The sequence below is a fragment of the Musa acuminata genome, chromosome BXJ2-6 (assembly GCF_036884655.1).
Source record: "Musa acuminata AAA Group cultivar baxijiao chromosome BXJ2-6, Cavendish_Baxijiao_AAA, whole genome shotgun sequence".
In the NCBI taxonomy this organism is placed as follows: domain Eukaryota; kingdom Viridiplantae; phylum Streptophyta; class Magnoliopsida; order Zingiberales; family Musaceae; genus Musa; species Musa acuminata.
The window spans coordinates 9,476,489-9,580,561 of record NC_088343.1 but is presented as its reverse complement, the minus strand read 5'-3'; the positions used below and the strand labels follow the sequence as shown (position 1 = coordinate 9,580,561).

Here is a 104,073-nt window from a genome sequence, read left to right as displayed (position 1 = left end):
CACGATTCGTTTGACTGTAGATTAGTGCATAGTAAATGATCGCTGCATAAATTATAATAGTTTATTAACCACAAATGAGATATCTAGATGGGTGACAGCTAAGTACTATAAAAAGCCAACTACTTGTTGGTATTGATTGAATTTGGTAGTAGGACTTCTATCAAATAATTTGAGTAATTCACTAGTAGAGAGAAGAATTGTAACCGCATTTACATCATGTATATTTGTCTTTGATAATAAATCTTGAATGTACTTTCTTTATGATAGGAAAAGACCTGAAGATATATATGTTGCTTTTACTCTCAGAAAATAGTTCAAGGTTCCTAGATCTCTAAGGGAGAATCGATATACCAATTGCTTGATGAATGCTAGATCTCTATAAGATTATTGTCTATGACAATAATGTCATCTATATACACCAAAATATATATTGTGTCTCTATGTTATTGTTGTAGAAATAACGAGCTATCCAATTGAAGTAAAAAATGAGCCAAGTTCAGTGTACCAAGCTCTTGGAGTCTGACGAAATCCATAGATAGCTTTTTGTAGTTTGTAAACATGTCTTAGATATTGAGGATGAATGAAACTATGAGGTTATTGTATAAAGACATATTCAGTTAGAGTCTTCTATAAAAATACATTATAAACATCCAATTATCGTAATTGCTAGCTTTTAGTGGTGGCCAAACTCAGGATAAGTCAGATTATTGTGGGCTTAACAATGGGACTGAATGTTTCAGTGAAATCAACACTAGGTTGTTGATGAAACTCTTTGGAGACTAGACATGTTTTATATCTGACAACAGATCCATCTGAGTTCCACTTAATTCGAAAGATTCATTTACATCTGATGATATTTTGTGTATAATAAAATAGTACTAAGTTCCATATTGAGTTATAGAGGAGGGTATCATATTCTTCACACATGGCTTTACGCTACTGTGGAGATTTTTGAGTTTGAGTGAAAGTGATAGGTTCAATGGTATTAGATGAGGATTCTATGACATCATGCAGGTCAATAACTTGACGTGGTTTGAAAATATCATTCTCGGAGCGTATTGTCATTGGATATTTGAAGGTTATATGATTGTGAGGTTGTGTTGTTAATATAGGTAGTGGAGAGTCACTAACACAGGCTGGGTCAGGTTGAGGTACTTCAGTGTCACTAGGTCTAGAAGGAGATAAAGATAATGGTTATATTTCTGAATGTATTACCTCATTAAAGTGTGGATCTTGAGAGGAGGAACCGAACAGTGTCATAAGAAGCTCATCCGGTAGGATTGGAGGTATACTCTAGTAAGGAATGTTTGTGAGAGTGGTTTGCATGGCAAAAGACTCATGGTTCTGGAAAGGAAAGATAGACTCCACAAAAATAACATGACATGATATAAATACTTTTTGGGTTTAGGGGTTACAATATCGAAAAGCATTATGTTCAAGAGAGTATCCATGAAGACGCAATGCTTAGATCTTGATGTTATCTTATAGGAAGCATATGAATGTAACCACAGATAACATAGACAGCCAAATATTTTGAGTTTATAAAGGTTTAGAGGTTTGTGAAATAATATTTCAAATAAGGACTAGTATTGTAGGACTAGCATAAGTATTCGATTAATAAGGTAGATTATAGTTTGAAAGGTTGTTGTCCAAAAGGTTGAAGGCATTGAGGCCTAATGTAGAAATGTGAGACCAGTTTCAACTATATGTCGATGTTTGTATTTGGCAGAGCCAACTAGTTGAGGAGTATGTGGGGGTGACTTAAGGTATTGCATACCATAAGTTAAGAGACAAGATGTTAGGGCTTGATATTCATCTCTACCATCAAAGTAAACTGTTTTGATTGAAGCCTGAAAGTAGTTCTCGACCAATTTTTGAAAGTTGGTAAAGATTATAGAAACTTTAGATTTATAGTGAAGAGGATAATCATGTGTACTTAGTGAAGTAATCTAAAAAATGATATAAAATCTGAATTTGTTAAAATAAATGATTGGAGCAAGGCCCCAAACACTGGTATAAATAATTTCAAATAGTTTAGAGCATAATATGAAGGATGTGCCAAAGGGTTGTCTATGACTTTTATTACTAGGACATACATCACAATGAGTTATAGAGCTACTTAATTTACAAATGGGAAGAGAGTAATAGAAAGTAATTTCTATTAGAAAAAGGGACGAGGGATGACCAAAACGACGATGTCACACGTTAATTGGAGCTACAACTAAAGAGTGAATAGTATGTTGGGTTATTTGTAGAGCTAATGGTCATTCGTAAATATTATCTCTATTTGGGCCTTGGACCAAGGATGCCCCCATACTAAGTCAAAGTCCACAATCCAATTAGGTTGGCTAAAAGTTTGAGTAGTTATGAGATTCGCTTGAGGCCGTGATGGAGCAAGGAGTCGGGGTCGAGATCGATAGACTTTTGCAGAATCTGATTTTATCACACAATTGGCAGATGACTCTTTCTTGGCTTGTGAGGGCAGGACGCTAGGGCTGATGGTTATTGAAGTTGTCACTTTGATGATGCGGATAATAGGGGGTTTGCTTGGGACCTATAGGGTTAAGAGACATATTGGTCAAACTTTTGTTGACGTTCTTATTGTACTTGTTGCTTTTTCTCTTAGACTTTTGACTGACTTGAGCTGTGATGGTCAGTCCGATAAATTTGTCCTCACGTTTCAAATATATCTCATAGTTAATCAACTTGTCATATAGTTCTTCAAATGACATTGGTGAGTCGTGTGCATGAATTATGGTTGCCAATTTCTTGTACTCATCTCCGAGATCATTCAAGGTACGAATGATGACTTCTTCGTCACATAGGGAATGAGTTATCTAGTCATCGATGATAACTTTAATATTTTGTAGGTAATCAACAATAGTACTTCCCTCTTGTTTTGTTTTCATTAGATTTGATAGAAGATTGAGCTTACGAGTATACGAACGATTTACCAAGGTTATTTGCAGCTTTATACCATGCTTCTACGGCAGTTGCACATGAAGATATCGATGAGGCGATGGATCCAACAATTGAAGCTTGATTAACTTGGAAGATGAGATGATATTGACGTAACCATAGTTTGTGAGCTAGATTTAGTATTGGACTAAGTTCTCTGGGAATATTGATCATAGCTAGTGGACAACTAAGAGAGTCATCGACATAGGTAAGTCATATCCAAATAGGAGATTAAAAAACTGGGCTCGCTAAGATGCGTAGTTGTTATCTTTTGATAACTAGAAATGGATCAACATGATAATATTGACGGAGATAATTTTTGTATGTGAAGAAGTATTATGTCAGGAGAAGATAATGAAGAGAGGATGTGTACTGATTCGAGGGCTCGAGATGAGAGTTTTGAGTGAGCAATTGCCGGTGGGTTGAAGATGCGGCCTGCGATCGAAGGAAGAGATGGTGTCCTTGCAATGCATAGCAGAAGATAGGTGATCACTAGGTTGGTTGAGGGCACAGGAGCCGGTGGTTGAGGATCCACCACGCTTCCACTGGATGGTAGTCACAATAGATCTGATCTGGCAAACTCGAGGCCAGTCCACGAGAGGATACTGTCGAAGGAACAGTAGGAAGTTGGTGGCTAGCAGCAGTGAAGCGAGGGGAGAAGGGGGACAGCGTAGAACGCAGGTTTGTTGTACCGCGGTGAGGAAAGAAGCACCGGCGCAGAGTGGCAAAAAGCAACGGTCGGAAGCCTGGGGACTTGTACTGCTCCTGCGGTGTCCACAACTATGCCAAGGATGGGGGACAGAGGAGAAGGTTTGGCTCTAGCTCCGCAGGAGGAAGGTGGGAGCGCTTGCGTCCTACTGTCCACTAGTGACTTGCTTCGTTAGCAGCGATGAACCAATAAGAATCTGATCGCTGGATGATCCAATCACTGATCAGAGGCGGCGAGAGGAAACTGCAGCGAACTGAAAAATTAGCGAAGCAGTTCTGAGAAGATTCCGAGTGATGAAGATTGAGCACCCACTGCCCGATGACAGTCGAAAGACCTCTGAGCAGATCAGCGAAGCAGATAAATTCCAGCGTGTGAGGAAAAATCACTGGGCAGAGTGCGCTTAGGCAGCAGCAAGTGCTGCGACGGGCTGCAATGAGTGGCCTCCGCAGAAATGCTGGCACAGGACTGCGCAGAAATGTCGTAGTAGCCATAGGGAAGAAAGCGACGACAACAGAACAACCTTCGTTGCTTCATATCAATGTCGTCGGAGGTGCGCCGAGGCAGAGGAGAGAAGGTTCTCGATGTCATCAAGTAGAGATAGTGCGAATCCTCGACGGATTGCCGTGAACAGCGAGTAGTGGGTTGAGGAGAGATTGCTGTTGTTAGACAGCAAGAAGAGGGTTTGCGGTAAGAGGGTGGGGTTCCAATGTCAGTGCAAGTCCACCTACTCAATTTCGAGGTAGTAGCTGTGTAGAGGGAGATCCCCTCGGTGGCAAAGCAGCACACACGCACGTTGAAGGTGGAGCAATAGGAGGGAGATCCCCTTGAGAAAGCTGAAGATATAGAAGAGGACATCCCAGCCATGAGCAGAGCAGGTGCGCTCTATGTAAGACTTGTCCTCAGCCTCGCAAAGAGGTTGAAGGCCTTGAGGACGATGACAGCGAGCATGAAGTAGTGAATGCCAAAGGTGGCGCGGCGCTTGCGGACGAGGACGGTGGCTCAGACGCTGGCCAGTGAGCTCCAGGTGCCAGGACTTCACGTGATTGATGTGGTCAGATTTCTATTGCCTTCTGTAGTCCAACATGCCAGTGCTGAGGGCAAGGAAGTCTCTGCAATTTTACTCCATGTAGCTCTTATGCAATCTAAGACAAAGGCCTCGGAGTTGCTCTCCCTCCGTCTTTGCCGGCACCGGAGGTTCTTGCGGTTGGAAAGGAGGGCTTATACGTTGCTCCTGATAGAGGCTTGGATTGCTTGTGCTCGCATCCGCTGCCGGCAAGCAGGCCGAGCATGCGGCAAGTGGTGGAGTACTTGGAGGACGCAGCAGCACTTTTGGAACTGTCGCCAACGTACCTTAGCTTTAGCGTTCTTGCGATGTTTCACAATGAAGGCTTCGATGAAGACATCAGATCTATCGAAGGCCGAAAAGAAGCCAGCGGCAAAGCCTTCACAGTAGAATTGCTAAGAATTACTTTGATACCATAATTAGAAGGTAGGAGATAAATACTAAAAAATAGAATCTATATTCGTAGTTGATATATTCTCTCTATTTATATATGTTAGGAGGGAAAATTTTCCTCGACATAATAACAAAATTTTCTCATATAATCGAAGAAATCTTATCTGCTATCAGTCAATACCTTTGAGCTTCGACTGAGAATTTATCATTCATCTTAAAAATAGTATTCATCAGGATCTAAATTTATTTTTTTAATCACCATATAAAGTCAGATTGATAACTAATAAGCATATTTAATTTTACATCGATTCAGAATTAAAAATTATAATTTTTTATTTTGGATCAACAATGACAAAAAGATGACTTGTAATAATAATCTCTGACTTTTTTATGACATGTCAAACTTGATTGTTTCTTATGATCTAAAATTTAGAACTTTTTAACCTTTTTTTAATGCCTTGTTCTTTAAATTCTCCACCAAATCACTGAAAATTTATGCAGAATGCTTGTAGGCTTATCCTATAATTTTATGATAATTGTATCGAGCAAACATTGATGTCCAGATATGTCCAATTGTGTTTATAGATTTCTTACAAGTATGGTATTGGCTCTAGAAATGATTGAACAATAAAAGAATATACAGAAAATAATGACCAAATAGTAACACCAGCAAATTAAATGAGAGTTGCTGAATTGGGTTTGTTTCAGATTTATGTCTCCCATCTTTTGGTGACAGAAACTTTGGTATTTGCAGTCAGACAACAATAAAGTCTGCTAATATCTGATATTAGTTTAACAGTGCAGAATTCTAAGTCCAGTGCTGAAGAAAACAAGATGACTTCCGTCTTTGTTCTGGGAAATGAACCTGTTCTCAGTCCTTCCTGTGATAGGATAAGCCAACCATCGATTCTAATCTCAGCTACAAATCTAAAGAAACATGCAACTTCACTGGATTTGTAGAAGCAATACATCACATTCCTAAGCAGAAGATAATGCAACAAGAAGCTTACAAACCATCACATTCCTCACTGCATGACATCAAGAAAAACAATGTGTTCGTTCTACAACACCGTCAAGCAAAAATGCCAGCGTCGAACACTTAGAGCCTGAGAGTAAGATCAGGATCCTCTATTGGCTGGTGATCCACTGCTACCAAATCTGAGCTCCCAATTCGCTCAAACCTTGAATCTGTCATTGGCCCAAAGCTTCCAGGCCAATGAAAATCCACATCCTGATCTTCCACAACCACTTGCCTTGGCTCAAGCAAGCCTCTTCCAAAGAGCATACCGCCTTGGCTCCCCCTCCACTCCACCATGCTCTGATGCGCTGATGAATGCGCCTTAATCGCTAGTGAATGGAGAGCAGAGCCATGGAGGGGCAAAGATGCAATGCTAGGATAACTGTGTCGAGCTGCGTCCAATCTAAGTGCCCGCTTTGCAAGCGTTCGTTCCCGCTTGTGAGCGTTCTGATGGCCGCCCAGGGCTTGGGAGCTGAAGAACTTGCGTTGGCAGTAGTTGCAGGAGAAGACTCTCCGGGAGTCGGGCCGGGGAAAGGCTTGCGATTCGCTGCTGCTTTCGCTTGTGCTCGACAGCGAGACGACCGCCGGCGCTGTGGACTCTGCATTGAGGGTGAGGGAGAGGTCGAGGGAGATGGGTGCGTCCTCCTTGCTGGGGGAAGAAGAAGAAGACTCTTGGGTCCACATGTTAGAAGCCACTTGACTGCTGACTTCAAAGACTTCTACCGATGCTTCTGTGTCGGAACCGTTCATGTTTAGGCCTAATAGAGATGGCGAGTAAGGATTTAGCTCTCCTTCAGCTGCATGCACAAGTAGAACTGTCGGTGAACTTCGACAGGCCTATCACATGCTTCCATGTCCTTCTGTTGAACAGTTCTGATGCTACTGGTTATGAAGGGAATCGAGAAGCACAAATTAAATCTAAAAAGGCATCATAAAATCCCAAAACTCTAGCAGAACAAGATCAAAATTTGGAGAAACTATCATGCATATGTGGTAGATAATGTGGGCATACCGAACAACAAGGAGCTAGATGTAACCTCAGCACTTCTCTGTGGGGGAATGGCTTCATGGCTCAAGTTCTCCTTCCGGTGCGAGGAGAGGAAGATAGAGGAGGGGAGATGAGAATGATGTGAGGTGGGCATATATGATGGCATCTGGTAATGCCTAATTATGGAAAGCAGAGTTTCGGCTGGCAGACCAAAAGGCATGTGGATGCAGAAATAGCGAAGGGATATGTCACCTTATATGTCCTCTTCTTTTGGGTGAAGAAGCTGTGGTGAGTGCTCAACTCCTCTTGGCACCTTTCATCTCCATATCACTTGCAAGGAAATATATGCTATTACTTGCACATCAAGAGATGGGAATTGTAGCCCAAGCAACAGTGGCTCTGCATCACTCTGCATGATTGCCAACAGTAGCTCTGGGTTTCTTGCTCAGAGCTGCAAGTAGATAAACAGTAAGCAGTTCTTTAAGAGTCCTGTCATATTGACCACTGTCCATCCAGGAACCATAGCTTTCGCAGCAGTTCCATGAGTGCGTATGCCTTCATTCAAAATCAAGAGTATCCCTGAAGGAAGAAACTGAGATGTGAAGGTCACACCACAATGGCAGTATTGATCATATGGCAAGACAGTGGCAGGATAAAAGTAGATTCTCCATATCGTTTAGTTGCTTTCATATGTGGAAGAGACAGTGACATAAATGTGTGCTTCATTAATATGGTATATAAGGATTTAATTGTTCGATTACCATAGTTTTCTTTTCATCCATGCCTGTCATTCTCCTTTTCCATCGATATGGCTTCTACAGATTGGAGGACAAAGGTGGAGCTGGCCAATCATAAAAAGCCATGGAATGGCCAGTTTGTGTCATTATCAATGTCCCATATGATTCCTTTCTGAATTGGTTGCTCTATTGACCCCATTCAATGGCAGATTTTGTTGTGTGTGGTTCACTCCGCTCATTGAAATGATGAAAACCATTCTCCAAGGCTGATGTGCATAGTTTTGGACTCTGCAGCTGAAAGTTGATCCACAAGAAAAGGATCACATAGATGCAAGGATGTGATCTGCTGTTCCATTTCCTTGTCACAGCCACAGAGTGTGCAATCTAATTCAGTGTGATAGTTCCTCTCTATTTGCCATGAGAAATGGTTGACAGCAATGAATCTGCATTATTGATGATGACAAAGATGAAGAAGAAAGGAAGGAAACCATGCCATGGTTCAAATGGATACCCCGCGAAGGGCTACAATGCTCACAGTCACCGCAAAGAGACGGATAAAGAGGCCGGCGAAGTTGACCAAATGAGCCTCCGTCCCCAGCGCCGCGTCCATCTGCGCAAGCCCCGTCTCTGCCCTGCACACCGTCAACGGAAAGATCGCCATTCCAGCCGAAGCGTGCAACAAGACCAGCAGGGTTCTCGTCGGCGGCGACACTTTCGGGAACCAGAAGTTCACGAACCCGAACAGCCACTGCACGCATGCATGTTAGCGAAGTAGCCTTCTTGGTGAGCTTTCATGGCCCTTTTACGGGAGAATTATCTTCTGGCGCGAGGAGGAAGAAGAACCTGCAGGCCGAACAAGCAGATGGTGAACATGCCCAACCATGAGTGCGGTGTTTGCTCTGTGGTACTCGAAGACAGCATAGATTCCGAATACTCCGAGAGCCACTGCAACTAGTCGAAGCATCATGTGCGCAAACTTCTGTACATTCTTCCCTTTCGCAACTGTATTATAGGCCATGATACCTGTTCATGGCAGAAGCCAAGTGTTAGAGTCCCACAGAAACCAATGGACATTGCTCCAAAGTGATGCGGAACACATACCTGCGCCAGTGACCAGACTGAACCCCAGACACATCACAAGAGGATGCACCTATCAAGGAAGACGAAAGCAAAGGTCAACGTGCATGTCAGGAAGAGGAAGGGGAGTCGTGTACATTGAAGATGAGATTGTGCAGCCCAGCCTGGCGGCGCCTCCGCGGAAGTGGAGGACCCAGACGAACACCGCGAAGGCGAACACGTGGGCCACTTTGGGGACGTGAGAAGCCGCGACGAAGAACGCCGGCTTTACCGTGATGTGATGGCCATGGCGTTCCGGGAAGCTGTGGACGTCGTCGACTGCGTTGCTTCTTACAGGGGCTTGTTGTCCCCTCTCTCTTTGTCATAGCTAAACGGGGATGGGAATCTCTTGTTTACTGCTGTGGGTGGAATTGGGAGCCCGGTTTGGCATGAGAAGAGAGACTGCATGCAAACAACGTATGTGGCTTCCGTTGTGGAGTATGTTCTCACGAAGGTCGATCGAACATTGGCCAAGATTCCAACTTGAACAGAGATTTCGGTGAAAGGTCGCAAGCTGCATCATAGAACATGAAGAATCCATCATGCTTGCAGCAGATCGGTCAAACTCTCGACTCCCTTGGGTTGAAGCTCCCGCCTCTCCCGTCGTCGCCGCGACCTATCCGCATTCGACATGTGGGGTCCTCTGTGGGCCCGTGCTGTCTCTCCAACCATCGCATGGGTATGAAAGGCGACTGTTCGTCGGGTACCTTCTCTGCGAACACAACAGTCACACCTTTTTGGGTGGGCTCTGATGCCCCCAGGACAGCAGCCAGGCATTAAATTTTAGTCGATCTTGGCAAATAAAGTTATCATACCTCAGAGTATTTGGGGTTGATAAGAGAAAATATACCTGCCAATCACTCGGTGACATTTGGCATGCTTGAAGAATAAATCCACGTAGCGCATCTCTGTCATTGTCTTGACGGTCGGTGACGATTGAGCCTGACGGGGTCCAGACAGCTGACCGGCACTCGACTTCAATCTGGCAACAGCTACGAAACCCATTGGGACACGCAACCAACCCACCCAACCCACCCACCCACCTGTCTTCCCCCGCATTCAAATTAGTTCGAACACGAAGACCCAACGGAGTATCTCGTTGTCCTTCTACCACTCGAAGGAATCCAATGCGGACACGTGTCAGTCGCTAGTCAGTCGTCGCCGGACGGCCTTTTCGACTTTTCCTCAATCGCTTGCGCGTAACGGTTCCGGTATCTGATTACAATCACATAATATTATGCACCGTTTTCCGTCATATCTCTACGGAACGGATGATTTAAGACCATCGTGGAATCTTGGCCGTTCACTGAAGATGATTATGAACACGCCGTGACGGGCGCATTTAATGGAGGAAACAACGCGCCGAACCCCAGCAATGGCAGTCGTCACGTAGATCGCAGCCCACAAGACTCCAGTGGCCGTAGCTGGCCCGCTCCCCTTCCCCATGCATGTGCTATCCACTTACTTCTCTCTCTCTCTCTCTCTCTCTCTCTATCCTGCTCTCCTCTGTGAAACCCTAGAACTTTCCTTCTCGGACGAACCATGGCCGATCGACCCGTAGCTCTTTTCCTCCCGACGGCGGCTCACATCCTGCTGCTGCTCCTTTTAGCCGGCGCCGCGTCCAGGAGCGCGGCCGATACAAACCTTGGCGACCTTGCGTCAATGCAGGTCCTCGCCACCGCCCTCGGCGCTGACAAGGTCCTCGACTGGTCCGCCTCCGCCGACCCCTGCACCGCCTGGGCCGGCGTCGCCTGCTCCGACGGCCGCGTCACGGCCATCCAGGTCGGCAACCGCAGCCTTGCTGGCTCCCTCCCTGCCGACGTCCGCAACCTCACCTCCCTCGTCCGGCTTGAGCTCCAGAACAACCGCCTCGCCGGGCCGCTCCCTTCCCTCGCTGGCCTCGCCTCCCTGCAGGTCCTCCTCTTCCACGGCAACCTCTTCTCCTCCATTCCCCCCGACTTTTTCTCCGGCCTCTCCTCCCTCCAGGCCGTGTTCCTCGACGACAACCCCCTCGCTGCGTGGCCCCTTCCCGCCAGCCTCAGCGACGCCGCCGCCCTCGTCAACTTCTCTGCCAACAATGCCAATGTCTCCGGCCCCCTCCCGGACTTCCTCGCCACCGCCTTTCCCGGGCTCGACCACCTCGGCCTTGCCTTCAACCTCCTCTCTGGCCCCGTCCCTTCAGCTTTTGCGGCGGCTTCCTTCCGTTCGCTCTGGCTGAACAACCAGGTGGGACCGAGCCGCCTCAACGGCGGGATCGCCTTCGTCGAGAACATGACCGCCCTCGAGGAGCTCTGGCTCCAGTCCAACGGCTTCTCCGGGCCGCTTCCGGACTTCTCCGCCCTCACAAACCTGCGCAATCTGGAGCTCCGGGATAATCAGCTCACCGGCGTCGTTCCCCGCTCCTTGGTCGAGCTGAAATCGCTTTCCAAAGTTACGCTCACCAATAACCTGCTGCAGGGGCCCGTGCCCGTCTTCCCGGATTCTGTGACTCTAGACCTCGTCCCTGGAAGCGAGAGCTTTTGTCTGAAGTCAGCAGGGGAGTGCGACGACCGAGTCACACTCTTGCTATCCATCGCCAAAAGCTTCGGCTACCCGGAACGATTCGCAGAGAATTGGAAGGGGAACGACCCCTGCGGGTGGCTGGGCATCAGCTGTGATGCCGATGGCAACATCACTGTGATCAATTTCTCGAGGATGAGCCTCAATGGTACGATCTCACCTGATTTCAGTGCGTTCACCTCATTGCAGAGGCTGCTGCTGCCGAATAATAATCTCACGGAGACAATTCCATCCACGCTCACCAATCTGACGTCGCTGAAGGAATTGGACGTGTCCAACAACATGCTCTGGGGGAAAATTCCAAGCTTCAGCAAGAATGTATTGGTGAAGACTGGTGGGAATGTGAATATGGGGAAGGATGTTGCTCCGCCAGGTTCGGACTCTGGTTCTGCTCCTAATGGTAGCGACTCAGCTCCAGCAGGGTCTGTTGATGTGAGCGGCAATAGCGGTGGGAAGGCTTCTTCTGGCTCTGTAGGTGTGATTGCTGGTTCTGTGATCGCTGTGGTTGCCGGTGTCAGCCTTGTTGGACTGTTGAGTTTCTGCTATTACAAGAAGAAGCTGCAGAATTCCGGGAGGGTTCAGAGTCCAAACACTACAGTCATACACCCACGCCATTCGGGGTCAGACCAGGACATGGTGAAGATCACCGTCGTTGGCTCAAGCATGAACGGTGGCGCAACTGCCAGTGAATCTTACAGCCAGGCGAGTAGTGGCCCGAGTGATGTTCATGTAGTCGATGCAGGGAATATGGTGATCTCTATTCAGGTCCTTAGGAATGTGACCAACAATTTCAGTGAAGAGAACATTCTGGGGCGTGGTGGATTTGGTACGGTCTACAAGGGTGAGCTCCATGATGGCACCAAGATTGCAGTCAAGAGGATGGAGGCAGGCGTCATGGGGACGAAGGGTCTGAATGAATTCAAATCTGAGATTGCAGTCCTCACGAAGGTCAGGCACCGGAATTTGGTCTCGCTTCTCGGTTACTGTTTGGATGGGAATGAGAGACTGTTGGTCTATGAGTACATGCCTCAGGGGACGCTGAGTCGCCATCTTCTGGACTGGAAGGAGGAAGGATTGAAGCCTTTGGAATGGAAAAAAAGGCTAAGCATCGCACTGGATGTGGCAAGGGGTGTGGAGTATTTACACAATTTGGCGCATCAGAGCTTTATCCACAGGGATCTTAAGCCTTCCAACATCCTTCTTGGGGATGACATGAAAGCTAAAGTTGCAGATTTTGGCCTTGTCCGACTTGCACCAGATGGGAAAGGTTGTTCTGTTGAAACAAGGCTGGCTGGTACCTTTGGTTATCTAGCTCCAGAGTATGCTGGTAATTCTCAAACTTATGACTCTACTCCCATGCTGTATCATGCGACTGCATTATGCTATGTGATTCGACATGCCATCTGCTCCATATAATCTTCCAAGTCCTGATTAAGTAGTTCAGCATTTGAACTTTCTCATCATTGGTCAATGCTAACTATTAACGCTAAAGATTTATAGGCCTTTGAATTTTTAGTCTAATCTCGGTTCGCTGACTTATAGCATCCTGTATTAGTTGCAGACATTAGTCTAACTGCATCAATGTCATAAATTAATATATAGCAAATTGGTCTCTTGCCAATTATCTTAACTTTCCGGCAAATAGTTAAGAAAAGAAGTTTTCATTTGGGATCAGGAGATTGTTCTATTAGATATCGGTGACTAAAATTGAAACCCTAGATCATAGGATGGTAAAGAAATGTAGCATGATAGCATCTTAGTAAGTCGCCTTGCAGTTCAATAATGTGATCCCTGTGCCAAAGTTTATAGTGGCAATATACTGATGTAAGCTCCGATCCACAGTGACTTGGAACACATCAGATGACTTTTGACTTTATTGTAATCTTCCAGCTTATTGCTGGCTGCAAGGCCTGACTTTATTGTAGTTCTTGAATTACTTTATACTCTTTGATGATAAACGAGTTCTCGTTCTGATTTTGTAGTATAGCTTCTTATATTTGCTATCTCATGCGAGTTGGAATTAGCAGTTCTGACAACAGGTCTAGTCTCTCTAAATCTGGATTGCTTAGATCTTGGATCGCACAATTGAATTGTTGGTTCGGAAAAGAATAAAAAAAAATAATCTTTGTTCAAAATGACTCAGCAAGATGATCAAAGAAAGAGGCTCTATTTCTTGATGTTTTCATCGTTATTGGCCTGCGGGAAGTTGAAGGCGCTCAACGATCTGTATATATTTGCAGTGACCGGTCGTGTCACCACAAAAGCTGATGTGTATAGCTTCGGAGTGATACTGATGGAGCTGATCACCGGTCGGAAGGCATTGGACGAGAGCCAACCGGAGGAAAGTGTGCACCTGGTTACATGGTTCCGCAGGATGCAACTCAACAAGGACACATTCCGAAAGGCCATAGACCCAACCATCGACCTCGACGAGGAGACCTTCACGAGCATCAGCACCGTCGCAGAGCTTGCAGGCCACTGCTGTGGCAGAGAACCTCACCAGAGGCCGGATATGAGCCATGCGGTCACCGTACTGGCATCACTCGCGGAGCTATGGAAGCCCTCCGATCCCGACTCAGAAGACAGCTACGGGATCGACCTCGACATGTCACTCCCCCAAGCACTGAAGAAATGGCAGGCATTCGACGACAGCAGCCATTTCGACGGAGCCACATCATCATTCCTTGCGAGCTTGGACAACACCCAGACCAGCATACCGACGAGGCCACCTGGCTTTGCGGATTCCTTCACCTCAGCCGATGGAAGATAAATCAGTCATGAGAACCGCGTGTTCTCAGCTCTGTTCATTCTTGTGTACTTGTGTTTGGCTTTGCTTTTGCTACTTCCCGTGTTGTGGCTCTCTGCCATTCCTCCTCGTCAGCTGTGACGTCTGTACTCGCTCCCCTTAGTCGTTCCCTTTAAATTACTTGCCTTTTTAGCAAGATGAGGTGTTATGCTGCATCACTTTACTCGTTTGCTTCTGTATCTATCGCACTCGGCTATCGGTAGCATTTCCAAGATAGATATAGTTCTTATCATATTCCATAAGTAGCTTAAACAAATCAGGATTCAAAGACTCGTTTGCACGACGAACATGACCGTAATAATAATAATCCACATGTCAGAGAGATGATACGAAGGAATCGGATCACATGCGAGCTGTTGGCCAGCATTAATCACTCCAACCTGTCTGTTTATGAGACATTAATCATTAATGCAGCAGTGCAGATTCATAATCAATATTTTACACTATTATTCTCTTGACAGTTTACCCAATTCTCTCGACTGATCTGTGAGGTATCTTAGGAAACACGGGATATTAAAAATAACTAATTATAAAGAATAATTTATAATTATCCTTCGTTTACGGATCGATTGTGATCTACGTACGATCATAATCTAATCCATCACATCCATATTTAGAAGCAGTGCTAACATGCCACAAATACCCAAAAAAAAAAGAAAAGAATGGGGAAGTCCAAATTGAACTCACTCTGCGCCCACCACCGCCCATGTGAAGTGCTGATAGATTGGCTTCCTCCACGCGCTTACTTCTCCTTCATCCTTCCTTTCCTTTCTTGTTGTTCTTCGCATTTCCATTTGTTTCTCTGTTTGCCAAGTCTCGTCTTCTACGTCGAAAACTTACGAGGAAGAACAGCAAGTCTACGTGCCAACTTCCGACAGCTGGGTTGTCTCTGTCGATGAGCTGCAGCATTCAAACACCGACCTCACAGTATACTGACATCTCGATCTACGTCGACACCGGCCTCCATGAAGTCAAAAGTCCACCATCGCGCGTCGCTTGAGCTGCGTCTGCCCTCCATGCCACGGTCGCCGCTCGGATTCAAGGGGCCGACATGGTGCCTGTGTGTGCTCCTCCTCTTTACTCGCGGATACACTCTTCGGATTGGAAGTGCGCAACCCAAAGATTTTTGACCTCTTCAAACAGACCAAATAAATACCTTTTTAATCTCGGATTTCATTGGGTTTATATGCATTACAGATCCATATCTTCTGGCATAATAATATGAATAGATTCAGAGAGGAGGAGCAGCGAAACTACATCATATAAAATAGTTGCATCAGAAGCCCTTTCTAAGCTCAACTGAAACTTCATCTGAATCTTTGGATTGTGATCTCGAGGCACTTAAATCAAGAATTTTGCACAGCTTAATAATCCCATATGTCACCTAAAAACACTCTGCTTGCAACATGGCGATCACCATAGCAAAGGTGTGATAGTTATTTGCCTGAGGTATCTAAACAAGGATGGAAATCTCACGGCATGTCGAGATGTGTAATCATCAATCATCAGTCAACCTCTGCTCCATAAATTTTGACCTGAATCAATAAATCGAAACCCGATCGGGAGCTAACTTTGCAGTATTAAAGTGGAAGGTAAGCATGCATTTCCAAGTACTAACACCTAAAACTGCTCTTCGTCTCTGTAACGCAAAGAGACCTAACTGTTGTTGGGTCGAACGAGAAGACTATGACCGAGCACCATTTGATCTGGTAAACATGTTGACTCTGGATCGCTCGTCACGATTCATTTTAGTAGACCCAAATGTTTTGGTTGGACTCGGACCGATCGAGAGTTATAGTCAAATCGATTTGGCTCGTTCTTCTCTGTTCTTAATTTGAAGCTGTAATTAATAGATTTGATGTGACTGTTTGAGGTCACTGTTGCCTGTGGTCCGACGACGCATTCAGCCGCTATTCTAAGACCTGCAAAGGGGCGAAGAAGACTGCGATGCCGTGCTCGACGTAGCCAACAACTCCGACGACTCGGAATGGCAGATGAGAAAAGCGTTTATGGAGACGCAGAGAGTAAGCATGTGGAAACGTATGGAGAGCGGCTAACGTTTTGCTTGCGCGTCAGAAAACGTTTCCCACATGCAGAGAAACACCGCATCGATTTCGATTTTTGTTTTTGTTTTTGGTTTTGGTTTTTTTAAGCGATTTGAATTAGAACCGAGTTAATAGGTCGAGCCTCGAGCCGGTGGTCAACCGGGTCAGACCTCCCGTTTGATTAGGTAAAGCTTCAACGGTCAACGTTCAAATCGCCAATGCCCCGCGCTTTGAACGCTTCCCCCATTCCATCGCAGGCGATCCACTCATATATATACTTCCCCCGTTGCCTTCCCTTCCCTCCGATCTTATCTCATATAGAATACGACCGCTTCCTCTCTCGAGCATACTTGTACTTCCCGTTTCACCACCGAGAAACCAAGCTCTGTTCATGGCCTTTCCATGGAGAAACCGCAAGTCCGGCCTGAAGACCAAGCTGGATAGGAGAGTTCTCGATAAGGAGATCACCGTCCCGACGCACTTCCGATGCCCGATATCGCTGGAGCTGATGAAGGACCCGGTGACGGCATCGACCGGGATCACCTACGACCGGCAGAGCATCGAGACTTGGCTGGAGATGGGGAACGCGACGTGCCCGGTGACCAAACAGGAGCTGAGGAACGCCGAGGGGCTCCTCCCCAACCACGCGATACGGAAGATGATACAGGACTGGTGCGTGGCGAACCGGCGGTACGGGATCGAGAGGATACCCACGCCTAAGATTCCGGTGACCAGGACCCAGGTGGTGGACATCCTGTCGGAGGTCGCGGCCGCGGGCCAGCGAGGCGACCACGCGCGGTGCAGGCAGATGGCGGCCAAGGTCAGGAATTTGGCGAGGGAGAGCGAACGGAACCGGCGGTGCTTCGCGTCGAACGGCGCGAGCCGGGTTTTGGCCGCCACGTTCGGTGCTGTGGCCGGCGGATCCTCGGAGTGCTCGGCGGCAGAGGTTTCGGAGGAAATCTTGGCAGCGCTGGCGACGGTGTCGCCGCTGGACGAGGAAGCCGCTTCGCACATCGGATCGCCCGAGTCGCTCGGGTGCCTGGCGTCGATCTTGACGCATGGGAATTTGGCTGCAAGGCTCAGCGCGGCGTTGGTGGTGAAGCAGCTTCTCGCATCCAGCGGAGCGAAGGTGGACGCCGTTGCCGGGACGAAGGGGCTGGTGGAAGCACTGGCCAAGCTCGTCAAGGAGCCCATCTTCCCTCAGGCCACGAAGGCGTCTCTGGTGGCCATCTTCTACATGGTTAGCCACAACGAGAGGACGGCAGCGCAGGTGGTCGATCTGGGGCTGGTGCCTGTGCTGGTAGAGGCCCTGGTGGAGCCGGAGAAGAGCATGAACGAGAAGGCATTGGCGGTGCTCGAAGGGCTGCTGAGCTGCGAGGGCGGCAGGGAGAAGGCCCGGCAACACGCGCTCACGGTGCCGGTGCTGGTGAAGAAGATGTTCCGGGTGTCGGACATGGCGACGGAGCTGGTCGTGTCGGCGCTGTGGAAGCTGTGCAGGAACGAGGGAGAGGAAGGAGAAGGGAAGGGGAGATGCTTGCAGGAGGCGCTGCGAGTAGGTGCCTTTCAGAAACTGCTGCTGCTGCTGCAGGTGGGGTGCAGCGGGGAGACCAAGGAGAAGGCCACCGACCTCATCAAACGATTGGATGGTCACAGGGAGGCGTACGAATGCGTCGACACCATGGATTTCAAGGGACTCAAGAAGCCCTTGTGAGCATCAACTGGTTGACAGTGGGCAGAGGCAAGAACGTAACACAGCACAGAGATCGATCATTCTTCGACGTTGTATGTGGAAGGACTCTCAGATATTTGTACAAAATACATTAGGATGTTGTTGTTGGTTACTTGTTAAGAAGAATAGAAAAGAACATGTTTTGTCTCACAAACCTTAGATTGGATCTCAACGCCTGTGTGATTTAATTACTTTTTCCTTCCGATAGATATACTTCACGGCAAACACAGGGAAAGATTTATTCTTCCCTGTGTTTATGACGGTCAAACAGGGGATGCATGTAAGTAGATGAACAATACGGGCTCCAAAAAAGGATTGATTCTAGAGGAGAAACATTGCTGTCACTTGGCCCTAATCTAAACACTAGAAAGTTGTAGAACCTACTAGGAGGAGCAAAAGATTTATTTGGGGTGAGGAAATGTGACGGATGTGTGGATTGCGGCGTGATTCCACGTTGAACATGGACTCGGCCTTCGTTTTCCATGCGTACCCGGGTGTGAAGCCGCGGCCGTCGCTTGGTGATACTAGTGGCGCGATGGGGAGGACGTCCCTGTGCCGGACGCTGATCCCGACGAAGTTATTGGCTTCTGGAATGCCACGCCACACGCTGCATCGACGATTTGATGGTGTTCTTTGTCGTACCGCCACACCGACAAAGCAACGTTTGGAATGCCACGCCACACGCTGCTGCGTCGACGATTTGATGCTTCTTTATCGTACCGCCACCCGACAAAGCATGGTGGGTGGCCCCATTTCAATATGTCAACGTTCTACCAACATCCCCATGGATCTTGTTCACCCACGTGGCCCCGTAACACGATGCCGTTGTGTTCTTGTCTGACTCAGTCAAATCAACTTTTTTCTCTTTTAAAACGTTAGACAAAATAGATAATTGATACGACAAAATAGAACAAAAGAGATGAATGAAACATTAGACAAAATAGATAACTGATACGACAAAATAGAACGAAAGAGATGAATGAAACACGTGCTCTCCGTATGTCCAGCATAAAGTTAATTAGACGCGTCGCGAGGGACTTCACGGCCTCATTCCATATATTAATTATGAAGCAACGTTCGTATTGTCGGCATGACGATTGCTTCAGAGGTCTGGCTGTACAGTTGCTAAAGATGTATCGCTTGGATGTTATCATCATCTTTTTTTTATTTTGAATAATATCATTCGGTATAGAATGTATCGATCCGATAGTATATCGATACGTGGATCGTTTGCTATAGGACCATCTCGTATCGGACGATACATGGGTAAATCGAACGATAACGATTGAAATTTTGATCATTACCGCCTAGCACAACTTGGTAACAATCGAATTTTGATCGTTCTCACTCGACATAGCTCGGTAATGATTGAAATTGATCGTTATCGATCTATAATAGTACTCCAACGATCAAAATGATCGTTGGAATCCTTTTTCATGGGTTTTTAAATTCATCTTCTCCCCTACTTCACTTCACTTCACTTTCATACTCTCTTAAACTACCTTAAACTCATTTTTTTTCTCACATTTGCACTCTCCTAAACTCCACAAAGCAATAATTTATGAATTGAATCGAAACTAATTTGAGAATATTAATCGGAATAACTTTTTAATCAAATGGTATATATTTTACACATGGACAGAGAAACAATATTTTACACATACCACCTAAGATTCAGATCATGAAACTCGACAAGATACTGGTCAAGTTTATGCGTGAAAGGGAAAGAAAAAGATAATTGATGAATTTGAGCAAATGCGACATAGGCTACATGATATAGACACATAATGAAACTTATCGTATTCATATCCGTCGTATTATGAAGAATCATACGACTAACAACAATATGATGATAGTTGGTCATATTTCTCTGAGCAACAATATGATATAAAGCAACAAATCAATAGCGAAAATAAAAGCTCCGACATTCACCAGTATATGCCTCAAGAGTCACCTCGAACAAATGTGATTCATAACGATTAACCTATGATCATTACCACGTTGATGCAACAATGACATATGGTATATCAATACACTATGTAGTGAGATCAATTTCATGATTGGATCCAACAAACATATCATATTGATATACATATGTATAGGATCGAGGACCTCGATCCACCACTCGTGGAGGCCCATCGTTCGTTTTAATGGTAGAATCAACAATCAAGTATATCTACATATATAATTATTTAATTCATTTAAATTTTAAAATTTATATTATAATAAAATAATATAATAATTCATATGATTTTTTTTATAAATATTTCAATATTTACAGAAGGACAATCCGTAATATGAATCTTACATAAACTATTCCTTAAAGTCCGAAAAAAATGTAATACTATTCTTACCTAATTTATATTGATTTTGTTAAACTTATTACTTTATTTTTTTTTCTAACTTAAAAATCCTATCCTAACCTTTTTTTTTTCAAATTTTTTTTAAAATTTTATGCATAAATTAGATGTACCGCTTGGTACGCCTTGATGTACCACTTAGTACACAATACCATACCGTATTGAGTGAAGCTCGAAAACTCTAATACTACAAAATTTCAATCCTTAGTTGTCATTGGTAGAAATGATGTAGATAACCTCTTAAGAACATGAGAGCCCCCCTAAGTTCCATGAAATCAATTTACAAAGACAGATAACTGAGAGAACCAATTTGAAGAAGATCCGGGAAGGTTTCCTTTCTTTTTGAGTGTCACGATACTTTGTGGCTTTCCACAATATAGGATGCATGTATCGAGAGCGCTTCCATTGTTTGTAAAGACGAGATATCTCAAGATTTTACAAAGCTATTCCATTCTCTGCATATTTATTATGAGAACTTAGCACTGGTGGAGGCAGCAGTGCACAGTCTCGACTCACCCATGACTCCATACTGCCCCACCTCCCTCCTCAAGGAGCTCGAGTCTGACATCTACCTGCTTCGAGATGCATAAAATTTAATGCAGAAAATGAAAGAAATACCATTAGCTGACTGGATGTCTTCCGAAACTGACCTGTTCAACATGAATCTGCACCATTTATTAGAAGGTTCATCTGAGAATAGTAAGCTAAAGACATGCCTTTGAACATTGACTTGAATAAAATGGCATGGCGACTAGCAAGCGTAATGAACAGCAAAGAAAAGAGAGGTGAGAGTGGTAGGAACTAGTAATGAACATGCCTCACTTGCCAATCATCATCGTTGGCCATTCCAAGGGTCTTCTACATCCAGACAAGCGGCAGCACAGGATGCCGCTGCCAACCAGGCAATCAAAGCCAACGGATCATCTTGATCACAGAACATGTGCATCCTAAACCATCTGAAAAGAGTATGTACCAGAAGTGAGATGTGCGCACAAGAATCCAAGAACAACTGCATCATAAACTATCTGAGGTACCACCACATGCTAATGTCAATCCATTACTCAAATATTTCCTGAGGATTCATCCATATTTTTCACAACACCATCATTCTTACTAATAGTAACTGACGCAACAAAGATCTTTCTATCGTCCATTTGCAGATGAGCCAGATCTCGTCTTTAGCTAATTCATAGGGTACACTGACTGATTTCGTGTAGCACAAATGATAGACCATGTCACACTATTTTAAGCAACACAAGAATCAACCGGAGAATTTGACAGAACAAACAGCTTGTGACTCTGCAGGTGATGCTGAGGCAACATTTCCCATGCCAGATTCTTCTTCAGATATCCAGGAGCTTTGTCTGCCAGTAGATGAAAATAGATGCTCAGAACTCGCCAGAGGCACAGCTTCAACCAATGTAAGCCAAGTTTTAATGCTTATCCACTGGGAAAGGGCTATCACATGGACGTCAATAATTGGACCGAAACAAAGCCCCGATACAAATTCATGGTGATGAAGTGATAATTCACAGGTGACGTTAAACGCCACAAACCAGATTTAACTAATATGATCCAGTTGAGTTTGCTTGTCCACAGGGCTAGGGTCCTCATCTGTATGAAAATGTCAAAACACAATCAATTCCTATAAAAAAGACCCAGCAATCATCTATGAGTTGGGTAAGGATCCATTGTACCTTTTGAATCTGGCTACAAGCTTGTTAAATTATACCCAACCAGACCTTGATTCAGTATAACAACCTAATTTGCATTTCAATAATTATATGCTTCTGTATATGCATGATCCTTCATTTTCGCTATTAATGCTTATAATGATGTCATAAAAAACACTAGTATGGTAGATATGAAAATATCTATCGTTTCACCAACATACACTTACACTGATAATATACACTGAATATCACCAGTTTAACTTGTTAATGGAAAATCTTTTATGCACATACTTATCTGTGGATTGAATAGGTCATCCACATTAACATGCCCATCTGCATTGACATTGACCCAGGTTCAAGAACATACCATATCATAAGACAGGTAGCTGCCAACTAAATAATTCTACCGGTTACCCGTATGGACAGTAGCTGAAGTGCATTCAGGACCAACAAACCCAAAGAATGCATACAAAATGCTTGCTTGAAAACCATTAGCAAGAAAAGCTGGTTGCTTTTGGTATGAGAACATTTCTTAACCCACTGCACAAAAAAGTAGGCTGTACTAGAAAATTGAGATTACTGCTGTAGACTAACTACCACATGAAAATCAAATGTCCTATAAATGAGATTATTTCTACAGACTGTTGCACCCAAAAAAAATGTTCTGATCTAGTGAAAATAATACATGAAATGCATCTTTAATATCAAATAATCTAAGTAAGTCTGATATAAATGACATTTGAAGTAAACTGAATATACAGAACTCTGCGTTGTATGATATGACTTCTGATAGAACTCTCCAAAGTTTATACGGCATTTGATCTAAAGAATTAAAAGAAAAGGTTGCACAAGTTACCAAAACAATAAGGTAAGAGCGGTAACAAGCAGAACACACATTTTGTCCCATGTAATTGCGCATGTATCATGTCCTCCTCACACTTCCAGAACGAAAAATCCTCCTGCACAACAAATCGATCAAGAAAACAAGAATAGATCAAAACTCTGTATCAATTGAGCAGTAGGGACCAATCAACAAAGCCTACAGCGTTAATTGAATTCATAAGTCCTGAGCGAATGATCGAGAAAAAGATCGCACAACATACATAAGGAACCTCATAAGGCAAGATAGGGTACTTGCAGGACCCATATCTCAGTGAAACCCAATCAAGAAATCAAGATGAAAGTGTTTCAGATCGGCGGAAGGCTTCTCATCCAAGATTAGGGCTAGACGCGGATTCGGAGACGGAGGAGGAGGGACGAAAGGGGCCGGCAGTGTAAGGCAAGAAGCACTCGATTCTCGTTTACATCTATACAGAGGACCTCCGGCGAGAACACGACGTTTCTCGGGCCCAATTGGAGGCCCACTTATCCTTTGGTGGGCCGGAGGTTGAAAGCAAGACGCACTCAATGCAACGAACACCGTCCTCCAATCTGACCCAATCCGCATCAATTTGACTCAACATGGCTCACCAATTTCATACCCAATAGCTTATTGGAATCATGTTTGCATCTACTTAATTAGATATGATAAGTTAATGGCATTTATATACACAGAAATTTGTGAAACCGCAACTGCCCACCACGTGTCCCCGCACGTACCCTGAGAAGACTGTTAGAGTGAATCGACGGCAGTGATCGAAGCCAAAGCTTGCAAACAGATCGGACGACCGCCGTCCGATCACGTGCAGGCAGTAGCGGTCGGTCGCCTGCGAGGTGGACGGAGACAATAGTCTGTTATGCTCAATTACCTAAAACACCATATACTTTTACTCTATTCCATCTCACGCTTCGTCGATCTCCTTAAAACACAAGGGCAATTTGGTATTTTCACTGGTAGCAATGGACTAGGTAGTTGAAGGCTACCGACGGCGGGAAGCGAGAGAGGAGGGAGACGGGAGAAGAAGATACAAAATACAAATAGGGGGCGGCGGCGGGGGCGAGCGATGGCATTGGTGGGGGCGGACCCGACGGGGAGGAGGAAGGCGTCGGCGAGGATCTACGGGCTGCGCACATTCCTGGACCCGGGGTGCCCGACGGACTTCTACGGCGCGTTCCGGGACAACGTGCGACGGTTCGTGCGAGAGTGCGCCGACATCGAGGAGCGGGCGACGGCGGGAATGCCGACGTGGCGCACGCTGCTGGTGGACGAGCAGAGCGGGCTGGTGGTGCCGCTCTACACCGTCGAGGAGTGCGTCCGCCGCTCCCCCATCCCCTTCTGCGACTACTGCCGCTGCAGCGGTGAGTTCCTATCTCGTTCTTGGTACCAATTGGGTTTCCCATGGGGTGATCACGATTCTGTTCTGTAGGGGTTTTCCCTCTCGTTTCTTCTTGCTAAACCCATTTTGATCGGTCTTGGCAATTTTGCGAATCGGGGATTTCGTCTTCTCCAAAGTTCCAAACCGAGAATTTTAGCCAGTCCATCTTGATTCCCTACGTGTTAACATCATCATCTGCTTCCTCTGTAGAGGAAATACCAAATCTCTGCTCTGTCTATTCCCAATATTGCATCAATAAGGGTTTTCTTGCCAAATTGTTCCAAGCGTCTTCATCAGCGTTCTCTTGCCTCGTTGTAGATGATAACCACCTCCAAACCCCCAAACCTAATCGAAGAGATAACGACGTCTGTGAGAATGGAGTAGCGAAACAGGGGTTGAACAGAACAGTGAAGCAGGGGCATGGGGAACCCAATGTTGGAAAAAGGCGGCACCTTTCTTTGCCTTCTTTGGTGTTAGGAATTGGGAAATTAAGGCAGAGATTGCTTCTGGTGTTGTTGTTGTTGTTGTTGCTGCTTCTCAAGCGTGTTTGGTTGGCATAGCAGGATGGAGCCACCACTTGGTGTCGAAGCGGCGTTACCACTTGATCATCCCGGCCGACGGCGACTGGGACAAGCCTCTCCGCCCCGACGCCTTCTTCGTCCGCAGCCACCTTCTCCACGGCCTCCTCCACTGCAACGGCTTCGGCCACCTCATCGTCGTCAACGGCCGCGACGGCGGCTCCAACTTCATATCCGGTCGCGACTTCATGGACCTCTTCGACCGTCTCTGCACCGCCCTCCGCGTCCGGTAACTTAATGAGCACGTTCATCTGTTGTATTGGCCCTGCCGTTTGCTACTTTGCTCAATTTACCTTGCGTGGACTCTGCTGCGTGCCAGGGCAGTGTCGGTGGAGGACGTGTCGGGCAAGGCATTCATGGACCTCCGTCTCCTCCTCGGCGTGGCCCATGGCGCGTCCTGGTTCGCCCGCTGGGGCTACCACTTCTTTAAGGGAAGCTACGGCGTCACACAAGAGGCCTACGACCGAGCCCTTCGCGTCCTGTCGTCGCTCCGCATCGAGGAACTGATCGTCGTCCTCGCCAACACCGGTCAAAGCCGCGAGCTTCGCCGCGTCGCAGTCGCCTACCGCAACCTCCATTTGCCCGACCGCGACACTAAGCCACTCGTCACCGTCCGCGACTTCGTCCGCTTCCTCCTCGAGCTGAAGCACCGGCCGGCAGCACAAACAATGCCGCTTCCACCATCGCCCTCCCCCGCGCCATTGCCGAGGAGGGCGATGAAGAAGGCGGTGAGGAAGGGATACCGCGACTTCACCAAGGTCGCGGCCGAGATGCAGAGCCGATGGCCGCTGCGGCGGCTCCACTCCTCTGCTCAGGTCATCGTGGACGCCCTCAAACGGCACGGACGGAAGATGACACGGCAGGAGGTCCGCGAGGCCGCGCGGCTCACGATCGGTGACACCGGCCTCCTTGATTTTGTGCTGAAGTCCCTCGGCGATTGCATCGTGGGCGACCATCTTGTGCGCCGCACCTCAAATCCCACCAGCAGGGTGCTCGAGTTCAGCCTGGAGGAGTTCCCATCTCCTGCGCCTGCGGCGGCGGCGGCGGCAGCAGCAGCAAAGACGGAGCAGAACGAGGATGTAGTAGTGGTCGCTAGACCGGCATGGCCGGGCGCTCTGCAGGTGGAGAGGGACCTTCTGACAGTGTACCGGAGCATGTTGGCGGCGCAGCCAGAGGCGGCGGGAAAGGTGCTGGACGCCAAGCACTGGGTAAAGCAGTGGGGACTGCAGGACGACGTGGACGACCGGCTCCGGTTCCTGGTCATGTGGGTTCCGAATCAGGAGGAGCTGGAGGAGCTGACGCGGGCACTGCCGCCGCCGGAGGTGGTAGTGGTGGAGGCGACGGCGTCGGTGGGGGAGCTGAGAGCGGAGGCAGAGCGGGCGATGCGGGACACGTACTGCGTCATGGAGGGGTTCAGGGTGGAGGAGATGGAGGGGGTGGAGGGGAAGGACTGGGAGCCGGTGCTGCTGGGCGGGGCGGAGTCCGGGGCGCTGGTGTGGGTGCGCGGGGACGGCACGGACATGGACTCAGTGTTGAGGTACGAGGGCGGCGCGGACACGTGGTCCGTGAGGTGCGCCTGCGGGGCGCAGGACGACGACGGGGAGCGCATGGTGGCCTGCGACGCGTGCGACATGTGGCACCACACGCGGTGCGCCGGCATCGGCGACGGCGAGCCGGTGCCCCCGCTGTTCTTCTGCGCCAGGTGCGGGAGATCAGTGATGGCGGCCGGCCAGATGGTGTAGTGAGAAGAGTCGCCTTGGATGCTAGCGAGCTTTGACGGACATGACTTTTGACGCGGCAGCATCACATTCATTTTCTTTACTGACGTCCCCGAGGGGCAGTGTAAGGGTATAATACAGTGCAAAAAGAGAAGGGATCGATGGATCCCCCATATGAACATTCGTTGATTTGTTTGTGTACGAAGGATAACACTGGCGATCCGAAGGGTTCTATGGTTGTCCAGATGAAACTACAAGTGTGTCCTCAAATTTCCAAATCCCAATTATGGGATTAGTACAGTTTGGCAAAAGTAAACGTGGCTCAACTTGTAAAGGTTGACACTGAAGAAACAGGAGCTGAGATAGGGAAGTTGCAGATGTAAAGGTTGACACTGAAGAAACAGGAGCTGAGATAGGGAAAAAAGAAAAAGAAAAAGAGGATCGAGAAAGAGTAGTGCTAAGATAAATAGAACTCTTGAAGGGAAGGAAAGTAATGGAGCCCAATCCTAGCAGACCAAAGGAACCCATTTCAAATGTTAGATAAAGCCATTGGAATGACACCCTAAATAGTTGCAGCATCCTTTAAATTCAGAAAGAGGTGTTATGATACTCCCATCCGTAAAATATTACGGAGGCAATAGTTTCTTGAGTCCATCAGAGGACCAGATGTGGTAGAAAAGGATCAGAAGCATATACAAGCAAAATTGGTTAAAGTTGCAGTGGAGGAAACATGTAAGGACTGCTCTAGTAAAAGCTCAATAAAAGGGAAAGAAGCTGCTCTGACTAGTGTATCTGCACTCGTCGAGAACGATGAGAGTTGCACCTTTTAATTGCACGCTCATCAGCCGCGGACTATAGACAACTCGATGATCCCTCGTAGCATGAATCGAGCAAAGAAGAAGTTAGTCCATGTGCTGTTTTCTGTCACGGCGAAGCTTGATGTACCAAGTGGCAAGACGACGCAGGCTCAATCCAACTAGAATCTTCCAAATTGCAAGCATGATATAGGTCAGGCTTGACAAGAAGAGGATCCATACTAACCTCCAGGGGAGCGGTCCAGAAGGAAGAAGGTGAGCATAAACCGGCGTCAGTACTCTGATGACCTAAACCAAGTTACAAAGTAGTTCTCAGTCGACAATCACAATAAACAATGGTTGTACATGAAAACCAGTGCTCTTAACCTACCACGCAGGCTGGCGCGAGAGGTATGAAAGTAAGATCTTTGCGTCCTTCATCGGGCTTCTCATTCAGAGTCTGACGATGTCAATTACGAGATGATATCATGCAATGGGCAATACAATTTCTATAAACCTAAAAGCAATTTGATTAAATAGGCAAGCACCAATGTAAAAAAACTAGCAATAACACATGCATTGCTGACGAGAAAAAAGAAGATTCTCGCAGAAACATGAAATGAGGTAAGTAATCATTCTACTAATAAAAGTCCTCTTTCAAAATTAGAGGTTTCTACCACATTAATCGGTCGCTTCCAATTAGAGCCAAATCTTTAAGCAATTGGCTACTTGTTCCATTTGACACCTGTGTAGAAAGCTACATTTACAAGCAAAATGGTTGTCTACTAAAGTTGTCTGGTGTAAAATTCCATCTGAAGTTCTTCTATTGTCCAAAATGGACAGATTTTGATCTGATCCAAGGAACTTACAGATACATACAAAAACACTGTTCAAAAAAAGGTAAAGAAGTAAATTATTAGGACTCCTCCCAAGAGGTCCTATTGTATGATAATTAATATAAACAAGAAAATACCATGGAATCAGAAATAGTCAAGTTTGTGCCCATAGTCTGATGTGATTAAATTCGAATTACATGGAATTCTTATGGCTGTGCTTATTCTATAAATTAATATGTTTACTAAATTTATATCTCCTCAGTATATAATTTATGCAATGCTAAAGTTGAGATTTAAAGTGACAGTAGTAGAACTAATTGAACAAAGATTATATATGCTAGATGTACCCAGTTAGATATATAGAAAGTCTTGTTTACTTCAACCATTGTTACACTTGATTGATTAGATTCTTTTAGATGATTTGCTTAACCAAGAACCCTAACATGAAGGTTAGATTGCCCGTCAAAATGAAACTGAAGCTGATATCTCAGACATTTATCCGTTGATTTCAAAAGCCATCAAGAAATCAGAACCTACTAAAGTTGTTAGTACCACTGCTTTATATTTTTACGGGTCTTTTAGAGCAGACATGAAATGAAACCAATAGTTTTGGCTATTGAAAGAACTTTGGAAAATGAAAATTTTTAGTCATGTGGTGTGGGGATTCACATTGTTAAAGGCTGCTATTCAGTTACTTCCTAAGTTTCTACAGCTCAAACCAAAAAACAGGGTGGCCTAGGACATGAGCCTTCTACTTATGCAGAGTGTGGAAAGGGTCAATGCGTATAGAAACATTCCTGCAAGCGAATATACAGTTTTAGTGACTCAAACATTAGACAAAAGTTGCAAAGGAGCAACCTTACCACTATACCAAGACTCATCCTCAAACTACTTTTTGATATAAACTATGAGAGCAAAATCTGTAAAATGGTAGCATATGGTACACATTCGCTCAAGTTAACAGAACAGAAAGAAGTTGAAAATGCACTCTGAACAGATCACTGTTCAGAACAGAAAAGATACTTGAATAAATTTCTATTCAGTACACCATTACCAGCGTCAGATACTTAAAAATACATGTTATTCTTATGAAACATGTATACTTTAAATGCTTGTTATGCCTATGTCAGACACCTGCGCTTCAAAAAATATTGGGGCTCTTGGACTATCTAAACTTATTTATGTTGCTGACGATACACAGAGATTACTTGTCTATACAAGGCTTCAAAATGTACTGAATATTGGAATATTGGGACTGTTGGACCATGTAAACTTGTTTATGTTACTGACAGTATACATAGGTTACTTATCTATACAAGGCTTCAAAAGGTACTGAACATTGGCAATACATATAAATGTTATCTGTATATATAAATACTGCACTTATGTATATGATGATCATAGATTGCATTGCATAAATTTTCCGTGTCAGAATGTGATTGTATTATGTGATGCTTATGTACATAGTCCAAGTATGATTGTATTATTGTGCTCTATGAAAATGCCTGTAAAAGTTTCTGTAGTGACCATTTCCCATGTCAATATTTTCCAGGCACTATAAAGGAACTTCACCACAAGAAGTTAAAAATCAATGGCCTGGAAGCACATTAAGCTAAAATATCTTAAAATGTGAAAAACAATAACCAAATACGAACTAGATTTACCTGCTCACAAAGGTCTTCCAAAAACTCTGAGTATGCAATGGGCTTTATTTCATTGAACTTTGCCAGGAACGAATGCTTGATTGCATCAACAAGCACCTCACACATGTAAACCAGAAGGGCATTCTGGAACATGGTAAAAGTTATTGGTAGCTTATACAATGATTGAGATAAACTCTTCGATATGAACACTAATCATGAGAAGAAAACCATGTTTGCCAATGGAGGATGCAACTTACACTAATAAAACTCTCAAACCAGGGTCCCTCGGCCTCCAAGATATTCTGAGCTAGCACAAACAGCACAAAAGCTGTGATGTGGAATCTCTCTATTATATCTGATCATCAGTGTTAGAATATAAAGAGAAGTAAGTAACTCTTACTTAGAACTCAATACAACTTTCTAAGCTACTTCAACAATATACCACAGCAGTTCATCAAACAACCAAGAAATTTTGTTGGAAAATTGAAAAGTAAAGACTTGAAGTGCCTCCAGCCCTATCCACCGTGGGCAGTTCCTTCTTACTTCGGTCCCCTCACCTTACCTAGTACTAGGTCCACATATTTGTCACAACCTGGATCAATCAGGCCATTGGTCAAATAACCTAAAGCCCTAAAACCACATGACCGAAAATGCTTAGGTCAATTTAATACCTATGGACTCATCTTGCCTTAATATAATCCTCCTCACACTTCCAATGTGGGACAATTAGGATGTTTAAATAGAACATTGCATCATTTGGAAGAATGATTTTTGGTACTTAAATATTTCACCACATAAAACAAGTACAGAAACATATTATCTATCTGAAAGCACATCATCCTCTAGGATGATCACAAAATGTTGGCCAATTCATTATCACCAACATTAGGTGCAAGCAGCTTGATTTTCTATTTCACAATCATCTCATGCAAGAAATCAAGGCTAAAAATCAGCAATGTGTATATTTCACGTATTTTGACCATAAATACCATTAATATTAAATTCCTAGCCAAAAAATAGTTGTGTATCAGTAATTTCAATTAACAATCGGTACCTATAATGTGAATAGAAAAAGAGGCACCCCATTGCAGTCACTCACTAAAAGGCAATGCAACACAAAGGAAATAAAATGGGAGTTCCACCTGTTCAAATGATTCAGATTGATAAAATATAAACAAACTCACCATAGTATACCAAATTGTGAAGGTTTTCTTTGCTAACACGCTTGAATACATTGCTTTTAATCTCAGCAAAATTATTTGACACCAGTAGAGCATGCACAGCATTATTGTGAGCAATAATGCAAGTCGATAACGTGATAGCCTGAGCTAACAATATAAAAGAATGGACAAGTACTAGTAGTTAAGGAAAGATATTTACTATGTTCATCCTAGCAGAATTAAAAAAAAGAGAAGTCACTTGTGACAAAGGATATCAAAAGCAATGACTGCAATGGCTTCATCAAGAATAAATCTAATCAGTTCAAATTTCATATTATCTGGGGGGCATGTTGAAAGTCCCTCTGCAGAGTCGAAGAGAACTTGCAAAACATCTTCACCAAATGACTGACAAAGTTTGTCAAATATCTGCAACAAATTCTAAATGTTAGCATCAATCTTCAAAGGAACAGAGTTTAAAAAATTCCTGTGCCCTATCAGCTCACCTCCAATACATTGTACACCACATACAATTTAATGGTTCCTTGTCCTCGTATGAAGTGATATATTAGGCTAATATCTGATTCATAAGTAGGCAATTGTACGAGGTACAGTGCGCAAGTCATTTCATGGTAAAAGGCAACACTTAAAAAGGTTAGAAGATATAGAATAATTTGATGTAGCTTAAAGTATGCGGGCAATGTACCTGCTAACTGTAGAGAAGCAACACCTAAAGCCAACACAAGAAAACAGCCAAAATCTGACAATTCAGCAGCACTCAGTCTCCAAAACTTCCTGCCAAGGAAATATAATGCCAACAAGCAGAGTCAACGATACTGAATTTGGTTCATGTTTATTGGCAGGCCAAGTAGAGAACAAATTTACCTCTCGCCACCTAATTTCTAACACAAATTTACACCAGATAAAATGCAAAAATAGTACAAGGCAGGAGCTCTCAATGAATATGGTGTGCCACAGAAAGGGAATTAGCAGAGAACATGGAGAGTGAAAGATAGACTAGAAAGGTGGCACACCAAACCAGCTCTCAATGAATATGGTGTGCCACAGAAAGGGAATTAGCAGAGAACATGGAGAGTGAAAGATAGACTAGAAATGTGGCACACCAAACCAGCTAACTAATCTTAATTATTTATTAATGAAAACAAAATCTTTGCAGAACAGCCATATGGCCCTCTATTTCTAAATTTATTGGCCTCAAATAAGCTATTTAAGAAACAAATATTTTTTTATTAGAGAATTCATAAAACCAAATTGAAACTTCACCATTAATGTCACACACCTTGGATTTAGCAATAATGTCGTAATCCTAAAAATGAAAGGAAACTAATAAAGAAAAAGATTGGAACTCACCTAGTGTATAGCACCCTCCAAACTGCCATAGCAATTCTTGCAGGCATTATTGTCAGCAAAGACAAAAATGAGTCCAAACAGACAAAGAAGCCTGCAATAATAAGCTGCATATTGTGATCAGCATCAGAAATATTACTCCTAATGGATGCAAATTTAGTAGCTTATAATGGTACTTCAAGTGACTTCTGACAATTTTGCAACATCTAATTCTTTTCTCATTTATTGAACACATCATAGAGAAACAAAGAGTACTAGGAGTCCACATAATTTATGCAAAAGATGGTCTCTATCTGGACATGTTCATAATAGTGTAATCAGTATGTAGCTCAAAACCAGATTGTGTGAGGTTGTGAGCTACTTTCATTAGATATAGCAGCCAACCATTGGCACATTGGAAAACGAGGAGTATGCATGTATTGTTAGTTGTCATTAAATACCTCGTGATGATAGCGAAAAATAAACATAAGGATAATTAGGGGTGTCAACCAGCAGAAATATGTCTATGCCCATGGTCATCTTTGGCCTGACTTTGACTTCAATATTGAGGCCCAAGTCCAACTAGCCTAGGTTTCTGATCATCCAATTAGATTCTTTATGCAAGACAAGTCATCCAACAATTTACTCTTTACATTATCCTCATTGAGGGCCACTATCCAGTTTATCAGCTTTTCTTAGTAGACATCTTCTTTAGTTCTTTGCTCTGCTTTGACAACATAAAGTATGATGGTTAAAATGCATTCGATAAAATGTGTCCAAACAATGTGGAAAATATGAAAGTATTTTATAGGAAAAATTCAAGGCTTAATGGCAACTAGCATGACCCATGGTCAACTCTAAACCTAGGTAAATGACTAAATTCATTTGTGATAGAGGAACAACTTCAAAAACAAACTAGGTTGCCAAGTTCTTGGACAAACCTATGCCGTTCGTAGTACTAATAAAATTATCTTGGATGCATATCTATGACTTTGATAATTGTTCATCTTTATATGCTAAGATTGTAGATATACCCTTTCGCATCTCCATGGCACATGGAACATAGTATTGTAGACCCTCTGCCTTTTCTTCTCATTCCCAGCAGATATTGTGCCTCTAAGGGAACTGCCACCGTAAATCTCTCCCATGAAGTACTTAAATGGTGATCTGCCCACGAATGAGACTTCTGCCAAGAACAAAGATATATTTTTGTATTAATAATCATGTGAACAAGTGAAAATTGATATGTAAAAAGAATCCAAGACAATTTGCAAATTGTCAATCACAAGTTACATAGAAAAAAATGAAAATCTAAAGGAGAAAAATAGCGCTCTTCTGCATTCCAACATAATTGTCCAAATTTAAATAAACTAAATTTTAAAAAATAAAAAGACTAACCTTACATGCTGGCATTTTAGTATATGCAAGACAGAGTATTCTTTTGGATAAGTGGACAAATGCAACAAAATCTAACAAAAAAAGCATAAGTAACAAACATAACGAACACAAGCTTCTAATAAATTAGAATCTGGTTTAAGAACCCTTCTAGAGTATTAGTTTGGATAGAATGCTATGGTACTACTAAAGATATTCAGATAACTATTTCTCTGGCAATATCTAAGAAGGGAATACTTAAAATGAATTGAAAGCCAAAATAACAAAGCATAAACAACAAGTCATCTAGGTTGAGTATTTGCAATGGGATACATAACATCCATCATTGATTCTTCTGAGGGCTAAACCTACTGACCAAATAATAGCTCTAAATCATAATAGAATAAAATTAGCAGATTAAACACAATGTCTAATCTGCAAATAAGTGAAACATAGATTGGAAAAACACAATGTCTTTTACTAATTGATCCAACCATTCAGCCATTCATTATTTCATCCAATCATAATCAAGCATAGCTCTCAATTCAACTGTTTCAATAAGAGCGGATTTTACCCAGATCAACAGATGAATCTAAAGGGCCTTGACTTGCCTTTCACAAAGGATGAAATTTTTTCGGCAATGAGGAACCTTGGGAAAATACAACCCCTAGAACTGATGACCTTATTATGAAACCTTTTCTACATTTATAATGATTTTGTCAACATTTCAAGAACGTCTACACCAATGAAGTTAATTTCATAGATTTAGCACTTGATAGGCTTATCAGTTTGATTCATATCCTTGTGAGAGGTATTCTCCAAAGTGCTTACTAAAAGGTCAAAACAAAGATTAATGAATAATTAACATCTCCTAGTCAGTGTTCAAAAGAATATGGAATTATGGATCATCAATGCTTGGCTTTAAACCAAGATAGTGTCAATGGGTTCAAAAGGATGTGCAAATCTCTGAATCAGCTTTTCTTGTTGATGATCTTTGGCAACTGTATCTCCCTGCATCTTCATCCTAGTGGCTGACATCCTCGGTGGAAGCAGAAGATAGGTGATCTCTAATCATCTGATCAAAGGTATTGGGTCAGACTATGTTAGCAATGAAATTGTTAACTTATATAGGAATAATTGCACCCTCTTGATTTCTCCAACAGCTGAACACATGCCTGACCTAAGCCACTTTATATACCGTTGAACTTGCTGTGATGCTCAGTAAAAACTTCATGAAGGCCATTGCCAGATTTATCAATGTGGGCCATATGAAGCACAAATACATCGCTGATCTCTTTGTTAGATTTCCCCATCAAAACACTGGGACTTCCTACCAGACAAAGTAATCTTGAGAAAGCTGATTGGATACTCGTTATTAATGAAGTTTAAAACAGGCTTGGCTGGTGGCAAGCCAAACACCTCTCTCTAAGTGGTCGCCTCACTCTCATTAACAGTGTCCTTACTATTAGTGCCCTTCCTATGTACTTTCTCAACAACTACATTATACCCCATTGGGCTAGCAAACAAACTGTCAAAAATAAGAACTTTTGTCTGGTAAGGATCTGCAGATTCCAATGGTTTTGTTAACTTATGTTCTGGGAATCAAGTATGTTGACATAAATATGATGGTGATTCCGGGTGATCAATCGGAACATACACAGCTGTAAATTACTCACAAAATGGTGCTTGAGATCACTCTCTTGTGATTCTTTACCTTGGGCAGATATTATATGGATTGTCCTTATCGGAATCATCATGGAAGGAAGGCCCTATAAACCATAGACGATCTGCAGTTTGGAATTTTTTTTTCTGACCTTAGTAATGTTTTCGATGCTTCAACATTCTCTGTGATAGTTTTGGACTGACACTTTGAATAAATAAATAAATTAGCATATTCCTTTTCCAAAGTTCATGACACCTGGCAATCCTAATGCTTTAAACAAAGACTGGTACACCAATCAAATAAAACATCCCTGTTTAGAGCTTGCAAAACCTGTTCTTGAACATCCCAATATCTATTCTCGTTCACATCTTAAATCATATCAACCAAAAATTCTGTGCTAATGGCTTAAATACAACTACATCAGCATAAAAAAAATCTAAATATCAGTGGTTTTGCTCTTCCTTTACTATAACGCCACTGGGAAAACTGAAGCAAGCAGTGGAGACATGGGCAGACTTCACACTAGCAGTGGAAACTTGCAAAATTGCATTGAGTATAATAAAAAATTTGTGATGTTCCCGTTCTCAAGACTTTATAACCTTTTTATTCTTTCTTATCGTGTATAGGTCATTAATGATTGAGGCTACTCTGGTTTTTGCTTTTCCAAAACGAAAAAAAGTTGTGCACAACACACACCGTAAAATTGCACCATTCCAACAACGAATTCTATTACTAGTCCACATCGAAGAAAACTTTTATTGGCTTTAGTTAGGACTTTACCTCCTATAAAATTTGGATCATTTTCCATCACCCGATTCCAGTCCAGGGACGACTCCTTTGCCAACTTGGAGACGGCCCCATTGGCTTCCGGCTTCCATTGCCCTGCCAATCTCTCTCGGGTGCTCGTCGCATCCTCCTCTGGCTCCTCAGCCGCGCTCCCATTTACATTCCTCTGCCTCAATTCCGCAAAAGAGACACGGCTGACCTGCGAATTCTCGCACGCCGCCTCCACCACCGTGTTCTCACAAATCGTCTCTACCACCGATCTATTCTCCAATACCCTGATCCCGATCCCATCCTGGCACCGGCCGTTCTCGACCACGGACGGCTTCACGTCGCCCAATTCCGTTAGAACGCTTAGATCCTTCGACGCCGGCCCGCCCACCGCCATCTTGTTCTTATTCTTCTTAGAGGCCTTGTGCTTCCGCCTCCGCCGGGGCGAGCGAACGCCATCGCCACCGTTGGAGAGGATCGGGTCGGAATCCAGGCGCGGGAGGATGCTGCGCTCGTCGCCGGAGCTGTCGCCGGCGAGGAGGTCGAAGGAGAACTTCCTGCCGCCCGATCTAGCGGGCATCGGGGAGGAACTCGATCGAATCCAAATCCGACGAAAGCGAGACGTGGCGAAGAAACCCTAGCGGTCTTGAAGCAAAGGCGTCGGGGGTCAGAGGGGTGATCGGGCAAGTACCAAGAGTGAGTATATAACGAGGGGGGATGGGGGTGCGGGGGGGAGCGCACCGGAGAAGCGACGGCAACGGCTGCAAACGGATCGGATCTCCAACTCCAATAACAAAAGATCCGATCCATCGACAATTCGGGTTTGATCCGTCCGATCTGACCGCTTATGACGATAATGAGGACGGGAAAAGGGCACTTTTGCCTCATTAAACTATTCGTCTCGTATAACGTGCCATGAGCTTTATGGTTTGCCTTTTTTTCTTCCCCTTCAATTTTATGTGAATTAGAAAACCTTGGCATGAGGGTTGGAGAGACTGCCTAATTCGTCCGGCTCTGAGATAAGAATATGAATAAAGCAACAAACCTAGAGAATGTCCGGTAAGTGTTTTAACATTAGAAGCCTCACACTGCAAAGTATATAGTCAAAACACTTCCTTGGAATGTCACATGACAACAATCAGTGAAATTTAAACAGGATTAAAAAAAAACAATTGGAAGCTTTGGATGAACATCCCGATGTACCGAAAATAACATCTCAAATGCATTTTGCAAATTAAACAGAAAGGACAATGACAGTCAGTGAGTTTACAAAGGACCAAGAAAGAATCCTTACAAAAGCCTTGGACAAACTTACCAACGCACTGCTTTCACAATCATTCTCACAATTAGTTTTATGTGAAAAGTGAAACTATGTACAGCTTCGCAAGTACGAAATTGTTGTTTTTTAAGGGACATATTTGTGAAATGAGTTATTGTAATGATTGGCTACCCATAAATAATCGCCGACGTGGAAGTCGCGGCAACACCATCAGAGTCATCCTATATATCTGAAGCTAGATATTCTTTGCTGGATGATCAATAGATCCAAGTGTGACACCGGCCGAGTCGGAAGGGAACTGCAGGATTAAAGTTAAAGCTTCGTGTCATAAAAGAGTATAAAAGAACCTAATTCACCTACAAAGAAGATTTAGAGCATCACTGAATACCCTATACACATTACATCATAAGATGATCCATGGCATCTTAATTTTCATGCACTAATTAGATGTAGACATGGTACAATCATACCGTAAAATTTTTCAGCAGACTTGGTGGCACGGGTGGCAGGTCATCCTTTTTGGTATCCAGCTTGGAGAAAGGGGTAAAGATATCAAATGCTAGAAAGCTGTCAATAGAAAGTGAAGTTCACATCACCGATTTCATAAAGGCAAGCTCTGTTGGTCAAATGTAGCATTGGAGGAGGATCAGATTGCAGAGTGTGCCACAAGATAACCAACCAAAGGACAAGTCAAACAAAAGAATCGCATGAAGCATAAGCAAAAAATCAATATAAGTAGTAGTATTTTGTGAGATATTATGCAGGTAGATACCAGGTTATCTACTGGCTACAAATTACTAGTCAGCTCACCATCTGGAAACTTTCGAGCATGTGAATCACTGAAGGTTGGTATTAGTAAATGGGAAATATCGAACCAGGACAACATTGCACATTTCAAGCAGTAAGTCACCATCAAAGCATAAACAGCAGCATATAGTCATTTAAGCACAATAATGCATGATTTAAGCAAATGAAAATTCATGCTACAAAAATAGATGTCAGGTACTGCTCTAACAGGTATCCTTTCTGTAGTCACGTTCAAGTTCACCATCAGATACATGCTCTGAGTAGTTTCCTAGCAATTTGGTCTCCCCAATCTATGAGTAACAGGTCATGTAAATGAGCTATATATATATATATATATATATATATATATGTATATATGTATAAATATATCTATATATATATATGTATATATATATATACATATATATATATACACATATATACATTATATCTATACACACACACACACACACTCACACATATATATATATATATATATATATATATATATATATATATATATATATATATATATATATATATATATATATATATATATATATATATATATCTCACTTGATGACTAGGTAAGCATTTTGTGACTATAATGCAGAATGACAATCTGTAGTTGTTATTATCAGCTTTTCAGGTGCAACTGTTGTTCTGGATCCACATGGATTTCAAAATATGCAGAAACTAGATTGATACTGCCAAATTACGTTGCTGCCTAAACAAATGATGATAGTACCATCCTCTTAATTGTACTGTCAAGCAGAGACAGAAGTATCAGTCAGTTTGATAACCAACCTGTCATTGGAGTGGTATTGACCATAAGGACAGAAAAACCAGTCCAACAGAGGAAGCTGGATAGGAATTTATACCATCTGTGATGTGATTAGTTAATCGTTTCTTGATTATGATGAACTGGTGAACTACATATTGAAAGTTAATGGATTAGCTTTTTATGCTTTTAACACAATAATACATGTATAAAAAACAACTGACATACAAGTTTAATTTCTATCAAAGGCAGAATGGTTATGAAACAAATTGTTCTAGGGGGGCAGTAGATGATCGGAGTGGTACCAAAAAGATGACTAATATCAGCTTGGGCATTGGAGCAACAACAACAAAGAACTTACCCATGTAGCACATATTCTTCAGACGCCCAATAGTTAGGCGATTACAGCTAGCAGTTGTTTTTGAGTTAATAATTTTCAGAATGTAGCATTAGAACATGGATCTCCATTAGTTTTCCATCTCAAGTCAGATTCAACATTCACGTCTGAAGCAGAATACAACATAGGCAATAGTTTTTGCCTTTGATAACTTCCATTGCATAGCATTCACCTCAGCTGTCCATTATTTGGCATCTTGTCAATTAAAGTCAAAAATCTTATAGGCACTATTTATAACAGAGTGACAATGTGCCAACTATATCAAATACCAATCATGGGGACTTTGAACTAACACAGCACATCTGGCCATGTGCCATGCATAATTTTCAAATCAGGCAAATGTATGCACATGTGCCCAGCACACAGATCGAATTGCCAACATATGCATGTATCTAGAACGATTATGGCATAGCCACAGCACAGTTATGCACACTTCAATATGTATCAATGTGGTTGGCATCAGAGGCAAGCATCAAGTGCATGAAATCAACCGATGTAGTCATGCTTAAGAAAAAAAAACTAGATACAAACACTACGCACCTGTCATCAGAATCTTTTGGTGCTTCTAGAATCTTCTCCAAGAACATGTCTTGCCTTGGATAACCCTAGAATGGTAAAATTAGCAAGTGAAATCATGGTATTGCATATATTCCATCAGGAATTCATATCACAAATAGCATTCTATAGTGAGAAAACACTTAATAGAAGATACAAAAGAAGCATACTACTTGGTGCTATATAGGTGTTGAAAAGCAAGAAATTACTTCATTTACAGATATGTTATAAAAGAAAAGAATGAACATTGAAACATGTTGTGCATATTTATTTACAACATTTGTCTAGCTTGGCATATTAAGTTTTACCTAGCACTAAAGTGCGTAAAGATATTTGAATGGAAACATTTTGATGCTTCATAGTTCATACATGGAATTTTTGCAGTTCTCATGAGATATTCGCAAGAAAGTTACCGACCTTCCCCAGCAGACCAATAAATTAGGATGACTGATTGAACATCACTGGCTGTTATCCACCCAAGATTAAATTCTGGTAACTTAAGATAATTTTAGATAGAGAAAGTACATAAAAGACGAAGCAAACAATGCACAGCATTAAAGGAACTACATATGCACGTTAGCCATCCACGAGTCTTAAATCATGAAAAATGACTTAGGGTGATTGATACAAGCTAAGAAAACAATGTCTGCACTAATGAAGATGGTCAAGAAACTTCATACTGGAGGTGCTAGAAGAATAGAGTGAAAAAACTGCAGCAAATGAAAGATATGCTCACCCTCATTTTAACTGAGGTCTTAGCCCTCTAGTATCTTAGCCATATGCCTCTGTAAATGTAAGAACAGGACAGAGTCTTGTATGTATTTTGCAACAATTCCTTGCATGTTTTAGTTTGAGTGTGATCCTTGATAATCTCATTTAAAACAAATGGCTCATTTGATTGAACAAGATGAAAAGCTATAAATGCTAAAATAGCTGACAGACTAGAATAATCATCATAAAATGCAAGGCTAAGACAAGAAGTGAAATAGAGCTTCTTTCTTATCTACCTTTGCCTTAGTCTCCTTTAAAGGGTATCCAATATTTTGTTCAGAAAAAAACTGAAAGAGTTCAAGTGTTCCATCTGCACCAAATTCCTGCTAAATCAATTGTATGAGGAATGGGACCTAAAACCAGAATTGATGCTAAACTGTGAAAAAGAAAATTGATACCCTATTCAATCCTCCATTCACTAACAAATTTGCAACCGAAGACCCTTCGTCGGCATCTCCACCATGATATGGAAATAAGGGTCGGAAGTCCTCTTCTTGAATAGAGCTGGATGGATATCGGGATGGTGACTTGATCGTCAATGCTTGCTCAGAACGAGACAGCACATCTATTTGAGCCTATAAAGCAAAATTCCATGTTCATACAACAGATTAGAGCTAAATTGGATCGATAAGATTAAGCTTAATTGACAATGTGAGCATACAAATTTCTATTTATATTGCATTGCCTTCTAATGTCTAATATGTGAAAGAAAATGGTAAAGATAATAAATACAAGATATATTTATACACTGCCATGACTGTCCAGGCAACACGATGGGAATTTCGGATTACTTAGGGCTTCGAAAACTACACACGACACTGCTACCACTCGCCCAATAACTCTTACCAAATCCAAGAAACCGCAAAATAGAGAGAGAAAGAGAGAGAGAGAGAGAGAGAGAGAGAGAGAGAGAGGTCTTGATTTATGGAAGTCATAGTGAAGATGAGATAGGAACGATTACTTTGGCTAACTGGATCCTCCGAGATATCTCCGTCAGCTTATCTCGTTCCTCTCCTGCCTGAAAGAACAAAATCGACATGAGAAGAAAATAGAACGAATCACGAATCCAATAAGAGACGAAACAAAACAAGCGACTAGGAAGCAAGATTGAACGGATGAAAAGGGGAGGAAACCCTTCGCGAGATGGTGTCGAAGACGCGGTCGGCGGCGCGTTGGAGATCGAGGAGGGATCGGCCGAGCTGCCTGTAGCTCTCCACGTAGCTCTCCCGCTTCCGGTTCCCCTCTTCCTCCGACACCCGCAGCATTCTCTCTCTATCGCCTCTCTCTCGATCCCGATCGCGATCTCGTCGGCCAAGAGCCGTGGATGGGCCGGACGATGTGGCCGGGCCAGCCCACATCTTTCGCTTAAGCGCCGCAAGTGAAGTCTCCATGTAGTATCTCCACCTGTATGTATTATTTATTTACAGTATCATTTACTCAGCTTGGACTTTATATATTCTCAGTAGAAACAAAAAAAAAATGTCACAAGTAATTTACTTGCTCTCTTTAATATATACACTCATGAAGACACCAACTTACTTTAATGGATTGGGGGGGAGGCTTGGCCGAGAAGGGAACACTGGGCTATTAGTAGGAAATGCCATTGTGGCATCCAAGCAACTTGGGATGGTCAAGCTCAAAGCCTCTGCAGCGTAGAGGAGCCGTGAAGAAAAACAACAAAGTCAATCTTTTGGTCGGTTATCCGCAGGAACAAAGATGATGCAACACATGAGCTCAATCCCTGTGATGTCCGGTCTCCCTCCCTGGTATTAGTCTGTACCAAGTGGCTTACCTCCCCAGCTGTCTCCCAATGGCCTATAGGGGCGGTGCGGAGGAAACTGTTGGATTCCACGTACCCTTTACATAGAGCGAGAGTGAGGATGACCGAAGGTGTTGGTAAACGCCTTATTCGAGGGGGATGTGCCGCGCTGGCATCAGTGGTTTTCCAGCACTTTGCCCGGCTTGCTTGCTGGATAAGGAATAATTTTGTTTATTTTGTGGCAGAAAATTTCCTGGGGAATCCCAGAGGATTCCGAAGACGCAAGAAATTACCTCGACGTGTCTACATCCATCGAGCGTACGAGTTCCACACACCGTGCCCAGCGGACCCATTCACCACTCCGCCACTGTCACCTCAAGGTGCCACCAAGCAACTATCAGGGATCATCCCAACAAATCCCACACATCAGCTCACCGTCGGTGCCGACGTACACACGCGTTTCCTATACCGCTCACCCTTTATAGAAGTCTCGCCTCTGGACACAGTGTCCTTCTAATCCAAGACCATATCACTCCCCTTGATAGAAGCCTTCTCGATTCCCTTGGTCTTATCCAAGACCATAACGCTCTCCAATCGCCCATGGCCCTTGGTCGCGAGCGCCGGCTCCCTCACCTCAATCTCACCGTTGAACTCCCCGTTCCCGCCGCCGCTGACTGCCGCCTCCGCTTTCCCGTGTCGCCGCAGCGGTGCTCCACCTCTTATGCAGCCACCGACGACGCGGAGTTCCGGCTGTCGGAGTTCGAGAAGCTCCGGGTCCTCGGCCACGGCAATGGGGGCACCGTCTACGAGGTACGCCACCGCGTCACCGCCGCGGTGTACGCCCTCAAGGTGGTGCACACCGACACCGCCGACGCCTCCCTCCGCCGCCAGGTGTACCGCGAGGTCGATATCCTCCGCCGCGCCGCCGGCTCCGACCGCGTTGTCCGCTTCCACGGCATGGCCCCGACGCCCTCCGGGGACGTTGCTCTGCTCCTGGAACACATGGACGGCGGCTCCCTCGACGCCTTGCTTCGCCGCCGCGGCTACCGCCCTTTCCCGGAGCCTGCCCTCGCGGCCGTCGCCCGCCAGGCACTCCTCGGCCTCGCCGATCTCCACTCCCGCCAGATCGTCCACCGCGACATCAAGCCTGCGAACCTCCTCATCAACGCCACCGGCGAGGTCAAGATCGCCGACTTCGGCGTGGGCAAGGTGCTTCGGCGGTCGCTGGACCCCTGCGACTCCTATGTGGGGACGTGCGCGTACATGAGCCCGGAGCGGTTCGACTCGGAGTCGTACGGTGGGGACTACGACCCCTACGCGGCCGACGTGTGGAGTTTAGGGCTGGCGGTGCTGGAGCTGCACCGGGGACACTTCCCGTTGCTCACTAAGGGGGCGCGGCTGGACTGGGCGGCGCTGATGGTGGTGATTTGCTTCGGGGAGGCGGCTAGGGCTGTGCCGGAGGGGGCAGCGTCTAGCGAGTTCCGGGGGTTCCTAGATTGCTGCCTGCAGAAGGAGAGCAGGAAGCGGTGGTCGGTGGCAGAACTCCTGGGCCACCCCTTCGTGGCCGCGGATTACCGGGCTGAGTCAGAGAAGGCGCTGCAGGACCTGCTGCACGAGGAAATGGACGAGTCGTGACTCAGCGGCGCCCGTGGACTCGCCCGAGTTGGTTGGGAATCCTGGGATTTGTCGAGTCTTGTGTACATAATAGTGGAGTAGTTATATCGGTTGGGGAGACCTGGTTGGTTTGTCCACCATTTGCCTAACAATAATGGAGTAGTTGGGCACTCAAACCATCTATAAAGTTTGATTATAGGATGCTAATCAAAAACCCAATTGAAGATTATTCGAACCAATCAAGGATTACTAGAACCAAATTTTAGAAGGTTATGTCCATATCTTTAAAAGTTTGATTTACTGCCTTGAGAGTAAATTGAATGTCATGAAGTCCATATCTTGGATTCAAATCTCATCTTCATCAGTTAAGTAATGATCTTAATTTTTTTATATTTGAGCATCTTGTACATTATTTAATGATTTAAAAAAAAAACATAGGTTTCTAAACTTGAAACCTATGTTTTAATGAACTAGCTATAAGTGGGTTAAATGGATCCAATTGCCCAAAAAAAAAGTTTAAGAATTATATGGAAGAAAAGGAAAAGTGGCATACCCTTTTACATAATTGACCAGGAAAAAAAATCCTTTTTTGAGTTTTTTCTAGGATGATACCCCTTTTCATGATTTCTAAACAGTCATATCTTGCATTCAAATCTCATTTAAGTATGAACTAGCTAAGTGGGTTAAATGGATCCAATTGCCCAAAAAACATTTGAAACACTGAAAGAAAAAAGTTTAAGAAATTATATGCAAGAAAAGGAAAAGTGGCATACCCTTTTACATAATTGACCAGGAAAAAAATCCTTTTTTGAGTTTTTTCTAGGATGATACCCCTTTTTCATAATTTCTAAACAGTCATCTCTTATTTCTAATGTTTCAAAAATACCCTTTAAAAAACCTATCTTTTTTTTCACCCAAATCCAAAAAACTTTCCCATCAACTGTTTAAACTAACCCATAAAACACTGTATAGTATTTTAAAAATATCGTAGAGTATTTTTATTTTTAAAAACACTATATAGTCTTTTTGAACCAGCCTTATAGTGTTTTTTATCCCCAAAAAACACTGTAAGGCTAGTTCAAAAACACTCTATAGTGTTTTCGAAATAAATATTGATGTCACAATGTTTTTGAAACAAAAACACTATATAGTATTTTTAAAACAAAAATAATCTATAATATTTTTAAAACAAAAACACCATCAGCAGTTGACAAAAAAAAAACTTTTTGAATTTGGGAGAAAAAAAATACATGGCAGCTTCTGGAAGGCATTATTGAAAATTTTGAAATAAAGGATGATTGTTTGAGAATTATGAAAAGAGTACCATCCGAAAAATAATTCAAAAAAAAATGATAATTTCACGAGCAATTGCCTTACCTTCTTTTTTTCCGAAAATACAGTGATCGTTTTCCAAACTCCAAGCAAATGATCCATGGCATGCTTTAGAACGTACCTCACTGGTCGTCGTGGATAATAAAACTGTATCAATAAACTAGCAAGACTTGCCTCTTAGTTCAGAATAATAAGTATGGATCATACAGACACTAAATTTGTATAATAAGTTTAGATCATATAACTAGTTCTTGATGAGGCAAGAATGCTAGTGCCTTTACGTAAAATTAAAATCTAAAATGCAACTGGAAATTAATATGGAAATCTTCTTGTTTCTATGCAAATGTTGCCTACCGGCACTGTTGTTTCTACAGCTTATGAAGTGCCTGAACTATGCCAATCATATTTTAAAGTAAAGTAAACTGATTTATCAGTAAGAGATTTACCTCTAAAATCTGAAAGCTGATGAACAACCCATGAGCTGATATCAAAGATGCCTTGTCCAAGTCGTTGAGGATCAAGAATGATAACAATATTTTCATTTCCATTCTCCATATCTTTCATAACACTGCAGAGCATTGAAGATGACAAGTTATTAACATATCCAACTCTCTCATGTTAGATAGCTATATAATTCTTTATTATTGAAAGAAAAATAAAATGAAAACTATAGCCAGGTAAAGAAATTATGGGTGTCATATGAATGAAATTTGTTTAGAATATGAAGCCTTAACTTTGGGGGTCCATCTCTTAAAAATAAACTCTTTAGTGGGTTTAAAAGTTGTTATGCAACTTCATTCACATCTTGTTCATCATTCTAATGTGCCAAGTAGGTTTAACCATTTGCTTTATTATCAAATGGTTTCATGAAGCACCACAATGTCCCTAAATATAGTAGTTATAGTCGATTTAGTCCAGTTTGCATTATGCAGCTAAAAGATCTATTAAAGGAAAACTAATAAGAATTAAAATCCAAGTCATCTTAAATTCATATAGGGTTGTTTTCACCTTGCAATGGCTTTGTCCAAGTAATATTACCATAAGCTCTAACAAGAGAACAATGAAGAATTGTTAAATTCCTTGCAATTTTCAATAAAAGAATGAAAGCAACAAGTACATTAAGATTATTTCTGTTGTGATTTTTGTAAACAATAATTTGTTCATTCAAAATCTGGTTTCCCAATTCAGTGGGAGCTATTCTGGAGTTAACTTGTCACATGTAGATAGATACTCTGATTTCTCAACACTCCTGATATCGAAAAACAAAATCTCACAACCTCTACGACTGTCAAACCTGTAAAAAACATTGTGATGATTAAAAGTGCAAGGCCCATGGTTAATGATGATACTATCCAAACCAAACTAGAATGGCGAAGGGGAGGCGTTAGATCAACGGTGCAGGGAGAGCGAGAGATACCAGTCGTCCGACGACGGGGATCGAGTAAACGGCTTTCATGAGAGAGCCGTCGCCGCGGTTGTCGCCCAAGCAAGATCAAGCAGGCCAATCCGGCCATTAATAGGCGCCATTTCTTGGGAGAAGACATGACCGAAAAGATGGGATGGGCGATATGTATGAGGAGGGAGGGAAATTAAGTAAATGGTTCACCGGTACGAAGCCCTAAAAATTCATCCATCTCGCTCGTGGGTTTAAATCTCAATCGTTCATTTTTCAAGCCAATAATAAATATTAGAAAATAATTTTATAATCATATTTAACTAATTATTCCATTAAATTATCAAATCTAGCATATTTCAAAACCCAAATTTAAATATGCTGTCGTGATATATATACATTATTGACATCAATTGTTTTTTTTATTTATATTAATGCTTTAAAAGCTATTATAGTAATAAAAAAATAAACTACCCCATGATTCCGACGGGTCAGGTCTACGAACTGAGATGTCTCACGTCTTAGTTTACGAAGGTCGCCAAGGCGATCATGAAAAGTGTCGACAACACTCGATTCGATATGGCGGGTTCTACTAAACACCATTTGGATTATGCGAAGCACGAGCTTTGGCCAAAAGATCTAACACAAACTTTAGCAAGAACTACCTAAAATCAAGACCGACCAACACAAATATGAAACAAATATGGACTTACATAATATTCACATCCTTAGAAAATAAGCAAAACAAAAAAACCACAACACTGAGGCGATTGCAAAATGCCGAATAAGAAAGATAGAGCAGGCTATACAAACAAATAAGGCATTGGCCAAGCAAAATGACAGGTCTAGAAGTTAGAAAACCCAACAATCACTTGCAGAAGCCAACTACAGTCGATGTCAGCTGCAAACAGACCTGAGTCTCCCAAATGAGCTCCCTAACAAATTGTTGCAAGGTCGTCTGGTGCTGGTCTCGATGAAGAAATCAACAGCAAGCATAAGAAGATGAAAAATACATAAGAAGAAAGTAGCCTTATGCTGAATCTCTTCTTGATTTTGTTCATGCTTCTTATTTTCTTGTCATAGGTTGCGCATCAACCCACTTCGAGGGACAGCCCTGAAGTCAGAACAGAATTATGTGACAATTAGCAATTTTACGGCCACCCCAACATTTCGGGTTCAAACAAATAATGTTTTGTGACTGGGTCATGAAAGTATACGACAACATCTGTTACCATCTTAGCAAGTATCAACAGTAAACTCATTAATGGGTTATCAACATGAATTGTGATATTGTATTTTTCTTTTAGAACAAAAAGCATCGCGGTATTAAACACAGTCGAGGTGAAAATTGGCAAGTCCATGTTTCGTCTTAGACAAAAAAAGACATTACTTGGAATCATAAAATATATGAAATACCTCGAATCCTAAAAAATTGTTAATAGCAAAGGATTGACCTGATGTCCTAGTTATCATAATGATTTAATTTAAGCAATGTATTTTTTTAATCAAATCTTAATCAAAACAGAGATAACAAATGCCACCTGCATAAACAGCATTCATTATTCCATTGAATTCAAATTTAGCATATTGCAAAACTTAAATTTACATATTCTGTTGGTTTAATTTAACTAAATATGGAGATATAATATGCTGAAACCTACTATAAATAAATGAAGAAAATAGCCAGAAGAAAAACTAAGATATCAAACATACTATACATTTTATATCACAATAAACAAATAACTGGAAATGAATGGTACATGTTAAGTGTAAAAAGTGAGTGCCTGATCATGCCACTATGAGATTTTAATCCTGAGCCTGATTATAACTAATGATTCTCCATTATTCAGCTGTTACAATAGTAGAATAAAGACCAAAATCATCAAAAGTTAATAATATGCAGCAAGAAGAACTTGACCAATTGATAATAAAATGTGATTTTCTAAGAACATCTACTTGTCATACCTTCCTGGTGGCAGCTGAGAACTATTGGCCGGACCCTTGGAACCACCAAGTCGCTTAGACTTGTTATCTTGTTCTTTCTCCACTCGCATAGCAGCCACTTCTTTCTCCATTGCAGCCACTTCTCTTCTCATCTTTTTTGCCTCCACTTCCATTGCTTTAGTCAACATATCAACTTTCTTGGCCAGCATCTGATTTAGAATATTCAGAGCAGAATTTACAAGAGTTTGGAAATGGCAGAAGGATTATCTTACAGTGATGTTAACAGAGCACTTACCTCAATCGCATCATCCTTGTCTTTTAAGCTTTGGTCCTTCTCATGGCATGCTTTCCTCAATGTAATTACCTCCTTCTGCAACATGTCATACAATAGTCCAGAGACACAATCATCTGAGTCAACATTAGGGAAATCATTGGTCTTCTCATCTGGAATTTTCTTCCAACTTTCATGTGTCACACCATCTCCAGTTGCATCAGAAGATCTGTTCAGTGACAAGCCTGCACCAGTCAAAAGGACTTTGCTACGGTCCAATGATCTAGTGCCACCATCAAATGACTTGGATGCTCCTTTGGCATGTTTGAGAACTGTGCTACTAGAAACAGAAGATCTCATCTGAAAAGATGGTCTCTTTGAAAGGAAGCCATTTACACTCTTAGGAACATTATCAGCTCCACCAAGGGACTGACGACGTGAAGGACCATTGCTTACACTCTTCCCCTCTATGGTCGTGCGGTAAGTACCACTAGCCGACATTCTCGATCCATCTTCTAAAACCTTGAGCCGTAACTGAAACTTCTCCTGAAATGTCAGAAAAATTGCAACCTCATATGCTTTAATCACTTGAATATAAAAATGTTAAGTATTTGAAGGAAAATCACTACTTTTAACTGAGCTTCGGATCTTGCAGTACGTTCTGCTATAACAAGCTTATCTCGAAGTTGCTGCATTTCACCCTGCAAAACCATGTAAGCTGATGACAATATTTTCTATGACAAGGGAAAAAAATCGAAAATGGGCATACCAAATGGAATCCTGCAAACAGAGCAGTGTGATCTGGAACAAAAAAAAGTTCCTAAACATAGCATCTGCAATGAGAAGATCATCCGCAACCATTAGCACTAACCTGCATGAATCTCCGTTCCTCCAGCCACTGTTTAACAGGCATAACTTTGTCATTAGAATCTTTCCATTCGTTTGCAACTACCACTGCAACCCTATTAGCTGAAACCTTTGCCCGAGATAGTTCACGATCAAGTGTTTTCATCTCGTCCTGAATATATAACCAGAAAATTTAATAATAACAACACTATATATTTTAGATCTTATGACATCAAGTAGTTCAAATACAAAAATAGAATCCCTCTCTAATACATCACAATAAAGCCCAATATATTACATTCATCTCCTGAACTTTCCGCTGGTAATCCCTAACTGCATTTGCAGCTGCGCCACCTGCAAGAACAGCCTCTTCGAGTTCTCGCACAGTCTGGCTAAGCTTTTCAACCTCAGCAACCTTTTGACGATGCATTTTATCCAGGATCTTGTTCTCCTCCTAATCAATGAAGACAGAGGTGAGAGTGAAAATAATATAATAATAAAAATAGCATCACAGCATGCAGACACTACCCCCATTCCACCAGTGGAGAATTATTATCATTTTTTCCTGTATACCTGACAGATCTCAATCTGTTTCATCAACTCCTGGTTCTTATTTTGTAGATCATCCACCATTGAAGCCTTTGCTAAAGCAATCTGTACAGTCCGTTCAGCTTCCAGTAGTGCAGCTTCCTTCGATTTGGTAAGACGATCTAATGCCCTGTTGTCATCGTGCAGCTTTGCAATCTGCACATAGAAGGGATGTCTTCAACAAATTCTAGCTTTTCTAGCTTCTCCTTTACCGTAGACATATACAGAACTCTAAGATGTTATGTTCAGAGAATGTAGAGCTGTAGAGCTGTCATACGCCTGACAGAAGATTTATCTCTTAGTGTCCTAGAAGCACAATACAACTGAGATATAAATGTGGAAACAGCTTTGGAGATAGCGAATATTCAGAGACATTAAAAGCATGCTCAGAATACAGAGAAATCCAACAAGTATGAGGTGTAATCTTTCATAAAAATGGAACACTGCAAAGGTTAGCAATTGGAAACTGAATAAAAAATCAACATCAGGAGATGTTCAATTGCCAGCAACACTCACATGAAGAATTTAAAATATCAATCAGATGGTTTAAAAGAAGGAACAAACATACCACAAAAAAAGAAAAAGAAAAAACTTGAGCAGATATTGCAAGAAAATTAATTTGTTGACAAACTGAATATACAAGGAAGGTGGTTCCTAAGTGCTAAACACAGGCAAAGATATCAAAGAAAAATTTATGGATGATACATTTTGCAGGAGCAAGGTTTCAAAAGGGTACCTCTTGCCGAGCTAGCTTCAACTCTGCCTCAAGGGGTGCAAGAATGGCTTCGATTGGGGGCATGTCATCATCTTTTTGAGCTGCATGGACTCTTCTAAGTGTTGCCTCTGCTGCAAACTGGGCAGCCAAAGCTGCTTTCTTCTCATCATTTATCTTCTTGATTTCAAGATTCTGCATGTTCAATTTATCATCAACCACTCCCTCATCATAGAATCATACAAATGACAGAACAGAAATAACAAGGAAATTTAGTGACTACCCTGTTCTCTAGAAGTGATTCAGTGAGCTTCAGCTTCTCATCCATCTTATTCACTTCTTCTGTTAGCTGACATAGGTGAGAAAATATTCAGAATACAACCCACTAAGTATCTAATATCATCATTTGTTTCAGAAATTTCTTTACATATACTGGAGTGAACAAATACCTAAGACAAATGCAACAACCAGAAGGAGAAATAGATAACCTAATAAAACTTGACACTAGTTTGACTAATATAGCCATTTCTTTCCATGGTAATGTCATTTCTTGATTGCACAAACTAAGGATATAACATCAAATTACAACATAGAATGTTAGAGCACTCCGTGTAGAAACCTTTTTGACAAAAGCCACAAAGGATTCAATCATTAGCACTTCATGAACAACAAGATAGTAGTACTACAATATGAAAATAAGTGAGAAATTCACCATGTTGGTTCCGATGAGGACAAAAACAAGAAATTTTATCTTCAACAAAAATAACAATAATTACAAACTTATCAAATAACAGGATCTTAAAGAAAGATCTTAAAGAAAATTGTCTGAATACTTCCCTTCTCACAAGATGATTTAGCAGGAAGTGAAATCGACCACTCACCTCTTCGACTGCCTTCTCTCTCGCACGCTCTGACAATCTCAGAGCCTTGATCTCTGCCTGTGCCTCAGACAATTCTCGATCTCTGTCTGCAAACCCCTCAAAAAATTCAGACAAACTTCAGTGCGAAAGCAACCAGCCAAATAAACCAGAAGAGAAAACTGCATCAAACCACATTCCCACCTCTGACTTCATTCTCGAGCCTGCAGAGCTCGACCCTCACCGGATCCGATCCGTGGAGCAGATTTATAAACTCCTCCGCCTCCAAGTTGGGCTTCATCGAGGCCCTCCGCCTCAGGGCCGACGCCGCCCTCCCTTCGATCTTGAACGACGAAGACGTCGTCAGAACGGCCGATGCCTTCTGCGGCGTTGCATTTCCCACGGCGGCCTCGCCTACGAACCCCTCCGCGCTGAAATCGCACAGATCTGACATCCCGGATCTGATGCGCTCTCACATCGAAAGCAAAAGTCCCATTCAAACAAAGAGCAAAGATTTCGAAAATGCGACCTCAGCTCCGACTCGGAGAACTAGGGTTCTTCCTCACAACTCCTCTTCCATCGCGATTGAGATCTACTTTCTACGGTTTCGATCGAATCGATCGCTTGCGAAAGCAACCCTGGCTGCCTCCTCCACCTCCTCCCCGCCTCTTCCAATCGCCCTCGTTGCAAGTAATGTGGGAGAGTACTAATAATAAGTTTAACTACAGTGAAACGAAAGCGAAGCGGGCTATTTTATATTACTCCTCTGTTGTTTACTTGTCCTAAACAATATATTAACGAAACGGCACCTCGCTAAATTTCCGCATGTATTCGACCATGCGAGAAACGATCAGATCAGAGCGGAAGTAAATCCAACGGTCGATAATGAGTTCTCATGGAGAGTCGACTCTGGAGACGTGTCGTGAAGTTACCGCACTAGAGAACGAGGAGCCTCGGTGATCTCAGGGTGCCACGTAGCACAATTGGTGTCTTAACGAACTTGGGGGATCGTTCAAACGAGTTCGACTCGCCTTTCGCCTTGAGTTGTTGGACGCTGGTGGGCTGTCCGAGACGAGACAGCGGACAAATTTCTGACCAAACTGGTCAGTGACACGTACGTCGTCAAGATCGACATTAAAGAAAAGACATACTACTTAAAATCACTATTGTTGAACATGTTATTTCATTTGAGGAATTTTTTAATAAAAAATTCATTGATAAAATCATTTACAAAAATAAAATTTACATAACTATTTCATGCTACACACAATAAATAATTTTTCAAAAATAAAAAATGATATAAGTCGAAGGATACAGACTACACCAAATTAGAATTTGGTGTCATGAACTAAATTATATATTATAAATTACGTATTATATATTATATATTATAAATTTAGTCCTTTGAATTTATTATGTATTATAAATTATATATTTCTACTTATTGTCATGAACTAAATTGATTTTGCTTAAATCATACGGTACTCTTGTATGTTCATTTGTAAATGATTAATCTCCTTAAAAAAAATTTATGGTCTCTTAAGAACCTATAAAAGAGAAGGCATGTTAGATTAAATATTTAACTTGAAATCAAACAAATAGTCATTTCAGTAAATACTTGATATGCAATACAAATTATAAATATAGACTTCGCAAGCTTTAACCGATCATATGAAAAAAGGTTTCAAGTGGTCCACCGCAACTAAAAGTCTTTACAAGTGCTTACATGACACTATCGCGGAATAAGGTAGTGAACCAAACTATGCACTGCCCCAAAGGCCTATCCAGTCATGTGTCACCTAAGTAGCTCTTAGGTGTTATACTGGATGATACTTTATGCCATTTTGTAAGGCTAAAAAATCCTTAAAATGGCTATCTATATAAGTTATTTTTTTTTGATAATTTTATCTTTATATAATGACTGTACAAAACTTATGTCTATTGGATTAAGAAAGCAACAAAAGATAATAAAAATAGGACCGGAAGGTTACTGTTGTTAAATCATAAACAAAATAAAAAGAATCAGGCATATATAAACATTAGATCGAATATCTTTTATACTTGTATCTCCCACTTTTAATGAATCTTCAATCTTTTGCTTCAGTTACAACATACCTCTTTGCTCATAGTCTTTGCTCATAGTTATTCTCTATTACTATTGTTGAGTAGTTAAACTTTAATCTATTAATATTATTTTAACTCCTTAATTGTTATAACCCTTAAAATAATTATTTAGATGGTTTATTTTTGGATAGTTTTACCTTTGCATGATAATTGTATACAACATATGTCTATAGATTTTAGATAATCATAAAAACTAATTAAAATGGGCCTTCTACAGATTCTCTATATACTGTGTCATTAACAAAATTAAAATATATAATCATACATAAACATTATATCCAACATCTTTATGATATCACACATGGATAAAGCATAATTCAAAGATAGTCTGTTGTCTATTACCTCTCAAAGTCAAACAACTTTACTAAAATTGGTATACTATTGTCTAGATCTTGGGCCCTTGCCCTTAGCACATTTTTTGTTACACACAAATTCCCTTGCGATAACTCGAATAATAACATAGTGATATATTATTCAAAAACGCATGCCTTTGTATCCTCTTGTATTATGTTAAGGCATTCTTACCTCAACTTTGCCTCTACAAGTTGAGTCGTCGTAGTCCCTCCACCAATCATTTTGTCGAAATAGTATGTATGTGCCTCAAAGCTCACTTAAATTTTAGCATCATACAAGATGAGTTTGCTCTAGCAAAATAAGGGATTCATACAATGATATAATTTTACTTTTGTCTCTACAAGAGTTAATATTCTTAACTTTGATTTAAGGAAAGATTTATGCCTCCACTCTATGTTACATCTTCTATATCAACCAATTCCCTTCATGTGGTCTACAAACTTCATCAAGTTTTATCCAAGTTATTTTTACTCTTTGGTTTGTATTGAGTTGATGATAGCCATCACGCCTACTATTTCATAAGTCAACCCTCCTTTGAGTTCAATCTCCACATCAGCTTTAAATGTGCAGTCATTTGATATTGCCTAGCATTACTCTCCCACTTAATCTTACAATGCATGTACCAATGTATCACCTTGTGTGAGATTATACGATGACTCATCATCGCTCGCTTGTCCATTGAGTTTTATGAAGCTATCATTTTGAGATACCCTCTTAATATGTGGAGTCAGTTGCCTATGATTCCCCCTTTGGAGAATCGAGACTTATTTCTCTTAGACATCGGTCTTATTTGAATAACTTTTCTCTTTGCGGTCTTTCATTTGGATGTTTCAAAGATCATTATCCTCTTGGACTACTTCGTCTTGTTAAATAAATTATGTACTATTTTACCACTATGAACACACTTATTATATTGCAATTCTTTGCAAATATAACCCACCCAGCGTTAAGCTTCAATCACCTTGGGATAGTCGTGGATAGTCTATCATCTATATACTAACCCTTGCATGAGTATCGAATTTTTCAAGTTAGTATTTCCCTCACTCTTGTGAGATTTGCATAACTATTTAAATCATCGAGTACCTCATCCCTTTTTACATAGTCTCATCCTTTGCCAAACATTCTGCTTACCACGAGTACCATCAAATTTGGTTATCAATTTCGAGTCATAGCTTGAACTTAGCTATCATAACTTTTATGCACCATGCATTCTTCCTAGCTAATTTGTCCTTATAGTGTCTCTCATGTAAATAATTAACCATCTCTCATATGTTTGCTCCAATGAATGATTATTTTCCCTATATATCTATGCTTGTTTCCCTCAAACAATTATATGTATTAGCTGCCGTCAATACAATCTCGTAAGGTCCCTCACGTGTATATGTCAAATGTTTCTAAATGTACTTATCTTGCTTTGATATCATCTATCACAAACTTAGTTGGTTTTATCTAAGTCGTATTATCATGAACTTAACTAGTTTTGGGTATCATTGTGTGTCCATCCACAAAGATATGTCTCCCCAAAAGCTCATGTAGTCTCTTAGGACCACAAAAGAGAAAACAGATTAATGAAAATATTTCATTTGGGATCTACAAGCAATAATTACAGTAAATACTTTATAGCCAACGTAAATTATAAATATGACTATGAACTATTGTACAACAAATAGTCTAAAATAGTTTACTACAAACCAAAGTGCACATAAGTACCTACATAACACAACCTTCGTTTATAATCGCTATCAAAACCAATTAAAATGAGGTTGCTATGCCTAATTTCGGCCTTCTATATATTGTGCAAAGCATGAACAAAATTAAAAAATACAAATATACATAAAATATTATATCAAAAATCTAATTTACAATTTTGTTTATGACAGTACGACACTCTTATATGTTTGTCCGTAAAAGATCAACCTCTTCAAAACTTCATAAAGTTGGTCTGTAAAAGATAAAACAGGTCAAAAGAAACATTTAACTCAAGATTTCATAAGAAAATATTTCGGTAATTTACCATGGCCAAAAATCTCTATAAGTGCCTACATAATACTATTATAGAATAAGATAACGAATCAACCCTAAATATTACCCTAAAGACTCATCCAACCATATGTCATTTGGATAACAACTAAGTAATGTGATGTTGACACTTTTTACCACTATACAGAATAAAAAACTCTCAAAATAATTTTATGAATGATTTATTTTTGGATAATTTATAATTATTTTTGGATATTTTATATTTATAGGATGATTATATAATTATTTTATAATTATTTATAATTATTTATAATTATTTTAGATAATTATTTTAGATAATTATTTATAATTATTTTAGATAATTATTTATAATTATTTTTGGATAATTTATATTTATAGGATGATTATATATAATTAGATAATTATATATAATTTATATTTATAGGATTAAAATTATCATAAAAATAATCAAATTGACGTTGAGTAGGCTCACGATAATAAAATCGAAAAATATCAACATTCGTGATGATATAGAGATACCGCCAGCTGGAATTGTATTATAAATCAAGAATATGAATCGGTCTAACCCCTCGAAAGCTACATACGACACAGAATTAAATAGTATGTGCGTTCCCATGTGTACTCTGCAAACCAAAGATTTCTACGTATGCCTACACCGCGAGCCGGAAGTGTTGTCTTCCGTCTTCTCTTCCCCGCTTCAAGTTGATTGGAATCATCACTGTCCACATAATTGGACTAGAAGTGATGTCCTCGTCCTCATCGTCTATCCTTTTTAACATGAGAGGAATTATAGCATAGGATTTGAAAGGACTCTAATAAATCATACAATGTCGATGTCTTCTTATCCAAACCCAATGTTCCTATAGTAATGGGATATCTAAACTCAACATTGCATCTCTCTTGGGTAGGTCAGGATGCACCACGACATCTCAGCCCAACACGGACCACTTGACATCATCAACGATGTGATAACATAACAACATCAACTTGATGTATCAGTTATAATCATCTCCGATGTATGAACATCTGGTTGGTACCAAATATTATTACCTCATAATAAACATAAATAATATTTATTGGACATTTGTTAGCAACAAGAGAACAAGACATTTGATCTTGATTTCACTGGTCTGGTAAATTTTGATCTCGATCAGATAGCATACGCTTGATCTTGACCTGACGTGGACGGTTCGATCGAATCGGTTCGGGGATTCTAGACGGGCTGCTTTAATGATAAGTCATACCAAAAGAACTAAAACGTAATTAAAAGAAAGAATTAGCGATTTTACGTTACGGCCCTTGTTCTACTACACGTGTCATGTTGTTATAAATCGTAAAGTACAGGGCGTTATGTGCGAATGTCCGCCCTCGTAACGGAAAATATTCGCTCTGCCGGTGGAGACCTCCGCCCCGCAACGGTAATGGCAGAGACGCACCGCAGAGCGAATCACTCGAAATAAATAGCCCAAACCAAAAACGAGGTACAGAGCGCGAGCTCAGAGAGAGGGAAAGCAAAGCGGAGGAACTGTATAAAGAGAACGCCCAATTCCCTTCCGTTTCTTTTCTCATCCTCCGCAGAGGTGGTAGTTAGAACTCCCGATTCCCTTCTCCCTCCCTAACCCGAGCTCAGGTGATCTCCCGCAGGGCGATGCTCCGAACTGAGGACTAGAAGGTTTGGAAACACTCCTCGGTTCCGATTCTTTAATACGTAGCGTCGGGAGATCTTCAGAGGTCGAGGCATGGCGGAGGCGTCGTCCTTGATCCCGGCCTCCGTTCTTCGGAGCCTCACTGATAAGCAGTACGAGAAGCGGAAAAAAGCCGCGGTGACGGTATTGGTTTTCGATCTTTCTGTTGTCTTCTTGTTTTCTGTCGACATGTTTTCTTGACGTAAATGTTAGTTTGGAGGCGACTGATTGTTTGGACAATGCGCAATTGCAGATCCAAGACATCGTCGGGAAACTTGCTTATGAGCAAGAGGTCAAGAAGATATTGGCTGTGATTAATATCTTGGCCACGGAGTTTACCGACAACCCACAGCCGGATCGTAGGAAGGTCCGCTGACGGTTTCTATGCCTTGTTCTAGTGTTTTCTTGAATTAGTACTGTACCGTCATTTGCAGTATCAGATTTCTTTAATGGCTTCAACACAAGTTTCCGATGTTCTCGCTGATTTTAAGTATCTGTCGAGCTTTTATCTGAGGTTCTGTTTCTTGCAGGGTGGATTAAAAGGACTTGCAGCTGTTGCAGTTGGTCTGAAAGAAAAAGCTCCTGCGTATCTTGAGGTTTTACTGAAGTGCACACGCATATCTTTTCTGCATGAGGACTATATCCAACATACTTGCTTTTCTATTGGAGTAATCACTTAGAAATTGTATGTCGTCTAACGATCATTGAGCACCAAGATACTGAATGGGATATTGATTCTAGCTAGATCGTTGCTTCCATCATCCAGACCAGTTCTGGGTCAATAAAATTAAGATATATAACTAACTCAAAACTAATATACAATACATGATTTTAGAAGCAAAGAATATACAATATAAATCTCACCTTGCCCAAAACTAATCTTGTTCGTTACATTTTTAGAATGACATTGGAAGAAATTGCTAGTCAGAGCTCACAACAGATATATGTGCCATTGATTGACAAAGTTAAAAAGAAGAGAAGATGAAATAAAGGTCAGTGCAAGAAAAGAAAATTAGCCAGAGTAATAGAGGAAGGAGAAGCTCAACGTTTGGAAATTTAGGAAATCAATTTTTTTCTTTACAATGATGGATTATCTATGTAACATATGAAAATGTAGAGGAGGTGAGATAATGATGGATTATCTATTTAACCTGTTAAAAATGTAATATCCTCTCAGGGCTTTAAATATGTCATATTGATATGTAACGACTGGTATTTACTCGTATATAGGCAACAATTGGTATGGATAATGATTGGCATTGAAATGTTTAGGTCGATGTTGGTACATATATCATTCATTTTAATTTTATTGACACCTAGTGGTACAAGTCGTATACCCAGTATACTGGTAGCTCAGTGGTCGGATTAATAACGAAATTGGTATCAAACTGGTACTTAAATCCTTAATGTATCCTCCTTGCCAGATAGATTATATGGTAGCTTCGATGAGGTTAAGAAGCAGTTACAACATTATACGTTTCTGTTATATATTTTTTTGTCTCTGGTTAATTCTACTGGTATTACAGTGATTATTGTTACTTTGTCCATTTTCTGAATCTAATATGATCATGTTCATCTAATGGAGCAGTTTTTTATGTTTTTGCTTTTCATCTTCTTAATTTGTGTAGTTAGCTAACTTTTGCATTTATACCTAATGGTAGGAAATTGTACCACCAGTTCTTAATCGCATTTCTGATGAAGACAGCACAGTTCGTTATATTGCCAGTGAAACATTGTATAATGTAGCAAAGGTAAGTTTGGTTATGCTAACTTTTCTATAATGTAGCAATGGTGAGTTTCGTTATGCTAACCTTTCTGTAATGTGGCAAAGGTGAGAATTTCACCTCTTGCAAAGGTAAGTTTCTTATGCTTTCCATTCTTTTTTTGTAGGCGGTAAGAGGACGTATCATCATCTATTTCGATAAGATATTTGATGCACTTTGTAAGCTTTCAGATGATTCAGATACCATCGTACAAAGTGGTGCTCATCTTCTTGACAACCTATTAAAGGTTAGGCATATTTTAAATTTTGTTTCTGAAATAACAGAAGCATTTGACTTTTAAAGAAAAAGAAACGTTTTTTTAATATAATTTCATTTTCATCAGGATATCGCTACTGAGAGTGACCAGTTCAGGTTGTGACATTGGCTTTCAGTATTTGATGCATACATATATATTCATTTTGAACTATATTTGTGTATTTAATATTTTTATATCCTTGTAAAGCCTAGAAGAATTTGTACCACTCCTAAGAGAGCGTATGGACATAATCAACCCTCACGTTCGCCAATTCTTATTGGGGTGGATCACTGTTTTGAATAATGTTCCAGATATGGATATGCTCTGTTTTCTTCCAGATTATCTAGATGGTAATATCTGTTGTAGAAATAGTCAGTTTTTCTTTAAATTCGGTTACGGTATAGACGGATGACTTGTGTTTCTCAGGTTTGTTCAACATGCTAAGTGATTCCTCTCCTGAAGTACGGCAGCAAGCTCATTGTGCACTTTCAGAGTTTCTTCAAGAGATAAAGAACACTCCAGTATGGCTCCTTCACTATATGTGGGATTTATAGATTTATAATTGTTCCTTTTGCAGTGGATGTGATTGTATTTCCATTATAAAATTTTCTTTAAACTCTCTGGAGGACGGGCTAAAAAGTTTATAAATGTTGTTGTTGATTTTAGTTTCTAACTTCGCTCATGACTATTTAAAGACTTCAGATTACGGTCGCATGGCCAAAGTATTGGTACAGAGAGCAGGCTCGCCTGATGATTACACTCGACTGACATCCTTCACATGGGTGATTCTTTTTGGCATCTGTGGTTATTTTGCTTTGGTTATAATTTACTCCCCGATGACTGTTCTTTCTCTTCTGTTAGGCACAGAGTACTTTTATACGTCGGCGCCAATCTCTATACTTTGTGATTTTTTTTGGACAGAGTTTATTGACATTTGTTTTGGGAAAATGTAGATGAATGAGTTTGTGAAACATGGTGCGGACCATCTTATTCCTTGTTATTCAGATATTTTAGGTGCTGTATTACCATGCATATCTGACAAAGAGAAGGAAATAAGAGAGGTATTATTATTATTATTATTATTATTTGCTGCATTTACGATTTTTTTTGTCACTTATTTTTCCTTGACGTAATATGCATTTCACGTACAGATTGCTCGTGAAACCAATAAAGAGCTTCGTGCCATTATAGCTAGTCCTGCTGAGGGTGTCAATATAGGAGCGGTCCTCACTATTGCAAGAAGGTACTTTTTTTTTTCTAACTTCAAGAATTGCTAGGTTCAGAATGGTTACTATAAATTGATTTGTTAGTAAATCTCTTGTGCCTCTTAAAGAGCACATGTTAATCTCTAAAAGATGGTTTCTTATTTTGTGTACTTGATTTTTTTGCTGCTTAAGCTAACTTCCTTCTAAGCATTTAAAATTTAGTTAATCTTGTCATCTTACCACAGTGGCTTAACTAGTCAAGCGTCGATTACTCGTGTGGCAGCATTGCATTGGATTGCGACTCTTTTGGATCGTCACTGGAATGAGGTAAACGTTATTCTTCTATAACATATTTTAAAGAAGGCTGTGGGAAGATGTCTAACGTAGCCTTATTTGCTGTACTGAGAACTGGTGTTATAACTCATGAGATAAGACTTATCCTAGACAAACCTAAAGTATATTACGATACTCTCAAAATTAGGAAAAAAAAACTTATTTTGACTTAATTAATCTTAAAAATTATTCTATTCGGTTAGAATACATTAATTTATTTTTAGTTATGCGAAACTCGTTCTCAGATTGATTTGTTCTTGTTAGGTCCTTGGCAAGCCCCATAAGTTGATGATGGAGATCGAATCTGAGCACCTCCAACACTCTTATATATACACTAAAATTTAAGATATATTATATTACATCAAAATAACTTGTCTGGTACTAATTTTACTTTTGATCCTTTGACCATATCTTTATGGATTTTCTTCTTTCAGTTATAAATTATCTTCTTGATAATTGCAATCCTATTGAGCCAATTCGATCGATTTGACTAATACAAGTTTTTGTCACTGATTGATTCTGATTTTAATTTTATGACCTATAGTCATGCTCTGTCTCTCGCTCTTCATATCAAATAATGTTATCATTGTTGATGACTACGTATGGATTTATAGCAAGGTTTTAAAATTTGGTTCAACCTTGTTTTGATATCTACCAGAGTGGTATGATATTGATATGCCGATGGAAGAATAAACATGTAAACATACATGACGCTTACTCATGGGCTTGAACTTGAGATCTATTACTTATGTCTATTAACTAACTGAATATTTCAATAAAGACATAGAACATAATTATTTATGGTTACTGAGATATGAACGACCAAACACATAAGTCTGATTCGATCCATTAAAGACTTAGAAAAAGTAGATTGGTTGATCTTCTGATTTGCAAACTTGACCAGTTTTAATTATATCTAGTCAATTTAAAACAGAATCAACTTGACCAATCTTAATTCTGTCTTCTTTGAACAGGTCATTTCATTTTTGAACGATATCTTTAGTTCACTTCTGGCTGCACTGTCTGATCCCTCTGATGAGGTAATTTCTTGAAATATATCCTGGGCTATTATTGGCAATATATTTCTTGTGGTACATCTTAATGGACACGAGACTATGCGATGTTATAGTCTCTAGGTGAGCCTAAGACTTGCTTCATAATAAGGCATGCAGAACTTATATATGGGTTTAGACATGCATCGGCTGTAATATTTCTAGTTTTGGTTTTCAAAACATTCCACTTCTAAACTAGCAAAAACCTTTATTCTCCGAGTTCTTACTTTGCAGGTGGTCATATTGGTGCTTGAAGTGCATGCATGCATAGCAGAAGATTCTCAAAATTTAGGACATCTTATTGATCATCTAGTCCAAACATTTCGTAATGATCATGCCCTTCTTGAAAAGTTAGTTTTTCTTAACACGATACTTTCCACATGTGCTAAATTTGAGTTTCTTTCTTTTCTCCTGTTTAGCAACGTAAAAACTTTAAATACCTATGTCTAACTTGCACAGTAAGAAAACTAGCTTGTCCTTTTCTTCAGGCGTGGGGCTCTGATAGTCCGTAGACTTTGTGTTCGTTTGGATGCTGAACAAGTTTACAGGGAGTTCTCTTCAAAAATAGAGAGAGAAGACGACTTGGATTTTGCGTCCAATATGGTTCAGGTTTTGTTCACTGTTCATGCAGTAATTATTATCCTCTGAGAGGGAGCAAAAGAAGAAACAGAAAACCAAAGAAAACTTGGTGATATACCTTTTTTGATGTTAGGCTTTGAATTTCACTTTACTCACGTCATCGGAATTGGCTGAGTTAAGAATTATCCTAAAGAAATCATTAGTGGAGTCTTCATCCATGGACCTGTTTGTGTCACTATATTCTCCTTGGTGCCATTCGCCAGTCGCGACAATCAGTTTATGCCTACTTGCTCAGGTAATGTATGTTATAACCTATTTGTATCTCTTTCCTATATCATTCTTTTAAATCCTTCTAATTACTGTTGCCCTCTCTCCGAAGGCATACAATCATGCCAGTTCTGTGATTCAGTTACTAGAGGAAGAAGATATAACTGCTAAGTTCTCGGAACAATTGGGCAAGTTGGTCTACCTGTTGGAGACCCCAGTCTTTGCCTCTTTGCGGTTGCAGGTATTGAATGTTTTGTTGGTTAACCTGTTATTCATCACAATATATTAGATGTATAATATATAATACTTATATTAATTTAAACTATAGAGTCATAAGCATATAAACAAATAATTTTTAAACATAATAAGGTATATCATAACTTAGAACTTATGATTTATAAATAAATATAATATATGGCTTATAACATATATATTATGTCATAAATTATAACGAATATATTGTTATTATAATATATGTACATATATTTCTGTACGTTTATAATTTTAACCAAATATTTCAATTTTATTTTTTGTGTTTTATTTATTTTTAGCTTCTGATCCAACTGATGTTGGATCAATGTCAGTCTTGTTACTGATTTTATGACTTTGCTTAAATCAGTGGGTAACTTTAGAGGCATACTGAATCGGAACATTTTATAGCATTCAAGTTGAACATTTATTTTGTTTGTACAAGTTATTGTTTACTTGTGGATATATCAAATCCAATCTTATAATGCTAATATTATAACATCAACTTCTTTGATATTCTCCCTCTTCATGCATATTGTGGTTTACTATCAAATTCGTGATTATCTGATCTTTTCATGAAATATAGGTTTTTCGATAGATGTAAAAAAATTATATTGGAAATAGTGCCATTGGTTGCCATAAGAATATGATCTTCTCATTAAGTATTGGTTTTTCAATAGTTGTAATTTGTTGTAGCAGTCCTTTTTGATAAGTTAACTTGTGCTTCTGAATCTTACAGCTTGTTGAACCTGACAAACATGTATGGTCGTTGAAGACCCTGTATGGTCTCTTGATGTTGTTGCCTCAGGTACTTGTAAATATCTATAATATTGTTTATAGCTATATTAATTGCCATAAGAAAAGAACATGCCAAGAATAGTTTTTGAGATTATCGGTCTCAACGAGTGCTTGAAGGTGCCAGCATGCATAGCGAGGTGAATGAACGTAGATACAGGGAATAGAGTGGCTTTTCAGGACTGCCAATGGAGAAGTGGATTCAGAAACTCTTGTTTAAATTAATTGGTCTGAATGTTCTATGCCATGTAGTGTTCAGCACTAGTGGGATCCTTACATGCATTAGTATGTTCTTTGCAGTACAACTTCGTTTTTCTTTGAACTGGCTCAATGCATTTGGTCATATATATGGTTCTCAGATTGTTTTATCTTATGTGTTTGTGCAGCAAAGTGCAGCCTTCAAGATTTTTAGGACTCGTTTGAAAACTGTTCCATCATATATTTTCAACAATGAACAGCTAAAGCATCCATGCAATCAGGTTTCGGAGATAACAGATGACAGCGGAGACCAAGTTGATGCAAATGTTTATGACAAAATCAACTTCCCTTCCAAGCTCCAACAATTTCAGCAAACTCTGCGCCGTCATAGGTTCTCTCTACAATCCCAGAAGTCAGCATCCTCATCAAAGTCACAGGTATCGACTTCCTTTTATGGTTTTGCATTTCCATTGGTCGCGAGATCATTGGTGGGGCTACTTGTCTTTTGAGTAATTTGACTTCGATGCTCATATGCAGCACACAGGACCTTGAAGAATCAGATCATCCTTTGCCACTCTTCATGGTCCCTTTCCGTATCATAGTGTAACGTTCCAGGACAACTGCAGTTTTGATTCTGATTGCTATTCTTTGCTTTGCTTCAGCCCATTTGGCAGAGAGCTTAGCATCTCAAGTAGAGGACGATTGGAGATCGTAGCATAGCAAAATGATCTCGCAGGTGTACAGCTGCACATTCAATTCATTGTTTTCTGTCAGATTTTGAATAACTCATAGCAAAAAAGCTTTTAGAGGGTTTCATAGCCTTGAAATCTTAGTCATGGATCTGCTCATATGATTTTGTAAATTTTCATTCTTTTTCTGTTTCCCCATACGAGCCGGGAGGAAAAGTTGGGTGAGGTTCAATTTGTTCTGTTCAGCCGAGTGAACAATCCCATTAGCAGGCAGGCAAGAAATCTTCAGTTTTGTTCTTTCATTCAATGTTCTCCAATGTGACAATATTTCTACCTAGTTTACGTATACGTTAGAATTGTTGAATGTGAGTCCAGCAGCTCTGGTTTTACCTTGATTACTATTATCTGATTAACATATTTTTAATATATCTTTTGTGAATTATGACATGGTGATCACAGGGTTTGGTTATGCCCTTCAACGAGGCTGCGGGGACGAGAAAACGTCTCCATTCTTTACCCACTTCTCGGGTGATTAGTTTTACGGCACTTGGAGCAATCGTTGCCCAAAACTAATTAAAAGATCTACAGTCTCGTTGAGGCAAAAACATAATTGGTTCTATTTTTCTGTAGCATCTTTCTAGAGAAAACGAATGATGGATCATGAATTCAATCTACATTTTTTTAGATAATTGTATGTCTCTGAAACGCGACGTCGCCATTTCCTTCTTCCCTATATAATGCTCCGTTGCCTCTCCCTCTTCTACGCACTTATGTTCTGTTTCTAATTCGATCTGTGAAACAGGGGTGTCAGCAACGTCTCATCATCAACTTCTCATCATCAGGAATGAGAAGTCACCAAGTAAATGACCTTAGGTCTGCCTTTGTCGTGTTACATTGTCACTTCTGAGCAGCCTCTCGTTTCAGTCTATCCATCAGAAGGTGCGCTACCGATCTGTAACCCTGCTCTTGAGCTGCTTGTCGGAGACATTCACGGACAAGATGAGTTTAAACAGCAAGATCTTTGGAGCCTGTGATTCCAACAACAAGACGATTCAAATGGATTCACCTTGGTAAATCGCGATGCCGGTTGGTGCCATCTTCCTTTTCTTCAAGCAAAGAGAGCTGTCAAGTTTAGGCATTTTGAGTTTGTAAGGGTTTAACGAGTGTAATACTACAGGATCTGCGGGCTCAGTTATACCATCAGTAGAGTGTGCTTGCCTGTTACATATCCAATACGGGTTGATTCCTTTCTCTTCGATGCAATGGGGGCACATCCAATCCTTCTTTGCCCTGACTTCCTCCATTTCTGTCAAGGTAATCAATCCATGAACTTGCAGTCCATAAGTAGCCAAATCGAAGCTAAGAAACAGCTGCAGGCAACTGGTCATCGCTCGATGGCATTCAAATCGGCATACCTTCACCATATCTTACTTTGAGACAAGCACGGCATAGGACACCATTGGAAGAATGGCAGACCGAGCACTCCGTTTTACCTGTTAACGCAGAATATTTGAGCATTTAGCTTCATATTCATTGCCATGAAAGAAACAAGGAGCTGAAAAAGAGGCAAAGATCATGTGATTCACCTATGCATGGCTGATTAATGTTTCCATCCCCACACCGTCTGCAATCTTCTTCCCCGCATAATTTCTTCTGCCTGAGTTCGACAGCAGAGAAGTTCCAAGTGTTCTTAGTTCTATAGTGAGGTAATTAGCAATTCTAAACAACAGGAAATAACTCTTGAAATAAGAAGCTTGGATGATTCTTCCAACCGAGAAAAGGCATGATTCTTGAGAGTCGCATCAAGTAGTAGAAGAGACAGGCGAGAAGAAGCACTCGACCTGCAGAAGTGGCAGCAGATCCCCAACACCGGGTCGTAAACGCTTCCCCTGCTTTTGCTCGCACGCCCATCCGAGAACAGCCGCTTACGAACTTGGTGGATGACGTCTCTGTACTCCGAGGACGCTGCCACAGTCGCATTACCACCAAGCGTGTCTGTCGTCCGACCGAAACCGTGATTCGAGAAGCAGAGATTTAGTAGAACGACGAACAAGATTAGTTTAGAACGACGAACCTGGAGGAGATGAATCGGCATCGTCATCGTCGTCTTGCTTGCTCTTCAAGCGCTCAGACCGCCGGAGAGGAGTGCCGTCGACGATCCGGATCTTCCGCTTTCTCTTGACGCCGCTGCGACCTCCGGTCGCCGACGAAGAAGAGGAAACCACGGCTCGCAGCTCGCCGGCCCTTCTTAGCAATCCGAGCGACTCCAATCGCACCTTCGGTGGAAAGAAACCCGTCACCGATCCACCTCAAACAGAACCCAAATCGATCTTTTTATTCTCCAACCATCATACCTTGTTCTCTTGTACGCGGGCGTCGCGGAGGCGCTCGTACGCGGATTTCTCGCCCGATGCTCCCATGGCTAGCGATGGGTTCTCCTTCGAGGAACGGGTTGCTTCGGCTGGCCCTCCCCTGAGTCTTGCAGGTGGTGGTGTCGGAGTTCGAATCGGAGACGAGAAGACACCAACTTCCCAACGGCTATATTCGAAGGACGGACTCCCGAGGCATAATCTTTTAGTACAAATATTACTGCGAGAAAGGCGACGGCTGACCGTCTGATCTTTCTTGGACGGGTAAGATGCTATATAAATCTTAACTAGGGATCGTATGTATCTTAATTACGAACATGGTCGGACAGGAGCGGAGAATTCTTAATGAGACGGAAAACCAATGTGTGTTTTCATATTCTTTTAATTAATTTTTTATTTTACAAATATTACTAAAATTAATAAATAATACTAAAAAATAATGAATCATAATAATAATATTTATAATATTTATATGTCATTATAATATTCAAATATAAGTACAACCAAATAACTATAAATATATCTAAATAAATATATAGATTCTCTCTTTTTTTAATTTTCATGCTCATGTTTCTTACATAAATAATAAAACGTATTTTTAATTTTAATTCCCATATCCATCCTCATTCCTATTTATTCCCTTACTTCTATCTAATTAGGGACATCTTCATTTTTTAACATATCCATGTAGATATTTGTACCTCTAATTTTGAATATAATAATTTAATTATATTCAAATCCGATCAAAAGATATTAACAAAAAATCTATTTTTTTTTCTTTCACATCCGATCAAAAGATATTCAAATCCGATTTAAACGGGTCGATGGATATAAAAGTTGGGATCCGCAACCCATTCGTATCCGTTTGGATTTATTCCTTGGTCCGAGTTAAATTGATCCGTCCGGTGAAACCACTTGGCGCGTAGAGGTGTAGTACCTGGCCTATTATTGGACAACATATGGGTCCCACATCAAAGCATTCATTTTAGGCAATAAACAAGACGGTAAGACGGTCGGCAATTCGTTGAGGGGTAGGAATTTGAGCTAAGGAAAGCAGCCGCAGATCCAACGGGTTCCGCCCCCAAATCGGAAGGGCGCGGCCAAATATGGGGCAAAAAATGATTAGGGGTTCGTCCCTCGCAATCGTCTTTTCCCTTTGGCTTTGATTTCTTGTTTCTCTCTGCGTTCGAGCGGAAGCCCTCTCCCCTTCGGCTTCCAGATCCTCTCTCCGTATGTTCCTTCTCCCCCCTCGAGGAATGTCTGGCGTCGGAGCCTGACCATGGACGACATCGACGGCATGCCGCTGGCGAAGCGGCGCAGGATTCCCATCTCGACGAGTCCTTCCTCTTCGCCTCACGGTCCTTCCACTCCCAAGTACTCTTCTTTCTCCTTTCCCCCTCTATTCTTTTTCTTGATAGTTTTTGGGTATTGTTCTGCTCGTTCATTGCTAACTCGTGTTTTGCCCCGCAGGCGCTCAATTGGTTTTCCCGTAGAGCGAGTGTCAGTGGAAGTTTCAAAGGTAAATTGGTGGGCCTCTTTTCAGTGGTTTTGCGCCTGGAGTTTTTGAATCGTTTTTAATTATTGGCCGTACATTGCGAAAAGGTCTATATATTAATATAAAAATATCAAAGAAATCATGAAAATATATAGAAAAAGGAAAACAATCTATAAAAGAAACCAAGCATTTAGCACTTTGAAATATAAGTATTATGCATTTTGAAACATCGTTTACAGTTTCACATATTTTAACAGAGGACACTAGAGGGAAGTAACAAAAGATATTTCATGCTTGAGAGGTTTAGGATTTTGGAATAGAGTTATGCATGCAAATGGTTTCTGAAACTTCTATAATCTTTTCCTTTTGGACTGAACTTCTTTGTGCTTCATGCTAAAGTTGTGTAATCTGGCTGAGTCTCGATGATTGTATTAAATTTAGAGGGAATAAATTTTGGACCCATGGGAATTTCTTTCTTTCACAAACACATTTTTTGTTTCTTATGCTCTTACTCAATTTGCCAACTTGATTATGCTTCGTGAAATATGAAACAGTGTTATGAGTTCTGTTGTGTATTGAGGTTTGATTACTTTAAATATATAGTTTCCTTTTGGAATGTCAACACTTTATTCGTGGGAAAAGTTTCCATTATACATTTAGCTTTTGCATTGATAAATTTAATTTGTGAACTTGTGAACGTTATTGGCTAATTTTGGACCCCTGATAGATGCAACTTCAGCAATATAATATATCTGCTTTATAGAATGTTGATCTCTACCATCATTCATTTGGCTTTGACAGATTTAAATTGTGAACTTGTGAAGGCCATGTCTTGATTAATATGGCCGCCTGATAGGTGCAATTCCGGATATATAATATGTTGTTTCACCTTTTTCCAGAAATGGCCTGGTTTGCCAAGAGGTGTGAACTTTAATCCCTCTGATGAAGATCTACTCTGGCATTTGCTTGCTAAAGTTGGCAAGGGAAATGCTGACCCTCATCCGTTTATTCATGAGTTTATTACTTGTCTCGATGAATTTGAAGCATTTGGTTATACACACCCTGAGAAACTTCCTGGTAATTAGTTATAGTCTTTCAGCCACACTTTTTTTGTCATGTCTGCACTCTGATGTCTGAACCAGTATTTGATAGGCATTAGGAAGGATCGGGGTGATTCTTACTTCTTTCACAAATCTTTTAAGACATGTATTGCTGAAATTAGACAACACCAGAAGATGCGTGACAGTGACAGTGGGGACGTCTGTTGGCAAAAGAGTGGTAAGTCCAAGCCTATGATCGTTGATGGGAAACACCACGGCTATAAGACCATGATGATTCTATATGAGAATGCCAGGTGGGTGATGCACCAATATCACTTGGGTGTGGAAAAGATAGACCAGGAAGAGTTTGTTGTTTCTAAGATATTCTACCAGAGGACTGGCCAGGTCAACAGAAGTGTGGAAGACTTGGCTCTGGGCACAGATGAAACTGTACTTGGAGAAGCAGGGTCACTAATTTTTTCCAAGTTGGATAGCCACCTTGATCTCGTTAACGCAGATGCAACTTCACAGGTTTGCAGCACTTTTAGCTTCTGCATTCTAGCCATAATTGTTGAATCAGAAATTTTAATGGAATATCACATCAGCATAGTGACAGGAAAAGACAAAGACAGTACAGAAGTGAGGTTAAAATATATATCCTTTTTAATTCTTGATATCCTTTGTTGTGTAAGAATTTAATTCTTATTTTTCTCCTATTTATCTTAGGACATTTGTTCCTGCTATTAGTTCATCCAGTTGATTGCAAATGGTGTTTATCTTATTACATTACTCTAGGAGATCATATAGGGCAGGCTTGCTTGCATTTTCTAATCACTTGCACTTTGTATTCCTCTTAAGTCGCAAGCTTTTATAGTTGTCGAATGAGCTGTTATGTGCTTATCTTGTTAAACACCTATTATACAGGATATTTTGATGGATGACCATGATCCTAAGCCCCACCTGTCCTTGGAAGGTAGTTATCACTAATATTCTTGAAGGAAGAAAATTATGAGGTCCTGTGAATGCAGCTATTATGAGTTCTGATCCAAACATTTTTTCCTTCCTACTGCTACAGTGTACAATCACAAGTATCCATCTGATGTTTCTGAAATAGCTGATGCTCAAGTATGTAGAGTTAATTCAGATATGATACCTGATTCTGAAGTTGAAGGCCATACTGCTAAGACCGGAGGAAATGATATCATCCAACCATCTAATCTACCAAATTATCTTATGGATCCGAAGACTGAGCACCCTGACTGCAACACAAATCTTCTTATCGAGGGTACGGACAGTATGCCTATGGCTGTTACTGGAGTCCATCCTAACGATGATGAACTCGATCATGTTTTGTTGCATGTTCGTACTCACATGTTGTTGTCAAGCATGAAATCAGGCACTACTGATTCCAGATGTTCTTCTGATAGTAACAGTTGTGGTTTAAACCACACTATGGAAAATTTGTTGCATGCCAAAGATGGTGGATTTGTTCCTCAAAATGATTCGATGTATGTATGCGTTATCATATTACCTCTGCATTTTTTGAATATCAGATACTACCTGATCTTGTATTTGTTTGAAAATGATTCCAGGAGTAACATGGAAACAACTTACGGAAAAGATATCCTTGGCCCGGTGCAGGTATATATTCTCATACTTTTCTCTTCAAGAAATTTATTGAGCTTCACTGGCAATCGAATGAAACCTACTCAAGCTGTTCAGTTTCTACTGTTTTTTTAGTTAGTAGCAATTTTTACCCCAGGCGTGGACACTTTAATTCTTAATTTTCTCTTACAATGAAGTAATACTCTAGATTTTCTTTTTCCATTATAAGATTCAGAGGAGAGTGAAAAAGAAGCAGCATCTCGAGAGGAACGAGTCTTTTGAGTTATTTGAGGTAATGGTTCATAGTTGTGAAGCATGGACATTTCAAAATGATTGTTATGTATGTGCTAGTGTCTATGCAGGATGCCACAATTATTGGATTGGCAGTTTAAAACATATTGGAGAATTTTGTACCATCTATTATTTAGAATAATGTGGCGTAGGAGTGTAGGTCACTGAAGTCATAACACTAATCTTCAAATATGTATATTAGCAAAACGCTGAGGATGGTTGTTATGCTTTGTATTAGTTTCATAATGGCCATCATAGATTCTTTATATTACATAAAGAATAAAATTGTTGGTTACATATAAAAATATAAATGAATTAGGTACTGTGCTTATGCTGTGTCATGCTCTATATCTATATGATTTGCAATAGTAGTGTATCCGTATTTTGTTGTGCCGATGTCCATGCTTCATAGATCTGCAGATATTTATATTCACTCCTTATGGCACTTGCCTTAATCACGTGAAATGATCACCCATAATGTTTGCATGAAAACACTAATCCATGATATCATTATGAAGAAAGTTATTCCAAGGATGTATTTACCAACATTCAGGGGTAAGGTGGCACTTCAAGGTGGTGGGGCTGGGGGCATTGTGACCATAATTAGAAACTCATTTTTAAATCTTATATGAATCTGTATGAAATGAATGGTGCAGACTAAAAATGAATCGTAACATATTTGACTCTTGCAACTTGCAACCAATTCTTCGGTTTCACCATCATTCATTATTGTTGTGTATTTGAGTTTGAATCAAGTGTGGAATATTGATCTAAATACTGAGATTGTGGAAATTTATTCAGGTTTTTAGTATGTTTGGCTTTGTTCCAATTGTGTTATACCACTTTATTGAGTTTGCTTTTCTCAGGCTTCAATTATTACCTTGCTTTTTCTTGCAAACTTGAGGCAGTTGTAAGAACTTATAGTACTCATAGGGTGCTGAGGGAGAAGGGGGAAGGAGACAAGAGGGTAGAAAGAAGCAGCAAAAATGTTGGGAAGGGAAGGAGAGCATGTGGGTGGAGAGAGCGAGTGGGCGGGGAGTGGGGGCCAGGGAAATATTCTGTCAATATAATCTAGCAGTTTGCACCAGAAACTCTATCTGAATTCCCTTGTTTGACTTTTTTTTTGGAACATGGTTCTTTGCCATATTTGTAACTGGTGCTTTGGGTTCAATAAAAAATTACATGTATTTATTTGTAAATTTTCTCACATGTTTATGCACTCTAATTACTATTTAAGAAATATATTCTGGCAGATATTTTAATTGTTTTTATTAGGAGATTAATATATTTTTTCATGTAATTTTTTTATCTTTGGCAGTTGAAGCTTTGGTTTTGTTTGTTTTTCCTGTTCAGGGTATTTCTTCGTGTCCTTTAGTGAACAACACTACTGACTGTGACCCTGGCAGAGAACAATACAATATGCATTCACCCAATAAAGAAAGCAGTTGTATGGATAGCCATCTTCCTGAAAGTGGTAATTTATACATGGCAAACAATATAATGGCCGAGCCTTCTGGAAGTTCTACTGCAGAAAGTTATTCCATGGTTCATCAGTGTTCAAATTTGCCTTGCTGCCAAAACAATATTTTGTTAGAAGTTAGCTTCTCCAAAGAGAATCTTGGCAACGATGGTGTATCCTCGTATCATACACCTCAGACACCTGTTTTAGGAGAAGGAATTGTAAATACTGATTGCAGACCCTCTCGATCAGGTTTATCTGGCCAGCTGATTTCACTAAAAACTGAAACCATGGAAGAAGTCCATACTGATCATGTCTCTGAAACTAATAGAGGACTAGAATTTGGTGCTTATGGATTAGGGACATTGGAAAAGCATGTCATAGGTATTTCTGGTACTACAGATCTATGCTCATCGGAAGTCAGAATGTGTCCTGAGGTCAATTTGTTAAAAACAAACAAATTTCAGACAGACCAGATGATATGCAACTGCTCAAAGGATGCAAATACCTTGGATCCTCAACTGTTAACTCTAGGTCAAAGCCTGGAAGACCAGAATAATGGCAATGATGTGCTCGATTCAGTACTGCCTAGCATCATTAGTGAAGTGAAAGTTGAACCTTTGGAAGAAATTTGCACCCACAATGGTTCGGGAACAACTGCTCAAAAACCTGTAAGCTCTTCACTTGAAGCAACTTCTAGAAAACCTACGAGGTCTTGCCAAAGTGGTTATTCTGCAAAGACCAAAAAACATACTGAATACTCACTGACAGACAAGCATTGTAAAGATCTGCTTTCATCTGACTGCTGTAATTCACAAAGAAAGACCACAATAAATTCTTTATGTTCAGAACAACCATCCCTTAAGAAGGATTTACCCCTAAATTCAAATTCTTCGAAGTTTTTTAATAGTGCCTGTTCACGAAAAGGCAGTAACAGACAAGAAAATGTTTTCTTACACAAAAGAAGTTTGATCGAGCAAGTCGGAAATAGGTGCTCCCATCATGCATCTATAACTGAAAATGTACATGTGAATAATACTGGTAGGCTATCTATCTAAGTCAAGTTTTGTCAATAGATTTTGTGAAGGCTTTCAAATTTTGTGCAGTGATTTAGTTATCCTGTCTTAGAAATTCCTACTTTCCAGAGGCTCATATTTCAAGAACAGAGGTCAAGAAGGAATATGCTGATGATTTCTCCAAGGACATGCAAGCTGATGTGATTTCTCCAAAACCTGAGATGCTGGCTTGCGGAGTAGTTTCTTACTTGAAGTACAACAACAACAACATGAACAACTCACAACAGTTTCTGCCACAGAATAAAAAATGTGAACCAGTCAATACTCCAAATGCTCAAGTTAACAATTTTTCTCTTCGTAGGAAAAGGAAGAAGACTGCAACGTGAGTGATGATCCTTATCATATTTCTCTTCCGTGCAAATTTGATGAACATTTTTGTTAAGTGCGGTCTATAAAAACAAAATTATGCAGGGATTCAGTAGAAAGAGCACTCGAGGAAGATGCTCCAGGGCTTCTGCAGGTAATTTTGAAATTGAATACATTTTAAAAATTGTCATATGAACATTTTTAATACGAGATAATGGTCTTTGGATAGGTTTTATTGGACAAAGGAATAACAATCGATGAGATCAAGCTTTATGGAGCTGCTGAAGATGATGAAGCACTGGAGATCTCTTCGTCAGATGACAACTTTGAAGAGCTTGAAACTGTAATTACTAAGGTTAGCATAAAATCTTTCAAGGACTATATCTGATGCATGGCTCAATTTCTGTTAGCATATACCATATTATCTTTCTGCAATTATTCGTGAAATAAACCACCAAAATATACATATATGGATACTCTTACTTGTGGGGCATGGTTGTATATCATCACATTGTCAGGCTTTCTGAAAATAAGTGGATCATTTACCTCATATAACCTCCTCCTAACTTCCTCTTTATTTCGCTTAACTGATATTACAAAGTCTTCATTCCACATGTTAATAAAGCACATTAGAACTATATTTTATGAAGGCAAATGGAATTTTTTCTTGGTTTTCCCTTTGAAGTTCCATATGTTCTATGTGAATGATTTACTCATTTCTTGAGCCTTTTCTATTTCAGATATTTTCTTCACAAGCTTCTCTATTCAAGTTTTCAGTGGCACGCCACATGAAGGGATCAAAGGCTGTTTATTGTTTATCTTGCTTAATTTCTTTGATCGAACAGGTTTGGAGTTTCTTTATTATTTGGTTTATCATTTCCCATCGTAGTTTTTACTTATAATGGTTTTCTGGTTTTTATTTACGTAGTTATCTCTGACTATGTTTTACATCTCAGACTCGATATCTTCAGTTTCGTAATAGTCCAGTGGAATGGGGATGGTGTAGGGATCTGCAATCATTTATTTTTGTTTTTCAAATGCATAATAGGTGAATGTTCTTGCTTGGATGTTGTCTTTGTAAATGCTCGGATTTGATGGCCACTCAATGGAAATTCAGTATTACCTTGATGTTACTTCTGATACAGAATAGTTCTGGAGCGCCCAGAATATGGTTATGCCACATATTTCTTTGAGCTTGTGGATTCTTTGCCAGTTGACTGGCAGATCAAGAGGTTGGTGACGGCAATGAAGCTCACCAGCTGTAGCAGGACCACTCTCATTGAGAACAAACCTTTATTGGTAAGACCAACCCATTCTCTCCTCTCTAACATGCCCAGTGTTCTTTAGTAGCTACTTGAGGTGCTGAACTTACATGATCCAGACCTTACATGATCCAGACCTATATAGTGTATCAATCTAATTGCTGCTTAATATGTTCTAACTTTTGCTTTATTTTTTTTCTTTTTCTTGGAAGAAAAAATTGAATTATTTTACTCTGCTATGCTGCCCGGTCGGTCTGATTTTATTGTAATCAGAAACCTGACAAGGATTCTGCACACGAGTGAGTTATTAACATGAGCCAACCAGAATTACACGTGGTAGCTTCTGTTTCTCTAACATCTGAGATTTCAGGTAGTCTTACAAGTTAATGAAAAGCCAGATACCCCGATAGTGTGTGTCGATGAAGAAATGACTTGTGTCCTTAAAACCTTTGCACCTAATTTCCGTTCTGGTGTTTAGGTTGGAGAGGACTTGACCGAGGGAGAGGCGCGTGTGCTGGAGGAGTATGGCTGGACTCCTAATTGCGGGCTGGGGACAATGCTGAACTACTGCGACAGGGTTGTGCATGACAAAAAATACGAAAGGTTCAGCAATGAATGGAGGGCCAAGATCGGGAGACTACTAATGGAGGGTCATGATTCTGGACGAACCATACTCGTCAAACTCCCGAAAAGGGTTGTAAAATACAAAGGAGGCGAGAATTTAAAAATCAAGTTGGAGAATTGATCCAAATAAATGCTAGCTTTAGCTGTGTATAGTTGCGGAAGTGCCTTCAATGTTACACTGGTATGTAATGGCCAATGTTGTATGTCATTGCTTCAGCTTCGTATCTTCCATTGTTGGCATGAATTAACTTCTTATTCTGCACGAGATCGAGCATTGGTGTATTTTTATTTTCACAATTGTGCAGCTTGAACTTGGAATTAACGCACTTTGGCACATTTTGCTACATGTACATGAACATGGTTTAAATCGGTTTGAACTGAATCGGTTTTCCTGTTTGGATTTATCTAATTGAATCCGTTAATTTATTTATAATTTGAAGTAATTTTAAAATTATATATTTTTTAAATGAACTTGTTTGATTCTATGAATTGATTTGGTTTAATCAATCAAAATTTTGATCCAATTAGATCGATATGTTAAGATTTATAAAGTTGGGTTTATATTATTTGTAAAATTTGGTTCTAATATTTTTTAATTGAAAATCAACCTATTAATCAAATAAAAAAAGAATACTATCGAATTAAAATCAATTCATATAAACATCAACCTATTTAGACCCACCGAACTAATTTTCAATCAATTTGATTTTTTCATTTGATTTAAACATCCCTAATTACAAATTAGCTTGCAAGTTTATATTTCCATCTAATAGGTCTATTGTGATATGAAAATTTCCTTGATATGAAAATATCTGCATAAGCTGTGCATTTGGGTCATCAAGAAGTGTTGGAGGATTGATGATACAGCCACAACTCAGTATTATCTTTCAGATGATAGTTGATGTATATGATTCTTACTACAAAGCCAAGAAGTGTCTTTGTCCTAAAAGAATATATCGAAAAAGAATCATCAGGACTCCTCCATAGCAAAGACTCCACTCAAGAGATATCAAAATTTAGATGAAGTACATCAAAATAAAATCTTAAGCTTTGTGAACATGCTTTCCTATGTGTTAATTGAAAACTTGTGTCTGCATTGCGGACACTCGTAAAAGACCGTCTGCCCTTCATCGGCTGATCGTAACTGCAAATTATATGATAAGTGGTTAAAAGTTTAAACATATCTGGAAATGATTACAGAAATATGATCAATGAGATGATAATTTACCTGTTTGGTATAATATTCAAGTTGAGGATGACGGCACTGTGGGCATTCTTCATTAACCTATTACACAAAAAGTGAATCATGGGCCATGTGTGATTCAAACGAAGAAAACGAGCAGAAAGGGAAGGATCAATGCACATGACTCCCTCAAATACGAGCTTTGGATATATTATATGCGACATTACCCCTATTAGTAAGAGGTTATTTTCATCATGGTATGCAATACCGTACCGTACCGGTGTTTCGAGGTTGGCTCGGTATGGTACGGTACTGGCATACTGAGCGGTACATCAGTACATACCGAGCGGTACATCAGAGTGTACCGAACAGTTTTATATATTTTCTTCCTTACTGTAGCACTGTAGCACTGTTACAGTGTAATACTGAAGCACTGTAGCACGTTCCGTCCGGTACCAGGCGGTCCGCGTACCGATATGTCGTCGAACCGATACGTACCGTCGATACTGGGTTGTACCATTCGGTATGGCATACCAATTTTCCATTACTCGAACCATGAACACCCAAGTTGCAAAGGAACAAGCCTTAATCATTTAAGAAACATATTGATCTTAAAAGATGACACACAAGATACTTACAACTGCTCTTTGGACTGCTTCGTCGTCAACCGGAGCACTCTCAAGGATTACAAAAGGTTCAATCTTCAGTTCCCTTCTAATATCCTGAAAACGGAAGACATAATTTGCTTGTTGGAGTTAAATAGGGAAATGGAGTAAAATCTTAACAAGGTTAATAAGCATAATCTGTTTTTAGATACACCATTCATAAATCATCGGCCGATAATACTAAACCATCCAAGATTCGATGTACAAGGTTCCTTCCTAAAGGCGACTCTTAAGAGTAAGATAAATATCAGTTACACATCATGACAAAGTAACTATTAACTATGTGCAGCTTATTTATAATTAAAAAATTACTTGCAATGAATAATGCTTGAAAAATTTAGAAAAATGTGGCAAAACTTATAATGATCGGAGATAAAATTATCATTATAGATGTCTATTATCCTCATTTGATGGCAGACATAAGCAGCATCAACCATTTGTAGAATATGCATCAAGTATCCTGAGCATCCAAAAGTAACTGTTTCTTTAATTGTTGCTTTAATTCTAATAGTAAGATGAAATAACCTAACAATCATCCAGGGCTCTAAAGTGTCCTGAGTTGGAGGATGTATGCTTTCATATATGAAGATAAACAACAATCTTGGTTAATATTGCCCCATCCTATTAGTTAATTGAACGGATTAAATCTTTCAGAAATATCACATCACAAACTTTGTTACAACAAATTATTTATCAAGAAAACAAGACTCCACCTCATGACCACCGAGTGCGTGTAAACTAAAGGTGTGATAAGAGAAGCATGATTTAAATGCTGGTCATCTAATATGAAAATACAGCAAAAAAATTTTCCTTTTAAATTAGAACAAGGCACGATGAGACAAATTTTGAAATATCTCATGTATTATGGCTTCTTTCTTCGTCAATTTTTCTACTCTATTTGTTCAGTCTCTTCTTATGCACTTAAGTTCAAAGTTAGCATCTTTCAAAACAGCTTTGACTTTGTAGATGAACAAATCTGTTCTTCATCATGTTCCACAAATGTTATTCTACTAAATTTCGTTTAACCAACATATCAAGCTTAAAAAAAAAAAGAAAAATAAGAAAGCTAAGTACATACCACAACTAACTTAAAATCATAGGATTACAAACCTCATCTCAAAAACCAGTAAAATTGCAAAGAAGAATACAATTTCAGATGGGTGTACTTTGAATACATATCTAAGATACATGTCTATCAAGATTAATATTCCATAACAAATGGAAGAATAGGAAAAAAATTATGCTCTCAATTGGTAAAAGAGTTCCCAGGTTGATTTGGAAGAACTGCAGTTTGTGGGACATACCTCAGCTGTTACTGTGTACCGTGTTTCTCTCCCTTCAATATCTGAGAAACAGTTTGAAGATTGTAATATTAGTGCTGCCATCTTTATTAGTTCCACAATGCTATGCAAGAGTATAAATAAACCATAAAACAGAAGAATGAATAAAGAAAAACTATGATGTCTCCTGAACATACTTCTGAGAATCAAGTGAATATACAAAACACTTATGCAGACAGAATTATGCAATGTTCAAAGAAGACCATTTTAGATGTTCAAATTATAACAAACTGTGCAATGTAAAAGGAAAATTGAACTATGCAGATTAAGAAAATGATGTAAAAGATAAAAGTGAAAAAATTATTTAAGATGGTATGTGCATATTCCACGAATAACCATGGATTTCATAGCTCATAGCTGATGTAATACCACTGGGCATCACAGTCTCTCCCCTGCGCAAACTCCTTATATCCTCTTCAAGACCCACTGAACCCTAGAATCTCGCACTAGTAGATAATATATAGGATCATGGCAAGCTCCGGGAACATCCTACAAGTAGGCCTTCTCTACTAAACCCACTAATCATAGTCATGGCCCTAGTTGTCTTAGATACGCTAATTGTGGCGAGTCATTACAGCTTTTTGCACCCTAAAGGGGTACTAGAAAAGCATTCTTTACGACGGACAACGTCTTGCAGAAAAGCTCAGAACGCAACCCGCATGCAATGCATGACTATTGCGAACAACATACATCTACTTCGATGGTTATAGATTCCAACAATATCTGGAAACCCTAAAGGTCTTTTTGCACAATCTATCAAACAGATTGGTAATTTCGTGTTGTGCGAGGAAGCAAACGAATTTGCATGTTTACCAGGGTTAAAGGAGGGGCAACAAGTTGTCTGCAAACCACCTACAAGCGCACCAATTACATGCTCCAGATGCAGGTGTGCATGCAAGACCGCCCCAATCTTGCAATCAGACAAAGGGAACGAGAAGAGAGAGAGAGAGAGAGAGAGAGAGAGAGAGGTTACCCCCGGCGGCGCGTTTGAAGCCACAGAGAGGGCATCTGGCGAAGTGGAGGGAATCGAAGGAGAGGAGGGTTCCGCACATGCTGCAGAACAGGAAGTCGCGGGCGTGGCAGAACGACATCTTCTTCTTTCCTCTGTTGCAGCGGCAAGGAGAAGGTGGTGAATGTCACCGGGAGGTGCCGCTCCCAGGACTCCGCCGACCGCGGTGGCTTCACGGAAGTGGCGGCGGCGACGAAGAGGGGTTGCCGATAGGGTATGCGCAGAGGTGGTGGGAGGGTTTTTGGTCTCTCGCTCGTGGAAGCCCAAAATACATGTATAATACCTCTTTCGTATCAAAGATCGTATACGTACTCTCCAGGAAACGACTGCCGTATTTACGAGTTCGCCACCGCTAATTATGTATGTTAATTGATTCAAGTCATTGTGGACTTCGTTTAGATAAATATTACTTAGACACGACGAGAAAGCTTTCTTGAGATTAATGGGTGGAAACGGCTCTCTTGATTAGGGCTGGTAGAGCCAGACGACGAGGAAGCGGCGGAGGTCGTCGCGGCCGCCGCTGGCGGGGCACGTTCTGATCGGGCTCGGCTATACTATGGGCTCATCAAATGGAGGCCATCCTTCGCCGCCACCGTGGACTGGGCTTCATTCGGATCCAAAGCGAGCCTGGCCCATTTCCAGTCCTCGCATCTTGTTGGTCATGCGATCGCCCTTCTCTTCTGCGCCGGTGCGGCGCCCGCAACGAATCTTGCAGAGAGTAAGAAGGATCCTCGCCTTTGTCACCAAACCCTTGGTTTCCAGCGAGGCGACATGGAAGGCGGCGCCGCGGGAGGGCAGCGAGACCGGGAAACCCTGGACGCGGTGCGGTCGGTGGTGTTTAAGCCCTCCGTATCCTTGGAGGAGAAGCGGTTCCCGAGGGTCCAGGGGTACGACTTCAACCGGGGTTGTGACCTCATCGGCCTCCTCGATTCCATGTCCTCTACCGGGTTCCAAGCTTCCAACCTCGGCGACGCCATCGATGTCATCAGTCAGATGGTGAGCCCCCGCCCGTAGGCCCCCCTCTGGATTCCTGTTGTTTTTGCTGACGATCACCGCAAGTATCGGTTCTTGGAGATGATTGTGTTCTTTCTTCCCGTTCGCTTATCGTTTGGGACGGAATGAAGATTGATTGGAGGCTCTCCCATGATGCGCCCACGGAAGATTGCAGCGAGGAAGAGCGCAATCTGGCCTACAGGCAATCGGTCACGTGCAAGATCTTTCTGGGCTTCACTTCGAACCTTGTATCTTCTGGCATCAGGGAGATAATTCGGTTTCTTGTGCAGCACCGAATGGTGAGTGCATATCATTGGCACTATTCTTCTTTATTCTTGAAGGTTTAGATTCAGGTTCTTGGAAAGTTCAGCGCACAATACATCAAGAACACCATAGAATATAGAACCATTCCATTCAATATTTAGTTACCATTTGATAGGGCATATTTCAGCACCATCTACGTGGCAGCGACCAGCAGCCACCTCAAGGCCGACATGGCGCATTTGTGCTCGAGCTTGTGCACGACGAGAACCCATGCCCGGGCGATCGGCGGCCATTAACGAACTCCATACGATTGACCCTCGACAACAGGTATAAAAGTGGATCCCTTGGTCAATGCCAAGGGGAAACGAAAACACACTCGAATTGACCGCAACTCCACCATACTAACTTAAGCTTCTGAGGGGGCACGAAAACATACTCGAATTGACCCCAACTCCACCATACTAACTTCTTCGGAGAGGTCGAGTCGGGATTTTCCTTCCCGACCCCAGCCTGTGTGCAGCAACCCAGCAAGGAAAGAAAAGCAACTCCCAGTGCAACCTCAGATCAGCTCGACGAACAGTGCCCTGGCCCCCTCTGACGCCAGCCCTCTCCAGCACGAGAGCCATGTGGACGACCTCACGCGTTTGGATCGGACCGAGCCATGCTGACGACTCGGTCATGACGTAAAGTTGTACAAACACCATTAAAGCGAGACTGAATCTGCGATTGTTTTTCTTAGTATGTTAAGAACCCTCGTGAATCCTATACTGATGCCAACAAATTCGACATGTTTGGCAGGATCTTTAAGATTTATGCTTTTTTCATGGATTCAAGACTGTTCTTTCTCTAAATCCAATATTATTGAACTTTCAACCGTCTGCTAAACAAATGGACCATATTTTTCTTGTTATTTGCATTCTACCTTTATGCAGTCCACTCTTCTTTGTTGATTCTTTTCTACCCTTTTCTCAAAAGAAATGGAATAAGGGACTAAATTTACAAGCCAACATGAAACTGACTTTATCATATCTCAGTTAAATTTCTGGAGCACTAGATAGTTTGTATTTCTTTAATCTAATGTTTTGCATCTTCTTTAGTAAAGGTTGTAATATATGGCAGGGGCTTTCTTTATGCCCATTTATCAATGTTCATTTGCTTTAAAAGCTTTGTGGCACGTGTAGGTTGAAGTTTTGGTCACAACTGCTGGCGGCATTGAAGAAGATTTAATCAAATGCCTTGCTCCAACATATAAGGGTGACTTTTCTTTGCCTGGATCTTATCTGCGTTCAAAAGGATTGAATCGGATAGGAAACCTTCTGGTCCCTAATGACAATTACTGCAAATTCGAGGACTGGATCATACCAATTCTGGACCAGATGTTACTTGAACAGACTACAGAGGCAGGACTGATCATCTTAAAGTTTTTGCTACTCTATGCTCCTCAATTGTCTTTTAATTAGCAGACGAAACCTTGGCATGTCAGTTCCTAGCAAGTGATTCATATTCTTATTATACTGATCATTCTCTAGTGCTTTCATGCAAGTTTTTGTAGGCATGATTACTTGTTAGCCGTCCAACTTCTGGAGTTATTAATTTCATTGTCATATCATGTGGGTCCTGATAAAATTGACGCAAGGTTTGACAACGGTCATGTTTTTCCAACAATTGTCACCATATGAGACATTAATGAATGCTTTAATTTATGATAGAGTAGCCTTTTTGTTAACCTTCTTCGTGTATGTGCATATCTATGCTTTGTGCTTTCCCAGACTCACAAATGGTGCCCTAGTGCATCGGGCTATCTTTGGCCATTAGAACAGTTCTGAGCTACCTCTTGTACATGAATGCATAGTAGTTTCATCTTATCTAATGCACAATAACCTTGATATGGCTATGACATAAAGTAGCTGTTGTTGTGAGACTGTAGTTAGAAACTGTTATATGCCATTTCAATAAGTAATGCTGCTTTACTAGGAGGCAATTGTTTTTTTATTCTTTTTATCTTTGCCTGTTTAAATAAGTTATATTCTTTTATGGCTTAAAATTGGTTTAGTGTATTAAATTGCATGGAGGTAATGATGATGATCTAGTAAGGCCAAGCTTAGATATTAAAAGATATTTTGGTATTTTGAGGATTCTGTTTGAAGAATGATGGCCAGCTTTTCTTTAGGCGGGGTTTCACCTGTTTTGGATGCTGCTGCATGGATATGTTGCTCGGCATATATTTGTGTCACACTTAATTAAAGTACTGGTAATTGCAGACTAATTAATGGAACTAAAACTTATGTTTGATTTTCTGCTTATAATTTTATGTAGTTTCCTTTATTATGAACAATTCCCCTTTTAGGGTTGGATCTTTTTATTTATCAACTGCTATTGATTATATTATAGCCATTTAATGATCTGCAAAACCTGTACATATCCTAGACTATTTTGTGAAAAATTTAACATATTTGTGAATTTACATTTGTTTTCTTCTAACAGTTTTAGTGTCATTTAGAACACAATACTAGATTGCAATTTTGTAGATCTTTCACATGCTTGTTTATTGAGGTATTATCACAAATAGAAGTTTGTAGCACATATTGTTTTCTCACAGAATGTGATATTTGCTTGTGCTCACAGAATGTAGTTTGGACTCCATCAAAAGTGATTGTGCGCCTTGGAAAAGAAATAAATGATGAAAGTTCATACCTGTACTGGGCATACAAGGTACTAGCAGTTATTTTCATCTTTCTGCTGCCTTGATTGTTTTAAATTACTACAGGTTCAAACTTATTAACATGTGGCTATTGTGTCTAAAGAGTGCCTACCTGCTATAGCTTTGGCCCTTAGTTTTTAATGATGTATATATATGTATGTATAATATGTACTTTTTAGATGTCACTACATTGAGAAACAGATGGTGATTAATGAAATTAAGATGATGATTGATCTTCTTTCATCTTAAGCTCGTGTTTTCTTTTCTACATGCTCAGATCTTTATGGTTTCTTCCTTGAAGAATTAAGTCAGGGATGAAAGTCAATTCGTTGTTATTGATTATAATGGTTTCATAATATATGTCAAACTTTGTCATATACATTATTATATACTAGATATTTTCATTGTTGTCGTATCTTGTGCCTTATCATATCCTTTTGTAACATGTTGTTTAATTATCCATGTTGTGTCAGCACTCCATGTCATACCGATGATTACAAGTGTTCTTTTGGGTAATTCATTATAACTTTAATTGCAACAATCAGATCACTAGACAACTCTGTACCATCAAACAGTGTTTTGCTTCTTTTTCATGTAGCTCTAGGCTTTGCAATTATAAAAGATGAATCTATAGGAAAGCAGCCAAATGTTTTTTCTCGCTAATTTGAGATAGTCCAGCCTGTGTATAGAAAATAATGATACTTCCTTAGTTAGTCTATCCAGTGGTTTATATTTCATGGTTTTGTATCAGTATGTTACTCTCTATTTATTACTAAACCTTGTTGCAATTTGATCAGAACAATGTTTCTGTCTATTGCCCGGCATTGACTGATGGATCATTGGGGGATATGTTGTACTGCCATTCAGTGCGGAATCCTGGTTTACTTATTGATATTGTGCAAGGTACAGCCTTTTTTGTTACTCAATTGCTTTTGCCTATTTGCATCCTGCTTATGTTGACATTTCATCATCCAGACATACGAGCAATGAATGGAGAAGCTATACATGTGGGTCTGAGAAAGACCGGGGTCATAATTCTTGGTGGGGGCCTCCCAAAGCACCATATATGTAATGCCAACATGTTTCGGAATGGTGCAGACTATGCTGTTTATGTCAACACTGCACAGGAATTTGATGGAAGTGATTCTGGAGCACAGCCTGATGAGGCAATTTCATGGGGAAAGATAAAAGGTTCTGCGAAGGCTATTAAAGTATGTGTGCTGATCTTTCTTGTCCAATCATTTTTCTCCTCTTCTTTTCCCTTTCAATATCATATACCTATTAATAATTACATGCCCCTTCTAGGTCAGACATGATAAGCCTCTTTCACTAATAATAATAAGATTAGAAATATAGTTTTTCCTAAAAAAAATGTTGCTTTTTAATTGATAAATTACATAATATTTTAGGACATCATGAATTTTGTGCGATAAGGGTGGGCCTTGGTAGTTAGTAGTTGTTTCTTTGTGACTTGGAAGATCAAGGTTCGAGTCACGGAAATAATCTCTTTAAATATATAAGTATAAGATTGCATACATTGACCCTCCCCAGACCCCGCATTGACGAGAATCTTGTGCGTTGGATACACCCTTTTTAGAAGTTTTGTGTGATCATTAATACCTTCTAATTAAAAGGAAAGTTCTACGAGATCATTATTAGACTAGTGATATTTTATGGATTTGAGCGTTGGACAATTAAGAAATATTGAGGATGTGTTCCAATAGGCCATACTATATGCTTCACTTTTTAGAGCAGTTTACTCTATGTCAGAAAGAATTGATTTGTATGGAGTTTGGGGTTGATGATCCATCAACTTAATACCATCTTTCGCATGAAAGTTTTGGCGGAGGAGAAAACTATTGCTGGAAGACCAAGCGTAAAAACCTGACAGAAAACAACATCCATTGTTTGTAAAGTTAAAGTGTTAATTACAAGACTAAAAACAACGGAATAAAAGCGTGATAGAAGACATATAGATGTGTAAGAATATAGGTTATCTTTGGATAGCACTTGAGTACTATTGACGATTTACAGAACTCTATCAGTTTTGGTCTCCTCCTTTCTCATTGCTGGAACATCCTCCTGAGGTTTGGATAGTAGACAACAGGCTTTGGGGGCTTCTCAAAGCAGCTGGATGGAGCTTGATGCAAAGCTTCGACTATTGGAACTTGAGGAAGAAGGTTGTGGTTGGAAGGATTGGTTGCACTTAGTGGAATTCTTCCCTTCTCTCTTCTCCTCTCTTCTTTTTTGAGGCTGGAACAACTAGGGCCATTTGGACACATGCTGGAGGATTCTTGGTTTCCCTTGGGCTCCCTTAGATAGGTCTCTCCTCCTTTTATAGCTGAGGAAGGGTGTAGTCCTAGCTAGGTTAGAACTTAGAGAGTCCTAATGCCTTAGGTCTTGGAGAGTCCTAATGCCCTTTAGGACTTGTTTTAGGGCTGGCGCATGAGAGTCCTACTCCTCTTAGGAGTTGGCACCACCCTCTCCTTGTGGCTACTCCTATTTGAGTGAGGGCTATCCTAATCCTAGTCCTAGTAGGACTTGAATAAGCTCTTTGCTCTCTCCTTGTGGCTACTCCTATTAGGAGATCGTCCCTAATCAAGAATAAGCTCTTTGCTCTCTTTTTCTTTGATTTCATGGCTTCAAGAGGCCCTTCAATAGTTATCTAGATCTTCCACAGTTGCATGCATCATCACCAATTTTCTTATAGTGAAATGAGAAATTGTAGAAGGATGACTCCCAATCCTTCTTGCACTATGGATTTACGGAACCATCCTTCGATTAACTAGGAAACAACCATCTTTGACCAACATTTTTCTTTTCCACAGGATGCAACTTCGTTATCTAGATTGTTAGGATGCAGTATTGATGTGTAATTATAAATTTGGGCTTATGTATGGAGGCTCTATATGAAAGATAGACTAAATTTAATGACAAACATATGAAGTGCAATTTAAATAACAAAAATAGAATATTTGAAGATATAATAAAAATAGATGGATAAAGCATTTGTAATAGCAAGTCTTTGGATCTGTTATTCAATAGGAAATGAATTGAAAAGACACATAAAACAAGATGATTGGTTTAATCAGAGAGGAGAATTTAGTCTATTATGTGGTAATCATGTGATTCTTGGATGGAAAGGGCACCTTTAAGGCATTGCTAGTCTTCATCTACCATATGAATTTGATAGGATTCACACACACACACACATAATATATATATATATATATATATATATATATATATTGCTAGAAGAGATAAGACAACAATATGTGCACCTATGAACAATTAAAGTAGTTATAATTGATGATAAAGTAGGGAAACCGATTAAGGTGGTTTGAACACATGTGGATGCACCAGTTAGTCAAGGACATAACTCAGATTAGTGCTGCTATGGGCGATAGGAGACTTCTTAGAACAGTAAGATTGAATTTGAGGTCACTTTGGCTTTTGTGTTATTGCTACATCAATGATGGAAAAAGATTGATGTTTCAATTCTGATCAGTTGTGAGTGTCCTTTATACTCGATGCAAGATTAGTTAACATGATTTTCGTAGAAATTTTGAATTCTTGATTAGTTAAATGAAGAAGGTAGAATTAGATATTCTATCACAACATGACGCATAGAGAATATTGTTTAGGACTGATTAGCTGTAAGTGCCAACAGACCTAAAGCAATAGGAACCACATTTGTGCTCCACTCTTAAATGTGGCAGCTGCTCGGAGGACAAGGGAGATGATTTTTCCAACTGTTGTTGTGAATAAGATATTAAGTTGAACACTCCACTGTGCACCAATAGGGTATTTGAGATTATGTTTCCATCTACACGTATATATTGCTTCATGATCTGAATGAAGTTATTTTCTGTCTTGTCAAAACAAGTTAGGTGATATGAATGGTTAGATTCTGAACATTACCTGTGTTAAGTTTCACTTTTGTAATTCTAATGTTGACTAAACCAAACAGGTTCATTGTGATGCAACTATTGCTTTTCCTCTATTGGTAGCTGCAACGTTTGCAAGAAAGTTTCAGGAAAGAAACAACAAATTAGCCTGATGGGGGTGCAAAAGGTGATCATCTTATTTGGATTCAAATACCTTAATGTAATCTGCTAACATCTGCAGATGCTGTATTCTTGCAAACCAAAATTTTAATACTAGATAGCCGAGAGCCTACAGAGGGTCCTTTCAAACTCTATTAAGTTACCCTTATCATTTTGCTCATTATGTCTGGCTGGCTGCTGTAGTTGTATGTTCTGGCAGCCTCTTTCTTGACCGACCAGAGATGAACAGCATGAAATTTTATTAGCGGCAGGAGAATGTAAGAGAGCTTTTTCAGGTATATATATGTATCAATTTTATATTCCGTATTGCTGACATGAGTAAAATATCTGAATAGTTCTTTTGCTTGAGAATCCTCCAGCGTCTGTTCTCCGAAATAATGTTCTCTTCAGCTCACCATAGCTCTGTTCTGAATAGTTTGCATGGAAATGAGTGAGCGGTTCCCGTATTGGGGGAATGGTTTTCTGAATTCTTCCTAGGAGTAAATTTTTTTCTTTCTCGGATTTAATACCCACCTAGTGGGTTGGGATTTTGATTCACACTCCCATATGGTCAGCAAAAGAGCTTATGAAGTAATAAAACAAAACATAATAGAATATATTAATATGTACAAAGATAAATATATAGTAGAAAGTTAAATGTAAAATTTTAAATATGCCAATCGCGGCTTGGGTGTGGTGGGGTTATGGCTTGGGAATTAGGAGTCACCGCCTGACTAAGATCGGATCCAACTCATTTGCGAGACCGGTGACAGCGTCCGCCCAAGCCCCAGCACCACCGCTGTTTGCCCCGCGACAGCGTTGCAACACTCCCGACCTGTTGAAGGCCACCAAACTCATCGCGCTTCTCTCACGGTTCGCATGAGCCGTTGGATCCTCCCTCCTAGACTCGCCGTTCTATACTTCGATTGCATTTAACACGGTTTCGCCCCCGTTTGCGTTCCAATCCCTTGCAAATCCCCCCGTTCCTTCCCGCATGCCCGGTACGCCATGCGACATCGTGCGATCCACTTCGCCCTCCTCCTCCTCCATCTCCTCCTCTCCCTCGCTCTTCTCGCCTCGTCCCTCCGCCCCCGCCCCCTCGTGCTTGTCATCACCAACGAAGACTTCGCCGACTCCTCTTCTAACCCCTCCTCATCCGCCATCACCGACGACTCCGACCGATCCGATGACTCCGCGGAGTGGGACGAGTTTGGCGACCCGGAGTCCTCCGCTGCCGCCACAGGAGACTACGACCCGGGCTCCTGGCTCCCCTTCATCGAGTCCGCCTCCTCTCCCCCCTCCCTCGCCAACTCCTCCTCCGACCCCCTTGAGGCCCTCTACTCCTCCGGCGTTCGCCACATGATCACCGCCGCCTCCTCCTCCGACCCCGCCGACATGGAGGACGCTGCCGCCGAGATCGAAGCCGCGGCCTCCGCCGGCTTCCCCCATGCCCAGTCTGCCCTCGGCTTCCTCTACGGCACCGGCCTCATGCGCCCCCAGAGCCGCCCCAAGGCCTTCCTCTACCACCACTTCGCTGCCGAGGGCGGCAACATGCAGTCCAAGATGGTCCTCGCCTACACATATTTCCGCCAGGACGTGAGCCCTAATTTTTCCCTTCGCTTTTATTCTACAGTTCCCTCTTATATAGCCTTATGATTGTGGTTTTTTTTTTTAATCTTTTACTTTGGATTCATCCGCTATGTCCAGATGTATGAGAAGGCAGTGAAGCTGTATGCGGAACTGGCAGAAGCAGCGGTTGCGAGCTTCCTGATATCGAAGGAGCCACCAGTGATTGAGCCTATCCGGATCCACAGCGGTACCGAGGAGAACAAGGATGCGCTGAGGAAGTCACGAGGAGAGGCAGATGAGGATTTCCAGATCAATGAGTACCAGGCATTAAAGGGTAATTCGGCTGCCATGTACCGGATTGGATTGCTTTATTACTATGGTTTGAGGGGAGTGAGGAGGGACCATGCCAAAGCACTGCATTGGTTCTCAAAGGCTGTGGAGAAGGGGGATCCGAGGGCAATGGAGTTGCTAGGAGAGATGTATGCCCGAGGGGCTGGAGTGGAGAGAAATTACACTAAGGCATTCGAATGGCTCACTCTTGCATCCAAGCATAAATATTACTCCGCATATAATGGGTTGGGATACCTCTACGTTAAAGGCTATGGAGTAGAGAAAAAGAACTACACTAAGGTAAAGTCCCAAACTTCAACACTTTCAGTGTGCATAAATTTCCTTTATCCCCGTTTTTTATTACTAATTTGTAAATAAAAAAGAATTAGGCACCCCATGTTCTGCTGAAATTGGAGAATGGTGCAGAATTCTTGATCCAAGAACTTAAGTTTCAATTCAGGTGTTTGCTTAACCAGAATTTTAGTTTCAAGAACTTAAATTCCAATTAGTTGCATTGTTCTTTATGACGTAAATCACAGAAGTCAAAGTTTGGTTGGTTTAGTTGAGCCATGTTTGATTATTGTCGGTTTGGATTGATTTTTCATGAAGCAATTTGGTTATATCTGTGTATAATAGATCAAAGTCTTGGGTTGGATTGGGTGATTTCGATCACTATAATTGTGTTTTATGTTATGATGAGTTCGTTTTACGAAATCACTTTCAGGACTCCTTTCAGCCAAAGTCAAGATATAGGAAGTGAGCACTTTTGTGAAAGTCCACTTTGGGATTTCTGATGCCCCTTTGGAGTGCTGAACACTTCAAGTCTCTTACCTCCCACTTCTGAGTGAATTGCAAATTGCTGCATGTTTTTTGTTAAAACAAATTACCCCTTAGAGGAACAGCATTAGTGAACTAGTAAATATTCATCTGAATTTTAATGCTGATGTGGCCTGAGGTTAGTTAGAGTTAAGTGAAACAGTTTGGGTGAAGTAGCTAAAAGTATCACAGATGTAAATCTAGCCCATAAAAGTTTTGGTCTTGTTCTTTGATTTTTTTTTCCTGTATTCATCCTTTTTATGAATTGAGGCTGTGGATTGTGTTAAACTAATTATAAGAATGTGTTTGGTCATGTGATCTATTTATGCACTATTATATTTCCAGGCTTTGTTTACTTGAAAATGTCACCTATGGACTATGGTATATTACTGTTGAAGACTCTTCCATGAATCTTTCTTCAAGCAAGTGAAAGAATGTTGAAGCATTTATTTTTATAATGTTTCCAGGCTTTGTTAGCTTAAAAACAGTAACTGTGATATAATTAGTCGAGGGCAGTTTTTCTTGAATCTTTCTTCAAGCAAGTGAACAATTGTAGAGTCACTTGTTTTTCTAAAATCTCTCTCTATACTTCTATTTTTTAACTCAAAACTCATTTGCCTTTGAATCAGTTCACACTTTGGATATCAGAGTAGTGATTAAGGCATGATATCAAGATAATACTGGGCTGCTGGATGATGGACAGTTCAGGAGATACATCACTAGCTTAAAAGAAATCGAACTTAAACATTAGAAAACTATGGGATGATTAATATGATTTCCCCTGTATTTTTTTTCTATAAACGTTGTTTTTCAACAGGATATAGATAATTGCCCATTTGGGTCCCAATTCTTAGATATTAATATGATGAATTCTAGATTAGATCTTTTAAGATAATCAGATGATGTCTGGATCAATTTCTATTTGATATTGTGGAATAGATCTTTTTTTTATCTACTTAGGTTTAGTCTTAGATTGAATCAATGAGTTTATAGTATCTATTTAAACCATCAACAACTCTTGGTCATGGCAGTGAAGTTTACTACATGAAAATACAACACAATTTCCTACATTGCAGCCTTTGATATACCTTCTCTAATTTATTGTTGGTTGTGATCGTGCTTCAATTTTTAACTAATACCGACAGGCAAGAGAGTATTTTGAGAAAGCTGCTGAAAATAAAGAGCCTGGTGGACATTATAACCTAGGTGTGTTGTATCTCAAGGGTATTGGTGTGAAAAGGGATGTAGCGGCAGCCTGCAAGCTATTTCTTACTGCAGCTAATGCTGGCCAGCCAAAGGCTCTCTACCAAGTTGCCAGGTTGTTCCAAAAAGGCATAGGCCTCAAGAAGAATCTTCAAATGGTATTATTTTCTAATTTTGTATCTTCTGCTGATTGTTTTATGCATCACTGATTCCTTTTTTTATCTTATTCTAGATCTCTGTCATTAATTTTCTGCCTGCTATTAGCTTCATGATATGTGTGCTCTTTGGATCCTTTTTATGGCTTTGTATTTGGATTCCTTGTCTTTATATAAGCTTCATAGAAGCTAGAATTTTTGTTTATTACTCTTATGCCCATGGTATGTCATGCAAAAGGTCTAATAGGTTGCATGATTGACCTGTTGTGATTTATTTTCCATTTTGGTTTTGATTGTTTGCAATTTATCAATAATTTCTTCTACTACATGATTGACTTATAAGAGACAATGGCATATCGTAGAATAGCTCTATGGTGATTTAGATCAACCTTCTTATTAAGCAAGGCACTTAAACATCAAGCTCAACCAAATATATCGTGTTCATTTTAAAAGTTTTGAAGGCTGTCAACATATATCGAGTTACACCGCTAATAGTTATGCTGAATTCCTAGCCAAATACAAGTTTGTGCAAGAGAGGATCTGATCAAAAGTCTAAAAGGGCTTGTTGGAAGCCCTCTTTTACGCTGTACTCTAATATCTCCTGCCATTTAATTTTTTCCCTTTTATTGTAAATGTTGTAGAAAAATGTAATATTAGGAGCTTATAGCAATTCACTCCAACTTTGGCTCTTCTTTTTTTTTTTAGAAATTTTGTTTTAGTTGATTCTTCTTTAAATTTATTTCTTTCTCATCATCAAGCAAGAATGGAAACCTATGTAAAAATACAAGCAAATCTTTGTGCAATAACTTAAGCTCCTACAATTTGACGTTATGATTCTTTGACAAAATAAAATACTTGCTTACAATTCGACTTTGTGATTCTTTGACCAAAAAATTGAGATCCGTATGAATGTCCATCCAGTGTTTTCTGTATTTATCTTCTCAAGTATGCTATATTCATATAGTTATTATATTCTTGACCAGTCTTCCTCTTGTTTCAGGCTACATATTTATACAAAACAGTGGCAGAGAGGGGACCTTGGAGCTCCTTGTCAAGATGGGCTCTGGAGTCCTATCTGAAAGGAGATGTTGGAAAGTCACTTCTGCTATATTCCAGAATGGCAGAGCTGGGATATGAGGTGGCGCAAAGCAATGCTGCCTGGATCCTTGATAAATATGGGGAACAAAGTATTTGCATTGGCGAATCTGGCTTTTGCACAGACACAGAAAGGCATCTACGGGCACACACTTTGTGGTGGCAAGCATCAGAGCAGGGTAACGAACATGCTGCTTTGTTGATTGGTGATGCTTACTACTATGGCAGGGTAATTATACTTGCTTGAGCGACTGAATAGTATTAAGTTATTCTGTTATGATGTCAATCTCTTTTCTGATGCCTTGAGCAAATTGTGTAAACTGACATTGCTTCATTAGCTTTAGATTCTTTCCATCGTGCAGAGATCTCTGCTTATCTAAATCTGAAAAATACATTCGGCATGGGACAATTTTAACTGCTAGTGTACTTATGTCTTGCCAATGATTAATCATAATTGGTACATTGGGTTTTTTTTAGCTTATAGGCAGTTTAAGATTTTTGAGATGCTGATGCAATAGGTTTATCTAAAGTTAACTATCATTTTGGTTAGTACTATTATGCCTCGCACTTAGTTCTGTACAGTCGGTTTGTTAGATTTATATTGGTTTGGCATGTGTCCAAGTTCGGAACTGTTTATTTCAGGTGTTAACCGTACTTGTGCTGATGTCAGTGCTCCATATTAAGAAAGTTATATTAGACTACTTGAAGTTTAAGTTCAAATGTTATCTAAATAGATAAGATTGCTTTAAAATAACTGGGCTTTCGCCCTGTATGTTCAATATGCCATTTTGTGGTTTTGCATAAACATCTTATGGTTTTTGGCTGCAAACGATATCTTATGGTTTTGCAAATGACATCTTACAAGTTAGGATAATACTAAAAAAATTAAATTGCATGTTAACTGTCCATACCTTCATATCTGATATAACATAGAAAGGGTGTTCATAGGCTTATCATGCTAAAGTTTTATATATAAACATTGGTTTTCAACATACCTTTTATCAAGCTATTTGCAATATAATTGTCGTTTATGGTTGTTTGGTGTAATTGCTACATCAACTTTGACCATGACAAAAAAGATTTTCATTTCTTGTCACTCAAATCTTTCTTTTGCAGGGAACTGACAGAGACTATGAACGTGCTGCAGAGGCATACATGCATGCTCACTCACAAGCCAATGCTCAAGCCATGTTCAATCTAGGATACATGCATGAGCATGGTCAAGGACTTCCATTTGATCTTCATTTGGCTAAAAGATACTATGATCAGGCTCTTGAGACCGATCCTGCAGCAAAATTACCGGTTAAACTGGCACTTACGAGCTTGTGGATAAGGAAGAACTATGCTGACAGCTTCCTGGTAAGATTCCTTATTTTATTCTCTTGAGGATGAGTTATAAAACAATGTCCCTTACATCATGTCTCAGTTACTAGTTACTCTTGGATGAAAGTTTATTTTTTATTCTCTCAATCATAGTTGCTAGTCAAAGATTTGAGATCTCTACTTGTTTTGGTTTCGATGATTATCTAGGTTTTTTATTCATGTAATTGTTAAAGTTGTATCAAGGAATTTTCTTCTCACAGGGCTAAAGGACTTGGTCTCTGAATCTGTAGTTTGAGAAAACTTTAGAATCATTAACTTGTTAGAACTCTAATTTGCACCTTTTTTTTCTGTTGGATAAGTAATTGAAGAAAAAACAAGACAAGTTGTGGCTGATTTACTTTTTCATTTCCATATATTCTGTGATCTGGTTATAAATCTGTGTTTCTGCATGTACACCTGACAGATCTTAAATGATTTATATTATGAGAAGAAATGGCTATTTGCAGCAAACTTTAACAGTCTTGGTGATCTTTTGAACTATTTATCTGAATTTGTGTGTACCTAGTTCATTAGGGAATACAGAAGAATAGATCACATTGGTAAGTCTTAGATCAATCATCAATCTTGTAAATTAGTTAAGATGAGAAAGATTCTCTCTCTTATTTCATCATCAAATGACTGTTAGGCCTTTGCAGCAACCTCCTGAGGATACATTAAGAGCTGAGATCTAACAACTACTGTGTCTATGTGAAGATTGAAAATGTAGACTGAATAGTGACTAACAAAAATCAACATTAGAGAATTTCCTAATTGTTATTTATTATATCTGGAAAGAGTGACAAAGTATTGATATTGCAATAAACTAGAGCTCTTTGATTGACTGGTTTATATGTTTCTTATCTGCGTTCTTGTATGGAAAGCTCTTTATCTTGTTTCTTTGATGGTAAACATTTTCTTTTGATTATTACAATAGTATGATGAAATGTTCTGATGTTTCAGGTTAAAACAATCGATTCACTCCCACAAGTATATCCAAGATTAGAGGCATGGGTAGATGAAGTACTGATGGACGAAGGGAATGTGACAATATTAACTCTTTTCGCATGCCTCTTGGCGGTACTTTATCTCAGAGAACGGCAGAGACGGCAAGTGGTGGTCCCTCGTCAACCTGACGACGATGTACCCAACTAGGTAAAGGAGAAGAAGCTTCTCGATTTATTTTCTGTTGTGCAGAAGTTGAACTTCGATAATGAGTCACCACTAGAGTTTGATTCCAGAGAGACGAAAGCTCAGAATTATAATTACAGATCACCAGATTTCTACTCTTCGCTCAACATTTACCATTTCTTGAAGACTGTAAATATCCTCCTTGACAGCAGCATCTCTTTTATCGTTAAGTTTGTGCTCGTTTGTGTACCAAGCCCCATTAGGATTATCCAAAACCATCTAATATCATAAGTCTGTAACAACCTTAGATTGTCGTTCTTTGCTACTGTAACTTACCATGTGTTGCCACAAAATGCAATAATCTGCCTGTCAAATCTTACGGTCTGCTGAGATATCAGAGATGCTTTTGTGATGTTTTAGCTTTTGCTAGGACATTAGGAAGAAACTAAAACTCACACCTGAGTCACCAATTGCAACCTGATTGGATTCGGGGAATTAGAGGGTGGGTTGACCAACCCGACTTGCAAGACCTGCAGCTGTCCCTATTACCCGATCTAATTCTGCAGCCAATTTATTTCTTCTATGAAAAGTATATTTTTGAGAGGGAGACACCGTTACATCTATCTACAAGACCCAATGTCGGACCTAAGATTCCATTAGGTCTTCTACCGGGCCCCTCCCCCATCCTTTTGGGCACTGCATCCTTTTTGAGTCCACATCGTCCAATCTATCGATCTGTTTGTTGGTTCACCATCTTCAATTATTTGTGGCCCATCTACTTACACTGTCTGTCATTTAAAAGATGGGGCAAAGGGTACTGTTGCACCATTTCTTGGGGACCCAAAACAGTTTCCTTAAGTCCTTCTCCGTATTCATTCACCAGAGTGAGCCATTCAGTCTCCTCTTTTAGCTCCATGAACATGGATAGCAAACCAAAAGCACCATTCTAGACTGGGATCGATTTCCCTTGTAACTTTTCCTTTCTTCAAGATTTTGGTTGGCTTATGTTTGATTGATTCCTTGTATTTATCTGAGTTCAAATTTATTATTCAATGAGGCCATGGAAATCTTGTTTCCTTGACGTTTATATGAAAGTCTCAGTATTTGTTGTTCTCTGTGATAATAAAGTCCCCATTCAAAGGGAAAGATTAGATCGGAGAACAAAAGGGATCGAACATAGTAAGTATTACAGGCAACTGACATTTATTTCATGATCTAAGTCGAGCATTTTGTGTTCAGTGCCCCATAACTGCTGCTCATCTAACTATCGCCGTGCCGTCGTGAGTCAAGCGGCGACGATCGCTATCTTCATCCCGGACTGGCAGTGGCCGGTGAAGTTGCAGATGTAGTAGTTCCTCCCCCTGGCGAGCGTGATGCGGTCGTTGCCGGAGGTGAACACCCTGGAGCCCCGGGGAGTCGAGCAGCCGTTGTAACCGGCGGCGTTCACCGCCACCACGTTGTGCACCGACGGGTTGTACTTGAAGACTGCAGCAGACAAAAAAAAGGATCAGCCGGCAGAAGACTGAGGCCCAGCACGAAGCTGGCCAGCACTCACCGAGCACGTCGCCCGCCCGGAACCGCTTCCCGCGACTCCAGCTGGCCATGTTGAAGGACCAGCCGCCGCTGTCCCCGACGGTGTAGGTGGCCGCCTCCGCCACCTGGACGTGAGCGAGCAGGAGGCAGAGCACCACCAGCCCCAGAGCCACGGCCGCCTGGCCACCTGCAGCAGCACTGCCCCTTCCCTGCGCCATCACGAACGCTCCTGATGCGGGGAATGGTGGTGCCCAAAGGACCCCGTCGAGTGCCTTGGGTGAGGAGGAAGGGGGTGCTCTATATAAGCCTCCAGCGAAGGTGAACACTCAGTGGGGTTGGAAAGAGAATGGCTTACAAAGTCGTCAGGCCTCTTCACTTTAACCTGTCGGTCGAGTAATCAAGATCGGCCAACCACCCACCCCATTACCACACTGCCATTACTTTTGCACAAGCGAGTCAGATTCTTGCAGCAACTTTTGCCGTATCCACGCACAGCAGCAAACTGGTTAGGTGGGCAGGAGATGGGAGAAATGTGAACGGAGGATCGCAGGGTCGACGGGACGCTAAGAGAATCGGATGATGTTTTGGTGTGGAATTAGGTCTGCTTCAACCCAAACCCACCACCATTTTCCTATCCAGAGATCTCGAAGCTTGTCGACGAGGTAAATCTGGAGTCCATTATAACATGATATGTACCAAACATTCTCCATGTGATGCAAGAATTTACCACGTAAATGTTCCCTTTTACTGAAGATTCTTTTAGGGAAACAAATGAAGCTGACTGAGTTTGAGATGTTGCAGGGCGTTCTGCAGTAGACGAAAACAGATTGACTGGGAACGGATGACGCTGTGTGATGTTGGGTTGACGCCACTCACTGCAGCCGATGTGATGGCTACTCGCACAAGCCTTTGATGAACGGGCCAAGAGAAAACGAAAGGAATGAATGCTTGTGGGTTGCATCAGTGAATACTCGTGATGAAGTCAGCCGGAGTGATTCCTTCGGTGACCACCCCATGAGATGAAGAGACCGAAGCCAGCTGACGGCGTTTCTTGGGCTTTGAGCTTTTAGAATTCTCGATGAATCGGGTCATCACGAGAAGAAGACGAAGGAAGGGATGGCATGGCTTTTCCTACTTCCCTGAAGCTTTCGGAGTCGGTCTTTGCACGTCGAGAATGGTGGGTGGTAATCATGGAAAACCGTAACATGACCTGCACAGAATGGACTGAAGAGAATGGCAGCACCTGGGAGACGAGCTCACGAGATCCTGCTTCTGAGAAGCCCCATGGACCCATGGAGTCGTACGTACGACTCCGCCTCCTGTCGCCGGGATGTCGGCCTCTGATTTGAGCGTGGGATACGCCTAATGTGCACTTCCGATGGCCACAGCAAAGCACTTCCTTCGGTTCAGCCATGGCTTATGGTCTCTTTTGCGTGTCTAAGACAGCAAAGAACTGTAATCAAAAGGAATCTGATATCAGAAGCTCGTCAAATTTCAACCACTGTTACCACAGTTCAATTAAAAGCTCTGTCAACCGAAGCGAATCACAGGAGTTTAACAGCTTGTCATGCGATGTCCTATTTGCGGAGAAGGCATATATTTATTCGGTCAATATAAAAATTATAATTATGTTAATATTAAGTATAAAATTTTAATGTCAAAATGAAATCATTTGATATTATTCATAAAGTCTTTATTTAATCTATAGGTGCATCGTTATCCAAATTTGAAAATTATAGTTATATCGCTCTACAATCTTTGAATTTATCTTGTTCTCTCTTCTTATTTTTTACAGAACCATTATGAGATATTAATTATGAATTAATAGAGATTGAGAATGGATCTATAATATATTCTTAAAAACTAAAAAATATCTCCTAGGTGAAAGTAAGGATAACTAAGATAGTTACTCCCATTAAGTATCCTAAGAAATTCTATTATAATTGTAGTTCTTTTTTATTGATCGATAATAAAAAATAGAATCCAATCAAATTTATAATATATCTTATCTAATTAGATAAAGTCACATAATCTAATATTCTCTCATTTAACTTATTAATTTAGCAAGATATAAAAAAATTAAAATTAAAATAAATAAATAATATATTTTTTTATTTTAATAATAATTTTATTTATATGGATTTTAAATTTTAAAAAATATTTTACATATGCATATAAATTTTATAAAATGAGCCAATAAATCTAATAAATATAATAATATCATATTAAATCTAACTATCAATACGAGTTATAACGATTATATGTCATCAATATCATATTTCTTTTTATATATCATAATAATATTAATCTTTTTTAATATAGTCCAAAATAACTTATATAATTTATTTTGTCAGAATAATCCTATTATTACATTCATATATAAATATGAACATCAAAGTAAAAATAAATAATTTCAGTTATATAAATAAGAATGTCAATTATGATGTGCTTGATAAATTATGATGTGCTTGATAGATAAATAAGAATGTCAATTATGATGTATCATCATATCTTTTACGAATTATTCACAAACATAATTGTTGCGAGGAACAACTGTATGCCATGGCCTTGGGGCCGACGCAACTTGGTTCGGGTCCGAATGTACGGGGGTCTGGTGCGGTGCTCCTTGGGACAGCTGGGGTGGCCGGTCACCACTGTTCGGATGGGACGTAGCGTAGGGGGGTGAAGTCTTGGCGCGGCGTCAGGAAGGTGTGACCTCGCCCTTGTTCCTGCACACAAGTCGGGTCAGGAGCTCGACCCGACCCCTCCGACGATCAAGTTAGGAGATGTGGTAGAGAGCGGTCTTTTCTCTCCCCCCCCTGTTTAGAGTGCAAGGGTATTTATAGGGATGCTTACCGTTACCTGATGTACCCATCTGTGTGAGGCAGGGTCGCACCTCTGATGGCGTCTGACACCGTTATTGACGTTGCGTGGAGAACCGGATCGTCGCAGGGTATGGGCGAGGGGGTCGGTAGTCGTCCTGCCCTGCCATGGTCAAGCGCGCGGGGTTGGAAGTCGTTGCCTGATAGCGGGTGACATCAGTGCGAGTCGAGTCAGCGTTATTGCCTTCCTCATCGGGCAGAGTGGCGCCCAGGTGGGGCCGTCGTCATGACACATCATGCCGCCATTATTTCCCCTATCATATTCCCCCCCCCCCCCCGAAGAAGCCATGTGTCGGTTGTGGCAATCGGGGGAGGGAGTCCGAGGCATGGCTTCGTCTCCTGGTGCCGCAGTGGTCTCAGGCGGCATGAGGTCGAGCTCTTCTTATGCAGGCGGGGTCTCGGGCAGTATGCGGTCGAGGAGCATGACGCAGGCGGGCTGACCACGCTGGTGTATCTCGGGCATTATGCGTCCGAGGAGCACGACGCAGGTGGGCTGACCGCGCTGGTGCATCTCGGGCATTATGCGGCCGAGGAGCACGACGCAGGCGGGCTGACCGTGCTGGTGCATCTCAGGCATTATGCGGCCGAGGAGCACGACGCAGGTGGGCTGACCGCGCTGGTGTATCTCGGGCATTATGCGTCCGAGGAGCACGACGCAGGCGGGCTGACTGCGCTGGTGCATCTCGGGCATTATGCGGCCGAGGAGCATGATGCAGGCGGGCTGACCGCGCTGGTGTATCTCGGGCATTACGCGGTCGAGAAGCACGACGCAGGCGGGCTGACCGCGCTGGTGTGTCTCGGGAACATGGTGCCAAGGAACACGACGCAGGTGGGCTGGCTGTGCTAGTGTGTCTCGGGCATTACGCGGCTGAGAAGCACGACGCAGACGGGCGGACCGCGCAGGCGTGGTCGAGTGGGTCATGCGACCGAGAAGCATAGTACAGGCGGGCTGGCCGCGCTGGTGTGCCTCGGGCATTATGCGGTCGAGGAGCACGACGCAGGTAGGCTGACCGCGCTGGTGTGACTCAGGAACATAGTGCCAAGGAACACGACGCAGGCGGGCTGACCGTGTTGGTGTGGTCGCGTGGGTCATGCGGCCGAGAAGCACAGTACAGGCGGGCTGGCCATGCTGGTGTGCCTCGGGCATTATGCGGTCGAGGAGGGGCCTCGGGCGATATGTAGCCGAGAGATGACCGCGAGTGACAGGTAGCCGAGGAGATACTTTATTCTAGCCGGCGATTGATCGCTCAAGCATGCACGAGCGGCCAGGTTCTCTTTTTCCTGGGGAAGATCAAGGGGCCGCCCTCTCCGGGGGTCGCCGGGTTTCGAGGCCGATATGATTAGCGTTTTTAAGGCGAACACGATTAGCGCTTTTAAGGTTGATTCGATTAGCGCTTCCGAGGATGATATGATTAGCGCCTCCGTACTCTGCACCGCGTTGCAGTTGGCTGCCACGTCAGGCTGCATTTATGGCGAGGTGACGCTCTTCGTCTTCGCAGCGCACTTTGGGAGAGGACGGGTTGTCGTTTTGGCGGGATGCGACCCGCTTATAAGTAGCGTAAGGCTAGCCGCTGCGGGGGTCTCTTCATCTGTTTTTGTCGTGCCACTTCGTACTCCATCGTTTTACTCGCACCAATCATTCCTTCTTTTCTCGCTAAAGGTCAGTAATAATGGTGTCTCCCTCTTCCCATTCGTCTTCTTCTTTGTCGAAAGCCGGGGAGACGGCGACTTCGTCGAATCCCACCTCGTCATCCGACGAGAAGGCGGCCCGGGCCCTTGAGGCCCTGATGTGGCCGCACGACCATGACTCCACCGTGGGCGAGTCGTCGTTGAGTCTCCTCCGGGATCGCTATGGCATCCCGGAGGAGTTTGTCCTTCTCGCTCCTGAGCCTGGTCAACGGGCGTATGACCCGATTCCTAGGGGCTTCACCCTCACCCTCAATGCTTTTGAGGCCGGGCTACGCCTCCCCCTACACCCCGTCATGGTCTCCTGTCTTTCCTGGTGGCGTATCTCCCCGTCCCAGATGGCGCCGAACTCATGGCGCTATCTGGTAGCGTTTTTGGGGGAGTGCCATTATGCCAACATAACCCCGACCCGTGCCCTCTTCCTTTCCTGCTTCCGTCTTTCTAAGGGGTCGGGGGGCTACTATCTGTCCGCCCGAGCGGGTTTCCGAGTGAGCGGGGCCCCTTCCAGTAATAAGGGGTGGAAGGAGCGTTTCTTTTTTGTCAGTCGTTCGGGAGATTAGGGGTTCGGGGTCCGCTGGGGGGCGCGTGCGATAGAGAACACCGCCCCGGTTTTGGACGACGAGGGCCGCCGAGAGCTCCGGAGGCTTAGAGAGAGATCCTCCCGGCCTCCAGAGCCATCTGGAATATGTCCGAGCGGTGGTTGGTGGAGGCGGGTCTTAGCCCGATGCCTCTAGGTACGCTCCAAGGGGCGGTTCTTTAGGGGTTCTTCTCTTTTTCCTCCTGGACTATTTACTTAACTGACTGTCATTTTGGCCTTTCTTCACAGAGATGGTGCTTCTCGAAGCCCTGCGTGGAGGA

At 41.1% G+C, this 104,073-nt stretch overlaps 16 protein-coding genes and 1 long non-coding RNA gene across 26 annotated transcripts; 8 read left to right on the top strand and 9 right to left on the bottom strand.

Annotated features, from left to right (window-relative positions):
* Positions 1-6,051: 6,051 nt before the first annotated feature.
* Positions 6,052-7,582, bottom strand: LOC135613474 (zinc finger protein 4-like). The gene has a single exon (XM_065110505.1). It carries the CDS (start codon positions 6,889-6,891, stop codon positions 6,223-6,225), a length of 669 nt encoding a protein of 222 aa, XP_064966577.1. The 5' UTR covers positions 6,892-7,582; the 3' UTR covers positions 6,052-6,222.
* A 783-nt stretch (positions 7,583-8,365) lies between these two features.
* LOC135613825 (probable transmembrane ascorbate ferrireductase 3) lies at positions 8,366-9,001 on the bottom strand. Its single transcript, XM_065110849.1, has 3 exons — positions 8,968-9,001; positions 8,747-8,889; positions 8,366-8,614 (listed from the first exon to the last, which is right to left on the bottom strand). The coding sequence occupies exons 1-3, from the start codon at positions 8,999-9,001 to the stop codon at positions 8,366-8,368; spliced, it is 426 nt and encodes a 141-aa protein (XP_064966921.1).
* A 1,350-nt stretch (positions 9,002-10,351) lies between these two features.
* Positions 10,352-14,483, top strand: LOC103987540 (receptor protein kinase TMK1). The gene is made up of 2 exons (XM_009405868.3): positions 10,352-12,868; positions 13,782-14,483. The coding sequence occupies exons 1-2, from the start codon at positions 10,525-10,527 to the stop codon at positions 14,309-14,311; spliced, it is 2,874 nt and encodes a 957-aa protein (XP_009404143.2). The 5' UTR covers positions 10,352-10,524; the 3' UTR covers positions 14,312-14,483.
* Positions 14,484-16,691: 2,208 nt separating this feature from the next.
* LOC135614688 (U-box domain-containing protein 21-like) lies at positions 16,692-18,275 on the top strand. The gene has a single exon (XM_065112310.1). The coding sequence runs from the start codon at positions 16,784-16,786 to the stop codon at positions 18,101-18,103; it is 1,320 nt and encodes a 439-aa protein (XP_064968382.1). The 5' UTR covers positions 16,692-16,783; the 3' UTR covers positions 18,104-18,275.
* Positions 18,276-20,790: 2,515 nt separating this feature from the next.
* Positions 20,791-23,504, bottom strand: LOC103987538 (uncharacterized). Of its 2 annotated transcripts, XR_010487640.1 has the most exons (4): positions 23,258-23,504; positions 23,011-23,113; positions 21,132-22,095; positions 20,791-21,053 (listed from the first exon to the last, which is right to left on the bottom strand). It is a non-coding gene; the product is annotated as an uncharacterized LOC103987538 (long non-coding RNA). The 2 variants fall into 2 exon arrangements; XR_671902.3 differs by having other exon boundaries at positions 20,870-22,095; positions 23,258-23,471.
* A 593-nt stretch (positions 23,505-24,097) lies between these two features.
* On the top strand, positions 24,098-27,118 carry LOC103988347 (PHD finger protein MALE MEIOCYTE DEATH 1-like). Its single transcript, XM_009406888.3, has 3 exons — positions 24,098-24,392; positions 24,973-25,216; positions 25,307-27,118. The coding sequence occupies exons 1-3, from the start codon at positions 24,098-24,100 to the stop codon at positions 26,727-26,729; spliced, it is 1,962 nt and encodes a 653-aa protein (XP_009405163.2). The 3' UTR covers positions 26,730-27,118.
* Positions 27,119-27,260: 142 nt separating this feature from the next.
* Positions 27,261-36,987, bottom strand: LOC135614687 (protein POLLEN DEFECTIVE IN GUIDANCE 1-like). The gene is made up of 11 exons (XM_065112309.1): positions 36,300-36,987; positions 33,517-33,668; positions 32,507-32,610; positions 31,842-31,930; positions 31,642-31,715; positions 31,414-31,564; positions 31,163-31,330; positions 30,236-30,333; positions 30,000-30,122; positions 27,891-27,959; positions 27,261-27,808 (listed from the first exon to the last, which is right to left on the bottom strand). The coding sequence occupies exons 1-11, from the start codon at positions 36,871-36,873 to the stop codon at positions 27,608-27,610; spliced, it is 1,803 nt and encodes a 600-aa protein (XP_064968381.1). The 5' UTR covers positions 36,874-36,987; the 3' UTR covers positions 27,261-27,607.
* Positions 36,988-37,493: 506 nt separating this feature from the next.
* Positions 37,494-45,689, bottom strand: LOC103987536 (uncharacterized). Of its 2 annotated transcripts, none has more exons than XM_009405864.3 (8): positions 45,613-45,689; positions 41,996-42,266; positions 41,824-41,880; positions 41,261-41,437; positions 41,099-41,185; positions 40,077-40,141; positions 38,043-38,139; positions 37,494-37,870 (listed from the first exon to the last, which is right to left on the bottom strand). In XM_009405864.3, exons 1-8 carry the CDS (start codon positions 45,672-45,674, stop codon positions 37,808-37,810), a joined length of 879 nt encoding a protein of 292 aa, XP_009404139.3. In that variant the 5' UTR covers positions 45,675-45,689; the 3' UTR covers positions 37,494-37,807. The 2 variants fall into 2 exon arrangements, with proteins under 2 accessions (XP_009404139.3, XP_064968380.1); XM_065112308.1 differs by lacking the exon at positions 45,613-45,689 and adding an exon at positions 42,402-42,481.
* Positions 43,105-44,474, top strand: LOC135614686 (mitogen-activated protein kinase kinase 9-like). Its single transcript, XM_065112306.1, has one exon. The coding sequence runs from the start codon at positions 43,222-43,224 to the stop codon at positions 44,254-44,256; it is 1,035 nt and encodes a 344-aa protein (XP_064968378.1). The 5' UTR covers positions 43,105-43,221; the 3' UTR covers positions 44,257-44,474.
* A 1,964-nt stretch (positions 45,690-47,653) lies between the features above and the next one.
* On the bottom strand, positions 47,654-52,874 carry LOC135614685 (microtubule-associated protein 70-2-like). 3 transcript variants are annotated; one of them, XM_065112304.1, is made up of 12 exons: positions 52,708-52,871; positions 52,383-52,625; positions 52,203-52,288; positions 51,605-51,670; positions 51,346-51,516; positions 50,595-50,765; positions 50,320-50,475; positions 50,047-50,193; positions 49,805-49,876; positions 49,200-49,721; positions 48,926-49,113; positions 47,654-48,074 (listed from the first exon to the last, which is right to left on the bottom strand). In XM_065112304.1, exons 2-12 carry the CDS (start codon positions 52,477-52,479, stop codon positions 48,038-48,040), a joined length of 1,713 nt encoding a protein of 570 aa, XP_064968376.1. In that variant the 5' UTR covers positions 52,480-52,625; positions 52,708-52,871; the 3' UTR covers positions 47,654-48,037. The 3 variants fall into 3 exon arrangements, with proteins under 3 accessions (XP_064968376.1, XP_064968377.1, XP_064968375.1); XM_065112305.1 differs by having other exon boundaries at positions 52,383-52,609; XM_065112303.1 differs by having other exon boundaries at positions 52,383-52,874.
* A 5,522-nt stretch (positions 52,875-58,396) lies between these two features.
* LOC103988346 (protein VAC14 homolog) lies at positions 58,397-65,591 on the top strand. Its single transcript, XM_009406887.3, has 20 exons — positions 58,397-58,486; positions 58,596-58,709; positions 58,873-58,938; positions 60,004-60,093; positions 60,233-60,352; positions 60,449-60,477; positions 60,569-60,711; positions 60,788-60,882; positions 61,057-61,143; positions 61,315-61,422; positions 61,513-61,604; positions 61,812-61,893; positions 62,874-62,939; positions 63,186-63,301; positions 63,440-63,560; positions 63,664-63,825; positions 63,910-64,038; positions 64,786-64,854; positions 65,228-65,476; positions 65,577-65,591. Exons 1-20 carry the CDS (start codon positions 58,397-58,399, stop codon positions 65,589-65,591), a joined length of 2,043 nt encoding a protein of 680 aa, XP_009405162.2.
* A 742-nt stretch (positions 65,592-66,333) lies between these two features.
* On the bottom strand, positions 66,334-68,239 carry LOC103987532 (uncharacterized). 2 transcript variants are annotated; one of them, XM_018827493.2, is made up of 8 exons: positions 68,083-68,239; positions 67,803-68,004; positions 67,570-67,723; positions 67,315-67,385; positions 67,144-67,221; positions 66,947-67,034; positions 66,795-66,850; positions 66,334-66,699 (listed from the first exon to the last, which is right to left on the bottom strand). In XM_018827493.2, the coding sequence occupies exons 1-8, from the start codon at positions 68,146-68,148 to the stop codon at positions 66,626-66,628; spliced, it is 789 nt and encodes a 262-aa protein (XP_018683038.2). In that variant the 5' UTR covers positions 68,149-68,239; the 3' UTR covers positions 66,334-66,625. The 2 variants fall into 2 exon arrangements, with proteins under 2 accessions (XP_018683038.2, XP_064966576.1); XM_065110504.1 differs by having other exon boundaries at positions 67,160-67,221.
* Positions 68,240-69,143: 904 nt separating this feature from the next.
* LOC135614684 (uncharacterized) lies at positions 69,144-77,486 on the top strand. Of its 5 annotated transcripts, XM_065112298.1 has the most exons (16): positions 69,146-69,471; positions 69,568-69,616; positions 70,492-70,669; positions 70,745-71,163; positions 71,557-71,605; positions 71,708-72,140; positions 72,225-72,273; positions 72,467-72,529; positions 73,882-75,028; positions 75,133-75,385; positions 75,475-75,523; positions 75,599-75,724; positions 76,110-76,214; positions 76,326-76,417; positions 76,515-76,668; positions 77,110-77,486. In XM_065112298.1, the coding sequence occupies exons 1-16, from the start codon at positions 69,377-69,379 to the stop codon at positions 77,374-77,376; spliced, it is 3,528 nt and encodes a 1,175-aa protein (XP_064968370.1). In that variant the 5' UTR covers positions 69,146-69,376; the 3' UTR covers positions 77,377-77,486. The 5 variants fall into 5 exon arrangements, with proteins under 5 accessions (XP_064968372.1, XP_064968373.1, XP_064968370.1 ...); XM_065112300.1 differs by lacking the exon at positions 77,110-77,486 and having other exon boundaries at positions 69,144-69,471; positions 76,520-76,668; XM_065112299.1 differs by lacking the exon at positions 72,467-72,529 and having other exon boundaries at positions 69,147-69,471.
* A 631-nt stretch (positions 77,487-78,117) lies between these two features.
* Positions 78,118-81,716, bottom strand: LOC135614683 (DNA-directed RNA polymerase I subunit RPA12-like). Its single transcript, XM_065112296.1, has 5 exons — positions 81,417-81,716; positions 80,408-80,448; positions 79,077-79,160; positions 78,484-78,540; positions 78,118-78,399 (listed from the first exon to the last, which is right to left on the bottom strand). Exons 1-5 carry the CDS (start codon positions 81,532-81,534, stop codon positions 78,322-78,324), a joined length of 378 nt encoding a protein of 125 aa, XP_064968368.1. The 5' UTR covers positions 81,535-81,716; the 3' UTR covers positions 78,118-78,321.
* A 398-nt stretch (positions 81,717-82,114) lies between these two features.
* Positions 82,115-89,776, top strand: LOC103987529 (deoxyhypusine synthase). Its single transcript, XM_009405857.3, has 7 exons — positions 82,115-82,448; positions 82,577-82,744; positions 83,891-84,109; positions 85,335-85,421; positions 86,208-86,313; positions 86,386-86,621; positions 89,381-89,776. Exons 1-7 carry the CDS (start codon positions 82,224-82,226, stop codon positions 89,468-89,470), a joined length of 1,131 nt encoding a protein of 376 aa, XP_009404132.2. The 5' UTR covers positions 82,115-82,223; the 3' UTR covers positions 89,471-89,776.
* Positions 89,777-90,406: 630 nt separating this feature from the next.
* LOC135614680 (ERAD-associated E3 ubiquitin-protein ligase component HRD3-like) lies at positions 90,407-97,498 on the top strand. The gene is made up of 6 exons (XM_065112294.1): positions 90,407-91,052; positions 91,164-91,655; positions 93,317-93,532; positions 94,530-94,853; positions 95,741-95,983; positions 96,947-97,498. Exons 1-6 carry the CDS (start codon positions 90,465-90,467, stop codon positions 97,136-97,138), a joined length of 2,055 nt encoding a protein of 684 aa, XP_064968366.1. The 5' UTR covers positions 90,407-90,464; the 3' UTR covers positions 97,139-97,498.
* A 736-nt stretch (positions 97,499-98,234) lies between these two features.
* On the bottom strand, positions 98,235-98,929 carry LOC103987527 (basic blue protein-like). Its single transcript, XM_009405855.3, has 2 exons — positions 98,670-98,929; positions 98,235-98,599 (listed from the first exon to the last, which is right to left on the bottom strand). Exons 1-2 carry the CDS (start codon positions 98,863-98,865, stop codon positions 98,400-98,402), a joined length of 396 nt encoding a protein of 131 aa, XP_009404130.1. The 5' UTR covers positions 98,866-98,929; the 3' UTR covers positions 98,235-98,399.
* Between the last annotated feature and the right edge of the window lie 5,144 nt (positions 98,930-104,073).

Coding starts and splice junctions, on each gene's coding strand:
- LOC135613825 (XM_065110849.1), bottom strand. CDS start 9,001: ATGTGTCTGGGGTTCAGTCTGGTCACTGGCGCAG. Junction 8,890..8,967: donor CAGTCTGGTCACTGGCGCAG/GTATGTGTTCCG, acceptor TGCCATGAACAG/GTATCATGGCCTATAATACA. Junction 8,615..8,746: donor GAGCAAACACCGCACTCATG/GTTGGGCATGTT, acceptor GCATGCGTGCAG/TGGCTGTTCGGGTTCGTGAA.
- LOC103987527 (XM_009405855.3), bottom strand. CDS start 98,865: ATGGCGCAGGGAAGGGGCAGTGCTGCTGCAGGTGGCCAGGCGGCCGTG. Junction 98,600..98,669: donor CCGGGCGGGCGACGTGCTCG/GTGAGTGCTGGC, acceptor TGTCTGCTGCAG/TCTTCAAGTACAACCCGTCG.
- LOC135613474 (XM_065110505.1), bottom strand. CDS start 6,891: ATGAACGGTTCCGACACAGAAGCATCGGTAGAAGTCTTTGAAGTCAGC.
- LOC103987540 (XM_009405868.3), top strand. CDS start 10,525: ATGGCCGATCGACCCGTAGCTCTTTTCCTCCCGACGGCGGCTCACATC. Junction 12,869..13,781: donor TCTAGCTCCAGAGTATGCTG/GTAATTCTCAAA, acceptor ATATATTTGCAG/TGACCGGTCGTGTCACCACA.
- LOC135614687 (XM_065112309.1), bottom strand. CDS start 36,873: ATGCCCGCTAGATCGGGCGGCAGGAAGTTCTCCTTCGACCTCCTCGCC. Junction 32,611..33,516: donor TGCCATGGAGATGCGAAAGG/GTATATCTACAA, acceptor CACAATATGCAG/CTTATTATTGCAGGCTTCTT. Junction 30,123..30,235: donor GGTTTGAGAGTTTTATTAGT/GTAAGTTGCATC, acceptor ACCATGTTCCAG/AATGCCCTTCTGGTTTACAT.
- LOC135614686 (XM_065112306.1), top strand. CDS start 43,222: ATGGCCCTTGGTCGCGAGCGCCGGCTCCCTCACCTCAATCTCACCGTT.
- LOC103988346 (XM_009406887.3), top strand. CDS start 58,397: ATGGCGGAGGCGTCGTCCTTGATCCCGGCCTCCGTTCTTCGGAGCCTC. Junction 60,094..60,232: donor CATTGTATAATGTAGCAAAG/GTAAGTTTGGTT, acceptor CTTTTTTTGTAG/GCGGTAAGAGGACGTATCAT. Junction 64,039..64,785: donor TTGCCTCTTTGCGGTTGCAG/GTATTGAATGTT, acceptor TGAATCTTACAG/CTTGTTGAACCTGACAAACA.
- LOC103987536 (XM_065112308.1), bottom strand. CDS start 42,466: ATGGCATTTCCTACTAATAGCCCAGTGTTCCCTTCTCGGCCAAGCCTC. Junction 38,140..40,076: donor CCAAAAGATTCTGATGACAG/GTGCGTAGTGTT, acceptor TTCTATTGACAG/CTTTCTAGCATTTGATATCT. Junction 37,871..38,042: donor GTCTGCTGAAAAATTTTACG/GTATGATTGTAC, acceptor TTAATCCTGCAG/TTCCCTTCCGACTCGGCCGG.
- LOC135614680 (XM_065112294.1), top strand. CDS start 90,465: ATGCGACATCGTGCGATCCACTTCGCCCTCCTCCTCCTCCATCTCCTC. Junction 91,053..91,163: donor ACACATATTTCCGCCAGGAC/GTGAGCCCTAAT, acceptor CGCTATGTCCAG/ATGTATGAGAAGGCAGTGAA. Junction 93,533..94,529: donor TCAAGAAGAATCTTCAAATG/GTATTATTTTCT, acceptor CTCTTGTTTCAG/GCTACATATTTATACAAAAC.
- LOC135614684 (XM_065112298.1), top strand. CDS start 69,377: ATGGACGACATCGACGGCATGCCGCTGGCGAAGCGGCGCAGGATTCCC. Junction 72,274..72,466: donor ATATCCTTGGCCCGGTGCAG/GTATATATTCTC, acceptor TTCCATTATAAG/ATTCAGAGGAGAGTGAAAAA. Junction 72,530..73,881: donor AGTCTTTTGAGTTATTTGAG/GTAATGGTTCAT, acceptor TTTCCTGTTCAG/GGTATTTCTTCGTGTCCTTT.
- LOC103987529 (XM_009405857.3), top strand. CDS start 82,224: ATGGAAGGCGGCGCCGCGGGAGGGCAGCGAGACCGGGAAACCCTGGAC. Junction 82,745..83,890: donor TTCTTGTGCAGCACCGAATG/GTGAGTGCATAT, acceptor TGGCACGTGTAG/GTTGAAGTTTTGGTCACAAC. Junction 85,422..86,207: donor ACCTGTACTGGGCATACAAG/GTACTAGCAGTT, acceptor CAATTTGATCAG/AACAATGTTTCTGTCTATTG.
- LOC135614685 (XM_065112303.1), bottom strand. CDS start 52,632: ATGTCAGATCTGTGCGATTTCAGCGCGGAGGGGTTCGTAGGCGAGGCC. Junction 52,289..52,382: donor GCTCGAGAATGAAGTCAGAG/GTGGGAATGTGG, acceptor AGGGGTTTGCAG/ACAGAGATCGAGAATTGTCT. Junction 50,476..50,594: donor AACAGATTGAGATCTGTCAG/GTATACAGGAAA, acceptor TTCATTGATTAG/GAGGAGAACAAGATCCTGGA.
- LOC103987532 (XM_018827493.2), bottom strand. CDS start 68,148: ATGGGAGCATCGGGCGAGAAATCCGCGTACGAGCGCCTCCGCGACGCC. Junction 67,724..67,802: donor TGCCGATTCATCTCCTCCAG/GTTCGTCGTTCT, acceptor GTCGGACGACAG/ACACGCTTGGTGGTAATGCG. Junction 67,222..67,314: donor CATTAATCAGCCATGCATAG/GTGAATCACATG, acceptor CTGCGTTAACAG/GTAAAACGGAGTGCTCGGTC.
- LOC135614688 (XM_065112310.1), top strand. CDS start 16,784: ATGGCCTTTCCATGGAGAAACCGCAAGTCCGGCCTGAAGACCAAGCTG.
- LOC135614683 (XM_065112296.1), bottom strand. CDS start 81,534: ATGTCGTTCTGCCACGCCCGCGACTTCCTGTTCTGCAGCATGTGCGGA. Junction 80,449..81,416: donor CTTCAAACGCGCCGCCGGGG/GTAACCTCTCTC, acceptor ACTGTTTCTCAG/ATATTGAAGGGAGAGAAACA. Junction 78,400..78,483: donor TTGAATATTATACCAAACAG/GTAAATTATCAT, acceptor TATAATTTGCAG/TTACGATCAGCCGATGAAGG.
- LOC103988347 (XM_009406888.3), top strand. CDS start 24,098: ATGGCATTGGTGGGGGCGGACCCGACGGGGAGGAGGAAGGCGTCGGCG. Junction 24,393..24,972: donor CGACTACTGCCGCTGCAGCG/GTGAGTTCCTAT, acceptor TTGGCATAGCAG/GATGGAGCCACCACTTGGTG. Junction 25,217..25,306: donor TGCACCGCCCTCCGCGTCCG/GTAACTTAATGA, acceptor GCTGCGTGCCAG/GGCAGTGTCGGTGGAGGACG.